The 117,950-nt window shown below is 39.5% G+C and overlaps 2 protein-coding genes across 8 annotated transcripts; one reads left to right on the forward strand and one right to left on the reverse strand.

Annotated features, from left to right (window-relative positions):
• The first annotated feature begins 17,182 nt into the window (after window positions 1-17,182).
• l1cama (L1 cell adhesion molecule, paralog a) lies at window positions 17,183-105,153 on the forward strand. 6 transcript variants are annotated; one of them, XM_036592331.1, is made up of 30 exons: window positions 17,183-17,346; window positions 54,627-54,708; window positions 68,051-68,423; window positions 72,450-72,464; window positions 76,100-76,202; window positions 78,662-78,849; window positions 81,278-81,400; window positions 81,540-81,710; window positions 83,255-83,369; window positions 84,070-84,251; window positions 84,596-84,727; window positions 86,136-86,279; window positions 87,121-87,232; window positions 87,756-87,916; window positions 88,628-88,787; window positions 90,124-90,248; window positions 90,480-90,581; window positions 91,987-92,178; window positions 93,422-93,492; window positions 94,042-94,267; window positions 94,999-95,114; window positions 95,489-95,708; window positions 96,737-96,859; window positions 97,310-97,483; window positions 97,948-98,061; window positions 99,101-99,250; window positions 99,374-99,505; window positions 100,098-100,170; window positions 100,291-100,302; window positions 100,880-105,153. In XM_036592331.1, exons 3-30 carry the CDS (start codon window positions 68,285-68,287, stop codon window positions 101,133-101,135), a joined length of 3,831 nt encoding a protein of 1,276 aa, XP_036448224.1. In that variant the 5' UTR covers window positions 17,183-17,346; window positions 54,627-54,708; window positions 68,051-68,284; the 3' UTR covers window positions 101,136-105,153. The 6 variants fall into 6 exon arrangements, with proteins under 6 accessions (XP_036448224.1, XP_036448229.1, XP_036448226.1 ...); XM_036592332.1 differs by lacking the exon at window positions 17,183-17,346 and adding an exon at window positions 52,285-52,432; XM_036592336.1 differs by lacking the exon at window positions 72,450-72,464.
• On the reverse strand, window positions 95,994-115,639 carry ribc1 (RIB43A domain with coiled-coils 1). 2 transcript variants are annotated; one of them, XM_036592339.1, is made up of 8 exons: window positions 115,401-115,639; window positions 115,101-115,321; window positions 114,748-114,862; window positions 114,440-114,558; window positions 113,197-113,436; window positions 109,050-109,216; window positions 107,726-107,816; window positions 95,994-96,177 (listed from the first exon to the last, which is right to left on the reverse strand). In XM_036592339.1, exons 1-7 carry the CDS (start codon window positions 115,597-115,599, stop codon window positions 107,735-107,737), a joined length of 1,143 nt encoding a protein of 380 aa, XP_036448232.1. In that variant the 5' UTR covers window positions 115,600-115,639; the 3' UTR covers window positions 95,994-96,177; window positions 107,726-107,734. The 2 variants fall into 2 exon arrangements, with proteins under 2 accessions (XP_036448232.1, XP_036448231.1); XM_036592338.1 differs by lacking the exon at window positions 95,994-96,177 and having other exon boundaries at window positions 107,533-107,816; window positions 115,401-115,614.
• Window positions 115,640-117,950: the final 2,311 nt, after the last annotated feature.

Consider the following 117,950-nt stretch of genomic DNA (forward strand, 5'->3'; position numbering starts at 1 on the left):
CAACAAGCATCGGTTGTCATAACACTGATGTGAAGCTGACTAAAGCAGGGTTTATGACAACTGATGGTGATGAATAAACATTTATATGTTATTGTAGGTGGAACTCAGTTGTCATAAAAGGCCTATGTAGGTGCTGTGTAGCCTTACGAGTGCCACCCTTCAGTTAAGTGTTGCTGCAGAATTAGCAGATGATGTGAGCTGTCATGACTGTAAACATGACATCTCTCATGACAACTACTGGTAATGGTAACATGCAACTGTCATGACATGCTTGTGGCCCGGTTATATCAATGTTACGTAGCAGGGTTCAAGTGAAGTGTTACCAAGAACTGTGAGGTATCTTGCAGTTTTTTGGTTTCGTTTTGGGTGTTGTTTTTTTTTGGAACAAGTGAACAGACAGGATTAACAGATTAACCATGCTAAATCACCTGTCTGTGTCTTTCCACTAGAGTGCGTGTTTTATGTGTTGACATAAAGTGGTCAGGTGTCTAAGGCCGTCTGGGTGCTGCACTAAAGTTCTGTTGGCCACTAGTGCTGCCAGAGCATGAATAATCAACAGCCTGGCCACACCAGCCCATGCGCCCTCTCTTTGCCCCCATAAATCCCTCTGCCCTCCCGGGCTCACAGCAGACAGCATGGCTCCACAAAGCCAGACAGTGGCTCACAGCTCCACCTTATCATATTCGAGCAGCTCCTACGAAGAGACTTACTGTCTTCTAAGGGGCATGATATGAGTTTGGATTCATAGACTGGAAAGCTCAATTTGTCAAAGTTCAGTCAATGTTAAAGGAGAATCTGATGTCCTCTATAATTTCTGCATAATTCAGTGGTTGAACCTAAAAAAAAATTAATGAACATTAAAGAGAAACTTGCTGGCTTTTCTCTCCGGTGGTGGTGAAAGGAACCAGTTGTTGTGATGTGTTTAGCACAAATATAGCCATTTTATTTATCATCTAACACAAATATTGGCACCCCCTAGTAAACATGAGCTTAACAGTCTGTAAAAAAAATCTTTGTTGCTTATCCTGTTGATCTTTCATTCATAATATTAACAAAAATCTATCTTGAGTCTATCTATATCTATATCTATATATCTATCTATATTTGAACTACAATCACTAAAATACCCCAAAACTTAAATCCTTTTTCAAATCTGTGTGTGCCAAAGTGGTTGACACCCTTTCATTTAATAGGTTCTGTAACCTCCCTTAAGATCAAAACTTTGAGTCTTTTCTTATAACACTTAATGAGACTGGAGAACACATGGCAACCATTCCTCTATACAGAGCCTCTCCATATCCTTTAGATTCCAAGGTCTATTCTTCAGCTCATCCCAGTTCTAGGTGTGCTTTGTATCATTGTCCTGTTGGAAGATCCAACACAACCCAGTTTAAGCTTCCTGGATGAGGCAGTCAGGTTTTGGTTTAATGGAGTTTATGATACCATGTATCTGAACAAGTTGTCCAGGGCCTTTAGAAGATAAACAGCCCCATAATGTCACAGACCACCACCATACTTCATATTGGGGATTAGGTACCTTTCTGCATGACTGCCCACTTTTTGCGTTTGTTGCAAAAAAAGCTATATTATGGTCATCTGTCCAAAGAACACTGTCCCACTGAAAGTTAAAGTAACGTCTGGCAAGCTGCAGGTGCTTGATTTTGTTGGTCCTTAACAGTAGAGGCCTCCTTCTGGCAACCCCCCAAACAACTCGCGGTTATATAGTTGGTTTCTGATTGTGGTTTGGGAGACATTCTGACCCTAAGTCCTAACTGCAGTCTGCACTTAACCAGCTGTGATCCTTGGAGAGTTTTTGGCCACTTAAGCCATCCTCCTCACTGTGTGTGGGGTCAATACATTCTCTTCCTTACAGATTGTTAACATCTCCAGTTGTTTTAAACGTATTAATCTTTAATGGAAATCAATGAAAAAAATGAAAATCAGGAAGTCATGGCTGACTAAGTGTTGCTAATCGCTCAGGTGAACTTTAACACAAAATATGAATGGGAATATACTTCAGTTAGAATTTCTAGGGGTGCCAACAATACTGGCACACACAGATTTGAGAAAAAAATTTCTTGCAAGATTTGGGTTTTTTTCTTTCAATCGTTGTATTTCAAATAAAGGTTATTTTTTTTGTAATTATTTTAAAAGACAGATCAAAAGGATAAGCAGTGAAGAACGTTTTTTACAGATTTGCTCATGATTTTTTAATGGTGAAAATCCCCTTTAGCTTCCTGGTGCCTTAATCGTGTTTTCTTCCCTCTCTCTCACTTTCTCTGTGTATTTGCCTGCTGTGACTCCCTGTCTTTTAGGTTTAATCATGAAATTGCTGGCTCTACTGCATGCAGCAAACGATGAAAGATTAAGTGTTTTTATGTTTAAATCCAGAGAATTTCAGCACCTGCTGAGGCTGAAATAGGAGACGGATAAGTCCCAATTAATGGAGACTTGTACACACTCCCCTTGTACACACCTACAGATCATGGTTCTTCAAAGGCTCTTTAGTAAAGACAATGGTTCTCTATAGAATCATGAATCCTCAAAAAAACATTTACATGTGTAACAGTTCTTTGCATGGTGAAATTGTTCTTCAGATTAATGTAGAATGTGTTGTATATGGTTCTCTATAGCACCAAAAAGGGTTTTTCTGTTGTAATGATGTAAAGCTTGTAACAATAGAACCTTTTTCCAAAAGGTTCTTTATAGCCCCATATACAACACATTCTCCAGCAATCTGAAGAACCATTTCACCATGCAAAAAAACATACTATAGAGAACCATTGTCTTTACTAAAGAACCCTTAAAGACCTTAAACCCCCTTTTTTTTTTAACCATTTTACAATTTTTTACCATTTGCCACTTGCTGTGTTGCTCCACCTTGTCATGAGCTGTTGAGCATTTGCATTTGAATGAAACTAGAAAAATCAGATTGGCCTGAATATTAGCCTATTAGACTAATTGCAACTACACTGAACTTCTGCTATCTACAGATAGACAGATACATAGATAAATACATAATTAATTAATCCCAGAACCAAATGGAGTGCATTCTCATGCACTTACAAATCTGATAACTGCAAAAAAAAATTAGATTTTGTCAGTAATCCGATCCAAAGACCTGATGACAACGTAACATAATACTCAAACTTCATACCACAGCATTTTTTTTAACACTGAGCCATTTTACCTGAAAATATGAACATACATCATCTAGAAGATGAAGAATATTCAAATCCTTCATTTTGTGAAGCATGTAGTTGGTTTCAGCATCGCTTCGAAAGTGTTTTGCTGCCATCTTGCCGCAATGCTGCTTGCTTATTTCCAGCACCGTGGCCTGTTTTCGCACATGCGCAGACTTAGAAATCGGAAAGAGTTTACGTGCACTGAGAAATCCGATTACTGAGCTAAAATCCAGCTCACTTTGTCAAATTTTTAGACCTTACTCCGATCTAAGAAATCAGAGAGTGCTGTTTACATGACCATTTAAATAATCAGATAACTGCAGAAATCCGATTATGATCGGATTATTGAGTGCAGGTAAAGGCACTCAGTTTTGTTGGGCAGCATTCACAAAGCACATAAAAAATTTTTATGAACAGCCTGTGAGGGCTTTTTAAAATAAAATACATATAAAACAGAGCTGTAAACATTAAAACTGTAAGTAAAACATACAACCTGAAACCAGCATAAATAATGTACACAGTTTTATGTAGTTTAAAATATTAATACTAAAATACTTACTAAAATGACTAGTGTGTGCAATAAGCATTAAAACTGCTGAAAGCACTGAGTTACTCAAGTGAGTTACTGCATTTAAGTATGTACCAAGATGCACAGACACTAAAGACATAGAAATAAGTCCTGTTTCAACCCAGATGTTAATATGTTAATTTAAATAAAAATACTAAGATAAGGTGCATAAAATTTAATGAAAAATCAGAGACATTGTGCAGTGTCCTAATAGTTCCGGCACAGGGCAGATGAATGATACAGTCTGATGACAGTAGGAAGGAATGACCTCTTGTAGAGCTCCTTGCTGCAGTGTAGTTGTATCAGTCTGGATCTAAAGCTGCTCTGCTGTCAGATCACGCTCTCATGTAGCAGCTCAGCCAGGGTCCTCTTCTGAACAACCAGTTCCAGAGAGTCCAGGTTGATCCCAATGACCTCTCTAGCCTTTCTGATTAGTTCATCTTCTGCCCCAACACAATGCAGCAAAGAAGACTGATGATTGGTAGAACATGCGTAGCATCTTGCTGCAGACCTTGAAGGACCTGTGTGCAGTTCAGTTGTCTGCATTTGAACATCTGTTCTGGGACAAAATGAAATAATAAACATTACAGAGGTGAAGGTGAGTAACAGACTGCATTGAGTGTTTTTCACCACTAGAGGGCGATGGTAGGATTGAGAGATGCCTGTCAGTATGGAGCCTCAAACTGTCAGTGTTTCTCCTTTTTGAAATGTTGTCTTTGCTGATCTCAGGTTAAAATCAATCTGCAGTGGTTTGCATGAGTGCATTTGATGTTGCATAAGCACTGTTCACTTTCCTTCCTCATCTAAATAATGCAGATTGGTGTGATTTTCTGCTGCGAACCTGCTCGATAATTATTGACTAGTTTATTATGAATAATGCAAACAGAGCAGAGAAATGGGAGAGAAACGTTTTGAAGGAATGTAATGTTGAATACTTGATAACAAACATGATTTTGCATGCTATAGGATTGTGTGTGGAGCGTATACACTACCATTCAAATGTTTGGAATCACTTATTTTAATAATTGCTGTCAATTTATTTAGTAACAACATGTGCAGTGTACATAAAAATACTATATACTACACACTGAAGGTATTTTAAGAACAAAATAACAATTCCAAGCTGGAACTGTCAAAAACAAAAAAATCCATCCGCATCCACAAAGCATGTGCAAAATAAATCCTAGAACAAAGAAATTCCCGGGCATATCGTCTTTAGAAAAGTACAAAAAGCCTTTACTGAAACATGGCAATATGTTTAAAAACGTGCTGATGCATTGAAGCCTTCTCAGGCCTTCATCAGGACACAAAACAATGGCATGTCAATGCCTTATTTCTTATGTATTTTTATATAATGTACTGTAATGATCTATTTACAGTAATTCAAAGCGCACTTCTTTTATTACACTTACAGTTTAAACGACCATTAAATTCAAGTTATTCCTTTTTGTGTGTCTGCATGTAACCAAAAATTACACAGAAGCCAACCACATCTTTTTTAATATGTTCTTAGAGAGTGTTCACTCTCTGCCTTTATTACAGCTTCCATTCTTTTCGGTACACCTGCTCTCAGTTTTTCAAAGAAATCTGCAGGGATATTTTTCCCACTTCCAAAGTTCAGTCTTAGAAGTTGGTTGTATTTTCTGCTTCTTATGATCCAGTTAATCCCAAACACATTCAATGATGTTGAGGTCTGGACTCTGGGGTGGTCAGTCCATTGTTCTGAGAACCTCAGCAGCTTCTTTGTATGATTTGCAAATGTTCTTTTTTGTCTATTTCCTTTTCTCAGTAATGGTTTCTTGACAGCTACACATCCTTTCAGACTCATAGTGCTGAGTTGTCTTCTCACTGTGGAAGGATAGACAGCTGTGGATTTTTTCAGACCTGAACCAAGAGTGGAGCTTGATTTTCTCCTCTCTCTCAAAGATGAAATCTTTAAGTACTGTTTATCTGAAGGGGACAGTTTTGGTGGTCTGCCAGGTCTTCTGTGGTCGTTAGCAGTCCCATTTTCTCTATTTTTTTAAATCACTTTTTGAAATCCAGTTTTGGAAACTTGTTTTTTCATTGATTTTCCTTTGACTTTCCCCTTCCTTATGTAAGTGGATTATTTTCTAATGTTCTCAGAAATATCTGCTGAAAAATAAACAACCTGTATTTAGTCTGTTTTGGCTGGATGTTAAATACATGAAGGGTGGTCTCTGATATTTACTGCAATATATGAAGTTGAGAAGTGGTATCTAAATAGTCATTTACCCATGCATCTTCAATAAAATTGGATTTATATCAAAAAAGCAGTTGTTCCAAACTTTTGAAACTTTTGTATGATCATTGTAAGTGTACAGTCAGAGAGAGAGATGTGTAGAGAGCTGCTGCTGCTGCTGGTGTTGGAATATGAGCTGTGGGTTTTGTTCATTAATGAAGAGCAGCTTCTGAGAAGGAGCCAGAACACTTAGCATAATACAGTGTGCTGTGCTGGGCATAAATCAGGAGCATTACTTCCCTCCCCGTGAGGGAAATGATAAGGGGCGGATGAATGGACTCGCATAGCACTAAAGAGGAAGGAGTTCATTAGTATAATTGGCTTCATGCTTTTAATTGACTTTATGGAAATGTATATTTCTGGCTATGATGGCGGTGATTAACCGTTTCGTGTACGAGCGGATTGTCGAGTTCACATCAGGGACGTTATGCGAAGATATGAATAGTTCCATTGTGTGATGACATGGACAATCACAATGTACCCTACAAAGCTTTAACTCAAGCTAGTTCGTTAATCTTTCATGATGAGCCCCACATTTTTGCAGTTTCTCTCTTACATAATCTATTGCGAACTGTTTTTAGCACTGCTGTTTTTAGAAACCCCAAAAAAATCCTTGAGAAGTTCTCAGTAATTAGCAGGAATGAAAAACCCAAGAAAAGTTTAAAACAAGGCAAATATGAGAGAAACCACCAACCTGGGAGAGTCAGAAAATAGCCTGGTTTAAAAATCTCAACCCCAGTGTGAGATCATGGAAAATAATAAATCTCTCTCTGAAAATTAATGAGTAATTAATTTAATACTTCCCCGTCTCTGTTAATTAATATCATCTGATCACATCACAAATCTCCTGCATTTGTTAACAGGTCTACTGCACTAAAAATACATCCCTTGTGAATGATTTAACTGGTATTATTCTTGCTGTGAGAGAGATAATGTTGGGAATTGTAGTCAAAGATCAGGTAGAAATATTGTTTCTTGGGGGATAAAACCAGATTTAGATGAAATCCTAGCTATCTTAAATCTTAAAAGTAAAAGAAGGCTGTATGTAGCTGTGGATTTATTTCAGGAGCCACTGTTAGAACTCCAGTCAGCTGAAGTTTCATAGGTACCAGTTTTTCTCTATGTAAAGTGGTCTACATTAAGAGCTGGTTATGGGCAAGCTGACAGCCAATCAGACTTAAAGGGGCATTCCGCTGAAATGCTATTTATAATGTTGCACAGCATGACATCACTCAGCCTCATCAGTTTGACAAAATTCACAATTTTGCACCATTTTTATGCTTCGTCCGTCAGTGTTCTCGCACTACAGTGGCAGTATATTGTCACAATAAAAGGGCTACTCTTCTCCTTTATTTGAACCCAGCAGCCGTCCTTTATATAGTGTGAACATTTCATGGTGAATGAACCAATAACGATGCTCCAAAATTACTGGGAATAAAATCTATCTTTTTACATTAACTAACATTACAAGAATGGTGTGCTCTCTCCTGTAGAATTACTGTTTTGGAGACACTCGTGTGCGTTTTTTTTTTTAAATATATGTGTGGTGCCTGCTTGCATTAGTGATATAGCACTAACCTTAAGAGGTAGTCAAACTCAAAATGAGTGATTTAGCTGCCTAGCAATCAATCAATCAATCAAATAAATAAATAAATAAATAAATAACAAAAACAAAAAATCAACAGCCAAGTATATAAGAAATCTCACTTTAGTGATATCGGTCACTGCCACTGCAGAATGCGAGTAAACTTGTTTACAAGTAAGGATGTGAATTCCGACTAATTTAGATATTGGATTATCTGTAAGAGTCAGTGAACGCATCTGGTAAATCTCAGGGGAGAAAAAACACGGAAAAAGGCCACTGAAAGCACGTCACGGCCGAAATTAGCGAATGGCTGAAGCTGCAGACCTGAGGCCTCAGCAGGCTTCCTGCGGAGACGACGCTCGCCTGGCTTCAGCGAACAATATGACGTAATTGCGGAGAAAAACGAGCGACCGCAGACGTCGCGCACATGGCTGCTGGGCGAACTCCGTAGACGAAGACGCTACGCGACGGAGCCTCTGATTGGTCGATAAAAAAGAGGCGTGCCATGAATCAAAGATGGACAAGTTTGAGGAGTTTCGGCTTTGGCAGAAAGACTAATATTACAGTGTGAAACGGGCATGTGTTAAATGAACAATAAATACCTCCTAAATGTAAGATGTTAAGTCTATTATTCGGTAGTACGAACTAGTACTGGGTACCAAAACATTCAGGTTATCTTATTTTTAGGTTCACAAGAGGACGAGGCTGAAGGCTTTCTATTCACCAGCTTCTTGTTCGAATTTTCCCGGTCCACCTTAAATGGTGGCGGTATTCTGAACTTAAACGTCGCCATAGTTAGAACAGTGATCAATCGTTTTCCTGCAGTCATGAAACTTAGCATAAAATGTCCCAGCGTCACGTGGAGCATCCGCGACAGGCACCACCAAACCGCAGAAAGTATGCGAGCTTATAAGCTCACGAAGGCGCTTTCGGCTTCGCACAACCCTGGAGAATTTCGTTTCGCAAGAAGTGCTGAGGCCTTTACTCTTTAGGCGATAACTGTGGTGTTAAGAAGCTAAAAAAAACAGTATCACAAAAAATTTACCGTCAAGCCGGAGAACAGAGAGAACAGGTCTTCATGTTGGTTGAACAGAAGCTGGTCCTTCAGATATGAACTAAAACCTGATACACTGGATGCTGATGATGTGTCGTCGTCTTAAACGAGGTATTTTCTCCTTGGTGGATGATATGACATATTATTTGTCAGAGAAATATTTTTCCGCTCTTTCTGGATCTAACTAGTGTCAACATTAGCCTAATTAGCACTAAAGCAGCGCTACGTACTTCTCAGTTAGCTAGCGAGCTAAGTTAGCTAACTGTTAGCTAGCTAGCCACGCCCTTAACAACGCGCTCACGTTCAGACACTCGTAGAACATAACATAGTATATTTACTCACAAATACAAGCAAAAAAGTATCATTTTATTGTCCTTTTAAAAATATAAGCATTTAATTGGATTGTTAGTATGTATATTTTCTTCCTGTGCTGATTTAGTGAATAGTGATTTCAGTATTTGAATACTGGCACCTCAAACGATTAACCGAGTACTCGAGTATTTGTCCACATCCCTGTTTATAACAGCGTGTCCCTTCAATCAGCTGAATAAAAGTGTCACCCCTTAACAAATATAACTTAAATTCAGGAGCCCCAGACAACTAGTAAGAGAATAGTGGGCCACTGACTGCAAAGCTGGCGACCCACTGGCTTTTTGCTCAGCAGAGTGTTAAAAATTACACTTTTCTTTACTCATTTTCTCAATTACTTAATTGCACAGTGTTCAGTGCAATTTCTGTCTTTTGGTCATTGTGGTCTAAAATAAAATAAACCTCAAAAGTCAGAGGTACAACCAGTCACAAAGCAGTAGTGGCAACAATTTAATAGAATTAAATAATTATTTCAACAAAGTGAAATACTAATGAAATACTGAAAAGGAATTGTTAAGTAAGTATTAGTGTCTAAAATGTAATTGAGCAATAAGTTTTCTACACAGATATTTGAGTAGAAGCCTGCCCAGTCCTATATAAGCACACTACAGTCAATACATAGAAGGGCTGTGCTAGTTTGGCATTCTCTGTGAGCAAACTAGATGTTTGCTGATGTCAAGGACATTTATCAACTTTAGCAAATACTATATGCTGTACAATTATGTTATTCATCCCAGGCTTATTACATACTAAGGCCCAATCCCATTTGTTATTTTTTACCTCTACCCCTTGTTTTCGAGTGTCACTTTGAATCTTGGAACTGAGTTACAACGGATCATGGTTGAAATCTCTATGAAATGGGACCCTCAAGTAAAAAAGAACATTACTTCATTAACAGGCTACTAACAGTGCTCTGTAGGCAACCCTGCCAGTGTGCCTCTGAAAAACCTCCATCTGGAGGGCCAAATAGCCCTAACACTTCACCCCACCCCTCTATCTCCACAAAAATCGGAACGCACAAATGGAGGGTTAAGGGCTAAGTGGTAGGGGCAAGGGGTGAAATGGGATTGGGCCTAAGGCTTATTATTCAGCAACTACAGAGACTGAAATGCAAACCCGTTGAGCTATTCTTAGGTTATAGAAGTGTGCAGTAAAACTTGGGGCCTGCTGGCAAGCACTGGCCATTTAAGGAGTTAAACAAGCCCTCTGAATGCATTTTTGGTAATCTCCACATATTAGCAATTAAAGCATTGGATATTGCAGTAAATTCATGGAGTGGGTATGCATGAACGCAATAATCGGATTTCTGCAGTTATTCAAATATTCAAATGGTCATGTAAACACTCTGATCTAGAAATTCGATTAAGAAATCGATAAAGAGAGCTGAATTTTAACTCAGCAATCAGATTTCTACTTTTGGAGAGGCGCTGAAGCCAAACACGAAATAAAGGATTTAAATATTCTTCATCTTCTAAATGGTGTATGTTCATATTTTCAGGTAAAGTGGCGTGATGTGTTTACGTCACATCTTCTGTGAGTTTATTGGCTGGTTGCAAAGCAGAAATCTGATTACTGAGTTTCCCATTATCTGATTACTCAAGAGCATGTAAACGTGTTGATCGGATTACTGACAAAATCTGATTTTCTGCAGTTATCGGATTGTTAAGTGCATGTAAACGCACTCATGGATTGTATCATTCTTAGTCATGTAATCCTGAACAAATGTTAGCTCTCTGTTTTAATACAGTATTTTGAGTAACCACACAGTTTCCTAGTTTGTACTCCCATTTATTTCTGATGCACTCTCTGTGATTCTGTTCTGGAACTGGGACTGAGTAGAAGTATTCTTATCTGAAAATACTCAGGAACATACAAGTCATATAACTGAGTGAATGTGGTTTTGCAGACACCATATCTTCCTGCACACCCAAGCCAGGGCCGTCAGCAGTAGTCGTATGACTTCATAGCCAATAAATTAACTTGGCATATAGACAGACTCCACAGCCTAGCAATGCCACTATAAATCAGCCCTGCTGTCCACCGTTCTCTCTTTCTCAGTTTCTTCTCTCTTTCTGTCTGTGTCTCGTCTCTTCTCTCTTACTCGCTCACGGTGACTCCTCCAGATTTTCTTGTTTCAGCTCTTGTTTCCTGTGCTGGTGCACAATAATCAGCAACCTCGAGAGAGTAACACCAACGTCATTGCGTGTCCTACTTTGCTTCCAAAAGACTGCTGGAGACAGAACAGAATGGATCTGCTGTTTCATGTGTCTGCGCTTGTGTCACTGTCTGTTTCTCTATGTGTGCTAAACCCTGCCAACCTGAATAAACGAGAGTCTATGGAAAGTGCTCCACTCAATAGCACTGGAGCTCCATTCACTGGCAGGTCAGACTACAGTATTGACCTGCAGTGCAGTTAACACAAGCCAAAACTCAGCTGTCTTATTCTATATGGGAAGTTAATAGTATGAACTGAATGGAGTGGGCAGCAGTGTATGACAGCTCTGTTGTCTCTGTTGGGTCTGTGGCATGGCTGGGTTATTTGTAGCTCTGCTCAGGCAGCTAATTGATTTAATTGAATTCGTTTAGCAGAACTGAGGTCATTTGGTCAGTTTGGCCTAGTGGAAGTCAGTGTGTAATTGAAGGATAATGACAGCAGCTGAGCAAAAGCCTCAGGCCTCATTCCATCACTGATGAGAGATCAACATGAGCTTTACCCCATCAGTAATGTTATAAACATTAAGAAATTTTGCCTAGCTTATTTTCATTTTTTAATTTTCTACATAATTTGAACCTTCCAGCTGTCCTTGATTAATCGACCAATAGAAATAATCCAAAATCACTTGGATTAAAAACTCATAACGTAAGGGACAAATATAAAGGAAAAACAAATTTCCCTGCCTTATAATGAATTTGATGTATTATATAAACAGTATGTTTCAAAAATGTATTTATAATCAAGGGTCCATATAAAGGAAAGCCTCCTTTTTTTAAATGAGAGAGTTTGACGTAGTGTACAAACATTGCTAAAGTTTCAGAATGTACCATTCACTCCTCAGTCCATATAGTCCTGTTGTGCGTGGAAAGTCAGCAGAGGTTATTAACACATCAGACTTAAAGGCACGGAAACAAAAACAATCTGTCTGACTCTAAGGGCTAAAGAAACGTTGGGAAATGGTCATGTAAAAATGTATTGTGACAGCTTTTAGTACATAAAACTACATTAGCATCAAAATGAATCTCAGGGAGAAAACAGTAAAATATAAGAAAATGTAGAATAGCCTGTTTAATTCTAAAGCATAAGGAGGTTCGAAGTGGTCGTAAAAATGGATCATTTTTGGTGCACAAACCCAGACAAATGTCATAAATGGAGCCTAGGAAAGAAGGATGCACAGCGGTATTGACGTGAAGCACTGCTCATATGAAGCATCAGAGGTTATCTGCTGAGTTATTTGCTGTGTGCTAATAACTGCCTTGTGGAGAACTTTCAGCCTGTTTAATGTGAGTTACGAGACCAAGGGCCATTTATGAAACATACAGATTTAGTCTTAAAATGTGAAAACTCATGTTGAAGAATTTTCTAAGCTGATGTACGAACAGCGGTCTGAGTGCATTGCAGGTGTTCAGGGGTGCTATTTGTGAACATAGTGTTTTTATAATCAGTCATACATGAATGCTGAGAACTTATCTCAACAATGAGTGTGTTTACCTGTACTCAATAATCTGACCATAATCGGATTTCTGCAGTTATCTGATCATTCAAATTGTCATGTGAACAGCATAGTCCAATTTCTTAGATTGAAGTGAGGTCTAGAAATCCGAATAAGAAATCTGATAAAGAAAGCTGGATTTTAGCTCAGTGATCAGATTTCTCAGGGTGTTTGTACCCTTACTCGGATTTCTTTCGGATTTTCAGTCTGTGCAAACAGTATGCGAAAACAGACGGCGGTACCGGAAATAATTTTTAAAACACTTTTGGAGCATCTTTGAAACCAACTACATGCTTGACAAATTGATGGATTTAAATAATCTTCGTCTTCTAGATGTTATATGTTCATATTTTTTGGTAAAGTGGCGCAATGTTTTAAAAAAACAAAGCCACAGGATGAAGTTTGAGTTTTAAGCTAAGTTTTACATCACATCTTCTTTTATGAGGTTTTGGCTGGTTGCAAAGCAGAAATCTGATTACTGCCTGACTCATATAGACCTGGAGTTTGCCCATTATCTGATTACTCAAGTGCATGTAAAGGCGTTTGTTTGGATTAGTGACAAAATCTGATTTTCTGCAGTTATCAAATTATTACGTGCATGTAAACGCACCCAATGACTAAGATGTTAAGATTGTAAGATTTTTTTGTTAAAATTGAAAGAAGTAGCATTACTGAGTCAGTATGTGCTAAAATGTAGTATGTGTGCGCTGCTGTAAGTCACCCCATAAAGCCTGAAATAATAATTTAAACGTCAAATGTTGCGTCAGATTTCATGAAAGTTTTTTGTAGTGCATCACACGTCTTTGCGTGACATCACACGCACAGGCTCAAAAAAAGATCCAGCTCGAAGTTTAGGTCTCAGATGCAAAATCACCATTTACTGATGAAGACATGATGGCAGTAGTAGATCATTCACTTACACCGTCAGACGAAACATCCCTCACCAAGTTTTGCCTGAGTTCTTTTTGAACACTTTCAGTGGGCTCACAATCATCAGATTCATCCGCTTGGGGAAGAGGGCCAAAACACAGCGAATACTGTGCTTCTGCACGTTGATTGCAATTACAAATTTCCACCAAATCTCCAAATCTTACACAGTGCAGCTTTATTTTTGCTTTACTTTTGCTTTTTACTCAAGTACATTTTAGGTTTCAGGTCCATGAGGTGAGAAATATAGAATATGGACCCTTTAAAATTAGTAACTTTTTTTTTTAATTCTCCTGTATAACATTTAATTGTGGTCTGTTAGCACAGCGACCTTATGTTGCATTATTTTCCTCAATCCAACTTCTATGTAAACTTCTTCAGACTGGTCTTACTTTTATCACCTAGAAACAGTTGAACATCTGAAGCTTATATGGGAAGACAGCTTGTCTAAAAGAACGATTTTTGTTATGATCGTATTTCCGAATGGCAAAAAGAAGCACTGTTTTTAGGACGGGATCAAACACAACCCAATTATGCTATTTCATAAGTAAGTTTTAAGCTTTTTTTCTAAAGCAAAGTTGTTCTTCAACACATGTTCAGATGTTTAGATGTAGTCTTTTTTTCATTGCTCCAGTTTCAACACTAAAGATGAATGAAATGTAAATTTCTTGCAAAATTCTTTGTCATCACTCATCAACATAAAATAATTTGTTTTTTGCTAGATGTCCTTTGGTAACCCTTGCAAATCGCTTATTCAAATTGGCTCCAGTTTGCATAGGCTTTTGTTGTCGCACTTCATTGTGTTTGCGGTGAGTCAGGTGAACTGAGTTCCAGATGGTGTTGTGTGGCTCAGAACCCAAAGTGACGGAGGTCCTTTAACAGCAGGCTGGTCTTTAGTTTGCGGGTAGAAAGTCATGGGTCATGTATGTTCTTCTGTTCAAGCAGCAGAAGACAGACAGGCATGGTCGGATCCCCCGAGGTGCAGTCGGTCAGGTGTGACACACTGTGAGCTGAGCGCAGATCAGCAGAGATAATGCTGAGATAAAACAAACGGATCTGCTTGTTGAATGTTTATTCAGATGCATGCACACACGCATGCGCTCCGTGACCTTTACAGTAGACCTACAGTGTCACTTCTACTCTGTGTCTGGATCCAGAGGTAGAAAACGTTGGTGAAACAGTAGAGATAGTTTTCTAAAAGGGCTGCTGGCATTAATATTCACTCATCTCACTCAGACATATGACATTTTTAGTGGAGTGAGTGCTTATTGATATCATATAGTATTTGTGAATTAATGCCACCTCCTTTTTTGCGTGCATGCTTTTTGAGGTTCCCACATTAGCTGATAGTTGTTTAAAGGGCCAATATCCTACATTTTTTTTCCTCTGAGGTCTACTTACAATGTCTTTGTGTGTTTACTAAAAGGAGTCCAAAAATAAATAATTTTTACATGACCACATGACCAGCCTCTCTTTAGCCCTTAGAATTAAACTGACTGTTTCTGCTGCTGTGCCTTTAAGACTGATGTATGTAAATGACTTCTGTTCTGATTGGCTGTCCTGAATTGCGCATCATTTAAAAACAGTCTGGGCTAAAACACTTCTTGTAACTTCTGTATGAATGAGTGGAGCTAAACTGCTGTAGGCTGAATAAGCAGGTGTATGTAAATACATTGGCTTTTGTGACATCACAAAAACAATGAATGCAAAACAGGCTGCTTTTGGAGGTTTGTTTCCAAATATGGATTGTATAGACTTCAGGATTGAATGGGATGTTTTGAAATTTTAACAATGTTTACATATTACACCAAACTTTGTATTTAAAAAAGTGTGGAAAATTGGGTTTTTCTATTATATAGACCCTTTAAATGGAAGTCAGTGTTTCTCCTCTACTAATCATTTTCTCTACAGAGCCCAGCTGGTGACATCCTGTATAAATAAAAATAATCTGTGGCCACGAGTTAGTAAGGCATGGGAACAAGATAATTAAGTTGTGGCTACGACTCAGTAAGGCGTGGAAACAAGATCCTGATGTGTAGCTGTGACTTAGTAAGGTGTGGCCCTAACTTAGTAAGGCATGATCTCATTCCCACACCTTACTAAGTGGTGGCCATGACTTAGGATCTTGTTCCATGCGTTAACAAGGTGTGGCCAGGCATTATTTTTTATTTATATGGGATATCACCAGCAGGGCTCTGTACTCTTCTCTTTTTTCTGCTCTATTCTTTCTCTCTACTCTTTTCTATTCCTCTCCACATTTTATTCTCTCTATTCTATCCTTTTTCTCTCTGTTCTCAATGTTTCTCCTCTCTTCTTTTTATCTTTAGTATATTCTTTCCTCTCTCTCATTGATGTCACTCATTACTGCTTACAGTGAAGTCAGTGTTCCACTCTTCTTGTCCCTTTTCTCTGTTCTTTTTTGTCTCTCTTTTTCTGTCTTGTTTTTCTCTCTTTCTCTCTCTCTCTCTGTCTTTTGTAACTGATTATTGCTTAAATGGAAGTTGTTTAAATACACTGTTTTTTCCCTTACCATTATTATTGTTGCTATTCTCTATTCTTTTCTTTCCCTTTCTGTCTCTCGCCCTCTCTCCCTGTGTTTCTTATCATTGCTGAAATGGAAGTCAGTGTTTCTCCTCTATTCCTCTATTTTTATTCCTCTAGACTATTTTCCCCTCTCTGTCTGTCTCTCTCTGTCTTTTTCTCTCTTTTTCTTTCTTCTGTTACTGAAGAAGAACTCTGCTATACTATACTATTCTATATTCTCTCTCTCTCTCTCTCTCACTCACACACACACACACACACACACACATTATGGTTTAAATGGAAGTCAGTATTTCTCTTGCAGTCTTCTATTCTATTTCTCCACTATAGTCTTTTCTTTTTCTTCTCTTTCTTTCTCTATGTGTTCTTCTCCTCCCTCCACTCCCCAGGCCTCATTCACCACCCTCTCTTCCAGTATTAACATGGCCACTTTCCAGCAGCCTGGTGCCAAAGAGAGAGAGGGAGAGAGAGTGGGAGATGGAGAGCACCCTTCTAATGCAGCCTTGCAGACGCAGCATAACAATGCGCTAATTAGCATAGCCTATATCCCATGTACTTATGGCGCACATTCTCTATGTACCACAGCAAGAGCTTCCTGCTGCAGAGCCATCATCATCCCGCCATCATCTCTATGTGTGAGTGCTTTCCCCCTTTATCAAACTGATCAGGCTGATCACATTATGGACATGTTTTGAAAGGGGGGGCAGTTAGTAGGGGAGTGAGGAGAGAAGGATGGAGGATGAAGACAATAAAGGAATGGTCAGAAAGCAGAGGGAGCAGAGTGAGTGAGTGAGTGAGGGGGAGAGAGAGAGAGAGAGAGAGAGAGAGGGAGAGAGAGAGGGAGAGAGAGGGAGAGAGAGAGGGAGAGAGAGAGGGAGAGAGAGAGGGAGGGAGGGAGGGGACGAGTGAGGGAGCTGGAGAGAAAGGGTGATGTCACCTCTAGCCAGCAGCCAATCAGACACAGGGAGGCAGAGGAGAGGGAGTCTGAGAGGGTGTGTTTTTGTATCACTGCAGCATCAGCACACACAGGCCACAATCAGTTTGATAGAGAGGAAGAATTGCAAGACTCCACATCGGGGAGAAGGAGGGAGGGGGAAAAAACGCAACCAGAGCGAGGAAAGAACCCCGTGGCCATCTTAGACCTGTAAAGGTAAGAGGAGAACGTTCTCTATTAGAGATGTCAATAGTCTTTAGTGCCAGATGTGTGCAGGTGCAGGCTGGAGTGCATGTCATGTGCTTATGAAGGTAGAATGGTAGTACCTAAAGAGCAGTGATACAGTGTTTGGCAGGTATAAAACTGAGTCTTAGAGTACTAAAATGAGGATATCTACACTGTTAAATTTATTTAAGCACTTATTGGCTTCGCGTGTAGGTGAATGTAGGTCAGAAAAGGAATGGAACCGGCAGGTCACATTTCCAAGGCAAATTTCTAAGATGAATTTACATCTCATATGAATAAGTAAGACTTCCCATGGGATTAAGCGTAATGTTTTTCCATGTCATCCTGCTCAGAGTGAAGTTTTGCCATCCCAAATCTTCAAGTTCGCCATTTCTTGTGAGCAGAAATGCATTCCAGGAGGATTTAGCTGAGCAGGCATGCAACAGGGTCTTTTCCTTTTTATCATTAATGCAATAGTCTAGCCTCCAGCCTTGCACATTCCAGCTGTAGAGCTAGGTGACTGTGTCTGTTCCTCATACTGACATCTTGATACCACAAAGTGTTTGATGATATTATCTCGGCAGTGGCGCTGATCGCTGAGGCGGGGGCTGAACCGTTTTGCTCGTTTGTTGGAGCTGATTAAGCATGGCATTATCACACTGCTAAGTGCTTTGAGTCGTATTGAACTACAGCTAGTTTCATCTGTATATCTGTCTTCTTATCTGAGATATGCGTTTTCTCACATAGGGCTGATTAATGGGCCTAACTGCAATGTCAGTGGTTCTACCACCACTGAATATCTCATTTAAACTAAGCTTAGGCTTAATCTATGTATGGGAAACTGGGCTATAATGCCCTTTTGTTTTAAGTGGCCACTTATTTTCTTTCTCTGTGTCTCTGTCCATCCATCTGTCCATCCCCCCTTCCCCCATGCTCCCTTGCTAATTGTTATCCACTGATAATTATTGTGGCATCCTGGACAATATAGGGCTTTTATTGACCAGAGCCTTTTTTGCCGCAGCCGCCGTGCAGGTCTGGGGTGTGTGCAGTAAAGCAAACAGTGAAAAACTAACTGCGGTTTAATGGGGCAGAGGGGGCTATGGGGGAGAGAGAGAGAAAAAGAGAGAGAGAGAGATGGAGAGACTCGGGTGGGGCCTGCATTTATTTTCAGTGGCTGTTAAACACAGGGCCACTTACCTGGCCGAGTGCCAGCATGCGTGATTCAGGGCGGGTCTCGTCCACAGCGCTCAGGTTGCAAATGATCAGCTCTATTAACAAAGGTTAAGGCTACTGCCTGCCCTGCTGCTACTTTATAGCACAGACATTCAGCCCTCTTTTCTCATTTGCACAGCTACTATGAGTGAAGAAATTTGCAGAGGTGCCTGTCGCTGTCCTAGATGAGAATCGACAATCCATAAAAGGTGTTTGACAGTGATACATGTCCCTCCTTAGCACATCATCCCAAGGATAATCAATAAGGCTGATCATGGAGAATGCATGGCTTTGTAGGTCTAAGTAACTTGTACTATGTTGCATTCCACCATACAACGAATGCTGTCTTTTTCCACTGTCTTGCTCTCTCTATCTCTTGCATCTGTAACGTCAGTTACCATGGACCATATTTTTTTTTAAGTCATTACCCCGCACTTCAAAAAGAGCAGAAAATATGTTGACTCAAAGCTTCTGCCCACTGGCTTCTATTATAAGTTTGTTTTTGAGAGAACAAATTTTCAGTTCCTTTGTAAAAACAGGGAAACATGTCGAAACGATTGCCCCTGGTAATCAACATGCTACAGATGCAACAGATAGATGTTCGATGTACAAATACTGGAGTGTTGCTTTAATGTCAGAATTCTTCCCTGTCTCCAGCTGTGATGTGAAAACACTGGCTCCCTGTGAGGCAAAATATGATCTTCCAGCAGACTTTAATTGAGCTGTATGCTAGACGATAGACGGACAGGCTGAAGAGATTTAGGAGGGATGAAAGGAAGAAAAAGAGGCTGGGTGGGGTCACATTTGACAGGCGAAGCTTTTCGTCAGGCTGGTAATATATGTGCACTTAAATATATCGTCTAAGTGAGACAGCGAACGGGTGCAAGGTCAGAGGGGGATGGGACGTCAGCAGTGGGAGTGGTGCTGTTGAAGTATAGGGAGGATGAAAAAAAAAGAGAGGAAAACATTTAGCATCTGCCTCCCAGAACAAGTGCAGGAGGCAGACATTTGACATGCTCCCCTGCTACCAGCCCTCATCGTATCAGCATGCAGGAGTGGCGTGAGGTTGGTGAAGAAACGGCGCTTTCAGTGAAGCATCTGCTCTGAATATGCCAGTTACAGAGAAACTCGAGGGAAAAGTGGTGTGGCGCACAGGCTTCCATAGCAGCCACCTGTTATTGCCAGAGGGCCTCAGCTCTGTTGGATTCTGCTCCCCCAGCACACACACTGGGGGAAATAATCCCTCCCAGCATCCTTCTTAAATTATCCATGCACAGATAAAAGACTGGCCAGCTTTCACTCTAAAAATGATGTGTTAATTAACAACACGCTTTGTATGTTATCACTGTTTTTAACACGTTTTCTGTCAGGCCACAAGAACATACAAATTATTTCATTACACCACATTATTGGGTTAAATCTTTTTAATGCTGCTTGTATTAAAGGAATGCTCAACTGCATCTGCATCTATAGCTTATGGCTGATTTTTCTATGAATTTCGCTGCAGTGTTTAACCCTTTTTAACATCAAAAAAGAACAGAAAATACATACATTTGCAGTGGGTTTCTAATGTCAAATGGTATTTACTTTGGATGCACATAAAAGGTCACACTGTTAGCATAGATCAAATGTAATCCAGCATGGTAACGTTAGCATGGTGACAAATTCACTGTAGCTTACAACCTGCCATGGATTTATTTGCTACAATAACATAATCTGGCTCTGTAGTGTAGAAATTTAAACTGGAAGTTCGTTTTTAACAGTTCCCATAAAATGCATTTTCTCTCTGTTTTATAGATCCTTTGGTCGAATTATACAGTTCTTTTCTTCAGTAACATTGATGGAAGCTTTGTCAGTGAGCAAGCATGTCAATATTTATGAAAGTGTTTTTATTGTGTTAAAATTTTGTTTTTAATTGTGGAAGTTTTACACAATTTTTAATGTCTACAAAGCTGCAGTTGAGCTGATTGTTTTATCTCAGCACAGTTCTTACCCCTCATTGCTTACTGGGGTTTAAAGCAGAGCCACAACTTTTCACACACAGAGAGCCAACAGTGTCCTAGTTAATTGGATAAGAGAGTTATAAGTATTTATACATATATTAAAATATCTGACTCAATTTCTATTCCTCCAGCTGAAGGGCCACTAGGGGGCCTACAAAAAGAGCCTCTCCTTCTGCACTTAAATCACATATTTATTTGTGGATATTGGGCAGTTACTTCTATCTGCTCCACCCACAGATATGGGAATTGCTCCAAAGCTGGACAAGCTTTACAGAATGCTGGGGAAAAAATCCCTTTTAACTCAATTTATGTCAAAATACATACAGTTATTAATGTCAAATGATATTTATTTTGCATGCATATGAAAGATCACACTGTTAGCATGGGTCAAATGTAATCCAGCTAACCTTGGCATGGTGGCAAATTCATTGTAGTTTTCAATCTGCCATGTTTTTATTCGCTACAATACAGTAGTTCAGCTCTGTAGCGTAGAATTTTAATCTGGAAGCTCATTGTGTAGAGAATGTTCTGCAAAGCTTGTCCAATCTGGTAACAGTTGCTATGAGAGAGTGTATTTGTTGGTGGAGTGTGTAAGATAAATGTGTTTCAAGTCTACAGTTTTGTAGATAGAGATTAAGTTGAACGATGCTGTAGCATTCCTTTAAATTAGATGTTTGTGTTGAAAGTTATGTCCTTCACTGAACTGGTGCTGCTACACAGACAGAGCACTGCTTTGCACCAAGTCTTGGGGGCGTTAGCCGTACAGATTTGTAATGGCTACAGAGGCAGTGGTTTGAATTTCACTGTTAGGAGTAGGGTGACAGTAGCATGCAGACAGGGCCGCAGGTATTGAACGAGTGAAGAAGGGAAGGCATTAGTCTGATGTAAATAGCAAAGGCTGTCTGAGACAGCAGTGACCTAGAGGGCCAGACCTGGTAGAGTGATGCTAACAGGTGAAAAGGCCTCTGTAGCAGACTGCGCTTTTTCTGTTAGCTCATATAGAAGCCTCCTGAAGCGAGCATGAGTCAAGAAGGGGACTGACGGCTTAAAAACCAGAGAAAAGTCTTTACAAAAAGTAAAGAACAGAGTAAGGAGACGCCAAGGAGACTGTGGAGAAGAGAGGGTGATGAAGTGATTTGATTTGTAACCCCACACTAAATGTCAGTCTTAATGCAGACACATTAGCTTAAGTAGCGAGCATCTGTCGAGCTCTCAACGCTTTCCTTTCTTCTTAATGCTGTCTTTTCCTCACTTAAATAAGAAGTATGCTTTTTCAACATCTCATCAGGCATTGTCAGGCTTTCTACACACCATAATCAAAGTAATGGATTCTTGAGACTGAATCGCAATTCTCTTAAGCCCACAGACAAAGACTATAAAAATGAAACCAATCTTTCAAGTGTGTCTGTAACATCGGCAGCCTCAAGTATGCTGATGAAGTTAATTGGATTGACAAATTGTTTTAAATCTGTCACTGGCCCCCCAAATTCAATCTTTAAAAAGCAGGAATAATTTGGCAACAAATCAAAACGTTGCTGTTTTCTAAACGCTGCTATAACTCTCAGGCCCAAGGCACATTTTCATGGAGCGAATGCCCAGCTGAGCTGACTTTTCACTTTTTATTTTTGTGTCTGTCTGAAAAGTGCTGAGATGCTAAGATGTTGGAGCACCATGCCCTCGACATGATAACAACTATATGGGCCAGAGTGTTTAAAATGTTCTCTCAGCTGTGAAGGAAACAGGTGCAACTAACGGCAAGAAGCAACAAATGAAGGACACAGATTAGAGATGCGCAGAAGAAGAAAACTCTTGTGTCTGACCCCAGTTCTGGTCATCCTCTACGACTCCCATTTCCTCCCTCGGTTGGATGAAATTAAATGATGCCTTTGTTTTGTGAGGGGACAGTGAATCATCCTTGTCTTTCCTACCCTCTTATCACTCATCTCCTCTAAAAGGAGCATTATTGGCTAAATGAAAGACTAAACTTAGCCTGAATCCCTGCTCTGTCCCAGAATCCTCAGTGATGACCGCAGACAGCGTCATGTGCTGTGTGGTCTATTGTGAGGCGGCTTTGTCATGTGTGAGAGAAGTTCCCCAAGAACTGCGCTATTTTACAGATTTCCTGAATAGATTAAAGTTTCTGCAATGATAAAACACCCTCCGCATGTCATACACGCTGCTACACTATCCTGCTGCCAAGTGGAATAGAGAATCTTTTGTGCAGTACATTTTATGGTGGATGAATATGTGAAATTTAATAGATGTCACGTGAAACATTCTGAGTGAGCAAGCACGAGTACGCGGGCTAACTGGAAGTGGGGGCAGAGAGTTGGACAGAATATTCTAGATGGCAAAATACATGGAGTGTAAATAAATGCTGGGACTGTGATAAAGCTAAGCACCAATGGGAATGCTGCTTACCAACTTATTTACTTATTTCAAAGGAATAGGCTGAACATGCTAATGTGTCTAACAATGAGTTGAAACTAGTAGCCACCAATTAACATAATGTCATCTGCTAATGCTGATTGCTGGAAACATTTTTTGCGAGCAACATCTTGACTGGACTATTTTTGTTAAGTAATAAGATTGTATGTCATATATTATTAACCAGACAAGCTAATGTGGCTAACTGTGAGTTGAGGCCAGAAGCTATTTAGCATAATATTATTTGTGTAAGGTGGATTGTTAGATGGTTCATTTTCATTAGTGCTGTCAACATTAGCTTTTTTTAACTGTTCTCTGTAGTAATAAATAGTGACATTGTATGTCGTGTATTACTAATGTGGCTAACAGTGAGTGGAAAATAGTAGCCACCGTTTGCATATTACTAATTGGTGGCTGTTAATTTTCATTTGATGCTAGCAACATTAGCTTTCTTGACTGAAAGGTTTCTTTTAATTAAAGTGATTACATGTCATATAATGTTAACCAGACATGGTAATGTGGCCAACAGTGAGCGGAACCTAGTAATCACCAATTTCCTTAATGCTAATTGGTGGCTGTTTACATCATTGTTGCTAGCTACATTATCTAACCATTATTAACTATTTTTTTGATTAATAATCCAATTAACATAATCCAATTTGCATAATGCTAATTGTTGGCTCTTTTTATCATGTATTGCTAGCAACATTAACTTTTTTGACTGAACTGTTCCTTTAGGTAATAAGATCATAATGGCACTGTGAAACAACTAAAGAGTTTGAGAGGAGGACCATGCCTGAAGCTCCTCCTCATTCCAGTGTAACGTTCTATAAACTTCCATATCTGCCCTCCATTTCCCATTAACTTTTTATGACCTCCACACACCTCCTCCATGATCCTCAGTGATGACCTCCAGCCTACGTTCTCAGAGTTTACTCCCCTCCTACAATGCAGTCTCTTCTTATACTACAACTATATGTTCCCAACTAGTAAATGCTATATGTTATTACCCAAACATGCTAACGTGGCTAATAATAAGTGTAAGTTAACCTCCAATTAGCATCATATCATTTGCATTATGCTATTTGGTGGCTGTTTGTTTTCATTGATCATTAGTGCCATAGGCTTTTTTTACTGAACTGTTCTTTTAGTAACACTGCTTAAGCTTATTGTTTGTTTTTTTTTGTTTTTTTTTGCATTAGCCTGAGCTTGTTTTTGATTGAACTGTTCCTTTAGTAAGATTATGTCACACTTTGATGTAAGAACGCTTTCATGATCTGAGTAAGCGGGAAAAACATGGCTCCTACTTTTATTCCCAGACTGAATCTGTTTGTGTGCCCACATAGCTTTGGATATGTTCCATGCCTGTGGACCCCCCACAGTGGCTGCAGAGAGCGTGTGCAGTACTAAGAGCTCAAGAGCGCTGTGGGACTGGCAGGATGCTGTGAGTGCTGGTGGGACTGGTAGGTGACTATATGTGTGTGGTGCAGAAATACGTGCGTGCGTGTGTGGTACCGCAGGCCCGAGCGCTGTCAGACGTGATATATTCATTACGGCTGGATTAGGGCGAGTGTGGGAGGGGATCAGCACGCTAGCGACTGTAATCCCTATACACTCAGCTAATTTAATCTCACCTACTGTGCCTTACCATTTTTCCACCGCAGCCCACCTACTGCTGAGAGCCTGGCTGCAGGGCCCAGGGGCTCACGGGCCAGTCAGAACGAAGAGAAGTGTTCCAACATGCCTCTCTCGTAGCCCTTTACTAGTGCGTGGAGACTGGAGGGGAATCAGAATGCTGCTGCTGATGGAGAGAGGGAGTGATTCACACACTTCAGATGTCAGTTTTCTAAAGAGCTGGTTGAATACATTTGAATCAATTATGCATTAATTGTAGTCTTGGCGCAGTGTTTGTGTTCAAGAGATCAAAATCTATCTGTATGTATCCCACACCACCCACTTCTGGTCCTGTGCAGCTGCCCTGCCCGGCCTACTGACTGTGCAGCAACCAGTGATGCCAGTTCTTCATTGCTGGAAAAATCTGTGATGTTTATGTAATGCTAAATTATTCACAACCGTCTTATTTCCCTCTTGCCCTAGCTCTTAGCAATGCTAGCAACTGCAGATTTGTCAGATTTATTAGAAGCAGGAGTTCAGGGCCACTTTTTCACACTTCCTCCAAGGCTTGTGCATCCATCTTCATGTTTGCAAGTGTTTTTTCATGTGTACATTAGCATATGTGTTTGTGTGCTTGATTACCCCAGTTATTTGGCTTTGTACTCGTTATTTGCTATATTTTAAAGGAATCCCTGCTGGAAAAAAACAGCTAAATTCTATGCTGGTTTGAACTAGTTTATGCTGGTTTATGCTCGTCTGGTGTTGGTTTAGCTGATTACCCTGGTTATTTCTGTGCAAAACCTAGTATCTCCATTTTTATTGTTTTTTTTTCCCTTTCCCCAAAGTTACCCTTTGCATTGTGTAAAACATTCATGATTAATGGACCAACAGAAATGGTCCAAAGTTAATCAGAAAAAAATTTAGTTACATTAACTTCCATTACATTGTTTTTTCCTTCTCCTATAAAGTTACCCTGGTAGGTTAGAAAACCTACCAGCCTACCCTGGTCCTTTAAAAAACTCCAGCAGTGTCTGACAATCGGATATGTAAGCGCAGTTGTACAGGATGTCTGTATGAGACAAATTAGATGACAAATTCCAATGTGAAACAACATTCAGCAACATTTATGATGAGCCAGAGAAGCTGCTTACATGTATACACCATAGGTTTGTCTATATAGCTAGTGTTCAGTTCTGTTTCACAGTAAAAGTTTTGCACAGTAAAAATATGTTGAATATGTACTTCAGTTGATAAATAGGATTCTTAATACTAATATAATAAGTAAACAAAAGTATATTTTTTTTACATATATATGTATACAAAGAAATATACACACATATGTACAATATATGTGTGTATAATACCAACATATATGCATGTGAATATATTGGTGACGCAGAAGACAGATTTTCCCTGGACGTTTAAGTGGAATTGTATAAATACGAGGCTTACAAGTTAGTTAGTTTAGATAGAGTTAGCATCAGTACTCTGTATCAGCTGATACTTAAGGATCCGGTAACAGTATCAGGGTTGGAAGGGGAAAAGTGGCATCAGTACATCCCTGCTGTGACCTATAAAAATGAACAAAAGCTGTCTAAAGTGGCTGCCCACAGCGTTCAGCTACATGGTGAATCTTTGTTCATATATAGAGTTCACAGTAGGTCATATAGTGTCCTGCGTAACCTTATTGAAGACATGGAAGTGGTTTGTGCAGGTTTAGAGACGTTTTGGGGATGTTTTTACAGAAAAGATTTGGGTGACTAGTGACTTCTAGTGTTTGTTGCTTTACACTGGAGCCTCGTAGCTCCAGTACCAAACAACAGAAGCATTATGTGGACACCAAACATGTCTTGGCAAGTGGAAAATCATGTATTTTGTTGCCAAACCATTCCTTCAAAGTGTACAGTACTGCATGTAGGCTGAATCAAACCCTTCAGCAGTTGTGTGTGTGTATTGGCCGGATGGATTTTCCAGCTATAATAATAATAATGTGTGTTTCTGCGCTGGCAGGCTGGCGGCTCCGCAGGGCTTGCTGCCTGGCTTGACGAAAAAAACAGCTTCGGCTTCACTTCTGCACACACTTCAGGGAAAAAAGCAGCAGATAAACAACAACAAACTTGAGAGACAGTCTCTCACTCTCTCTCTTACACACGCACGGACTGTGGCAAGCTGCGAAAGATGAAAGGGCATAGACAAGAGGAGAGGGAGTTACGTAAAAGCTTGGACTAGCGGCAAAAACGAGGATGCGCTGGAATAAATTATGAAGACAGCTTGAGTAGTGCAGGGTTATGTATAGTCTGTGCCGGTCTACAGGTACTGGGGTCACACAATAATAATGATTGCTTTATTTTAGCTTCATTGATAGGTATTGAGCATTCCCAGAAACATTCTGTTCTATAAAATAGCAATACATCTTTTGAAATGCTGGTAGAAATGAACAGCAGAACAAAGCTGTCCAATCAAAATAAGCTATGTCAGATTTGTAAGACATTCTTTGAAGAGAACCTGAAGTCAAAATTGACCTTGTTAGTGTTTGTCCCCGGTCATATTAAGCATGATTCATAATATTGGCGATTGATGCCATCATACAAAAATGATGCCTTTTTTTCATTAGATTTTTTTTCTAATGTACATCAAACAGAACATGGCATTTAGTGCTATAATGAAAAACAACAATATAAACATCTAACTGACACAGAAAACCGGAGACGCACATCATTACTCTGCTCTTTTGTTCTGGACAAACTTTATGAACTGAGCGGCAACCAAGCAGACTGTTGATATGTGGCGCCATAACTGATTTTGTAATGCCCACAGTCTGACGGTGAGATATAACTCTGGAAAGCGCACCGATCGGGAGATAAAACGGTTCATAAAAAACATCATTATTACGTTAGATGATTTTTTTGGTTTTAAAACAATGGCCTCATTCTCCAATATCTTCCAGTGTTTTTTTTCTTGAATTTGTTCTTGAGAAAGATTCTAAGAAAAAGTCTACGTCAGATTTATGACGCATTCTTAAACCGCAGAATTGTTCACTTTTGTGCTCTTGAGCGTGTGAAGGTTCTGTTCTTATCTAAGAGCAAATCCCAAATAAGAAAGCATTAGTGAATGCCAGAAGCTTCGTAAAAACTGCGCAAGTGGGTTTTAAGAAGAAATTTCTTCTTAATAATTGTTGGTGTTATGAGGCCCAATTTTAGCTCGCTTTGGGGCACACAGCTATCTCTGCACAAAGACTTTTTCTCTTTGCACTCTGACCTGCATATATTTTAGAGACACACGACCCAAAGCGGCCAGCAGTTGTTGGCCCACTGTAATGAAAATATGGTGTTCATGTAAACAGTGCATGGCTTCTCCACTCTAAAACAAGCGCACATGAGTCTTTACTATGCTTACATTATTGGAGTGTTCAGAACATTTTATTAGTGTTATTTTTAACAGTTGCAATCCTGAAATCAGGGGGTGCTGCAGCCTCCTCAGCACCCCTGCTTCCCCGTCCCTGAACACTGGTGTGGTTTTACGTACCAAAACTAGTGATAATTTTTTTCATGACATCCTCTCTTTATCTCTTAGAATGAAATGGGCTGTTTATGTTTCTGTGGCTTCAAAACCTGTATGTAAATGAACTCTGATTGGCTGCCTTATGTTCAAAAAGCAGTTCAGTCTGAAATACTCCTTATAACTTTAGCATATATGGGCGGGTTAAATTGCTGCAGACTGAATATGTAAATAGATGTAAATAAGCTGGTTTTTCCGACATCTCAAAAACGATGAATTGAAAATGGGCTGTTTTTGCAGCTTCACATAGGCGCTGTGTGAACTGGGTGGTTCTTTAGGAAACGCTGCACGGAACATAACCATCCAATCTGCCAGTCAACAAGCCACTATTCACAAAGCATGGGTTCATTAACTTTTATTAATGCTGACTTAAATATCATCTCATGCTGTGATACTCCGATATATTTGGGAAAACACTGTGTAATTGAATTATATCAATAACACCCAGCGAAAGAGAGAAAGAGGGTGGGAGATAAACGGACGGATGGGAGAGACAATACTAATGAGCTTGATAAGGTAATCATGCAATTGAATGACCCCAGGCCAAAGGGAAAGGGTGTGGTTTGAGGAGGAGTGGAGGATGGGGTGAACATTAAGTAAAGAATGAAAGCACATTGTGAGTGTCTGGTGGAGATGATCTCCTTTGAAAAGAGCCAAAAAGAGAGAGAGATTAGATAGAGCGCAGATTAGTGAGAATAGAGGGACGGTGCTGAATAGAGAGATGGGGGGATGGGGGTTGTACGAATGTGTTTCCGTATGAAATGTATTACATCACCACAGTTTTGTCTTTAAATTTAATTTTGGCATTGCTCAGCGGAGAAATGCTTTTTTGTTTCAACTGTTGTTGTGTTGGACAAGCTTCACAGGACTCCGATTAAAATTCTGTAGACCACTGAAATTGTGTGTCGTTCTGTAGTCGACGTCATGCTCATATTGGCAGTACCTGTCTGAGTGTTTTTCTGCTATGGGAAAAAAACCCTGCTGTTGCACTTTGTGTTAAACAAAATGCCCCAACCTGATATTTTGTTGATATTTTGTTCTGTGTACATTTTTCCTTCAAATATTGCTGGATTCTCTGAATTACGAGATTGTTTAGCAATCAAAATATAATGCCACGTACATGCAACAAGCAAGCTAACACTCCTGCGCACTGAAATGACATTGCATACGTGGTCTTCTATTAAATATAAACACTATTATACAGTAACACCACCTCCTTGACCTTTAGGCATCTACTGCCAAAGCAAGTAAAATACCAGCCCTGACAAAGCCTGCTGGTTTGTCTGGGGTATTTTAGTGAGGTTGTCAGTCTCATGATGTCAGTTCAGTGTGTAGCAGTGTTAGCGTGCATATATAACAACATTCATATTTTGACTACTTAATCTCAGAATTACTTATGTAGAAAATCAGAGGATCTAGTGACATTCAGACAAAAAAAGTATGTTCTACATAACGTACCACAGAGATTTTTTTCAAAATTGGCATTCATGTTTCCCATGGAGAAAAAACAGTTAGACCCAGAAACCTTATGTTGGCATGATGACAACTACAGAATGATGCAGCAAGAAGAGCCTGGGTTCGATTCCCCAGACGGGTGAACAGGGTCCCCTCTATGTGGAGTTTTAATGCTGTACCTGTATCTGTGTGGGTGCTCTGGTTTCCTCACAAAGACATGCAGTCAGTTGGAGATACTAAATTCCCCCTAGTTGTGAGTGTGTGTATGTCCTTGTGTGTGCTGGGCTGACAACCCGTCCAAGGTGTGTCCTGCCTTCCGCCCAAAGGCCGCTGGGCCAGGAGGATAAATGGTTTAGATGATGAATGAATGAATTCAGATTGGAGCTTAGATTCCTTTCTTAGCATTGAATTTATATTTTAAAAGGCTATGCTACTGAGCAGGACTGTGATTAGCCTAATTAGCCCAGTTCTATCAGTAGTGTTATAGCAAACAAAATACACACCATTTGAAATTAATTTAAGTTGAATATTTTGGGAAAGAATGAGTTACAGTGTCTAATTAGGTTGAATAATTTATTTCACTAGGATCCCAGTACAAAGAAATGAATAGTTCATGGAAAATTCCTTTCCATGAATAAAAAAAGTGTAGCAACGTAATTTGCTTGTTTGCTTGCTATTGTAATATCTCAAACAAGTTGTTGCTCTCAAGGCATGCCACTCCACCCACTGGCATCTAACATTGCTGTGAATGTTTTGATTAGACAGCCTATGTAAGGTTTGAAAATTCAAAACAAATATATCATGTTCAAATATTAAGATCTTTTTGTGGGTGTGCAGATGTGTCGGTATCGATATAGGCCTAGTAACGATTTTGGGACTTGGATGCTGTGGGCCCCCCTTCACCATAGGCCCCAGTGGGGGAGTGTGACTGTCCCCTGCAGTAGTTACACCACTGGGTTAAATGGGTTTTTGACACTAGTCTGTAAAGCATATCCAACCACACATCAGTAGCAAGAAAAGAACGTTTATGTGGGCGGACTCGGAAAAAGACAGTTGTGTGATGTTGTTTGTTTATGTGGAAATGACAGTCTTTCAAACTTTCTCAGTGATGGGGAGGTGAGGCTGAAAGTGAGAAAGATAAAGCAAGTGGGTGTGTTTGTGTGCGAGAAAGTGTGCTTGTATGTATAAAAGCAAGGAGAAAGCAAGTGATGACGCCCGCAGCTATTAAAATGTCACGAATGATGGTGACAAACAATGACTAGCTGTGCTCAGACACGCACGCCCACCTGTCGTGAAAGCGCACACACACAAGCGTCCTCCTGCATACAAATCTCCTGCTGTATCTACAACAGTCTTAACCTCCTTCGCCTCCGACAGACACTAATTAAGGTACATCCTTTTAGCATGAAAACAGTGTAGCACAGGACATTCACAACATTTACACGGCGTACGGAAGGGTGCTTCCCCTTAGGCTAATAGGGCTTGGCGAGCACTGCCCTTGTTTTCATAAAAAGTCGTCCTTTTTTTGCTCCTTTTTTTCATGCTGCAGTCTCTTATTTAGCCCTACACCCGGCTGGCAGTGCTCCTCCTGTGGTGAAGTGGCAGTGGAAGCACCTGTCTGCTTTATTCACAGGGATTAGGCATGGCTTTCTTCTCCCACTCTCTGGCGTAAAGAAACTACAATGAAGTGTAAATTCCTATGACATGGGAGCTATTACTGCTGTCTCTAATGTGCTCATAGTCTGTCTCTTGGGCTATTCAAAGCAGTTCCCACTGCAGGCCCTCCATGCTCTACAAAGTGCAGGTCTTTCTAAAATAAATCTGCTCTGATTACCAGGGCTTGATTTAAGCGGGGAGTGTGGAAAATGTCATCTCCCTTGTAAAACTGCCACCCCCCTTTCCATCCCCTTTGGATTAGTGTTGTTATGTAATCACTAAAAAGGAATGTTTTATCAACCTAATCTCTGTCCTCCACATCTGTATCACATTATCAGTTATCACAGACTATAATTTTGAAATAAAAGACCAGAAAACTGCTCACACAAAACCAGTGGTGAACCATTACTAGCAGAGAAAGGCCTTCAGATTTTGGCCTAGATGTCAAAACTCAGCCAACAACGAGGAAAACTAATGCTGATTTCTGCCAGCGTGTCTATGGGATTCTAATAGTATATTAGCACTAAGCTGACAATTTACATGAACATTTATTGGCCAATCTAGATTAAACACATTTTATGTTTTATTTAAAACTTGTAACAGACATATTAACATTTATTTCCACCCAATGATGGCTGGGATAGGCTCCAGCACCCCCCGCAACCCAGGAGCATAAGCAGTTTAGATGATGAATGAATCAATTCAGGATGGAGCTTAGATTCATTCCTTAACATTGACGTTATAAAAGGTGATGCTACTGAGCAGCACTATGGTCAGCCCAATTAGCGCAATTATATCAAGTGTTACCTTTCAAAGCACACAAAATAAACACCATTTAAAACAAATTTAAGTGTAGATATTTTGGCAAAAAATTAGTTACAGTTTCTAATTAGGTTGAATAATTTATTTAACTGGGATCCCAGTACAAAAAATAAAAAGTACTTTCCATGAATAACAAAGTGTAGCAGTGTAATTTGCTTGCTATTGTAATATCTCAAACAAGTTGTTGCTCTCAAGACAGGCCACTCCACCCACTAGCGTTAACGTAAATTCTTAACTTCTGCTAGTGTGTCTATGGGATTCTGGTAGTATGTTAGCACTAAAATGACAATTCACATAAACATTTTTGGCTAATCTAGATTAAACCGATTTTATGTTTTATTCTATTTAAAACTGGTAACAGACATATTAGCATTTATTTTACATTGTATGTTGCAGTTTCCCACTGTCTCTTTCGATATGAGGCATAGACACTGTTTTCCATTTTTAACATCTGACTCAAATGCATTGGCTTGGCTACCACTCGTATTCACAGTCGGTGATCTAGACCTAGAGTGACTTTTAATTGCTCCCACGCATTGAGAATCAAAACATGATTGACTCCACAGTCAGTTCCTAATTGTGTTGGTAGTTAATGTGACACATTAGGCCTTTAGTTCAGCTTCTTGTGTCCTAACCAACAGGAGAGCTTGCCAGGTTGTTTCTACATAGATATAACAGAGGAAAAGATCCTGATTGGATAATTTCTCACTGGGCGTTTCAAGTATTTAACCCTTACTACAATACTAGCAGGGTTTAAATACAACAAACATGATGATGATATTAAATACACATTACATGTATGTATGTTTTATCTTCATCTAAATGATTAGGCCTCCTCTAAAGGTCAACAATGCCCTGATGGTTTCTCACTGCTCAAAAAAGCACCTATAATAGAAGTCAGAGGCTGAAACAACTGCATTTTAAGTAATTTTTAGGTTATAAGGCAGTTGCTTATTGAGTTCCATTGTTTTTTTTCTGTTTTCTTGTAAGTACAGGGTAATTAATTGTTGTCCATGCTAATTAATCCTATGCACAGATGCAGCAGTTTGAAAAAATGACAAAGTGCCCTTTTAAGATGTTGATTATCAATATTTTAATTCCAGCCATATATTTGAGAGCTTTATGACAAGAACATATCTGAAAATGCCCTTTTTTCTGTGCTAAAACAGAAAATATTGCCACAGCTCATAACTGAACCTCACCCCAGTTGTTTAAGCCAGAACCCCCCTTGAACATTTTTGCCCCATTTAATCACTGCTTATTACCCTTACCATGTTAGCCTGTAATATTATCATGTTGGCATGTAATATTATCAGGTAATGTTAGCAACCTGATCACCGATCATGCTGGTAATGAGTGTGCTGTAACCTCGTTTAGCAGAGAGCAGGTTGGCTGTGTATAGGACATGCTGACCTGTCCTGTCTGGAGCTCTCTGAACCAGAATGAATTACACAGACCATCATGGGTCCATAATCGAGTTTGGGAGTGGACACACTGCTGTTCTCTCTCTCATTCTCTCTTGTTCTCTCTCTCTCTCTGTCCCTTCATCCTGTCTGCCCTGTGTATGTTGAGTATCTGTGCTGCCTGATGGGTGTGCAGTTTGTGTATGAAGAATGTCAGAGTCATTTACCCAAACACACACACACACACACACACACACACACACACACACACACACACACAGTATCTGTAACATTCAGCTGATTCTGTAACTGAAGAGAAAGGCCAGAGCAGTATCTCTCAGCACTCTCTCTCACTCGCCCTCTCTGTTTCTGCCATTCTCTCTCTCTCGTCATTTCTTTCCTTCTTTCTTTCTTTCTTTCTTTCTTTCTTTCTTTCCCTCTTGCCTGCTATATCTTTTTTTTATATCTCCTCATTTTCTGTTTTTCTCTCACCTTTTCTTTTTTCTTTATTTCTCTATTTCTGTCTCCTGCTTCTCCTTATCTCTTTACCTCTTTCTCTCTGTCTCACTCTCTCATTCACTCTTCCTCCCTTTCCCTTTCTTTTTCCTTCTTTCTCTTGATTTCTTGTCCTTTTTTCTTTCTTTCTTTCTTTCTTTCTTTCTTTCTTTCTTTCTTTCTTTCTTTCTTTCTACTCATTTTCTCTATTTCTGTCTCCTGCCTCTCTTTGTCTTTACCTCTTTCTCTCTCTTGCACCCCATCTTTCTCTCTCTCTCTCTCTCTCTCTCTCTCTCTCTCTCTCTGAGCGGATGTGGGTGAGTGACGGAGCGTGTGTGAGTGAGAGCGGTTGCTGCTGCGAGAGTGAGTTCTTTATCTTTCTATCTTTTTTGGCTTTTTCATTGATGAACTGTGTTGGAGTTTGTTGTGATTGTGTTAGCGGTGTTTAGCGGAGGACAGGTCAGGGTAGTTTAGTGGGTGTAACCCCGGTAGCCGGGGCGAGTAAGTTTTGAAAAACTTTCGCGCCGCCACGGCATTAAAATAGCGCCTGATGTGAACTGCTCTGTGGAGGAGTGCAGCCTAGCTGTGGGAGAAGTTGTTGGATACAACAGCATCGTGTCTGCATCCAGGATGAGCGGGGCTGTAGTGGTCTTTTTAGACGATGTGGAGAAAGTAAACACGATGGTGCAGAACGGCGTTGTTTTTCAGGGCACGTTTACACCTGTAACGCCTCCCATTCGCCCAGCGAGACAAATAACGCTGTCTAATGTCCCGCCTTTCATTAAAGACGAACTGATAACAGCAGAACTGTCGCGTTATAGTCATCCAGCTGAACCTGCTGTTGGAACCAGAAGTAAGACAGATGTGGGACAGGAATGTTTAGAGCCTAAAAGGAATAAACTTGATGCTAATGCTGATGTCGGGGTTGGTGCAACAGCCATTGCTGCCGTGGGATCTGTTGTAGGAGAAGAGGGTATGGACGCAGAAGCTGTAGCTGAGGAAACTGTTTTTAAAGCTCCCTTTGGTAAATGAAGGAAAATGAAATGGGCTAAGCCTGGTGACAGGTTCGGATAGCGATCTTTCAGACGTTAAAAGTCAGCGGAGCTGAAGGAGTGCATATACCTTTGATAAAATAAAGTCATTTCTTCAGAGAACAAAAAACATGAAAGGGGTAGTAGTTGAAGACTATTTTCCTGATCGCAGGCTGTTTATTGAGTCGGTTCAAGTGATAATGAGGAATGAGACCTTGGCAGAGGGTTCTCTGCCACTGAGTTGCAGGAGGGCTGTGATCACCCTACTGCCAAAGAATGGAGACCTGCAGGACATTAAGAACTGGAGACCGGTGAGTCTCCTGTGCACTGATCTCAAGGTGTTCTCCAATGTTCTGGCTATTAGGCTAAGAGAAGTGATGGGGCATGTCATCCACTTAGACCAGACCTACTGTGTACCTGGCAGGTCTATTACTGATAATAGTTGTTTAGTCAGGGATATATTGGAAGTTTCCAATATTCTGGGTGTTGACTCTGGCCTCATTTCATTAGATCAGGAGAAAGCTTTTGACTGAGTCAAGCATCAGTATCTGTGGTACACTCTTGAGGCTTTTGGTTTTAGTCCCTCTTTTATTGCAATGGTAAAGGTAATGTACCAGGACATTGAGAGTGTGCTGAAGATTAATGGTGGTTTGAGCGCTCCCTTTAAGGCTGAGCATGGCATACGGCAGGGCTGCGCTTTGTCTGGAATGCTGTATTCCCTTGCCATTGAACCACTGCTGAATAGATTTCGCTCCAAAATTGAAGGCTTCGTCTTACCTCAGTATGATGTTCAACATCGCATTTCAGCCTATGCAGATGATGTAATGATTATGGTAAAGGGGCAAATGGATATTGATAACTTGGTGTCTGCTATTTGTGAGTTTGGGAACATTTCAGCTGCTAGGGTGAATTAGCAGAAGAGCGAGGCCTTTGCAGTGGGGAAATGGGCAAGTGGTTTGCCCAGTTTACCGGCTGGTATGATTTGGAAGAGGGGTGGGATCAAATACTTGGGTGTCTATCTTGGAGATGAGGCTACACGACAAAAGAACTGGGACGGTGTGGTGGAAAAAATGGAGGGTAGACTGGCACGATGGAAATGGATTCATGCACAAATGTCATTCAGAGGAAGAGTACTGATAATAAATAATTTGACAGCCTCAGTTCTTTGGCATCGGCTGTCTTGTGTGGATCCTCCTGTTGGGTTGCTTGCTCGTTTGCAAGCCATCATGGTGGACTTCTTTTGGGACCGCCTTCACTGGGTCCCTCAAGGTGTGCTTTTTCTGGCCAAAGAGGAAGGTGGACAGGGCCTGGTCCACCTGGCAAGCAGACTGGCTACTTTTCGTGTACAGTTTATCAAAAAGTTTTTGACTGGCTCAGTGGACTTGGCATGGAGGAAGGTGGCCAGCATTATTCTGCGAAAAGCAGATGGCCTTGGACTGAATACTGCTTTGTTCCTCATGGACTGTAAGCAACTACGCTTGAGTGGATTACCACCTTTTTATCGAGGATTGTTTAAGTTTTGGGCACTGTTTAAGACTGGAACCAAGCAACTCCCTTTTCTGGCTGCTGGAGGAGCCACTGGTGAAAGGGTCACACTTGGACGTTGCGAGTGAAGTACCTGGTCTCACTCAGACTCTGTGTACGTCCAATATGGTAAAACTACAGCACTTGGTGGATGCAGCTGGACCTGGACTGGGGGATGCCCGGGCCGTTGCTTCTGTTTTAGGCCAGAGGTCCATTCGCCAAATTAGGACTGTTCTCGACGTGTGGGTGAAACGGCTAGACCAAGAAGACTAGTCTTTGTTACAGAGTTACTGAAGTGGGAGTGCAGTACCCAATGGAGGGGATTCTTTCCCAAGCATTGGCCTCACTCCTGATTTTAAAGACACGTCTGGTCCATTATTGGATCTTAATGGACTGCGAGACATAAATTTGGGCACAGCTCCGGGTAAAATTCTCTACAAGTGTTGTGTTAAGGTGTTTAATAAATCAGTGTTGAATGGGAGGACAGACACAGTGTGGAGAGGAAAACTTGGGCTGGGGATAGACAAGCGACCGGTCTGGAGGGTGTTGTATAAACCCCCTCTAACAAAGAGATCTGGTGATCTCCAGTGGAAAATTTTACACGGGGCTGTAGCTGTGAACTCTCGTCTCAGTAATTAACCCACATGTCGTTGATAAATGTGTGTTTTGTGGTTTTAGGGAGACTGTTTTTCACTGTTTTTAGAATGTGTGAGACTTAAACCGCTCTTTGATACACTGAGTTTCCTGTTCATGAAGTGTGGGGAATTTTTTCGTCACATGTTTTTATTTTGGGGGCTGGTTATAACGGAAAAGACAGAACGAAATGGCAACTGCTTAATTTTGCTGTTGGTCAGGCTAAGCTCACTGTATATAATTCAAGAAGAAACAAAGTGGAGAGCAGATCTGGTTATGATGTTTTGCCTTTGTATCTTGCTCTGGTGAAATCCAGGATTGTTTTTGAGTTTAAATTCTATAAAACAATGAATAACCTGGAAGTGTTTGACTCTGAATGGTGTTATAATAATGTTTTTTGCACTGTGGTGGAGGGAGAGTTAGTCCTTGCCAGTCCTTGGGGCTGATATTGTTTGGGGGCCGTCGCATTATGTATGGAGTGTTTATAATTATGATTTGAAGTGACTGAATAAAAGTCTCTGTTAAAAATCAAATCTCTCTCTCTCTCTCTCTCTCTCTCTCTCTCTCTCTCTCTCTTTCCCCCTGTGTGCGCTTTGCCCTCGCACACTCAGGAATCAGGGCCAACTACCGCTGTCATCTCTCATCAGTGTGGAGAGGAAGAGAGAAAGAGAGAAGAGAGACGGAGAGAGAAGAGAGACGGAGAGAGAGAGAGAGAGAGAGAGGGAGAGAGAGAGAGAGAGAGAGAGAGAGAGAGAGAGAGAGAGAGAGAGAGAGAGAGAGAGAGCGAGCTGTGGCCACAGCTGGGCCGCCTTCAGGAGGCCATACCCAGAAAGAGCAAAGCGAAGGAGGAGGGAGGCAGAAAGGGCACAGTGTCCTCACATTAACAATATAGAACATGCTTTAAACAGCTACTCTGACTGTGTGTGTGTGCTTTTGTGTGTGGGGTGTATGGATTTTGATACAGTGAGTAGCCAGTTCATTAGGTTCCTTGTACCTACACTTGTTGGCCATATTATCAGAAACACCTACCTTGTGCACTCTTAGGCTTCCTAATTGGTTCTTGATTGCACTTCTATAAAACACCTTTACTTGATATAGAACCTTTACATTGTGTGCAGGCTCCTCAAACTTTGAGAATTCTCTTCACACTCACATCTCATTTACAAACACCCATTTAAACATTCTTTAGGGAACCGAACCAAAATGGTTCTTATGTGGCATTGCCTTTTGGTTCCATTTGGCATCTTTATCTTTAGAGTGTAGGTGCACTTTAAGTGTAGTAGTTTGTCCTTTTTTCAGGCCACAAAGTTTTAACTGATTTCTGTTTGTCATTCATTTTGATTTGCTTACAGTCCTTTATTGAATACAGTTCATTGCTTCATCTTTTGTCTTGATTGTGTCTTGATTGCAGATGTGTATGCATGTGCATGTGTGCTGAGCTATTAAATGTAATTTAATCAAGATCAAGCTGCATCTGAAATCAACTAATTTCAGAACTCATTCAGCTAATTATGCATTCAAAAAACAAACATTAAAGAACTATTTCAGCCCAATGTGTCGTAATGCAAGACATGCAAGGCAGATGGGGGGGTTGGCTGCATGTGCGGGGAAGTTTTATAATAGTCCACTATGACATCAGGAAGTACATTTCAGGCAAAGATTTTTTTTAAAAAAGGGCTACAGTACACACATACATATAGGGCAAACCTGACGAAAGAAATGCAGATCAATCAGTAGTGTTGTTGTCAAGACCAAGACCTGGACACCTTCTGAGTCCGAGCCAAGACCAAGACTGTAGTAGTCAGGTCTGGGTCAAGACTGAGACCAGGAATGGTGAGACAGAGACAAGACTGCAAGACTGAGAGCAGAATATATGAACAATATGTGTGTGTATATATATATATATATATATATATATATATATATATATATATATATATATACATATATATATATATATATAAATATATAATATTATTATTATATTATAGTCTTGTGCTGTGAGGTCTCTCATTCTCTGTCACTTCTTCTCTCTTGTCAATAAATGAAAACATAGTAATAATAACATTCTGATGCGCCCTCAAATAAACATGCAGAGAAAAGAGTGTTTTATTCTGTTTGAAGGATTTGTTTATATTCAGTAATAAGGCATTACTCTTGGGTGGTCTCAACAAAAAGTCCACTTTACCCCGAGACCGAAACAAGACGGAGACTGTGGTCCTAAGTAGTACAACGCTACCGATCAGCAAGGAAAAACAAACAATGCAGGACACGAAAGCATGGCACACAACTATAGCTGTAGCCAAGGAGGTACCTGAGGAAGGCTGTATTTCTTGGCCCTTACCTCACTAAAGGCTGTTTTAGTTTTATAAGATTCCTCGAATGTGACCCAGAAAAGCACTCTTTATTTCTGAGAAATCGAAGGACGCAGCTGGTATGTCCTCCAAGACCTTCAGTCACTCACAATCACCCTTCACACGCAACACAAAATCATTTGAAAAATAGCAGAAACAGATGTGAGTGGAGAGCTGCTGCGGCACCAGACTTTGTAATGATTTGTGATTAAATGTCAATTTTAATGCAGTGTTTTTAAATATAAGTTTTAAACAAGTCGAAATATTACGTCAATGACTTGTGTGTCGGTAAAGCCTACTCAGACTGTCTGGAATGTGTCTGAGTGAGCACTGATGAACCTGTGTATACCATTGCCAGCAAGGTCTCTCGTACCTTAGATCTGAAAAAACCCACAGGTGTTTCTGTCCATCCTTCTACATTGAGAAGACAAATTATCACTATGGGAAAGGATGTGTAGCTGTCATGAAGAAAAGAAAATAGACAAAAAAAAGGAAGAAAACAAAATTGCTTGTGTTTTCAGAACAATGGACTGACCACCCCAGAGTCCAGACCTGAACATCACTGAATGTGTTTGGGATTATTTGGATTGCAAGAAACTTCTAATACTGAACTTTAGATGTGTGGAAAAATAGCTCTCAAGATTTCTTTGACCATCGCTTCTTGAAAAGATTGAAAACTGTAATCAAGGCAAAGGGTGGATATACTAAATACTGAAAAAAATTATATTTTGTTATTTTCTACCTTTCATCACGGAGCCCTGCTGGTGACATCCCATATAATTAAAAATAATGCGTAGTCATGACTTACTAAGGCATGGGAATGAGATAATGAAGTCGTAGCCATGACTAAGTAAGGCCTTACTATCATGCCTTAGTAAGTCGTGGCCATGCATTAGGATCTCGTTCCCATGCCTTACTAAGTTGTGGCCACGACTTAATTATCATGTTCCCACACCTTACTAAGTTGTGGCCACACATTAATTTTATTTAATAAATAATGGCCGTTTCGAAATACAAAAAATTAAAGGTGGTGTAGATTTTTGCGCAATTGTTTTGACCCCCTCTATCCTTATCATTGGAAAGAGACATCAGAGGACCCTCGCAGACCAGATATTTGGTGGGGGGTGGAACATTCTCAGCTGCACTGGAATGAGTATATAAGGAACATCAGCACTGCTGGGGTTTCTAAACACTGTGTACAGGACAAGTACAAACAGATCGTACTGTGGTCTGTCACGTCGCTCCAGATGTGGTCACTTAACAGTTAATTTTGCTTTCATTAGTTGAATAAATCGCATGTGCTTGATGGCAGCTGTGGAGATGTGAGATGTGTGATGTTGTGTGATGTTGTGTGATGTTGTGTGATGTTGCGGCCTGTCCTCAGACGCTCGGAGGCGGAGCTGCTGGTGAGAGATAGCACCTCGCCTTTGATGAGTCCAAATCAGACGCTGTTGAAAGGGCAAGACCAGCTGAGACTAAAATGGAATTCCACAGTTCCTTCTGTTAGTCGTGATTGGATTTGTCAATGGGGTAAAGTCGTTCCCTCACAGCTACAGGCATTTAGGGGCTAAGTGAGTGGGCTATAGCGAGAATATGGATGCCACCATGCACTGTGACTGATGCTCCTTTGTGCAGAAAACCTAAGCTGACTGGATTCAGCAAGAGGATTGAGGCTGATCAATATGTACCCCAAACAGAAAGATGAAAAGCAGCTTCTTCTGTCTAATCTACTCCTTTCTTTTAACGCCCTTAAGCACCTGTAAGCAAGTCCAGGCTTTCATTCCTTGCTTCTATAATTTACTGTGTGTTTTTCATGGAATTATTGAATAAAAAGCCTTAAAATGTAAAAGTCTGAGATTTTAGGAGGTTTATAGTGAGATGTTTCAATGCTGTTGTTGCACACATTCTGACATTTAAACAAAATCTAAGAAATAGTGTTAAAAATGTGTTTGTGCTAAAATTGTGATATTTTGAGAAAGCAGACACATGCATAGGAATATACATCATGCTACAGTTGTCATTTATTGTTACTCTGATGAAACAAATCAATAATAAGCTTTGCACAGCAAAATGAATTCTTTCTTAATATGTGTGCTCGCTCACTCGGTAACTATCACCGTACATCCAACAAGGCAGCGTGGTGCTTCTTGTATACAGTTGTATGCAACACCTCTGGCCAAACTACATGTTTTTGTTAATAACATGACAGAAATATATATATATATATGTATATATATATATATATATATATATATATATATATATATATATACATATAAAATAACTAAATATGGCATTTTTCTGCATATTTTACTGCACAATTTTTGTTTATTTGCCAAGCTTATTTCCAACATATGGGGAAAAAAAACAAAATATAAAATGTGCCATAATTTTTTTGGAGGCCTCATTTTACAGTTGAATAAAAGTTTTGGCACCACTGGTCAAAATACTTGTTGGTTTTCGAAGTTAAAATTGCACAATAACTTGTTAAAACGTGCAGAATTGTGTTCTCTGTAGAAGACGTTTTATGTATTTTGACCCCCCAAACTTTTGCAAACGAGTGTATAGTGATAAAAGACGTTAGCAGACAGAAAACTCTGGTTCCAGATGCTGATCCACTTGCACCAACCACTGTGGGGGCAGATTTTAATGAATTAAAGACGACGAAGAGAAAGTGTCTGGAAGGGTTAATAAGATAAAAGAGGGAGGCCATCATGGAGGGGAGGGAGGAGATGTCTAAAAAGAGCCAAGTGGTTACTTTTTATTTACTGAGGTAAAGTTTAGGATTATGTTAATAGATTTACACAAAACATTTTAGCTAATAAATGCCAAAACTCTGCAAAGATATAACAGAGCTTTCAACGGCTGCTGTGGGTGCCAAACTGAGCAGCCATGCAGAAAAGTTCATTTCCATGGAATCATGCGGTGTGTTTTCAAGCACCGGTGACAATGCAAATGGCACATTATCAAATCCTGATAACATAAAACGTATCCTCGTTTCAGTACTGGAACATTCCTTTGTCCACTTTGCCTCGTCGTTTCCCCACAGCAGTATTTTGGAGGCCATCTTAAAGGCCATTTTTTATTCCTGTATTAGCTCATGTGGGATAGAGTGAACAAAAGTGTTGACTTAAGCAACAAAACTTGTCCAGAAATCGTTGCGTGCTGATGCATTTCTCTTTTATAACCTAACACATGGTGGACAAAGCTGTTTATAAGCCATAGATGTGCACTACCCTGCTGAGAAAGGGCTATTAGAAACCTTTAGGATTAAAACCGAATGGTTTTGCTTTCTAATGGGAATTGGCTTAGAGGTTTCCAATTAAGACCAGTATTTTCCTGTAGAATATCTGTAGATCATATTAGGAAACCATCAAATGCATTTAGAATCAGCCGTTGGTCACCTGTTAAACCACCAAAACACATTACAAAACCATCAGAAACCAACAAAAATACTTAATGGTTTCTATGGGTTTTTTCAGCTGGGTACTTTAAGATGCTTAATATTTGAGAAATTCTATAATTCAGTTTGCTGGGCTTTGAACTGCAAACTACTCCCTTGTACATGGCTGCTGATACACCTTGATCACTTTACTCTGCTAGTGTAGATGATAAACCACAGTTCTAAACCAAACATTTAGACAAAGAAATTATTTATAAGTTTTATATACATTATATTCAAATTTTCACAAAAAAAAAAACTTTTTGCATTGCAAACTTTGCATGGCTAGCTGATTAGCACAGAGGCTAACCTAGATAAGGGTGCATTCCCCTCCTCACTGTCCCTTCCTCCACTTGAGCCGCAAGTGGCCACTTGTGAGTGTGACGCGCTTCCAAGTAGTCAGTAAAAAAATTCATTGAAACAGCCCAATTGCCAGCTTAATGTCTAAGTCAGGGGTCAGCAACCCAAACATTAAGAAGAACCATTCTGTCCTTTCAATAAAAATCAAACCACCTTGGGAGCCACAACATTTTATGTCTATTTTACCATCTTGGCTGTAATAAGTATGTGCTGATGTACTAGTACAAGCTGAAAATATAAACGAAAACGCAGACTTACTTTGCTCTCTTTTAGGCTTTAACTCAGCTAGCCGCTTTTCTCGCATCTCAGTCTGGAAACTTTTCCACAAAAGTAGAATAGTTGCTTGTAAAATGTCTCTCAACGTTCTGTTTTTGATTTTCGAGGCTGAAGTCAGCTCCTCATTCTTCAGCTTCTTGTTTGAATTTTCCTGTTCCAACTTAAATGGTGCCTGAGGCGCCAGAATGGAACTGCTGCACCATTTAAGGTGGAACAGGAAAATTCGAATAAGAAGCTGCAGAATGAGAAGCCACTTTTAGTGTTTGACAGTTTCTTGTTGCAGATTAAACGTATCGGGACAGCTTCAGCGTTTAAAAACAAATTTTTGTGTAAAATTGTTAGAATGATCAGCAGATTTTTAGTTTACAGCAAAGGGGGATTATTTTATTTTTACCTAAAAACCTAATTCTGCTGTGGAGCCTCAACAGGGCAGTAAAAGAGCTGCACCCCTGTCGCCAACCCCTGGTCTAAGTGAAAAAAGTGAATGCAGCAATTTAGTAGAATGTAGCTAGTTAATCAAAGCACCTGCCAAAGTATTCCCCTGAACGACTTAGAGATATGCTTTCTACATATTTTTACCGTGGTTCTTAATTTGTTTTTTTTTTGGTTTTTTTGCATGTTATTGCTGATGTTTTACTGCATAATCACTGTGCACTGCACAATTTTACATGTTGTCCGTTAATAATACCTCATATCTTCACAAAAGTAACTGTAGAGGAGAAGGAAAAACATTCTTAGCTTTAAATGGAACCCAAAGAGTAGCTGAAGTTTTTAAATTATGCAAAGAAACAAACAAAACTATAAAAAAAAATAAACACAAGGTTTTTGCATTATATTTTGTTTTGTTTTAGGTACTGTCCAGGTCAATTTTACTTCTTCAACGTACAGACAATGCACATGCACACTCAAAGGTAAAGCAATGGTCCTTAAGATCCTATTGTGTGCCTTAAATGAGATTTAAAGGTACACAGTGTTCCCTTTCCCAGGAGAAAGGTGCATATTTGTGCCTTTTTAAAATTTATGAAGTCAGTGCAACTTCTGCAATGGAATATTGTACAATTTTGTTCCCTAGCTAAAGGTACTGAAGGCGTATCCTTGTGAGCACTACACCAGTGGCAGCATTCTGAGTGTATACTGTAGACTTTTTCCAATTTTTATAGCTTGCACCCATATATTGAAAAGACAAGCTCGAAAGCATGAAATCATGCGAGTGATAAAGTAATTCCAGGCTGGAGGTGCAGTAATATAAGGAAGGGAGAGGCATTTGTGGATAAGAAAGAAGTGATAAAGACATTAGAAAGAGATATGCAGGAGAAACCAGCCGTTTTACAAGCACAAATCCTATGGCCTGCTAACTTTAAGAGATTATAGTTTAAGATTTATGCTTTGTAATAGAAACAGAAGGAAAGAGGGATGAAGTTGTGCCAGGGTGAAATTAGCGACAGATGCAGAGCTACGGCTAAAGGAGGGGAAAAAAAAGGAGCAGAGAGAGATGAAGTGGGGGATGGGGGGAAGAAGGAGTGGAGCCGCATGCTGCTGGAGTCAGAGGGTTGTCATGGTGATTGGGGTGAAAAAGAGGCAGGCAGGCCAGTGCTGACACCTTGCTTGCATCCAGGCCATTGAGATGCGGTGTAGCACCGTCTGCGCCATACCGGCCTCATAGTGCACTCATACCCGGCAACAAACCCCTCTGATGATACTGCTGAGGATTTGCCAACATGCGCAGTGTGGAGGATAGTGAGCTGCTCACATTTTCCAATGCGCTCTCAATCTCAGCCAGTATGACCCTGCTCCCACACTGCCTTCCACAAAAGCCATTTGAATGGCAGTCAAATCACTTTCAACCGATTTCAGTTGGCACTCTATTACCCATGCTATTTGAACCACTGATGGGTTCGGTCTGTCTGTCTGAGTGTGTGTTTGGTTTTGTACATTTTCATTGAAAAAACCAGAGAAAGGACTGAGATAACCTGTCTTCTTATGAGAGGCAAATGTTTAGATTAGGTTATGGATTAGTCTTTATTATTACTTATTGATGCTGACACATACAGGATATCATTATTACATATAAGTACTTTTAAACCCATTTACATTTTGCATTAGCATGTTTTTGGTGATCGGATCACGTTTGGCTTGCACTTGACCCCATAAAAAAATCAGGTGTAAACACCCTGAGAACACATTGTGATCAGATCACGATTGGATCAAACCATATTCAGAGGTGGTCAGACATGGATCTTGACCACATTTAACACAAGCGCAACTGGAATGCGTTTTTGTCATCTGTATACAATTATGTACATAAAACACGTCTGCCAAGCAATAACTAGCAGGTCAGATTTTAAATAAGGAAACTACAGATGGAGGTTATGCGAGGCTGAATTAGCCTCAAACCAAGTGCCTTCATGCACTCCAGGCCAAAATCACCCAAGCCAATCTTGTAGACTCTGTTCACTAAAGTCTAGCTAAAGTCTATCCAGATACAATCTGGACAAAAAACACATTATTGCACAATGTTTCTGTCCATCCTTCCACTGTGAGAAGACAACTCAACACTATATGTCTGAAAGGATGTGTAGCTCTTAAGAAGCCCTCACTGAGAAAAGGAAACAGGAAAAAAGAAGAAAATTCTGCTGGTGTTCTCAGAACAATGGACTGACCACACCAGACTTCAACATCACTGAATGTGTTATGGATTACAGAAAAGCAGAAAATGCCAAATAAAATAAAATCTCATTATTTACAGATACTTACACATGTCAGACATATTTGATATAGGAATATCGTGTCTGTTTTAATTAAAGCTAATTTCCAAAATGGTAACTTTATATAAATTGTTCTTAATCTTAATTGGACCATTTCTACTGCCCCTTTCACCATGAACAATGTAAACCGCAGCCTGCATTTTCAAACAGTGTAAAAACAAATGTGTATATGTGTGTATGTGCCTCTGTGCATTAGGGAACGAGCTCAGATGCGGGAATGTGCATTATGTGCTTTTTTAATGCTCTCCCATACAGATGATCTTGACTGTGAGTAAAAGGCATTAGCTCTGGAAGGAATGAACTCTCAGCTCCGTCATTCTATGCAGCCGCTGTGCTCCGCCTGAACCCCCAGGCAAAGGTGGTGTCTTGCTTAACGCAGCAGTGTATTTTACCCTCCCTGCACTATTGCCAAAGGTGCTCGATTAGATTACATCAGGAGCACTCAGAAGTAAAAGCTGCCTCTTAAACTTTTAACAGTGTTAATGTGACCAGTGGAAGACTTTGTCTTATCTGTTTAATCAGGGTTTGATGATCGAAGCACCCACAGGAAATTAATATCTGATAATGCAGACCACAACTTCCTGTTTTTTTAGTGATTCAGTGTGAGAATTTCCTCTCTCTCTCTCTCTCTCTCTCTCTCTCTCTCTCTCTCTCTCTCTCTCTCTCTCCCTTTTCTTTATCCTTGTAACTGTAACCAGAGTATTTAATTGTGCTGAAATAAAGTGACAGTTTCTTTTCCTCCCTATGAAACACGAGCGTGTACCCATTAGTAGAGCCTTCCTGCTTGGTACTAATTTGTGATTCGCATCACAGTTGTTTAATTTGCTTTCTCGTGTCCTTTTACACACAGTCATCATCAGCATGTGCACATTGCCTTTCCACAGATGAGGCCCAGGCCTCTGGGCCCTGATGCAAATTCTGTGGCATACTAAAGCAGGCCTGACCTTGTCCTGCCAATATTTTCTCATTTCCATATGGGAGGAGATCATTGGCATGGCTTAAGTGCTTCCTAGATAGCGCCTGCAAATATTTTCTGTGTACTATCAGGATGACAATGGACAGAGGCCAGTGTTTAAACTGTCCTTTTCCAACTGATGGACCAACAAAGCTTATCTGCATAACAACCGCTCCAGCTGATGGACCTACAAAAGCCGCCATGAATAATCCAAACTGCTGATGACTGATTGCTTTAGTATCGATGGACTAATGGACTTGTGTAACTGCTTAGCTCTGTAACTTTCTTAAAAGTAAAGGCCCCTAATTGGTTCTTGGCTTGAACAAACAGTTCTAGGGAGGACTTTTGTACTGCTGCCTGCAACACTGAGAAGAACCAAACTCCCTTAAAAATGAAGATTCCTAAATGGTTCTTGGCTTGGATGTACTGTTGCAGGACAACATCTTTACTTATACCTTAATTTGAGGTTCTTATAGAGGAATTCCAGTGATTTTTCAAATTCTTCTGCATTATTAAGTCATTCAAAGTAGTTTGATGTGAAATGCTCTGTATTGTAGAATCTTACCGGGTCAGAATTGTTCACAGTGGTGGTGACAGGAACCAGACGTCCAAAGCCTTTAGCTTTAAAAGACAGAAAGATATTACATAAAATGATTATAAGAGGCTTAAGACATTGTTTTGTGATAGATTCTAGATAAGGTTTTGGCTTAAAGTGAATTTTAAATGCATACATGGCAGAGAGATACATGCAGGAAATTGTAAGGCAAAATTAGCTTTTCCACTACTTTTCCATGATCAACATTACATATAAATATTTGTATGAATATAAAAGACACATATAGGCTCACTGGTTGATTTGGGAAGTGAATAAATTGGCGCTGTGCTGTAGACATTGTGACCCCTGGTTCCTATCACCACCACTGTAAAGAAATCTGAACTGGTAAGTTTCTCTACAATTTACCATTTCATATTAAACCACTCTGAATGATTTTGTTTACATTTGAATGACTGGTTTATGCTGAAATGTTGAATATTTTTGTGTTTTGACCGTGTATCTGTGTTTTGATATGATGACTTGTAAGTAGCCATACAGGCTGGCGGTACAGCATGTTGCATGGTAATGTAAGATTATAATGGTGAGGTTGGATTGATGAGGGTGTGTGTGCCTGCATGCATGTGTGTGTTCCTCTCCCTGAGGAACTGCTGACCTGGACCAGCATGTCACACAACCCTGTGACAGCTGTGCTCTCCTTAGCACAGCCCACTTATTACTCATCCCAGGGGACCACTCATGTCTTCTCCCTCAGACAAAGCCTCATCTTCACCCTGATAGACATTAGGGCTTGTAGAATGCTAATGACGATCTGCTCATGCATTTTGTGGTTCAAGCCTGATTAAGGTTTAAATTAAGTTCTCTGGTTTGTGGCAGGTTCAAATTCTTTTCAGGTCATTTTCTCGTTCTGCTGTGTTCTCGTAATTCTTTTCCACAATTTGCTGTGGTCAGTTGTTTCGACCACAGCGTACTTTGCTGTGCTTTGCTGGAGAAGAGACAATAGCTTTGACATACAGTTGAAAAAGAAAGCTTTAAAAAGCTTTAATTAGCATTTTTCTTCTGTACCGTGATGTATGTCTGAGTGACACAGCTGTGAGTTTTCTCTTGACGACAGGTAGGGGTGGTAGAGGGAGGTAAGACATGATATTTTTGGTTAATTTATTTCTGCCCATCTGCTGGTGCATAATGATGTAATCAAAGCTCAAAGGACGTTTTAGAGGCGGGAAAAAGTCATTCCATTTTGATGGAAGATTACAAGAAAACAAGGATTTTGTCTTTTAAATGAAACGATTAACTAACAAGGTAAGAGTAAATACTGATTTCAGATTGACTTTAAACATCTCATTTAAAGAAATGTTTTGCTAACAAACCAACCATTAAAGACTTTTTTATGGAGCCAAGTAGTTCCTATTTGGTATCATCTAAAGTCATTTTCACAGTACACTATGTAGTCTTTAGCTAAAGTTTAAATAACCCCCAGTCATGTTTTGTTCAATTTCTAAATGAAAAGGTTAACACATCCTGTATGGGAACATATTTTAGTGCACAATTTCTATTTGCTGACTTTAACATAAAACAGAAACAAAATGAAAAAAACAAATATGTAACATGCCATAACTTGCACAGGCCATGCTTTATGTTTATTAGGGGAGCTCAAAGTTTTGTGTACGACTGCACATATTACAACAAATTGTGCAATGTTGTAACAGAGACTGTGCAACAGCAATGCCAGCTTTAAAAAAAATCAAAACTATGAGTAATTTTTTTATTCATGTTTCATATACGGCACAACACTACATCCAATTAAACAGTGTCAGTTATTCTCAGTTGGTCATCTGCTATTGCCAGGATTTAAGTTCACAACAATAGGGCAACACCTTAAATGGCTATGTTTGGAAGCCTCGTCCAAACCTCGTTTTAGTAAAACGTGAAGTCGTTCTGTGTTGTGGATGTACTGACGATGCTTAGAAAAGCTTATCATAATCCAATTAATTGTAATGAAGATATCATATTATTATATTGTTCAGCCCTGGGCTGTAGTGCTGCACTGTGCGCGGAGTTTCACCGTTCTGCAATCACACTATAATTATGCTGTGCTGTTTCTCATGTTCGCTCTAGCACTGCATTATTTTACTGTGCTGAATGTCAGAATGTGCTGTACTATTTAAAGCATGCTTTACTCTTTTCTTACTTTGTTCTTTGCACTCTTTGCTGTTCTCACACTCCATGCTGTTGATTAACCAGCACCTCTCAAATGCTTCTATTATTTACCTCCTGTTGCCTCCTGCTTAGTCTTTTTGGTTTGGCACAAAGCCGAGTATAAAAGCAAATTAATGATTGGCTCTTTATGACTATCATTTAAAAGCTTATTAACTGCTTTGAATTAATAATTATTGTTATTTATTGTTCTAAATTTTGTTCCATGTTTTTTCTTAATTGCAACAAACGAACTTGAACGTGAGAAGATTTAAATCCATGCACTCTTGTGCGCCTGCACACGTTTAGTCACCTTCGGTTTCATGCCACTAAGGTGCAGTCTTGAAGTGGACCATAAGGCCTAAGGCAAGCTTTAGGACAGGACCTGGAAGTGCTACTGCAAGTTGTTCTCTAAGAAAAGGTGCTAATAGATCTAAGGTGTTAACACCTGCTTCAGAATGATTTTGTGCGTTGCTTTGCATATTTACGGGGAGACCATTTGGGGGCAAACTATTTTAGAGTATAGTCTAAAAAATGTTAAATATATTGATAAAAATTACCTGAGTTTTTCAAAAGCATCCAATACAAATGGCAAGATAGTAGGCCTGATTCACATTTTCTTTTTTGTGCTGTTTCACGTTTTCCAGTGTGTTTTCTGTTAGGATTGTCCATCCCTGACTGTCTGTATTATATTGCTGCGATTAATCACTACAGATTCTCACAGCTAGCAAACTCAGTGAAACAGGTGAGAAACATGCACAGAAACCTTTAGACCTGTGAGTTAGAGAAATAAATAAAAAGAGTTGATGTCATAAAGTTGGTAAGTTGGGAAAAGTTGATATCCTAAGTTTACATACGTACAGACAGTGTTCATAAATCTCACATGAAATCAATCAAACCTTTGTAAATGAGGCTACATCAGAGTGTGAATTACCTTTTTTTAAGAAAAGTTCAGTTTGGCTTAGAGAAGATGAAAAAAGTCGAAGCTCTTTGACACAAATGCAACTGAATTACAGTGATTTAATGAAGAAAAATGCCACCGTGCCTGTCAGACCTAACAGAATTTTGCAGAAAAAAAGCAATTTGAGAGTGAGAGAAATGGTTTAGGTGGTTAGAGGGGGATTTCAGCCTCAAACTAGAGTTTAAAATGTTATACTTGATGTTATTCAGTATTATGTAGCACAGCACTGTATCCCTCAGCCTCAACGGTGTGACATTATTCACCATCAATCATCAGTGTTCTCTTTCTACAATACCCAGCACGCATCAGCATAGACTTAATACAACCACTGAGAATCCTTGTAGTGTCAACCAGTCCTGACTGCTAGCCTAGCCACTGATCTGTAGACTTATAAATACAACCAAGCTAGCAAGCTGGTACCTCTTACCTCAATAATCGAAGAAAGTCACAAAAACTCCAGCAATTTTATCTTTATTTGGCACAACACCTCGCTAGAAAAACCAGCACAGACCAGCAAAATCATCATGTTGTCTTTAGATGCTGGTTAGCCCGGTCATGCTGTGTGATCAGCTAAACTAGCACCAGGCCAGCACTTAACCAACATAGACCAGTTTGGAGCAGGAATGCATGCTGTCTGTGTTGGGGTTTAGAGCTTAGCTTTTAGCTTGTTTTCCTGCTCATCTGAGTCATATTTCTCCATTCTCTCTATTGTAAGGATGATTTGAAGACAGTTACAGCTATACGGCTGCACTGTGTGATGTCCTAGCAGTAGCATTAGCTTCATATTCATTAGCCAGTGACAAAAAAGAAGAAATTTTAAAACAACACGACCTCAAAAATCCTAAATCCAAATATTTTCCTAATCTTTTAACCAGAAAATCTCACTCTAGAGAATCTCTACTGTGGTGCCATTGTAGGCAGGTAGGCATGACTGCAGACTGTCTTCTCTACTTTTAGCTGGGTAAGTCATATTTTGTGGATCAGTGGATGGCCTTTGTGTTGCCTGTGCTGGCTAAGCACTGACGTAACCATGTCAGTTTTAGATAACTTGGTGATAATATATTGTGTAGTGAGAACCTCAAGTTTGTGTCAGGTGCACCGGATTTTTTTCACGAACTGGCTCAAATGAACCGACTCCTCAAAAGACTCGAAAAGGCCATTACTGCTTCAGTAACTGTCAGGTCACTCCTCTGAGTGCCATCACCCTCTCTGATCCACTCTGACAGCCCTCAGGGAGAAAACTCCCGCATCGAGGCCTCACACAGGTGGAAATAATAAGGAAAAAAACGACTGAAGGTCGCAGTGAGAGAACAGGAGGAGGAGGAGGAGGGGTGCAGAGAGGGAGAGCAGAGGCGCTGTGTGGCGCTCTGAGGGGAGAGAAGGTCAGTAGTGATGGCTTTTCCGCCTAATTTCACAATTTCACTGCGCTGTGATTGCCGTTATTAACTGAGGCTAATATTTTCACTGGTTGCATTTGCGCCACTTTTTATTTTTTTAGCTTGGCTTTCATGCGCCCCAACCTCACTGGATTTGACGAAAGGCTACAAGTGCTAGTTGTCGTATTAATTACCCATTTAGAGTGAAATATGTTTCTTGTTGTGCCTTCAGAGATTACGTGCCATGTTAATTTAGGCCGTTTGAATGCGGGTGAAATGTCTAATTGGGTGGCTGGCCAAGTTCGCGTGCACTGCGTGATCCCAAAGCACCTGCGGAGCTTCTTTAATGAACACTCCTGTTTCCAGAGGCGCAGTCTGTCATTGAGGCTGGCACTGAGTGAACGTGGCCCATTTCGGGAGAGGGAGGGGAAGAGGGACAGGGAGAGGGTGATGGGTCCAATCCACTCATGTGTCTTTCAGAAACACCGGCACTGCTGCTGCCTCTGTGGACCTCGTGCTCTGCAGTGTTTCATGTTATGTGGAGTTTTGTCATGGACTGTCAGAGTTGGATGGATTTCGGGTATGAGTGGTCTGAAGTGGTATGTGATGAGTTTCACATTAGTTCCCAATGCTGCGCTACAAACATGATTTGTGGGTAATTCTACCAAAACAGTACAGTTTGTGTCCCTTATATTAGAATAACAGTTAAAACTGCATATTTTTTAAATGATTAAAGCACATCTTGCACAATTCGAGGTCAAAAAACAAAATATTATAATTGCACATATATGAATCGAACATTTACATTGATCTGTCCACAAATCATTGAAGTACATTTATGCAACTTCTGATTAAAAACACATCAACCGTATTACATTTAACACAAAGTATTCATTTATTCAGTTTCCACAAGAGAAGACATGAAACCACTTTTTTCCAGTTTTGTTATTGAAATATTCAGTATCTACAGATTACAATCTGATATTTGCTGTTTAAAACTTACAGAGCTTTAACATTGAAGCACTTCACTAAAGCATGATTAATGAATGTGATAATATCTAAAAGTATACTATCACGGGCAAACTGCTCACTCACATTGATTTTTTTTATGATCAATTTAAAATAGAGGTATCACAAGTAAAATGAAGATGAAATATTGCAGATTCTGCTTTTTAGGTCACTATTCAAATTTAAGCAAATGTGTGACATTGACCATGTTAAGGCCTTTGTACAGAGAGCTCAGCCTGTTTTTTAGTCTTATCTCTTCCAGTGAAGCCTGTGTTTAGTTTACCAGAGGCTTTTGCACAAACATCTGGAGTCCATGAACAGCTCGAGTGCTGCTGTCAGTAAAGCAAGAGTGGGACATACTAAGAAATTCTGAAAGCATGTAAATATTTCAAAGATTCTACTTTTCACTCAAATTTGTGTGCTGATAATATAATTTTTAATAACATTTTTTGTATTAAATTAGAAAAGAATGCAAAACCGGAGCATTTTTACTACTGCTCTCAGTTTTGGTCCCCATGACTACATGATACGACCACACAGACACCATGTGCTCTAATAGCTTTCTGCACAAGTGGGATAAGCTACAGGCTGACTTAAGCTCCAAACCTAAACCCTTTGACAGTCAGCCCTGTTACCATCCTAAAGACAGCAGGTCTGATGATCTGAAAACATTTTTGAGAAGTGTGGGGATGCAAACTGTCCACTTTTTGTAGAATGACCCTAGTATAGATTTGTGTATTGGCACTTCATGCTGTGCTGGAGAAAGACTTTTTTTGCCACTTGTGTATCTAACAGCATTAAGCTCGCCCAGAGGCACTGAGAGCTCAGAGTTATAAAGCATCACAAGTTCCCAGAGTCTAATATTGCTTCTTAACTGGGTTTCACTGCCTGTGTATTGTGGATAATATCCTCCTTCTTCTTTCCTTATTGTTTTTTTTTCCCTTTTCGGGCGTGTAACCATCTTATTAATCTTTAATTCTATTATCATACCCGAATCTTCCTTTGATCTTCAGCAACCCCTGTCCTTCTTCCACTTTCTCTCCTATTTGACACATCTAAACCTGCCCCCCCGTCTTAATGAGTACACTCGCCACCTTTAATTATTCACCACTTCTTTTATTCTCCCCTTTTTTTATTGTGGCTGGAGGGGAGAAACATCAATAAATAAATAAACCTGGTTGTTGCTTCACAGACATCGTACAAGAGAGAGCTGGAGTGAAGGCAGAGAGAGAGTGAGGGAGTCCCTGGACTGCTTGTGGTGCTCTTGACTTTGAGTAAGTCTAATAGATAATCATTCTTTGCAAATTGAAAGAACACAAAATGCATTTCAGCGTTCGTGTGTGTGCGTCTGTGTCTGTGTGTTTGTAAGCCCGTGTGTCTGAGCGTGTATCTGCCAAGTGACTGCATGTTAGTGTCCGTGTGTATGAATAACTGAATTTGTATGTGGGGGGGGGGTGCTGTGGAGACCCTGTTGTCATGGAAACGTAGATAGAGATAGTGGGCGGTAGCCCCCTCTGACGACCTTTATGTTTCTATAGCTTTTTTCATTCTGATATTAACCCTTCACAGAGAGAGAGAGAGAGAGAGAGAGAGTATGGAAAACATTATTAGGTAATGGGGTGGAAGAATAAGGCAAGAGAGAAAGTGGAATGGGCGAGTGAGGGCTTTTAGAAATACAAGAGGCGGTGCGGTAATAACAAAATGTGTTCCATGTTTTTCTCTGTATTAGGGAAGTTAGGATATGCATAGTAATTAGGGAGTGACCAAAATGAAACTTTTGTACTAGAGATGGACGATATGGCAAAAATGTTATATCATGATATTTCAGAAAGTTTTCTCGATACACGATATGTCAGTATTTATTTTGTCTGTTAGAATAAACAAAGTAGTGCCACATATAAAAAAAAAAAATACTATCAAAAACTATGAATACAATGATTTGTTTTGAACATTTCACACACTCAGCTGCACTAATTAAAATGAAATCTGATTGTGCTCTAATTACACTACATATAGGCTTTGCAGTCAAACACGCGGTTGTGAAATGGTTAAGGATTGACGATATCCACAGTACGCTCAGAATAGCGTAGTCTGACATATATTGAGAAAATGTATCACAATATCAATAAATAATATCATGTTGCGCTGCATTATTTTATACTGATACAACTTTTGAAATCACAATAACTGATAATAATGGCCAATATAATTTTAAACTTATATTTTAGATTTCAATTTTATGCTTAAATAGTTTTATTTAACAGTGCTTTACTGACAGATATGACTCAGTTCTCAATGGTCGCATTTCTTAAATTCACGTAAACTCACAGTCTTTAATAACATAAATATTATCGTGCTAGAGGCCAGAATAAATTATTCTCCACATAATTTATTTTCTGTTACGTTCTTCTCATGAAAAAGGCTTGGATACATGTGGCTTGCATACATTTAGCATTACTTGTAATTATAACTATGTTGTTTCCTGCCTTCAGCCTAGTGAGTGCTGGGATAGGCTCCAGCAACACCACCAGTTGGGCCCTAATATTATATATTTTTTCAATTAAATGAGTTTTGATAGAATTCACACTGTGAATTGAATATGATTAAGTTTATGCTATATCGGGTAATATCAGGTAGGGATGCAGTGAAATGGGAATTCTGGGCCAATTCTGGATTAGAATTATAGATAAATATAGTCATATGTGGAAGTTTGGGCACCCAGTGTCAAATCTATTTGTTTTCTTGATTTTCTAAGTGAAAAGAAGTTAATATCCTCTACAGAGAACAAAATTCTGCACATTTTAATGCACATTGTAAGTTTACTTTCTGAAACTAACATATTGAGGAAAAAGAACATAAAATGTGGCCTGTGCAGATGTAACACCACAGAACTGATCAGACACTCGTGGATATTGTTAGAAAAAGAGGCTTTACTGATTAATGCGGTATTCAAGCTCGTTGTCAGAAAACAGGCGTAGGTCAATTCCAAAACAATCCAAAAATACAAAAGAACAATCAAAACAAAACAGGCAACAAGATCAAAAGGGCAAAGACAAAAGGCAGAGTCGTAACTCCAGAAAATAGAGTCCAATACACAAAAAAGGCAAAAAAAAAAAACGCTCGGTACCGTAACTTCCTAATTAAAGCCTGGGCTTGAAATATTAACTACTTCTAGTCATATTACAAACAAAACAGGTGCATAAGATAAGTACTCTGGAGAAAGGGAACGACAATTGGCTGTGGTTGGCGGATCAACAGTCATGTGATCGCCAAAAGAGTTCTGGGAGTTGGAGTTGGCTAGGTTGACGGCTCCAGAGGAAGGCGTGACAGCAGAAGTTATGGCACATTTTTGGTTTTATGTTTTATTTTGTCCAATATATTGAACTCTAATTAATATTTTTCACTAAGATTAGCAGAAGAATGCCACTTAATTGTCATTTAGAAAATCAGCAAAATGTATAATTTGGTCAGGGGTGTTCAAACTTTTTGAACACCCCTGTGCTCATAGAATATAGACATTTTAGCTCAGTAGCCCTGCTATTCCAAAGTACAATAACATACATCATGAATCACTGGTTAGAAACATCTGTCTGATTAAAATTCTTTAAAGCAAAGATTTGCAGATACTGATATGATTGTGACATCATCATGCAGCACATATAATGACATACATTGCAAAAAACCCTCCCCCGCCTTATACCTTTAACAATACTTTACGTTTATTTAAATTTGTCTTCTGAGAAAACGACTTAGGTGTTAATTATGCTTTCAGCAGATGCTGTCTTATCTTGGTCAAAATGAATGTTGGCAAAACACAGTATGGCACTGTGTGTGGTATTTGCGTATCATTACACCCCTACTACAAGTGGCTCCTCTCAGCCTTGTTGATGGCCCTCTTTTAGAGCATTCTGCTGGAGCCGCTGATGCAGGTCAGTTCTCAGGTGGGTTTAGAGAAGCTCCAAAGCTGTCTGCCCACATCACAGGCCTTTAGGAAGACACAAAGAGAGCGCTGGGATATCCAGCATATGATGTTCAGTCAATAAAGCAGAAAAAAATATTGCCTGCTGTCAGCAGCGTGTCAATCTGTGTGCACTTTATTACATCCGAGAGCAGGATAGAGCAAAATGGAGAGAATGGAGGGGGGAGGGAGAGAGGTGAAAAAAGCTTTGACCAAAGTGCAAAGTATCAAGGGATTAAGAGTAAAGAGTGGAATAAAAACATGAAGGGAAACAGCTGCTCAAATGACTGTATTGTAAGTCTCTACAGTGTTAGTTCAGAAATGCGCACACTTACACGCTTTAAAGGCGGCGGTTGCCAGGGCTTCAGTGGTATATTGACTTTTTATCAGGCACAATAATTGCTGCTTTCTCCCATAATGCTTCCACGTAATGAGATAAGCTGGACGGTTATGGACCTCGTGTAATCCAGTACACTCTATTGTTAGGGTGAGGCTTCTAGCAGGAGATTAGGAGAAAGCATTACTGCACATAGAGGTGGCCAATATGTTATCGATATCGTGATCAATTCTTTCACTTTACACTCTTCTGAGTATATCATGGGTTTCATCAGTACTTCTACAACATTGAAGATCTGCATGTTTCATAAATGGACAGATTTAGACCGATTAGCTAGTTATCAAGTCCCACCTCAGTTAGTTATTGTTGTTATGTCTACTTTATATTTACATCAGTCAAACCGGAGAAATCTTTTAGCCACTGGATGTTAAAGCCACAGGTTTTCCTGTCTAATAAGAAGGAGGTTTCAGCAGCGGAAGCTGCCCCTTCACATGAGCTAACACTCAAACTAATACTTAAGCGAACCCCGCAGATGATGCAGCGTTAAATTTTCGGAGACAAGGTCTTTCAGCAAACTTTAATAAAACAATAGAAATGATTGTGCGTTTGCATTAACATTTATCTTTACAAAATGTTTTTAATCACCGATGTGAGCTCTGTACAGTCCTGTTTATTATTTGTCATATAATTAGATCTCATATTAAAATGTGTCTTAGCAAATACATTGACCTTAATAAAATGTAGCTTACCTTAGATCTGGCATAAGCCTGACCATTAGGTGTCTTCTGCGTAGTTTAATCCAGTTATGTCAGCTTTGAAAATGAAATAAAAAGACATCCACCCTCCAGATGATAAGGATGGCATGTGTCTGAATTACACGTTACACTTCTAGCCTAATCATTAGAACTATTTTTTCTCTTGTTACTTCCTAAATACTTTTTTTTTTTAATTACTTCGTACTCATTATTTTTCACAACCTTTTTTCTATGTGATATTGTTTTGCTGGTGCTGTCTGTTCTAATGTCTTCACAAACTGCAGATGAAACTAGATATTGTGAGGTCGTCTGTCATAAAAATGCCTTTAAGTATTACGATGTTATATTTTGCCTCACGTTAATTTCACACATTTGCAGTGTGTTTCTTCGTCCTTCTCATTACAAGCTTTAACCCTCCAGACTTATCTCAGTGCCACAGGCTCATGCATAAGAGATGTTGACTTCCAGGAAGACGCACAGACGGACAGAGACAGACAGTTAAATCCACTGTACAGAGACGAGGAAGGCCAGTCTGGCACCAAACCAAATATATGGTGAACGCAGGAATATGAATTATGAATTTAGGTGAATTCAGGGCAAACCGTACCGACAGAGAGGGGAAGACTATAAATAATTTACCCTGTAGGGGGTCTATGTGAATTACAAGCCCCCCTCTACGTTGCCATGTCCTCTGCCACCACTCCTCCTTTTCCCATTACCTTCAATCAGTTCTTCCTCCTCCTCCTTCTCCTCCTCCTCTCCCAGTGAGTGCTGTCATCTAATTGTGTTTCTCTCTTTCGCTTTTCGTTTAGAAGCTCACTCTATCTATCTATCTATCTATCTATCTATCTATCTATCTATCTATTTTCCTTCTATCTGTCTTTTTCTCTCTCTACCCCTCTATTTTTCTCTCTTTCTCCATCTCTATCTTTGGCTCCATCTCTATCTCTCTGTCTCTACCTCTATCTCTTTCTCCTTTGCTCTTTTTCTACCTCTCTCTTTCTCACTCTCTCTTTCTCGCTTTTCCAGACAGACAGACCCTCAGGGAGGTCTCCAGGGGTGGAGGGCACACATTCATTTATTTTTTTCCCCCCATCTTTCCCCTCTCTCCTCCGCTCTGACACACATCCTCACAGCTGGAGGTGGTAAATATTTAAAGAGGAGGCACGACAGGACACGGCCCGCAGCCGCGCATACCCCTTTAGACAAGAACGTCAGGGTTAAACTGTAGAGCCATTTCAGCACTGTTAGATACAGGACGCCCTCTTTACCAGACATCCTGGCATTAGTGTATGAATAGCTGTAGTTAGTGCTGGGCGAGATGCTGTTTATATCAGTATTCCGTCACTGCTGTCGCACCAAAAATTCTACAGGTACATACCAAAAACTTGCCATGTATAGTACTGTGCAAAAGTCAGAGACCACCCTACATTAGTTTATTTTCCAGTCAGAGCAGCCATTAAGTACAAGTTATTCTTTTGCCTTTATTACAGCTTCCATTCTTTTCAGGAGACTTGCTTTAAGTTTTTTCAAAGAAATCTACAGGCATAGTTTTCACACCTCTGAAGGTCAGAAGTTGCTTCTCACAATTCGAGTAATCTCACGTTCAGTGATGTTGAGGTCTGATCAGTAAATTGTCCTGAGAACACGGGCAGCTTCTTTGTTTAAGTTACATTTATACTTCTACTTTGTCTATTTTCTTTCAGCTACACATCCTTTCGGACTCACAGCGTTGAGTTGTCTCTCACAGTGGAAGGATGGACGTAAATAACTATGGATTTTTTCAGATGTGAATCGAAAGTGAGAGCTTGATTTCCTCCTCTGTCTCAAAGATGAAAACTTTAAGTACTGTTAGTCTGATAGTGATCTTTTTAATTTTCTTTTTTAATTTTCTAACCTCCATTTTTCTCCTTTGATTTTCCTTTGATTGACTTTCCCCTTCCTTATGCAAGTGAATTATCTTATATCTGATCTCCTCAGAAATGTCTGAAAAAAGAATAACTTGTACTTAATGGCTGTTTTTACTGGAAATGAATGAAGTACTGTTACTTATAATTTGGAGGAGCAGAAGATTTTGTCTCTGTCGGAACCAAACTTTGTGTCTCCGTTTCGTCTTTTTTCATGTTTTTCTTCATTTAAAAATATCAGCTGCTCTTTACATTGTGTGTAAATTTCTTCTGACAAATGGAATAATAAAAAAGGTCCCAAATTACTTGGAAAAAAGTTTTTTTTTTCAAAAAAAAAAAAAACTTTCTTCCAATAACTTAAACTAAAGGTAAAGAATGTTTTTGCCTTCTCCTGCAAATTTACATTTTTAGAGAAGGTTTTGTTCAAACAGTGACAATTTGTAAATGCTTACTAAGTGCTCTCCCAGCTGAGTTTTATAAGACAGAAATGTGAGTGTGAAATAAACGTCATGTCAAGTCAAGCCTAGGAAAAACACAGTAATTACGAAAAATGGCTGATATGATGGAGCTGCTAGAAAAGGAGAGAGTGTGCTCTGGAGTCTGTAGGGGCCTCTCCTGTTGCTGTCTGTCTCCCTCGACTCAAGCAAGGGGTCATTAAAATGCATCTCTGAAAGCCTGTCATGTCCCTCAGAGACCTCGGAGGCTGCAATTTGCTCTGACTGAGTGTTCTTAAATGCTAATTTACCGTCTCCTTTTCAAAGAGGGGGTGAAGACTCCAAACATCACTGTGATCTGGAGGAATCCGCGATACAGGCCAAATTAACAGTGTTACAAATGAGGCTCTTGGTGATATTTAGTGTTTATGGCTACACGCTGTGATTCACATTTTAATTGATAAGAGAGTGATTCAGTCACTGTCGCCATGCTTCGTTGCGCAGAGATAATTAAACCCTTTTCGTGTGTGCAGAAACTTGATACTGGCCAGTTTTGCTGTATGACTCAGTCTCATTGTGTAGGAGCAAGCAGATTCTCATTCTGTGGTCTATTACTCCGTGTTAGACATGTGGCTGCTGCTCGGTATGAAGTGCAGGGTGGCCCACGGGGTCGCACAGCTGCAGCGCAGCCGCTCCTGTTTGTCCTCCGACCCGAGCCAATGAGGCAGCTAACAGGCTTTAGATGCTATCGCAGATGACCGTGCGACAGGTCTGAGAGCTTTAAAGGCCTGATCATGGTGTCAATCTCTTCCATCAGTGCTGGTGACAGTGCATGGCAGCTCATCCACAGACTGACAGCACTCTTATCTCTTACCTTTCACTTAAAGGGCCCATACACTATATTGTTTTTTGTATTTAGGGCCACTTAGAATGTTTTTTGTGATTTTATATATGGAAAACAGTCCTAAATCATTTTTACAGTCCATTTTCCAGACTCTCCTTATCCCTTAGAATTAAACAGGCTGTTTGTTACTGTACCTTTAAGATTGATACATATTTAAATGACTTCTGTTCTGATTGGCTGCATTGTATTGTGCTGCATTTAAAAAGCCCAGGGTGAAACTTCAGCTGCTGTCGGAACAAAACCTTGTATCTCCAAAATGGTAACTTTACAGGAGAAGGAAAAAACCCACTTGGAACCAAAACTTTGTTTCTCCGTTTGGTCAGCCATTTCTTTTGGTCCTTTCATCAGCGGCGATATGCAGTGCTTTTCAGTGACATACACAGTGAATTCAAAACAAGGTAAGTAAAGAAAAACTGATATTTTCAGAAATAGAACTTTCAAAATTTAGTGTAAGCCACAAAAATACCACCCTTTTAATTAAATGAATCATGGCTGTGATGTCACAGTCATGGGCACATTTACATGCAATGCTTTATTACGGACTTCTATAACCCAAGAATAGCTCTGCCAGTTTGCATTGACGTCCCTAGTAACTGAATAATAAGCCTTAGTATTTAATAAGCCTGGGATTTTAAGGGGTTAAATCTACATTTCTGCATTTTATAATTGTTTATACATCAGCCCACAGTTCCCATATTGGTGCATCTCTATTCATTATTTTTGGTACACAAAACCACACAAATGTCCAGGGGGAAGAAATAAAATACAATTAAAATGTAGAATATGGGTCCTGAATTCCTGAAGCTGCGCAGGAACCTGACTGCTTTTTTTTCTGCTCAATCTCTTTACCATCATTATTCTGTTCTCATTCAATGCCCTCAGTGTCTGTGAGCATGTCACGCTTGGTTTGGTCACCTAGTTACCGGTCGCTGTTTGATCATGCGTTGCTGGGCGATGGTTTGATTGGCGGGTGGTTCCCTCGGGAACGGGCGTGTGACTGCGCTAATCCAGCCGTGCTCTCGGTGCCGCCGAACTCTGCTGACGGACGGTGCATTATCACACGTCCCTGTTTCCCCGCCGCTCACTAAATACCCAGCACAGCGCGGCTCGATTCATCCTCTTTCAGTGGCATTTGTTAAAGGCCAGAAGAGGCTCGGCCGGCCTGTAATTGGCTGCCGCCACCCCTCTGTGAGCAGTCCTCTGATCAGTCAGCAACAGTACACCAGATCCAGCTCAGAGAGGGAGAGAGGAGGGACGGAGAGAAGAGAGGAGGGGAGTGGAGGAGAGGGGACACATCGACTGGGGAAGCAGCTGTGTGATTTAGTTGGGGAGGGGATTACTGTCTAAATCTTCACCTTCCATCACCCCCTCCTCTCTCTTTCACACTCGTTCTCTTTCTCTCTTGCCCCTTCTCTCTCTCACTCTCGGTCATTCACTTTATCTCTCGCCCCTTCTTTCTTTCTCTCTCTCTCTCTCTCTCTCTCTCTCTCTCTCTCTCTCTCTCTCTCTCTCTCTCTCTCTCCTCCCTCTCTCACTGTCATTCTCTATATCTCTCGTCCCTTCTCTCGCTCTCTCTCTCTCCCTCTCTCTCTCTCTCTCTCAGTCTCTCTCTCACAGTCATTCTCTTTCTCTCTCGCTCCTTCTCTCTCTCTCTGTCTCTCTCCCTCTCTCTCCCCCTCCCCCTCCCCCTCTCTCACTCACACATTCTCTTTATCTCTTGCCCCTTCTCTCTCTCTCACTCTGTCCCTCTATCACAGTCATTCTCTTTCTCTCTCGCCCCTTATCTCCCTCTCTGTCTCATTCTCTGTCATTCTCTTTCTCTCTCACCCCTTCTTTCTTTTTTTTTACATATACACATACATACATACAAAAACTTTGTATTTCCAGTTTTGTCGTTTTTCAGTTTTTGACATAATTTGAAAGTGCCTGTTGCCCTTTACATTGTATGTAAATTTCATGATGAATGGACCAAAAGAAATGACCCAGAATGACTTGGAAAAAAGTCTGGTTCCATTGACTGTTTTTTTCCTTCTCCTGTAAAGTTATAATTTTGGAGATACAAGGTTTTCTTCAGACGACAGCCATATACATATACACACTCATATGCATATGTACACATACATTCAAGATTATCTATAGTACTATGTGTGGATAGTGGCATAAAAAGACTATAAGCAAAACAAATAAATGAAAAAAGAGTACATAAATAGTATATTTAAGAAGATGAGTAGTGATCCTGTTGTTAGTGAAGTTGTTATTAGTGAGGTCCCTGAGGATCGTACTCAGATGATGTAGAGCTGAGACATATTTGGCTGCTAGTGTTGCAGTTTCAGCATAAAGTTTATCAGAGACTGATTTATTTTTCCGAACTGTTCTAAGAACACTTCTCTTATTGACCGGTATTTTGGGCAGTGTCATAGAAAATGAGTTTCGTCCTCTGTCTGCATCAGACTGCAGTGTGTGCAGGCTCTCTCCTCTCTGGGTTTCCAGGTTCTGTGGTGTCTCTCTCTCTCTGTCTGTGTCTGTTTCTGAGGGAGCTGCTCAGGGTACAGGGCTGATGGGACGTGATGTGTTCAATGACCCGACTAATCCGTGTTTCACTCCAATGTTATTTCTATCATCTTCTGCTGGTGATCTTTCCTCACTGTTATTCTGTGCTCTGCTGTGTTTCACATGTTCTGATCCAAACAGTGTCGAAACAGCACTAATGATCTGTTTATGATTCATCCGTTTATTGACCTGACGGGAACAGCAATCAGGAGAATGGGAACTTTGGCAGAAAGGAACGGAATGCTTATCTCTCTTCCTCCAACTGTGTGTGTGCGATTCTTCTTTACTCCTCCTCTCAACCTTCTGTCGTTCTCCAAGGTCGCTTGGCTCTGTTGCCGGGTGCTTTATGCTGCCAGGTTACAGCGGAGCTCCCTCAGCCTCCTGCTGCTTCAGACCTGCAGCACGCCAGCCAGAGACATCCAACCTCCGCCCTTAGTCCTTCACTCTCTCCATCCCTCTATTCATCTTCATCTCTATCTCCCATTTTCTGTCTTCTTTCTTTTTTCTCTTTTTCTTTCTGTTCTGCCTCTCTTTCTCTTTCTCTTTCTCTCTTTCTCTCTCTCTCTCTCTCTCTCTCTCTCATAGTCATTCTCTTTCTCGCTCACCCAATCTGACTCTCATCTATTTTTTTCTTTTTTCTTTCTTTCTCTCACTCTTTCTACGTTCTTTCCGTTCTTTTTCTCTATGTTCTATTTTTATTCTTTTTCTCTCTGTTCTTTCTCTCTCTCTCATTCTCTTTCTCAACCATTCTGACTCTCATCTATTCTTTCTCTTTTGTCTTTCTTTCTCTGTTCTTTTTCTCTCTATATCTTCTATTACTCTTTCTATCTTTCTTTGTCTTGTTTACGTTCTCTCTATTCTTTGTTTTTCTCTCTCTCTTTCTCTCTCTCTGTCATCCTTCTCTCTCCCACTTTTTCTCCTTCTCTCTGTTTTCCCTGCTCTTTCTCTTTATCTATTCCTTTATCTCTTTTTTGCTCTCTTTTTCATCTTTTTTCCATTTTCTCTCTCTTTCTTATTCTCTCCTCCCTCTTTATCTTATCTTTTCTCTCTCTCTGTCTCTCTCCCCTCTCTCTCTTCATTTTCTCTTCATTATTTTTTCTCTCTGTCTCGTTCTCATCTCTCTTTACATTCTCTCTCTCTTTCTTATTCTCTCCTCTCAATCTCTGTCTCTCTCTTTCTTTCATTTTCTCTTCATTCTCTTTGTCTCTCTCTCTGTCTCTCTCTCTCTCTCGCTCTCTCTCTTTCTCTCTCTCACTCTCTCTCTCTCTCTCTGTCTCTCTCTGTATTTGTGTTTCTCAGTTTTCCTCAGGGGATCTTCTATTGTGTGTTTTTGAGATCATGACTGTAGAAGAAAGAGGAGTGTCAGCTGGCGTGATAACGTCAGTGAAGAATAAAGACAGTTGTACATTTAGGCTGTACATGTGTGTGTGTGTGTGTGTGTGTGTGTGTGTGTGTGTGTGTGTGTGTGTGTGTGTGCGTGCATGTGTGCTGTGATTTGGCGAGGCTGTCTCCAGATGGAGAGCGTGAACTGTTCCTGGAGAGGAGCCCTCACCCCTGCAGCATGACTGATACCATCTCTAATAGGTGCTTATCTTCACGCTCATAAAAGCCCACTTCAAATACTCCAGTCCAGGCCACTGCGCTCCTACTCAACCACTCACTCTCCCTTTTTCCTCTCCTTCATGTTATCTCCTTAATGACTGTGGTCACCTTGTGTTTGGTGGTTTATACAGAATGCTGATGAGACATGTGTACAACAAATGCCTTCACTTTGACTGATCTCAGAGGGATTATGTTTATTTGATGAGGTTAATTATTTGTGGTTTCGCTCTCGTATCTTCACTAGGGGTGGGTAATATGACGGAATGCTATCATTCTTGGTATAAATTACATCACAGTGTCATGATTACTTGATTAAAACTGGTCATGTGATTAAAACACATATGAAATATACATTCTGGCTGAGTGGTAACAGCACTGCCTTCCATACAGCAGACTGGGGTTTCAGTTCCTCAGTTGGGCAAGCACACTGCACTATACAAATAAGGGTCCTTGGGCAAGACTCCTAATGCTACCTTTGCCTGCCTCTGTGCCTCTGAATAGTAGATTGCTGTGGTTATGTGCACATGCCGTAAATCAGATGTTAGCTGTTATATTGCATGTGAATGAAGTAAAAATGTATATGAATATACATCTATATGTATATGTATATGTTTTGGCTAGACTAAACATCCCAGTAGACAGCTACCAGGCTACACATGCAATATTTGGAGCTAGGCTTTACTGAAGGATTCACTGTAAAACTGAAACACACAAAGTAAAGAATATGCCTCTTGAATGTCTAATTGTCTGTGAAAAGCTTCAGTCAGTTGGCCTAAGTAGTATTAAACCCTGTTTAGGAAGGATTCTGTAGTGTGGTACAACGTAAAGCAAGAGATTGATAATACCATTAACAACATGCAGACTAACATTAAAGGGGAATTCCACCAATTTTCTCAGATTTCTGCATCATTCAATAGCTGAGATGTAAACAAAGTCAGTCTGAGTGTTTTTGATGTTAAATGCATTGTAGAGAAATGTACTGACCCAGATGTCTTTATAATGGTGGTCATAGGAAGCAGGGGTCGCAATATCCACAACCCAGTGCAGCTAACGCAAAGACAGTCTAATGGCTAATTTCCAGTGTCTCAGGCATCAGGCACATGTTTGTAACTATTTCCTGTAATAACTTTCTGAAAGGGAGCATTTAGAGGCATCAGATGGTTCAGACGGCTGGTTCCTATCACCACAACAATGACCACTGCTAGCTTAGTGCTAGCATATTATGGAAACTCCCGTGCTTTTGGAAATAATGGTACTCAAGCTGCTTCAAAAGTGGACACTTTTAAGTGCTGTATAATGTTGTGGTTGTGAAAGTTCATGAGATGAAATTCTCCAAGTGTCATTAAAATGACTTAAAAAGCTTTACATTTATTTTACTGATAGCTGTGGACACTCTGATTATACACATTCTCCTAGTGGTCTCTCATATAGTAATGCATTTTGTTTTATATGTTAATAGACAGCACTGCTAGTTTTCTGGTGCATTTTGTCTGTTTTAAAATTGTTGGCAAAGCTCAGTTCAGAAAAACTCATATTTTGTATATCGTAAAGCTGTCTTTAAGAATTTTGATCAGTGATGGTGCATTGGTATCAGGATTAGGGCCAGTATCAGCAGGAAATGCTGGGTATTGGAGTAAAAAAAGAAAGAATCTGATCAACTCCATTCTGAAATATCACACTGCCTGATGTGATGTTCTGAGCTTTTTTTCTTCCTACTTTTAGATGCTCACTTTAAGTGAAGTGCTTTAATTAAATATAGCTAATTTTAGAGCTTAGTATTTTTTAAAGAAGAGATATCAGATTGTCACCAACCAGTGATCAAGGTTTAATTACTGGCATCAGTATTAGAAAAGAAAATGTGATCTCATGCCACCTCTACTTTTGATGTTGGCTCCCCTTTAGTCTGAACTACAGGCTTGGCTTTACTTGTGTTGATGTAAAATGCTGTTTAACAGGGAAATGTGTGATATTATGACTGGTTTTCACTCAGCTGACCCCAAATGAGGATATTCTTGTGGTGTGCTCTGTTTCGGTTCTTTGTCTGTCTTCTCTGGCTCTCTACTGGACCATGTGGTGGTCCAAGTCATTTTTCTCTTCCTCTGACACATGTGGCAATCCTCCCTCTTTTTCTCCACCTCCCTCACTCCCCCTCTCTCTTTTTTTTTGCAGTGAGGAGACAGCAGGAGGGCGTGGACCTGTGAGTGAGCGTGCGAGAGAGAGAGAGAGAGAGAGAGAGAGAGAGGAGCCAGTGAGGAAGAGAGAAGCTGCGAGGGAGTATAAACAGGACTGGTGAAACAGAAGGACGAGAGAGAGAGAGAAGGGAGTTGCCCGTCAGCGTGTGGGCTGCTGTCCTTGCAGTGTGTGAGCCTGGAAGCAGGTGCACCTTTGATGGGACAGTGAGCAATGCCTACCACGTCACAACAGCAGGTGGGCAGCAGGGGGCGCAGCATGCCTTCCCCACTCCCTCTCCTCTGTGCCCTCCTCCTCCACCTGACCCTCGCTCCAACACCAGCCCATGCTGCCATCCACATTCCAGACAACTGTGAGTATGAGATTTTATCATGCGTAAGGCTTTGTATACTGATTTTTGTACATTTTTGTAACAAAAATTTCTGCCTGTATAGGAAAAAAACAGGGTCCTGATTATATATTTTATTTCTCTAAAACTGAAAAACTAGAAATTATACCGATCTGAAACCCAGTATTGGAGAATTCTGGATCAGATATTGGAGAAAAAGGAATCAAATTCTACAACAGATCTAGTCTGAAATACCATGAAAGTTTTGAAAAATCAATGGAATTCACCTTTAAAAAAAGAACAGCAAGTGGTTAGCTAACACTATACAAATACTACTATACAAATCCTTTCTTTACACACGGGCACTGTATTTGGTATTTCTTTTATATTTATCCTGAAAGAGTTGGACAAGTTTTGTGTAAGGCATGCTGTTGGTTATGAATTTCTTCTTTTAACGTATTAATGTTTGCACAAGGTAATTTTAGATAGACATCTTAGTAAAGCCCTTTCAATAAAAAAATCTAATTTTACAGATTAGTAGTTTCTAAAGAAACAAAAATCAGTATCAGGGCCCCCAATATTCTGTAATGGTATTAGATAACAAGGAGTGGTATCATCTCCACCAAGAACATTTTGTTATGGTTCCTGAGTTTAAGGATGGGCTTAGGTTTAGAAAGTTCTTCTTATATGTAGGTATGTAATGGTACGTGCTACATACACAGTAGTGTACATATATAACCTCAAGTTCTTAGCGCTGCTTGTTTAATGCATTTGTATGGGTTTTGTGGTGAAGGCATGTCTGGGTTAGAGTTGAGCTGGGGAGCCTATGGTTCTAGGTGTGTTTAATTGCTCAATTGATTATGCCATTGATCTGGTTTCCTCAGTGCATATGCGTTACTGATTGGGTGGGGGGAGGAACTCAACCACACGGTGATATATGCTCAAGTCAAGCTGCAAGAACACAAGATTGCTGCACAATCCTGCGCTAACTTCTCTGCTGTTGATGGAGTAGCACTGTTACTTTGCACTTTCAGCCAACAGCAATGAATCACTGATTCAGAACTGTGCTTCTTCTTACACACACATTTAAAGGGAAATTTCTTCATATTTCTGAAATTTCTGCATGATTCAACAGTTGAGATGTAAACAAAGACATTCAGAGTGGCTTGATGTGAAATGGTTCAACGTAGAGAAACATACTAACGTTTTTTTTTTTGTTTAGTGGTGATGACTGGAACCAGGGTTTGTAATGTCTACAACACAAAAATAGCTATTTTATTTACTGTCCAAAAGACGAGTCTTTATACATAATGTTGATCATGGTAAAACAGTAGTAAATCTGAAATAAATATGTTTACTTTGAGGACAAATTTGCCTTACGGTGCTCTGCATGTACCCCTCTTCCATGATTGGATTGGAACAAATATATTTTAGACCAAAATCATATCTCGAAACTATCATAAAACAGTGTCTCAGGATATTTGGACAATGTACTCATAACCATTTCTTGTAATAACATTCTGTGAGGTGCCTTTTAAAAGCATTTAACATTTCAGACGTCTAGTTACTGTCACAACCACTGTGAACAAAGCATTTCAAATCAAACCACTCTGAATGACTTTACTTACATCTTAATGACTGAATTATGCAGAAATGAGTTTCCCTTTAAGCAGAAAGAAGTGGTGGGTTTAGTGAGTGTGGGGGTGCACACATGTGAAGGTGCGAATATAAAGGTCAGTGGATCTCTTGATTTTCATTTAGTGACCTTTGAGTGCATAGATAGATGTGACCAATTCGATCGATAACTCACCCACATTAGAATTTTTTATCTGGGTCGCAGAGTCACTGGGTGCACGCCGTTAGAAAGGAAGTGTTCAGTGCACATATTTTGTCCTGTTTTCTACGCCATTGTATGGAAATGAAGTGTCGAGACTGCAAAGGTATCTCATTATCCCAAGCAGGGCAGAAGGAGTAGCTTGGAGCCTTTATTTGGCCTCGCTTAGCCAGCATGTTGCAGGGCTGCTGTGTTTTGGCCAGCCACAGAGGAATCCAGGTGTCTGAGCTGGCATGATGTCTGATCTTTGTTCTGCTCTTTTGCAAGCTATCACGCTCCAGTCAGCACAAAGAGGCATTATGAAAGAAAATAAGAGCTGTAAAAGATGAGGAATAGTTTAGAAATTACATAAGAAAAGCCTGACTGTTATAATACTTTTAATAGTCATATTTATGTTTCTGACGCAAAGGATGTCACAATTCTATAGTGAATAATTGCACTGTATTGCAAATTTGTCAGATTTTTTTTGAAAATCTAAGAAGCTGTCAGTATTTGGGTGTTTAATGAACTAAAGGGCTCATTATCTGTGACATGGATATGACGGAAGGCCTGGGCAAACGACCATTCAGTACAAGCCTTTCATTTTTCAGAAGGTTTTTTCTGAGCTGATTAGATGCATAGGAAAAGGAATTTCAAAACAAAGTAAGTGGGAAAAACATGAGTTTACAAAACTGGAGTTATGAACTTTCAACTGGAGTTACAGTTAATACAAGATATAGAGAAAATAATACACATAACCACTGTGCAAGACCTGGTAGACCACCAAAACTGTCACCATCAGCTAAACAGTCCTTAAAGCTTTCATCTTTGAAAGATTCTTCAAATCTGAAAAAAATCCATCCTTCCACTGTGAGAAAACGACCCAACACTATGGTTCTTAAAGGATGTGTAGCCACCAAGAAGACCTCATTGAGGAAAGAAAATAGGCAAAAAAGAAGAAACTTTGCAAATCAAACAAAGAAGCAGATGATGTTTTCAACGGGCTGAAGACCCCAGAGTCCAGACCTCAAAATCACTGAATGTGTTTGAAATTACCTGGATTATGAGAAATGCAACCAACTTCTAAGACTGAACTTCGGAGGTGTGGAAAAATATCCCTGCAGACTTATTTCAGAAAACTAAAAAGCAAGCCTCCTGAAAAGAATGGAAGCTGTAATGAAGGCAGTGAGTGGGCACACTAAATACTGAAAAGAATGGTATAATTAGTGGTTGAGACCTCTGCATGATTTTATGTTAAATATGTTTGCTGAAAAATGGAGTTAAAGCTACACAATGTCAGTTTTGGAGATTTGGAGACCTCTTTGGTAGAAATATGTAATTACACGCAACGTGCGGAAGAACATTTTGTAATGTTGGTTGTGTTTCGGCCCCCACAAACGGATGAATGCACTGAAACGGATGAACGGAGAGTGCACTGAAAGAGTGTTCGAAGAGAACACACTCATTATGTACTGTCATTATATCATCCGTAAAATAATGTTGACTTTGCATTTGAGACCTAAAGGTGAAGTCGGACCTCTTGTTTGAGGCTGTGTGTGTGAGAAGTTGATACGTAAAGATGCACGACGTGGTCCGAAAAACTCCCGCCAAATCCGTCCCAGTAAAGTTTCAGACTTTAGGGTGACTCACAGAGGCGTACCCACTCCATATTTTAGTGTGTTCTGTTTCTTCCATGCTCAGCAGTGCTACTTCTTTTAGTTTTTAAAAAATTGTCTGCTTTAAGAGCTTCTTTGACTAGAAATTTTTTTTAAAAAAAGGGTCTCAGACTTCTGCACAGTAATGTAGTTTATAATAGTAACTATTAATGTTGTCATATTGCCCACCTCTGAATGACACTGTATAATATCAGTCTTTGAAATTTCCTCAGCAGGTTGACTTTGCCCAGCTTAAACACTGATCCGTTTTACATGGGCATGAAATAAAGCACACTCTTGTCCAAGTCTTGTATACAACCATCCAGTGATTAAAACAGATAAATTGGTATTAGTGTTAGTAATGCATGTTGGCAAGTACTCAGGTATGAAGCACTTTAGCATTCAAAATCAGTAGCCATAAAAAATACTGTGCATTCACATCATCTGCAATGTTGATGACTGTAATATATTGTGCTAGCTCACTGAATGTGTGTGCTCATGTGGATAATGTCCAAGTGTATCTGGCCTGTGTGCACAATGCTAACAGACTCTCTCCTTCACCCCTGCTGACTCACTGGACAGACCACATGAAAGAACGTAAGTGTTTACACTGTCCTCTCTTACATGTACATGTGTTTGTGTAAATGTGTCGGCCTTTGTAAATGTGTCCATGTGTACGCCTGTGTTAAATCAGTACATAAGCCAGTTGTGGTGCAAAATCCTGATGGTGTTTGGTGTTGGAGCAAATAGTCACTGTTGTAACAAAACCTTGTATCTTCAAGATTTTTATTAGGAGATTTTTTTTTATCTTTAATGTATGTTAATGTAAAGAGTTTTTATTCTAAGGAATTTTTTACCATTTCTTGTCTTTTTTGTCATGGGCATTCATCATGACAGCTGGCATTTTCAAATAAAAAAAAAATAGAAAAACAAGTTACAAGGTTTTGTTTTGAACATTAAGAAATATTATTATACTCTGGTGCTTTCTGATGGCTGTGTACTAGATGAAAGGATACTTAAAGGGAAAGTCCAACAATTTTTTTAAGCTTCTACGTAGTTGAATTGTACACAGTCATTCATAGTGGTTTGGTGTGAAATGCTTCATTCTAGAAAAACTTACAGACAGAATTGTCCATTGTCCGTTCATGATGGAGTTAAAGCATCTTTAAAAGATTCTGCCTACCCCTCCTCTGTGAGAAGACAACCCAATGCTGAGGGTCTGATAGGATATGAGGCTGTCAAGGAGCCCTTACTGAAAAAAGAAAACAGGCAAAAAAGACGAAACTTTGCAAATCAAACAAAGAAGCAGCTGACGTTTTCAGTCGAGTGTCCACTACTGAGTCCAGACCTCAACATCACTGAATGTGTTTGGGGTTACTTGGATTGTGAGAAGCAGAAAATGCAACCAACTTCTAAGACTGAACTTTGGAGGTGTGGAAAAATATCCCTGCAGATTTCTCTCGGAAAACTGGAAGCAAGCCTCCTGAAAAGAATGGAAGCTGTAATGGAGGCAACAAGTGGGCGCACTAAATAATGTAAATACGTAAATACTAAATACTGTAATACATAAAGATGTATGATGTGGTCTGAAAACCCCCCGCCAAATCTGTCCCAGTACCTAGTGCTAATTCTTGAAAGACATTATAAGGCAAAACAGAACCAAAAGAATCTTTTTTTTTCCACTTACAACTATTTTACCATTATCAACATAGACACATATAAAGGTAAAAATTCCAATGACGTGTAGCTTCAGCATTATGTTTGGTTGTCATGGATAATAACATGACTATATATAACTGTATTTGCATTGTAGCCATCATGACCTCTGGTTCCACCACCATTGTGAAGAAGTATGACTTCTCTGTAGAACTTTTTCTACACTGCACCATTTCACGTCAAACCACTCTGAATGACTTTGCTTACATCTCAGTGATTACTACACTGTTCAGATATTTAAAATAAATCAGTGGAATTCCCCTTTAAATGCACTAGTATGTTTTCAGCAGAGGACATATCTGCTTATTCCAGTAATGGAGAACAGCTTGCAGCAGATTAACTAGATCTGAGATGAAAAATATGCCTTATTCACTTCAACAGTTGTGATGTTTTCATCAAAGTATCTCTGATCTTCACTGTCCAGTGCTGATTATCTCTCTGTCCCTGACCCTTTCTCCTTCTCTTCTTATTCCTTTCCCTCCATTTAGAGTTCTCAACCTTGTTTACCATTAATATAGATTCAAATACATAAGTCTTTCTGTGTGCTGTTCTGTTTATGATGATTAAAATGCATAAGCTTACTTACAAAGCAACTTTCATATTCAAAAGTAGCTCTTCTGTTTAGATGCAGCTAAAGCTAACTGCATTAATGGGACAGTATGGTGGTGTCAGCATAAACCCTGTAGAGCGGAACATAAAACAGTAATGTAGCATATAAATTGCTACCATAAGGGTTTTCTGTATTCATGCCACTTATATTCATGCTGTTTTCATGATATAAGTTTGATCTGGTTTAAAAAGTATATGGCCTTAATTCCTGATGAAAATTTCACCAATAATTTATCATCACCATTACATATTTAAAATTTAAGAAGATGTGTAGGTTTACTGTCTGTTTTGGGTAGCAAATAAGATGTCTATATTTGAGTCTGAGATGGCAAGTTGCTATACTGTGAACCGTTTCACATCAGGTCTGAATGACTTTCAGTGATTGGGTTATGAAGAAATTTGGAAAGATCAATTCCCCTTGAACATCAATTCCCCTTGAACATATTACAGAGATCTCTCTCTTTCTGTCCTTATATGCCTCTGGCCTCGTTCTCATTTTTCCCTCTGTTCCCGTTCGCTGTCTTTCCACAGCCAATCCTTGCGAGCTGCTCTTGCGTGAAATGTCCCACACTTAAAGGACGTATCATGTTCTCCTAATCTGAATGCATTACTCCTTCAGGCACTGGGGATGAACTCATACAAGAGATATTTCTTGGAAACATCCATGGCATGTTTTGTACTGTATGTTTATAGCTCTGTATTTGTGTGGATGTTTATGTGTAGTTGTACGAGATAAGGATATAACGATTTCATTACTGTTTGACAAAGTGTATTAAATCTGTATAGGCAGTACACCTATCAGTCTCTCCTGGGGGTCTTTTGAAGGTTGGGAGGCTTACTTTTTTGTTTTTGCATTGTCAGTTCTTGCTAAATAAATAACACAAGCTTGCAAATGAGAATTTGTTGTAGACTAAATGAGTTGCTCTCTTAACTGTGTTTGATTTGGTTTCCTAACCTGTGTTTTTGGTAGTTAGCTCCTAACATAAGCGTTAACATTACTCTGGCTGCTCCGTGGCTGACTTGCTGTTAAAAACATTCACAAGCTGTTAAATATTTGCATATGTTCAAGTCCACCTACTGCTAGTGGGGTATTGAAAACAGTCGGTGTACAGCTTAACTTCTTACAAACTGAAAGCATTGAAAGGAGAAGCACTGGGGTACTGTGGGAAATGTAGTGTTGACTAAATTTTTGTGGTCCTAATGTTTGTATTGCATAGTTTAGCTCAGCAATCAAGGCAAGCTAATGAGTGATGAGTGGTTTTATTGTAATCCTGCTGGTGATCACCCTTTATTTGTAGTGTAATCTCATTACTGTTTTTTCCTGTAACTGTAACAGAAAACAGTTACCTTTTTTGTGTCCTGATTATTTATTGACATTGCATGTATTTCTTTACTACCCAAGTCTGGATCTCCCATTTACCATTTTTGATGTAAACCACTGATAATGGTTAAAACCAGGTATCTAAGTTTAGCCACATCTATAGAAGATCACTATTTTGCAAAGGAGATACTACTCTGATCTTTTCTTTTGAAATAAAGTTGCTATTTTGACCCACATTAAAAAATCAGTTTGAATCTTATCCACTGCATTATGTCTTATTATTAAGTCCCTAAAGCCTGAGGGATGCAGGGGAGTAGGGGGGAGGATGGTTTTTCACTCCAGTGTAGTGGCAAGACTCCGTATTGGTCTGTTTACAGGTCACATGGTTACTGTAGAAATGACCAGCAGTGAAGTAATATTCTCTCTACCTCTGCATCTGAGTATCTCACTTATGGGGTATTTACTCTCATAACGTCCTTCAGCTCAAATGGAAATGGATAAACGGATTGGATAAGCATATTTTCTCTCTCGCTCTACTGGCTTTCTGTCTCTCTCACTGTCTCTATCGCTTTCTCTTTCTCCACAGTAAAGAAACCCCCAGTAATCACTGTCCAACCAGTGTCCATCACTGCCTTCTCTTCTGATGACATCATCCTGAACTGTGAGGCCACTGGGAATCCCCCTCCCACGTCAGTATCCACGGCAACGAATTTCACATTACATTACATCCAGATTCATAGTCCACAAACCAGGGGCTGCTTTCACTTCTTCCTGATTTTGCATGTTTAACCGTCACATTATGTTTGCGATATTCACATTTTAGGAATTCTGTCACAATAAGTAAAAATAAACATAATTGCATGATTTAAAAAAAAATTATTGATTAAAATTTATCATTAATTGAAAGTCCTTTTTACGGTTTCCTAGTTTATCTTTTTTCAGTTGTTGCTGCGCTATGTAAGAAGAAAAAAGAACTGAAACATGGTGTGTGCGCTGCTGTGAGCCACTCTGTAAAGACTAAAGTAATACTAAAGTAAGAAAGCAGAGGCTTCGGGTCGGATTTTTTGAGGTTTTTCATGACCACGTCATATGTCTTTACTTATTAACATCACACGCACAGGCTCAAAAAGAAGATCCAGATATTTAAGTCTCAAGTGCAAATCAGCATTACACTGATGAAGATATGATGACAGTAGCAGATAATTAATTTGCACTTCAGAAAACATCCTTCACCAAGCTTTGACTGAGTTCTCTGTGAATATTCTTTTAACTCACTCACAGTCTTCAGATTCATCCCCTCTGGGAAGGGGTTTGAAGCGTAACCCCTAGTTACAAAACGATTTTCTCTGAGTTGCGTGCAATTCCACATTTCCACCAGAGACGTCCAAACCCCCAAAACTTATTGTAGCTTTAAAACCCTGTCTACTCATTTTTTTGATTTTCTTCTGACTATTTTATATAATTTTTATTATGTTTTTACAATGAACTGGCGGAGAAAGAATGCTGTTGGTATTTTCTGTAGTATTTTTCTTTCTTTTCTTCAATTTGGGTTGGATTAAATTTGCGAAAGTGACGTCAAATCCGCCAAACTACCACTCAGAATTAGCAATGTGTATGTGTCGGCTACTCGTGTTCATAAAATCTCACCTAAAATCACTGCTCTCCCTCTGCTCTGAGCAAGTAGATTATTTAAGCCTTTCTAAACTTGTTTTTAAGGGCAGCACGGTGGCGCAGTGGGTAGCGCTGTCGCCTCACAGCAAGAATGGCCTGGGTTCGATTCCCGGCCGGGTGACCAGGGTCGTTTCTGTGTGGAGTTTGCCTGTTCTCCCCGTGTCTGCGTGGGTTTCCTCCGGGTACTCCCGTTTCCTCCCACAGTCCAAAAACATGCAGTCAGGCTGATTGGACATGTTAAATTGCCCCTAGGTGTGAGTGTGTGTGTGGATGTATATGTCTGTTTGTCTGCCCTGCGATGGACTGGCGACCTGTCCAGGGTGTATCCTGCCTTCCGCCCGATGACAGCTGGGATAGGCTCCAGCACCCCACCGCGACCCAGAAGGATAAGTGGTTTAGATGATGGATGGATGGATAAACTTGTTATGCTTGTTATGATGGTTTATCACATCACTGATTGTAGCATACATGCTACATATGTAGCATACATGATGCTGCTTCTTACTTGCGTTAGCCACATTAAGGTAACTTCATTCATGAGAATGCGATAGCTAGCGATCCGCCTTAGTTTTGCATTAGCTAACTTACCCCCCTCCTAACACTGGGGCTACCAGTGTTTTCACTTACAGGTGTAACACACGAGAAATTTCTCCACCATGTCCGCAAATATGACCGTGCCGACTCATAACGGGAGCTTGCATGACCTCAGAAGTACAGTCCAACAGTTAAAACAGTCCATGCATTAAAAAACAACACATTGTATCTCTAACTAGACACATCAGTGTGTTCAGTTGGAGACGACACGTGTTACTTTTAACACCTAATGTGTTGAAATATTTCTGTACGTTATGTATAAAACATTTTGGGTTACTTTTAACACAGAATATGTTAAATCATAAAACAGTATGACACAAATGTGTTGAAATCAAATAGAATTAGAATTAAGAGCTATTGATTAATTGTGCTTGCACACAAAGGAATTTGACCTCCATATTTTACCCATCTGTGCAGTGAAACACTCACACACACTAGTGAACGCACACACTATTAAGAGCAGGCAGCAGCTTAGAATTTTTGGAGCATTTATCTACTATTAAAGTGTATTAATTTATGTACATTTCTTGAATATAATGCCAGTAAATGTTTTTTTCTGCAGCATGTCATTAATATTAAAACAAAACTTTAAACATCTGAAACCCTGTTGAGAGAGGCTTTAAGCAGTGGTATCTTTGAGAAGCTCTGCATGTTTTGTTCACTTAAGTGAACTTTTACTTTTTTGACCTTTTTTTTTAAAAAAACTCAAACAAAAATTATTTAAATTACTTGTTTAATCTTCAGTTTACTCAGTAGATCACTTAATTACTAATAAAATCTGTACTGACATCTCTGCATGTAAGTAGTTCATGTTGAAATATGTTTATAGAAGAAGGATGCTGCTCTTTAAAATCTGTTCTCCTCTCTTCATGGCCTCCTTCAGGTTTCGATGGGTGAAAGATGGAGTGGAATTTGACCTGTCTAGTGTCTCTGCCATGCTGGTTTCTCCTGATTCTGGCAGCTTCACGGCTAAAGATGGACCCATCCACCATTTCCAGGGCAACTACAGCTGCTTTGCCTCCAACGAGCTGGGCACAGCTGTGTCCAACGAGGCTCAGATTTTCACTGAAGGTGTGTTACACTCACAACTGTATACTTTGTACTACCTGTGGCATCCGCATGTCTTGCCATCGACTCCGATTTAATTTGCCCATTTGTGGTGACTGCTTCTGTGGTTTCTGACACTTTGTGATATGATGTTACCTAGAAAATCAAAGTAGAGATCTTGGTTTACAAGCCACTTAGCCATCAAATATACACCTGTCCTCAGCTTTAATGTTCATCTTGTGTGCTTAACATGAAACACAGACCAGCAACAGTTGATATGCACTGCTAGCTGTCTACCTGTTCCCTTTCATCCACCGTTCTGACCTCACCCCCAGTTGCCGTGACAACGGTTACCTCAGAAACCGGGTTGAGTTGATGCGGAGTAAGTGTTTCAGCAGGGATAAGCCCTCCTGGGACTAATGTGAGAGCACTCAGCATGCACACAGCTAACAATAGCTACCAGCCTAACAGCCTCATTTATATGGGGCAGATGCAGCAGGTGCAGCCTGCATCTTTTAAATATGTGCTTTATTACATATTTAGAATTCATCACTGTCAGATACTTTTCCGTAGTTGTCTTCTAATGCTTTTGATCCTTTTACTGGTGTTGAACTGTAGGGTGTCTTTCCCCCACAAAAACGGCATCCAGTTTAGGCCTGAATTATGTATGGAATACATTGGAATATTTATGTTTTTTGTGACAAATATTGCGATACTTGAAAAACAAAAAACCCCACATAAACTATTCCCAAATGAAGCTAATTATCACTTTAGCGATAAAAAACTGTGCTTAAAGGGAAAGTTATTTGCACTGGGGATTTTCACAGTTTGTTGGACTAGTGCCATGGAGGTAGATGGTGATGGCATAGTAGTTTGTATTCATTAAGGTGACAGATGAGTTTGTTCTACGTTTTCATAAACGTTGCAAATACATAAAATAGATATAGGCCGGTAAGTAGAGAATTCCTTTTGGGCCGGCTGATTTATATAACTTTTGCCCAGTTTAGTTCAACAAGAAATATGCCAGTAATTAAGGATTAGTTGATAAGGGGTTTTTGAGAATGATGGGAGACATTTCTTTAACGACATTAGCTGGAATTCATCCGACCACCGTGTTTTTAATTTGTTTACAACGTTATTCAGTTCCATTAAAGTTGCAGGCAGAAATGTAGACGCATTAAGTGCCAGTGGTGAGTATGGTGGTGATGGTGGAGAATTGGACATTTTGCCAGCTATGGAGCATCCAAACTGAATACAGAAAAGTTTAATTTATTTACAATTTTCTTTGCAGATTTAAATTTCTTAGTACATGAATTCATTAATAATGCTTTTCTGTGAGTGTGCTTTAGCTTACTTTGACATATAGCATTTTCTTGTACTTTAATGTGGTGGGATTCACTAACTAATCTCAGTAAAGTTCGTGTTTCTTACTGATTTCTCTCTTGTGAGCGTTAGTGATCCAGGACTTGTTTTTCTGAGATGCTTCTTTATGAATGTAAATGACTCATCAGTTCCTTCCATCTTCTCTGTAAAATAATTTTTGCATTACTTTTGAGTTTGCACGTTACACCAGGTACAGTTTACTGACTGTGTTAATATCACTTTCGTTGTAGTAGTACTTATTCTAGCTGGATGCGTGGTTGTAGTTACTATGGAAAAGACTGGAAGGTGATCAGAAATGCCAGCGCATAATACCTTTAAACCAAAAACCTTTAAAAATTATGGTTCTTAAAGGGTTCTTTTGTAAAGAAAATGGTTTAATATACATCAATAAACACGCAAAGAACCTCTTGTATGATTAAAGCGTTCTTCAGACTGATGGAGAATGTGCTGTAGATGGTTTTATATAGTACTTTTTTGAAAAGGGTTCTATGTAGCACCAAAATGGTTGTACTATGGTTGTGATGTCAAGCTTGTAACAATAGAAGAACCCTTTTTGGTGCTATATAGAACCATCTGCAGCACATTCTCCACCAGTCTGAAGAGCCCTTTCATGATGCAAAGAACCCTTTAACCTTGCAAAGAGTTCTTTGAGTGTTCATAGTTTTATATAGAACCATTTTCTTTGCTAAAGAAGCCTTGAAGAACCATCTTTTTGAAGTATGTACTCTGTTTGTACTGGGTAGCATTTGACATTTTTTTTATCTGAAATTATGGCTATTTAATTATGGAGGTCTTTAAAGACAACCAAGTACACAATTTTACCACATAAAAATTCCTAAACTCAGTGATCACCGCCACGGCCGTGTTAGCCAGCAGTGCTACTAGATTACAGCGCACAAAGGCAAATAATATGATTTTCAATAAACTGAAAGACTCCTCCAGTCTTTCCTACACCAGTACTCAAACAAATATAAGCAAATGACTGCTGCACTAAGAAGCATTGCTACTAAAGTGATGATAAAAAGCTTTCTCTGATACATCCCACTGAATATTCGACTTCCCTTTTCAGACATTCCTGCTATACAGAAGGAGAAGAAAGTGAAGAAGACAGTGGAAGAGGGAAGTCCTGTGGTTCTACACTGCAACCCTCCAGAAAGTTCTGTCACTCCCCTCATCCACTGGATGGACAAGAGTGAGTCATTCTGGTTCTGTCTATTTTTCTTGCAGCTCACATGCTAAAAGAATGCTGCTACATCCAACGCATGTGTCTATGCATGCATAATGTATTAGAAGGAGGGAACTTGATTTTGATCCCTCTTGTTCTGTTCCAGGGCTTCGGCACATCCAGCAGAGTGAGCGTGTGACTCAGGGCCGCGATGGAAACCTCTACTTCTCGCACGTGACCACAGAGGACAGCAGGAGTGATTACACCTGCAATGTCCAGTTCCTGGGTGCCCGCATCATTGTTGCCAAAGAGCCAATCATCTTGAATGTCATTGCCTGTAAGTTCAAGAATCACAGCCTTAAAAAAGGGGTTCTTAAAGGGTTCCAAAGTAAAGGTAATGGTTAAATGTAGTCGCTGCTCTAATCAAACCTCAGATCTCCGAAGTGGTAAATTTACAGGAAAAGCAAAACTGTTCTTAACATTTAATTTATGTTAATGTAAGAAGATTTTATTCCAGGTCATTTTGGACCGGTTCTGTTGGCCCATTTGTTAGGCAATTTTCACACAATGTAAAGAACAGCAGCTGTGTCCAAAGTCCGATACCATACTGAGTAACCTACTTAGAATTAAGTAGTTTTTAGTGTAAATGAATGTAATGTACCTTAACAGTTAAATCAATAAAATCTAGCTTATATTAAATGACATGTATAAGCAAGCTATACTATATTAGTCACCGTGGATCAAGTGCTGCTGCAGCAGAGAAAAGCTTCTGTACAGCTTACTTACAGCTTCTGTACAGCCATTGGTAAAGTATGATTCATACGTTTGAACCCAGATTGGTCTCTTTTAACATCTCTGTAGCTTAGTGACAGCAGGGATCACATCCAAGGCTAACACATCTGAAGAGCTCACTTGTGGAGTTTTACGTCTGAAGTCTTTTGTTTGGCTGGTTGAGCTGTAGTTGAATGTCCTCAAAAGCCAGACATACACTGTGCGATTTTAGAAATCTTGGTCTTTAGTGAACGTCTGAATGGACCATTATATACAGACACAACCTATGATTTTACATTCTCACACTGTGTGAAAGCGCTGTACTAATACTGTGCACTAAAAGTGAAGTGGTGATGTACATGGAAGGACAGTACAGTCTCTACAGCCTGTTTTACAAAACAAATCACTGTGTTAACGTGTAATGAGTAAAGTCGGCACAGGCAGACTTATGTAGGAAATGTCAACTTTTTCTCCCCGTTTCACTAGCCTGTGTGTCTCCATCCGTACTGGGGAAGCAGTTGTGACTGTGTGTTTAAAACGGTCTAACTCACAAAGTGTAGGTCTGGACCAAAGCAGAATATTTAAAGTGACCAACGACTTTGTGTCCGACTGAATGATGTCAGTGACACTTCTCTGTGTGAGCAGGCTGTCCTTCACTGCCAGCTTGAGTCGTTTGTTCATCAGCGCAGCAGTGTACACATATATATAGCTGTAAAGTTGTTATAAGTTGTAGAGCCTTTTTCTGGTACTAGACCCCTTTTTGCTGAGAGTGTAGGACTGCATTTACCAGCTTAGAGGCACATCCAGGTCCTTTAGTGTAGCTGCAAATAGCTGGGCAGGCTGGGAGGAGTGAGCATATGCCAGCTGTGTGTAAATGTGACAGGTCTTTGATGAAGAGGTGCACGATGCAGCTCCACCTGGACCTCAGGCAGTGCCGGCCCGCAGGGAGCACACACACTGTGTGATGACTCGCCTTTGTGTTTCTGTTTGTTTATGTATGACATTTCACATGTGCTCATGTTTGCATGTTTTTTAGCTTACTACCTGTGTTTTTTTTTTCTTATCCCCCCCTTTCTTTCAACCTCTCTGTTCTTCTCCCTCTGTCTGTAGCTAACTCAGTGGTGCGGAACAGACGGCCACAGATGATGAGACCTACCGGTACCCACAGTTCCTATCTGGTGCTCAGAGGCCAGAGCCTTGATCTGGAGTGTATCGTCCAGGGCCTGTGAGTGTGTGTGTGTGTGTGTGTGTGTGTGTGTGTGTGTGTGTGTGTGTGTGTGTGTGTGTGCGCATATGTGTTTGTACATCTTAAGATTAAAAAAGTCCTGATTATGTAGGACCAACATTTTTTTGGTTACTGAGGTTAAGGTTTGGAATAGCCTTAGAAAACTATAACTATGTATTTTTATAACTAGAAAAATAATTCATAAAGTGCATATTGTTATTACATATAAACCCTCAAATAAAATACATATGGTGCATATTATTATTACATACAGGTGCTTAATTACAGTGTCTTGCAAATGTAATGGAAAAATGGAAATACAAGGGTTTGTTCTGACAGCAGCAATATGGATAGTTACATATATAATGCATATGAGCCATTTATTATTACATATTGATACTTGCATATATGTAATACATAAGTGACCTAGTACATAACAATAATATGGGATCTATTATTGTTCAATGTATATATATCTTTACATATATATGATATGTATGTGACATATTACTATTACATATAGGTACTAACATTTATAATAATGCATAAGGGGCAAATTATTCCTATATATAGACACACATATATATATATATAATGCATATAGGCCATTTATTGTTACATATATATAGTTACATGTATATATAAAAAACATATGGAACCTATTATTATTACTTACAGGTACTCTTTTTCTCTTTCTCAGCCCTACTCCCTCCATCAAGTGGGTGCGGAAGGATGGAGTACTGCCTCAGTCTCGTACCAGAGAGAGTTTTGACAGACTGCTGCGTTTTAACAACATCTTGGAGAGTGATGATGGGGAGTACCAGTGCACCGCCACCAACACGCAGGGCACCACCACACACACCTACACCGTCACTGTGGAAGGTACGCTTCACTCAGTTCCCCAGACATGTTAAATCTCTGCTTTTAGTGGACTGAACTAGCCCACGTATTCAGTGGGGCATTAAATTGTAGGGCGTCTGGGCAAGGACGACTCAATAAAGCTTTGGAACTGCAGTGTGCCAAGCCTGTAAAAACTAATTAGCAACTGCCTCGACAAAGACATCCTCTAATTAGTAGTTTTGGAGGATGCCGGTAAGTTGAAGAGGTACAGGATTTGCCTAAAAGGTTTTAGCTTTTTGTAGATGCAGCCAAATATTATCTAATTTGATTTCTGTAGGATGGAGCTCTGTGGTGGAATATTTATGTGTTTGTGTGTGTATCTCTAGCTGCTCCATATTGGATTAAAGAACCAGAGAGTGAACTGTATGCCCCTGGAGAGACAGTGAAATTGGACTGTCAAGCAGATGGTATCCCAACTCCCAAAGTCACCTGGAGCATCAATGGAAACGCTCTATCAGGTAGCTGCACAGTGTTCGTGTGTTTTTACTGTTGATGTTAATGCGAATGTTTACCATATAGTGGTATAGTGGTGCCTCGATCAGTGGTATACAGTGGCCTCAAAAAAGATCTGTTCGTGCCATGCTTAATAACTTAAGTTAATTGTTTTAGGAAACATGTCAAACAAAGAGGCATTCAATTAAACAGACCATTATGTAATCCATGCCTGTAATTTTTTTGACAAAGTATTCTTTCAAAAGACAGCTGGTTTCTTTCTAGTTATTAATGATTTGAGCAGTGTTATGGCGGGTTGACATCCAAAATGCCTTTTCTGAGTTTATAAGCAAAGGCATTTTCAGTGACACCACTGTAAGAAAAACAGCCTCAGACTTTGGCGTTTCCACCTCTGTGCTTTACAGTAATTTTATTGAGTCTGATTATAATTCCTCTTCAAGATTTCTCTACACAGTCAGTTTCATGATAAACATGTTTCTCCCTGAAACAAATATAATTTGTTGAACATTTTATGAAGTAACCTAAATGTCTTCATGAAAGTTTAACAATGGTTAAATGGTTAGTATTCAAGTACATGTTGTGACCACTGTATGTATATTATTTCTCTATAATTCTTTTTCATTTCTACCTTGCACACTTTTGCATGAGCTCCAGAATGTGCAGAAAGTGGATGAGTTAGTTAAAGTGATGTTTAAGAAATCAAATTTCTGCTCACCCCAAATGTAGTTCCTTGGCTAAGACATTTAGTGGCTGAAGTTTGCTTCTTTCATAATGAATGAAGGTCCCTGCTGAAAAGAAATCATAGAAATCTTTAAAAGTTTCTGTTCGTTTCTCGTGGTGTCGAATAGTCACTAACGGTGTTTTGTGTTTTCCTGATGGCTTGATATCGCAGTGTAAAGGAACCTAATGGTTGCCTAAGTGTTCTGGGAGTGAATCCTGTTGCATCTAATGGTTTCCTAATAGGATCTAAATGTGCCAATATTATATTAGAAATATTAGAAAGCACAACTGACAAAACCATCTAATCTTTACTTATGTGCCCAAAACTTAATGCGCCAATCAAAATGCGTCCATACATAATGCAGCATCTACTACTGTTTCAGCTGTGCAATTTTAACTATGCAATGCATTTTGTGCATTTTTATAGATAACTACAGTGTCTTCAACAACACAACCAATTCTGTTTTAGATTACATAAGAGTTTGGCACGGTTTGAAGCAGGTGTTAGATGATTTAAACATGCAGTTTTAGAACGATAAACTGGTGGCTGTAAGTGAGTTACAGTAGCTAATTACATTAGTCTTGTAGCTTCAAGTGAACTTCAGACACCAAACATGCCTTGGCTGATCGACTGTGTTAAAGGTAAGGTGAAAACTGTATAAATTTGGTTCTAACTGTACACCCTTTGTGTAGATATAGACCCAGATAGCAGGCGTACTGTGACGGGAGGCACCCTTATACTGAAAGACGTGGAGATCAGTGACACTGCAGTGTATCAGTGCAAAGCCTCCAATGTACACGGCACCATCCTTGTCAACACCTACGTCTTTGTCATTGGTAAGAGTTATGTAGTTATATATACAGTCTGAGCCTGGATTATGTATATATTTGCTGTGTTCATGGTAATGATGAATGAAGAAAAAAGTCACTGTCAGAAGAAAACTTCATGTCTGTGATACTGTAACTTTACAGGAGAAGTAAAAACAAAAATGAAAAGAGCATCAGGCCTAATATGTTATTTGCTGTGTTATTGCTCTATTTTGTAATGCAGAATTACATCCCTTATTCAGACAGAATTCACAATTTTATATTGTCGTCATGGTTTTGTACATCAGTTGTCTCCCTACAATATCCAACATGCATTATTCAAATGCATAAGGAAGCTTTTGTAGAATTTCTGTGGTGTCAACAAAGCCTGAGTGCTAGGCTAATCACAAATCTGTAGGCTAGGTAATAAAAACAACACAGGTAGCATTAGTGTGACCTCAGTCATCAAACCGAATTGTAGGCTACAAAAAAGTGGTTCTATCTTTATTTAGCATAAAATGGACACCAGAGACCCTTTCAGTTACAGAAAAGAAGCCGAACTGAGATAAAGTATCTATATAGCAAGCTACTTTGCTAATTTTAGCTTTTAGCTTGTTGTCCTCCTCATCTGACTAGTTACTTCTGTCATTAGCACTAACATTAGCTACATCTGGCTACATTTACTAGCTAAAATAAGCTGTAGATGCAGTTGTAGTTTTCCAAAAGTACCTCCCACCTTCAATATGCATCTTTAAGAGGGAGGGATTTCTTAGTCTTTAAACTGTAAAATTTCACTCTTGAGAGTGCTAAGTGGCTGCTGTGGAATGCAAGTAAGCAGTGATGTCTGAGAGGGGATGTGTTTGTGTTTCAGAGCTTCCTCCACAGATCCTGACGGAGGACAGTTTAATGTACAGAGTAACAGAGGGACAGACTGCTGAGCTACTGTGCAAGACATTTGGTTCCCCCCGGCCCAAGGTCACATGGTGAGAGAAACTCAAGCTTATATTCCTCCAGCTTGGCCATGATAATAGCGAGAGCTGGTGGGTTTAGAAAGAGTGGAGGCCATTGGGAAGATAGCAAATGAAGAGTCAATCAGTAATACTAATGTTAATAATGAATTAAAGCAAATAGCTATTAGGTATCATTATGAAAATCATGCTAATTGGTGGCTACTGTAATAATAAGCATGGTTGAGCTATTTATGTCCAACTAAATTTAATCTGAAAAGTAAAAAATGATTAACTGTTGTGTAGCTTGGATAAAATCTAACAGTTTCTGTTTTGTTAAAACTCAGTAGTCACATGTGACCAAATTTTCTTTGATAAATTACTGATTAAAAACTCACTTTCAGGCATATGGATTGATTGATTTAAAATATTTCTTTAGAATTGTGCTCAGACAAACTCAGAACCTATGGACAAAAAGAATGTACATTAATGCATTGAGAGTTAAGAACTCAATAGATTCTCTTGCATCATATATCTCACAAATATATCATATTTTCAGGGAGGGCGAGTCTTGGGACTCAGTGTTGACTAACCCCAGGATGACTGTGCTGAGCAATGGCACGTTGGAGATCAGCGATACGTCCCACAACGACACAGGCCTGTACACCTGCTCAGTAGATGAAGCCAAAATCACCATCTCTGCTGAGCTGGAAGTGCTCAGTGAGTAACCAATATAAACACATGCTCAGACTCTCTCTTTTCAGTACACAGACACATGTCTGTTAGAGCTGCATGTTCTAAGATACATTTTTGCATTGTGATTATATTGCTACATATCATACATTGCATTGCAGTATGCCTTGAAACATATTAAAATGCACTGATGAACTGAAAAACCGTGATGAAAGACTAGCCAATGTTATTTTGACTAAAATATTGTACTATTGTTGGGTTACATTAATACCTTGATTTATCACAGCACCTACAAAAACATTCATCTGGAACTCTGATTAATCAGGATGCACACAGCACACAGTAATGTGATAAGTTAGGGAGCTCATTTACTTATTGCTGCCTTCTCCAAGATCAGTATGTCAAAGGCCAGTACTGTGAAAAATAACAAACATTGTGTGCGTCTCTATGCAGTGTGTGCTTACTTGAACTCAAATGAATCTCTTTATTGTTTAAATCAATTCAGCGCTGATCATTTTATTGCCATTCTGTTCATTATGTAAAATCTAATTTTATTCCCTTTATCTTATTATTTGATCCTGAGTGCACTGCACTGGAGTCAGGAGAAAGACATTAATTTATTAGTTATTAAACCAGTGCAGACTGCTTTAAATGATTGTGATAGCTGTTGTTACAGTGACTGCTCATGTGAACAGTCTGGATATGTTGGGTAACACCTATTCAACCAACGTCTATCAGACAGGACAGTGATTGTGGACCCGCCCCGTGACCTGCACGTCCAGAAGGGGAAGTCGGCCACCTTTACTTGCCAGTACCAGGTAGATAGCAATCTGGGCATGCCTCAGATCCTGTGGAGGAGAAGCAAGAAGAAGTTGAACGAGTTCTCTGATGGAGACAAGTAAGTGCTTAGAACACCAGCTTTTCACACAAAGCAAACTGTCTAGGGAAGGTTAGAGGTTGGCTGGCTAGGTCACAGTTTCCCAGTGTGAAAGTAAGGTGTTTGAGGGGGTGGTCCACCAGTCTCACTTGAAGGTTCCTGGTGAAAGAAATTGCATGATGTAGCACTTTCCAGTTTTAGTGAGGGATCTGGGTGTTCGTCTACGGAGCCCTGCAGGTGAGATCCCATATAAATAAAAATAATGCCTGACCCCCCCCCCAAGCTGTTGGAGTTTATATTGTGGAACGGTAACGTCTGTCTGAATGCACCCTAACTTTTTGGATCAGGTAGAGGAATGTGTTATATTCTAATTCACTGTTGAGTATGGATGCACAATGATATCAGAATTTACTTAAATAAAAAAAAATAAGCAACAGACAAATGTTTAGATTTGATATTTCATGCCATTGTTTGGTGATGTATTTGTTTTACCCCAGAAGAGCACAACTTTTAGCCGATGCTGGTCTTCTGTGCTAAGTTATCTGCATTTTGTTTATTTTACTACATTTATCATACTTTACATACAAACGATATGTATGTAAAAGATGTTGGATATCAGCATCTGCCAACAGTTCCTGTATTGGTGCACTCTTAATTTAGAGTCTTTGCTCCATTGAGATTATTGGTGCTACTTGTTGGGTACAAAAATGCATTGCATCTGATCTGAAGATGGTAATTCAGCTGTATCAAGTTTCGATTGTTGTAATTGATTACAGTGGATTATATTAATATTTAATAAAGTAAGTGCTCGTTTTCTGGCCGAAGTAAATATCTTGGGTTATTTTTAAAAACAGTTTGAAATGTCAATATTTGCCCTAGCTTTTAAATAACTGTGTTGTTTTTTTTTCTCATGTTTTAATTGCGCTTATAAACATTCTTGCTTTTTGCAATATTTTATTTTATTTTGATTATTTAATCAGTGTACTTTTTTATTCCTTATATTTTAATTGCTTTTATGAGCTTTGTGAATTCTTCTTCTCTTATTTTTTATATTTTTTAATGACTATTATAATTATATTGTAAAATAATTGTATTGTTTTTCTTTTGTAAATCACTTTGAGCTGCTTCTTTGTATGAAAGGTGTAATAATAATAATAATAATAATAATATTTATTTTTATAATCCAACATAAATAAAACACTTTTGTATTTGTATGTTGGTGTATTGCTTTCACCAAAATAACCTGATTCAGCTGAGCTAAATCATGTAATATGAATCACTATCAAATCCTTGTGAGGTCAGAAATGTACACTTCTTTTACACCCCTGGTACATCATTATCATTGCTTGTGTTTCAGGTACGTGATTGATGGCTCAGAGCTCATTGTGAATAACGTTCAGGAGGAGGACGAGGGCGTTTATACCTGTGAGGTCATGACGAGTCTGGACGTGGCCAAAGCTAGTGGCTCCATCACTGTAGTTGGTATGGCATTTAAAATCTATTGAACTGCGACGATGTTCAGTGTTGCACCACGCAGTCGGAAGACTGCATACATGACGGGCCTTTTACAGATAATATGATGTGCATGTGTTTATTATAATTTTGACCTATGAGTAAAGGCACACTATTTCCTGCCCAACTAACAGAAATAACCTTTAAAGATGTGTCTGTGTGCACGTGAACTATAAATTCCCCTCTGTGTGCGTTTCTCAGATCGGCCAGATGCACCAACCCAGCTACAGCTCACTGAGCCAAGAGAACGTTCGATCTCACTCTCCTGGACACCTGGCGATGACCACAAAAGCCCTGTATTAGGTGAGCACACTGACTACATATGATGCACTTTTTGTTCGGCTGCCTCATTCAAAAAGCAGTTTATGACACAAAAGGGAATAGGCGGAGCTAAGTGAGTAAGTGCTGTAAGCTGTATATATAATATATGTAAATGTATTTGTTTCTGTGACATCACAGAATCATTGAAGTCTAAATAGGCTGTTTTTGCAGCTTAGTTTCCACTTATAGCCTGTATGGATTGGAGAGTGAAAAGTACATCTTAGAACTTTAATTATGTTGACATACCATATAAAACTCTTTTACTATAAAAATGTCAGAATTTTTGATTTTCTGTTTTTTGTGATGTATGGGCCCTTTAATTATTCATCTGTGTGGATTGTAAGGTCAAAGGCTAGCCTGTCCAGCAATTTTCAACCTAATTTCTGTCTGCTGCATCTGTTGCATACAGTTGATTACCATGGCCAATAATTTTGATGCTATTTCTTTCATTTAGTCTCCTGTTCTTCATTAATCATGTTTTCTCACCACTACTGTTGCATGCGTTTGATATATAAAATGTATTATCTAACAAAGCTGAACATGTGTAGGTTTTTATTTAGTATGAAGTAAACACGAGAATCAGAATGTAATTCTCACATCAAATCCATTTTATCATTACTCTGATTAAACAAAATAATAAATGAAAATAAAACACAGTAATCCAGCAATAAAGGCAGCCTTGTGCCTCCTTTATACTGTGATAGAAAACACAGACAGCACACAAACAGCTCCAATTCTACATGGTGGTACATTTTACTATGCACAGCGCAGACATGCACATAATGTAACTCCTCCAGTGTCAGATGTGAAGTTCAATGGGCGATCAGCAAATTCTCAGAATGGGTCACTGGCGACATGCTCAGTTTTATAGGGTTAATCTGTGTAGCTTGAATTAGCATTAGTTTGCTAAGAGCTGTATGGTGTGAGGCTAGCCTGTACTTAAAGGAAAACTCTTTTTAAGCCTGAAAAAAACTGTCAGCTGCATCTGTAACATACAAGTCATGTTAAGTCAAGTGGTCTTTATTGTTATTCCTCAATATAACTTGTATATAGTGGAACATAATGTTCTTCATGCCACATGGTGCAACACACAACAGCAGCATTCTTCATGAGGTGCAGATATACAGTGTAAACAGTGTAAAAGAGGTGCAGAATGTAATATAATAAGCACATGTCTGTAATGTTTGCTTATGTCTCTCTTGCTAACTGCTCAGAGGGGATATTTTAGGGACAAAAAGGATTTCTCAGAGTAGTAATAGGATAGCATAAATGTTGCTTACCTCTTCTCCTATTGGAAAGGACTGACTTTTGGCTTAACTTACATGAGAAAATCTTGCTTTCTAAAATAGTTTCTGAGGTTCATGCATGTTTTTGTGTTTGTGTGTAGAGTATGTGGTGGAGTTTGAGGAGACTGACAGGGAAGGCTGGGAGGAGCTTGCTCGTGTTTCTGGAAACACTCGACTCACTACTGTCCCACTGAGACCCTTCCTCTCCTACCGATTCCGGGTCATCGCCATCAACAGCATTGGCAAGAGTGACCCCGGCCAGCCCTCCAGAAGCTATTCCACACCTGCATCTCGTAAGACTGTAATCCTTTATCTTAAACCAGCCATAAGCCCCTTAATTCATACTACTATGCCTTTTATTTATAGTGAGCTATGCCATGAATTACATTTACATTTCATATCAAAAACTTAAATCTTCACTTTTCTGTTTGTTTCGATGTCAAGTGATGACAAAATTGTGATGAAGATGTATGTGTGAATGTGTGTTTTTTCTTCCCATAAAACAAGACTACATGCACAATATTAACTGCTTATCAAATTTAAATCATAATAATGTCTCGTCTTCTGCTCACAAAGATAAATGTGGTATGGGTTGGAAGATTTGAATCAGAACTTGTGACAGAATTTCTCCATTTGTTTCAAATATAATTGAGAAATGATTATCAAATTTATCACCAGCACTAACTGTGACCTGTGAACTGTTAATAAAGGAGAATTCCACCAATTTTTCAAAATTTAATCTTTGAGATGTAAACATTGAGTATTCTGAGTTGAAAACATACCGATTTCTTTACAGTGGTGGTGATAGGAATCAGTAGTCACAATGCCTAAAGTGCAAATTTAGTCATTTTATTTGCTATCCAAAGTGACCAGTGAACCTACATGTGTCTTTTTATGTTTTTATATGTAATGTTGATCAATAGTTGTAGATCTGAAAAGTAAGATTTCTACCTTTTTGTCTAATAACACTGTGCATGTGCCTCTCAAACATGAACTGATTGTAAAAAAAAATGTTTTTAGGCCAAAATGTTATCGTAAAACTACCGTGAAAACAATTTCAGGCATCAGACAGCTTTTAGAAGCATTAATTGCTCCGGTTGTCTGGTTCCAGTTTCTAACAGTGAAAAAATAACCTTGGTAAGTTTCTCTAGAATGGTGCATTCCACACTAAACTACTTTGAAAGACCTTGTTTACATCTTAATGATTAATTTCTGCAAAAAATGTAAAACATTGATGGAAAATCCCTATTATTTTGTAACTACTGTGCAAGACATGCAGTTATGTGAATGAGTAATGAACATCTGAACCCCATTTGTGTCCTTGGAGTTTGAGGGGTTAACTTTGTTAAGCATTAAGATGCTTACAGAGCTACTGAGTGAGCATTTCTGTACCGCAAAGTTTCCTCTGGACTCTTAGTGGCACACTTTGGGGAAGGCTCCTTTTTGCTCTGCTTTGCTGTAATGCTGATGTGAAGTGACAGGCTTTTATTGCCATGTGAGAGCATTCCGGTGCTGAGGTTGCTGTGTCCTCCGCAGGGCCAGACAGTAACCCTGAAGGAGTGCGCAGCGAGTCCGTAGACCCGGGCACTCTTGTCATCACATGGAACGTAAGTGTTACAAACGGCTCAATGCTCAGCTCGCACAGCAACGTTTTAATCATTTATCCCTACATGTTACTATGAGCTTAGGCCATATAAAAATACAAGCTCTACAAGTGCTCACCCAAATCAGTTGTTTGAAAATGATAGTTTGGCCAAAAAAAAAAAACAAATGCACACAATTTTCCTCTTACTGCAAATCACCCAAAACATTTTTGTTGTCATGAAAACATGTTTGTGTCTGATGTTTGCCTCTTTAGTTTTGCATTCAGGTACGTGGGTAGTGCAGCTAACAAATGATATTATTGCCACTATTTTAGCATATTGCAAACTGCGTGCCTAAATCATTACACAAGTTGGTAAGTAATCTCAGACTTTCTGATGTGGTCTCTGACACTGTATGACATAATATTATCTATGAAAGTGTCACAGAGCTGAGAACTGTAGCAACAGCCAAGTGTAAAGTCTCAATTTTCTCCATACTTTTGTCCATTTTTGATCTAAATCAATTTTGGACCAGAACCATCACTTCAAGCTCTTTGCTATATATTTTTGCAGGACATGGACAGGAGGAGTTTCAACGGGCCAGGTTTCCACTATAAGGTGATGTGGAGAAAGGTTTTAGGCAGTGGGCCATCTTGGAATTCCAACCTTACCTCCTCGCCACCCTTCGTCGTCGCTGACGTGGGTGATTTCACTGCTTTTGACATCAAAGTTCAGGCTGTTAATGATCTGGGAGAGGGACCAGACCCCAAATCCACCATCGGCTACTCCGGAGAGGACTGTGAGTCTGGCCTTTTGTTATATATTCAGGCTTTGCCCTGTTTGTCGTTTTTTGTCTGTCTAGTTGTTGCCAAGTTCAGGATTTCAAAAAATGCTTTTGCCTAGGCCATGTATAATTATGTCTGCCATATATAATTGCACTCCAGTTGTCATCTGCATCCAGTTTGTCTGTAAAGCTTAAAGCAATGGTTTGGACAAATATCAGATTTACTGAAAAATCCGTTTCCACCTGTTTTGTTTTTGAAATTTTACATCTAATGGACTACAAGGTACTGCGCTGCTGCCATTAAATCCGCAGCCAGTTTAGCCATGTGGCTCCAAGAAGAAATTTATTTATGAAGATCATTCTGCTCTTCCAGAGTACAATTAATATATCATCAAATATTGGGTTAAAATATCAGTCAAATCTAAACATCTGTCCCATGGCATTATATATATTTATTTTTAAAGCTTATATCTACTGATACTGATACGATTCTGATAATGTGCATCCAGAGCTATAAGGAAAACTTGCAGAAGTGCTAAAACTAAAGAAGTGCTCAAAACTAAAGAAGCAGCCTTCAGACAACCAACATGTCTTGGCTAATAGAGTACAATTGGAATAAATCTGATTTTTGGCCTAACCATGAATAGCTGCTCTGATTCTGTCTAACCTCTTCTGATTACTTGTGCTTCAGATCATCTGAAGGCCAATCTAAACATGATTGCATCCTGTGTTTGTGTTTTCTCCAGATCCGGAGGATTCTCCACTGAATGTGGGGGTGATTCTGGTAAACAGCACAGACATCAGGGTAAACTGGGCCCCGGTAGACAGGGAGACTGTGAAAGGGCATCTAATGGGCTACAAGGTACTGAGGCCTTTACCTTCCCTCTTGAAAACAGCATTGACTTCTGAGTCAGTAAGGCTCTCGCTAAAACCCAGGCATAAAAGTTTAGTACAAGCACTCTGATCTCCAGGGTCTTAAAAACTCAGCAAGATGCACATCTACGGGTCTTTAATCTTTCCTTCGGGAAAATGTGTTTAAGCTTCTCAACACTCTGAAGCCGAGGCAGATTTAATTTTTTGAACTTTCAGTTTTAAAAGATAAAAGCTTTCAAGTGTTTTTCAAGCTGCCATTTTCCTCCACACTGATGGAATGGAAAATTAAATGTATCCTCTCAGCATGTTTGCTCTGGATGACCATGAAAGTGAGATGAATTTTTTTCACCTTTATCCTGTAAGATCCACCTGCAGAACTTCGGCACCTGTGGCAAACACCACCACTGGCAGGAGGGTGCTCAGCCAGTGAGTGAGGTTGTCGTGACGACAGGGGCTAATGAGGAGAAGAAGGATCTGGGAGGTCTGCAGCCATACTCCTGTTACTCTATCTCTGTCAGTGTCTTCAACAACAAAGGAGACGGACCCCAGTCAGAGGGCCGCACCTTCCAGACGCCCGAGGGGGGTAAGTCCGAGGGAATTCAGTGAAATTTCATCTCATGCTATGCTTTAGAGTATATAATAAAAAAAGGGTTTTCAGTTCATCTGGGTTGTGATGTCACAACAATGGACATATGAGCACCCATTCAGCCTACAGCAATTTAGCTGTCCATTCACATTGAAATTATATATAGTGTTGTTACTGCAGAGTCTGTAGCAGTAACAGTTTTTTCATGGCGAAAACAGTTCAATGCTGTGGCTGAAGTTTATTTTTTCTGCCATTCCTGAAGACCAGACATAAGTTTGTTCCATATATTTCAGCACTGATTAATTTTAAAATCATTGAGTTTAGAATGAGAATGAACATACAAGGCAGGCAATCAGGACAGAAATATTTACATATATCTGTAACCATGGAGGCTTGGAGGCAGGATGCAAGTGTGAGTTTCCTTTATTAGCGTCCAGGCTAGAGGTGACCAACTTATCAGAGATGTCTAAACAAGAGAGCAAGAAATGAAACCAAATGAGAGACAGAAAATTAGTGACTGATTAAACTGAGAAAACAAACCAAGACATTTTACTCCAAAAAACTAAACAAAAGGAACAACAATGTCAAGAAATCAGCCAGGAAGTACACGAAACAATCACACACAATGCATAACAAAGACAAGGGAGACCAGGGGGTTGAAATACACTAAACAGAACAATAAACAGCTGAGACCATTGATTACAAGGCAGGTCTCAGCTGTTACAGCTACCACACAGGTGAGGAGTGTAAAAAAGATGGCAGAGCCAGGGAGGTGCAGGAAAACAGAAGCACATGACTAGACACATGAAGCAAGGTAAACAAAAGCAGACACAGACACAAACAGAGCAAGAATGTTACAATATCAGCACAATGCTCATGTAAAATGATTGGTTTTAATACATCAGATAGGGACCTCATACACATTTTTTTCTTGCTATAGTACACGTAGTAATGAGCTTCATGAACAGTGTTCAGGTGAGCTCCTGGGGCCACGGTCTACATTGTTTTTTCTCTTTTCCAAACAGTTCCTGGTCCTCCCACCTCTCTGGAGCTGATCAGCCCCTCAGAGAAGGAGATGACTCTGCGCTGGACTCCGCCTGCTCAACCCAACGGAATACTCACTGGATACTTACTGGAGTACCATCAGCGTACGTCTACGCACTTACACCTGTTACAGTAATGCTCTTCAGACATACAGTCGTGCTGCTGTGCACTTTATCTGATTAAGTAAGTGGCTGCTACAGTATTAACTGTATCGCTAACCCTTTAGCGCTTCAACATAAAAAAACATCCTGTTGGATACCACAGCTTTCTAGTAGTAATCAGTGCATTAGTCCATTCATTGTATACTAACAGAAATCTGTCCCAGTAATCAGTGATTGATCTGCCTCTTTCTCTTCTTCTCTGCCTTCCTCTTTGTGTCCCTGTGTCTTTTTATTTCTCTTTCTTTCTCTCCCTCCCCTCTTTTTTCTCTTTTCTCTCTCTTTCTCTCTCTATCCCTCTCCCCCTCTAACTCTTCCCTCTTACTCACTCTCTTCCTCTCCGTCTCTTTCTTTTTTCTTTTTTTCTTTCATTCATCACTGTTCCTCTCTCTGCAGTTGATACTGAGAATAGGCCCATGCAAAGGGAGAGTATTGATGACCCTAAAGTGTCTCAGCTGAGCCTTAAAGAGCTCGACCCTCGCAGTCGTTACCGTTTCTACCTGCGGGGGCGCACTGCAGCTGGAAACGGCTTGCCCATCACTAAAGAGGGAGCCACAACGCTGGATGGAGGTACAGTGTTCATGTGCCACACTTAGAGTACTGGTTTCTCTTTGTTGCCCATCTGTATTTGAATCCTGTTGTGTTTTTTTGTTTTTTTTCTCTCGTTTTCAAAAAGTAAAGGAAGCGATTGGTGTCTCTTCATTGGGCAGTATAAAACATACTGCAAGAATTCAACCATAGGTGTAATTTTTGCTGGGGTTGCTGGGTACATGTCCCCACCTCTTTCTTAAATGACAGATTTTATTCCCGCCACTTTTTGAAAGTGCTGTAAATTTATTTAAATGCAGTCTTAAGCAAACGTTTGGGCACCGCTGGTCAAATTATATTTTGTTGTGTTTCTAAGTTAAAGTATTCATCCTCTGCAACAATCTTTAAAAATAATTGCTATATTTCTGATGTTTTTACCTTCAGTGACATCATTTGTTGCAGTGTAATCATCAAAATAATGGGTTCTTCGTTTTTTGTGTGAATAGCTCCACCTGGCAACATCACTTTGTCTGTTGGAGAGACTTCAGTCAACCTAACCTGGGTTTCTCACGAGAGACAGAGGAATGTGGGCTTCCACATTAATTACCAAAAGAAGAACGGTAAGTGCTCTGTTCAGAAAGTTAATGGAGGTGTTGTTGGGTTCTTCTCATTCATATTGAATGACTTCTTACTGGAACAGCCACATCATAGACCAGTCAGCTGTAGGTCACAGTGTCCTAATGGATAATTATATTATTGACATCTATTCTGATCGAATAGGATGAGGTTTTCTGGTTATGTGTCTGTGAAGTAATGTTAATATTTATGACTCATTTGCATGGGCTATAAGATTAGTGTGATTTGTGTAATATGTACGTTTACATTACATGTTTTGTTATATAAATGTTATAAATAAGTTAACGTATCCCCTCAGAGAACACACTTCTGCACATTTTAATGTACAATTACAGTTATTTGCTGAATTTAACACACACACACACATCTTCTAAGCCGCTCATCCTTCTGGGTCGCGGGGGGAGCTGGAGCCTATCCCAGCAGTCAGGCAGGATACACCCTGGACAGGTCGCCAGTCCATCACAGGGCTGAATTTAACACATTGGGGAAAAAAATCAAATAAAACTGTAGCCTATGCAAAAGTTATGGCACCTTTTCCAACATGTGAAGCTCAGCAAAAAAATAATAATTGTGCACTAAAATTGTCACCAGAATACCATATTTGAGTTTGTTCCCCTATATAGGATGTGATGTTTTCTTACTTTATTTTCAAAATCAACAAAACATGTAGTTTTACAGTCAGCTGACTGCTTATAATGTCTGTTGACTCATATTGCTGTGTTCTTCACCTCAGCTAGAGAGAATTTTAAAGGAGTTATTAAACTGGGCATATTTCTGCCATTCGTTTTATAATAGGTAAAAACTCTTAAAACCTCAGTCTGTAAAGACCCAGAAACTTATTCTGAAGGGACTAAAATCACAGAGATACACTGCAAATAATTACATTACAGCAGCTACATATGTAAAACTAATCCTGTCCATTTAGTACTTTAGTGCTTTAGTGCTTATGTGTCACTGTGGTGGCTGTTTCCTGAGGTGATGTGTTTTCATTTGTATTGTTGTGTTCATGTTTTTGTTATTCAGATCGAGGGAGCTGGAAGCAGTCGGAGAAAGTGAACTCCACTCAGTCATTCTACTCCCTGCAGGGCCTCCAGCCTGGCTCCCCATACCGCCTGCACCTTGTCTCCAGCAATGGCACCTTCTGGGAGACTGAAATACTGACTGCAGGGGCAGGTAAGTACTGAAGATTCATAAAACAACTTTTCTCATCTCTGGTAGTATTTACGAGAGTTTTTTTTGTTTTTAATGTTTTAATGCTGATGGTCTAAGTCTGTTTCCATTCTTCTCTGTCTGCAGAACCAATGGAGGTACGGAGTGGTTTTGCTACCGAAGGCTGGTTCATCGGGCTCATCAGCGCCCTCGTGCTGTTGCTTCTCATATTGCTCATTCTCTGCTTTATCAAGCGGAGCAAGGGTGGCAAGTACTCAGGTATGACCGAGCTCAGTTTGAAGGGGGATGAGTTAACACTAGTATAAATTTGCTCTTTTTTTATTCAGACATTTTTCAGTTATGAACACTTTCCTTTCTCTGAGAACTATTTTGCCTTATAACCCCCTGCATTCTTTAAAAATAAACTTTTAGGCCAAAGTCCCATCTAAAGACTATAACAAAACAAACAAGTAATGTATTATTCTAATACACGTCGAGTAGTGTGTTCATAAGAATTTCATAAGTAGAAGTTTCTGTAAGGTAGCTTATATAGAGGCATTAAATGCTTTCAACACCTGGTTACTATCATTACCATTGCAAACAAATATCACTCTGAATGAATGTTTACATCTTAACTATGGAGTTATGTAGCAATTTTTAAAACAGTGGTGACATTGCCCTTTTATTAGACTATGTCTCATTAATTAGGCTGTTCTACAACCTTATATATATAAAAAAGGTGACACCCCCAGACCCCCATTTCTTGCAGTTCAACCACTCATACACATATGTGGTCTGTTAGAGACGTAGCTGCTCATTAGCATGTCATCTGACTCTGTAAATGTGTGCTTGTTTCTGCTCTCTGTCTCAGTTAAAGACAAAGAGGAGGGTCATGTGGACTCAGAGGCTCGGCCGATGAAGGATGAGACGTTTGGGGAGTACAGGTATGTGGTGTGATAAGATACAGATCTGTGCTCAAGGACAGAAAAGAATTTCTGCTGTATTCTCCCTCTTCCTCACGCTCTCCCTCTCTCTTCCCTGATATTTTTCCCTCATGCTAACAGATCTCTAGAGAGGTATGATTTGTAGCGTGTTTTTTTTAAATGCATGCACCTGCTTCCTCACCGGCATCCAGATCACTGCCTTCCTGAGCCATCCATCCCTCTGCCCTCATCCTGCTCATTACCTCTCAGCCTCAGGACACTATAAATACTGTTCCCCTTTCTCTCTCTCTCTCTCTCTCTCTCTCTCTCTATCTCTGTCTCTCTCTCTCTCTCTCCCTCTCTATCTCTGTCTCTCTCTCTCTCTCTCTCTCCGTCTTTCTCTCTTTTTTCTTTTGCTCTCTTTTTGGCTCTTGCTCTTCCTCTGTCTTTCTCTCTCTCTCTCTGTCTTTCTCTTTCTCTCTTTTTTTCTCTCGCTTTTTTCTTTTGCTCTCTTTCTTCCTCTCTTCCTTATTCTTCTTTCTTTCTTGCTCTTCCACTTTTGTTTTCTCTTTCCTTCTTTCTTGCTCTCTATTGTCTTTCTTTTTTCTTCCTCTCTCCCTCTCTTTCTTCCTGTCTCTTAATCTTTTCTCTCTTTTTTCTTTTTCTCTCTCTGTTTCTGTCTCTCTCTGTCTCTGTCTCTGTCTCTCTCTCTCGCTCTCTCCCTGAAAAGTGATAATGAGGAGAAGCGGACGGCCAGTCAGCCGTCTCTGTGTGAGGACAGTAAGCTGTGTAGCGACGGCGCTCTGGACTATGGCAACAGCAACAGCGTCCAGACGGAGGTGATCATGGATGACTCTCTGGCCAGTCAGTACAGCGGAGTTAGAGAAGAGCCCGAGGCGGACCCCCAGGACAGCTCCCTCCTTAACCCTGCCTCCATCGGCCCCACCAACCACGGCCTGCCCAACTCCGCCGCTATCCTAGACTAGCAGGGCAGGTCAGGCCTCAAATCAGAACCAGATTCACATACGTGCCCACTAACTCATATCTAAGTGACTGACCAAACAATCAATATGCGCAGAACACCGTAAAAACAAACACTGAAACCTGATGCCAAGTAATGAAACACCACATACACTGCTGGGACTGACCTTAGACATAATCGGACCAACCAGTGCACTTCGAGCACAGCTGGAGGGAATTACTACACTAGACTAGATTGACTGAAGTGATGCAGTGAATTGACTTGATTTAAATGTTCACATCATTTTCACATGAATACAATATGTCACATCAACACAATTAACTGGCTGAAGCAAGTCAACAGACAATATAACTAGACCTGTCATTATAATGACATTTTAGCTGATGATTAATTGCCATAAATAATTGCAAATAACAATTTACTTATTATATTTTTGTTCATTTTATGCAACTACTAAAATACAAGACTGGCTGATTAGCTATTTTGCTTGCTAGCTGTCAATACTTAGTAGCTCCCATCTGAAGACAGAAACTCTGAAGGTGTTACAGCACCAGTCAGAAATTAGAACCTATGTTTCTTTTATGACTTGTTTTCTGCTTTCTTTTATTTACCTGTATTTCCCTCATCCCAACTAAAAACGCACCCATTTCGCATTCTGTTTGCTGTGATATAAACATATGATTGTGAAAGCTAATAACTGCTGAAAATAACTGCAGTCATGAATGACTGCATTCCAATATATTAAATGATTCCAATATAATAATAATATAATAATAAAATTCCAATTTTAATGTACTTGTCTTAAACCCAAAGCACTACAAAACAATGGATAAAACAATATCATAATCAGACAAGTGTGTAATTGTGACAGGCTTAAATATAACACTTTGTTGATGTAATATATTGTATTCATGTGGAAATTTCTGTACATTCACATTTTAATCAGGTAAAGTCAGTGCATCACCTTTTTTAGTGTAGGCTGACGTCCATCTGTGTAGGGACTGCCGAGTAAACTGTTTACAGATAATTTTGCAATACATCCTTTCATAGTAGCTTATACAGTATCTATACAAACGTGACAGCAAACGGCATCCCAGGTTTCCCGCCTGTAAAACGTACTTACAGAAGACTGAAAAATAGTGCAATGAATTTACTGATTTAGATGTGTACATCAGTTTCACGTGAATAAAATATCACTGCCATTGAGAGAATCTCCGAAAATCTCCAAAATGGTAACTTTTCAGGAGAAAGAACAGACACTCTGGCGACACTTTATTTTGAGTGGTCCTTTTAGATGAAACAGTCACTCAACAGACTCTCAGTAACGTCAAAAACATATGAGGGTCACGTTTTGGGTTGAGGATAAGGTTAGGGTTAGGATTAGGGCCAGGGTTAGGTTTAGGTTTTGGGTTGAGGTTGAGGTTAAGGTTAGGTTTAGGTTTTGGGTAATACTGGGTAAGATCAGGTTTTGCGTAATGGAAGTAACATATTAACTATACATCTACTTAATGTAAGTAAAGTTATCAACAGAACATCTACAAGATATTTACTTCAGTGTATTTAGATGCTGCACTACTGCTACTTCACTGATATGTTGTTGATGTGTTACTGATAATCTGTTAAGAGTTTATTAATCATCTACAAAGGACAGCTCCAAATAAAGTGTTACGAACACTCTTAATGTAAAAAAAAAGTTTCAATGTAAGATTTTATTCCAAATCATTTTGGACCGTTTCGATTGGCCCATTCATCATGAAACTTTCACAGAATTTAAGAGGCACCTGGTGTTTTCAAGACAAAATACGGCTTGTGAAGTGAATATTATATCAATCCTATTTTGTCTTTTACTTAACATACTTTTGCAATAATTGTTGATGTAATGAACAATTGACGTATTTAATTCCTGCAGATATAGTATACATGTCAAGTAAATTCAGTGCATTCCTTTTTTCAGTTTTTGAGTGCAAATGACTTAAAATCGTGACAATTTAAACACGATATAAACAGACATGCAGACACCCCATGGTTAATGCCAAATATAGAAGAGAGTGGGCAGCAAAGAAGGAGAAGAGCAGGGAGAATTGAGGGCCTTAAAAATCCTGATCAGTGCATCATGCAAGCATATGCACGGCGCACGCTGCGTATGGATTGCATAGATAGCTATTTATTATATATAGGTGTGTTCCATTTCATCGTGTTTTCATTGTGCTTTTATTTTCAGTTTTTTATTTTTTTTTTTTACTTAAGTCATTCTACATCATGTTATCTTATGTTTCTCATAACTTATGTGTGGTTTGTTACTGAGTTAAGCCAAGCTACATACTGTAAATATATAAGATGCAATGATACGTTGAGATGAGGTGCTTTATATCGAGCTGTATATAGTCGCATCTAGCATTTAGCCATTTACAGTATTAGAAAGCTCTCCATTGGTCCCTGTGCCTGTCCACTTAACATCACCTTCATCTCCTTTCTCACCTCACCATCATCTTCAGGTACAATGTTCTCATATTTCTGTAGCTGTCTGTGTGTGTTTGTCTCTTTTATTGTACTTTATTGTAGTGTATTAAACTGTGTATACTGATAAAGCCTCTCTTGCAGTCCTGTTGGTGTAAAGCCATATGAATACACACTTCCAATGTGTAAAAGGTTCTAAGGTGGTGTTGAGTTTGATGGGGTTGTGAGAGAGTAGCCTACACCACACACTTACATAAACACGTACACACACACACACACACACACACACACACAGTGATGTGTAAAAGTCAGAGAACGCTCTTCATTTATTTAATTATCAGTCAAAACATTACTTTTTTTTTAAATGATTCGTTTTTCAGTGACAGGAAAAAACACAGAACATATTTAACAGAAAATTAAGCTGGGGTGTCAAACTTAACAAGGGCCATATTAGAAAATCTCAAAAAATCTGTGGGCCAGAAAAAAATATGTTTTTATTTCATTTTTAATAAATGTTGTGCTGTAACCCAAACCGGCCACTGTTTACTCAAAATAGACAATAACTAAAACAGTAAACTTGTTGAAGTCCTTAAAATATTACATGAATAAATGAAATATTCAAAATTTGAATGTCCCAAGGTGCTCGGTCTTCTAAACCTACCTATCTCCTTAAACTAGGCACCTGGCATCCTTTCTGTGGTGCAAGTTCATTAATACGTGGGCTCAATTTTTCGAGCTGCTGAGCTAATGTTAAGGGTTTATACCGGTTGAAATGCAGCTAATGTGTTTAGTGATATGATGTGGAATTGTGTAGAACTAAAGTGTAAATGCTGTCCCATAGATTGTTGTTGTGGTAGGAGAGTCAGAGTGCACTTTATGTTGCAGTGCATGCTGGGGACTGTAGTGCAGCGCATTGTGAAACAGGCTATTATTAATAGAAAATTAAAATACCTTTGTGGGCCGGATAGGATTGTGTCGTGGGCCTGATCAGGCCCACAGGCCTTGTGTTTGACACATGGGGTTTAAAGATTGGAGGATGGAAGAGCTGAAGTGTAGTAGGGTGCACAAAAGTGAAGCTATCAAACTGATCATACTTAGTTGTTGAGGCTTCTGTACAATTTTCTATTAAATAGTAAACGCTAAAAACAAACTTGTACTTAATAATTTTGGCGTTAAATGAAATAAATAGATGGTGTTCTCTGAGCTTTGCACAATACTGTGAACATTGACAATGTTGGTTCCGTTATGTAAAACACAATCATATATGTGCTTATCGCGGAGAATGTATGCTTTGTTGGGGTGGGAATTTTGATTCCATGCCAATATACCAAATAGCATTTGTTCCTGTTTCGCTGTGTGCTTTGTTCTAAGTTTTTGATGAGCAGTGTTATGTGGAAATAAATGAAAAGAACAACATTATGCGGCGTTCGCTAAAAGAAGATCTGAGGCAAATCCTGTTATTGTGGAGAAATTGAGAGGAGGCTGGGGGGAGGTGGAGGTGGGAGGGGAACTCTTGATTTTTATTTGAATGTAAATAAAACCCAAACGATTGTTTTGTTATGGCATTGATTTGTAAAGAACTGTGTCTCGATCTTGGTTTTACAGTCATTGATGTTTTAATAACTTTTGACCTTTTGGCAGAAAATGTTAGTTGTGATATAACTGTTCTAGATAACTAGTGAATAATTCTCAAAAACCTCAAAAAAGAAAAAAATTGATTCTTTGGTCCTTTGAATTTAAAAAAATAAGCTGAAAGATTTTTTAAAAAAAGGAAAATAACACATCACATTGACCTTTAAATTGAGAATCGAAACAAGCCTAAATGTCCAGCTGTTTCCTGTTTGCGTAGAGTTGCAGTATTGTGTGTATCTGTTTGCAAAAGCAGTGTGAGAAGATGCTCTAGTCTTGTTTGTGCAGTGCACACGTACATACATGCAGGGAGAATTTGCAATGTGCTGACTCGAAGTCACTGAAACCGCTCTTTCCGAGCTGCCGCGGCCCGCTGGGAGGAGTGTGTGATGTTGCAGGAGGCCGGCAGGGCTGGGTTTAATGGGCTTTGTGTTTGCCTCCCTTGTTTATGCTGTACAGACACTCAGGACAAAATTCTCTTAGAAGTCTATTTTCATACAGGAGGAATAAGTGATGTGAATTATGTCAATATTCAACCGAGCTGCTGCTAGACATCTGTGTTCTGTTAATGTCCGAGCATGCGTTGGCCTTAGAGAGGTAGAGTCAACTTACAGATATTCACTATACTGCTGTTTGCTGGTCACGTAGAGGAGAGTAAGAGCAGATTTTAATCAGGATGCGAGGTTACATCGTAGCCTAATTGTCTTTTTCATGCTCCGCCCACAAATATGTTGTGAGGTTGGCCAAGCTTTTGCAGCCGGGCTGGGTGAGTCCACTGATCTTGTTTTTGATTAGACAGGCTAATACCTTGATACAGATTCTATTAAATGTATTCACACGCACTTAAAAAGGGCTTTGTGTACAGTGGGGTCCAGTAAATGTGGACATCAAAAACTATATTTGAAAGATTACCTTAGTAGCAAATATACTGCTGCGTAAACAGAGGGTTTAGCGTAGTGAAATAGCTCCATAATGATCTTCATAATTATTATAGAGGATTCATTGTATATGAGGAGCGGAAGGAAAAGTAGTTCCCATTCTACACATTTATTTGCTGTTTTTTCCCCACTTTTTCCAGCGTCAGAAGCATTTAGTTTGATAAACAGGTAAATATTCAGTTTACTTTCCAAAGAAACACTTAGTATCAGTACTCATGTGATGGCTTCTGAAAAAGATGTGAAGATCAAAAGTATCGATATTTCAGTATCAATCAGCCCTACATAATGTTAGCAAAATAAATAATGAATAAATAAAATCGGAGTGTTGCTAAAGGTTGTGTAATCTAGCTAATGTTAACATGCTAGCAAACTGACATTTCCAAATTGGTTAGGTAGCATTTTAAACTAGAAACTCAAGTCAGGCTTTCTTGTCATTTCAGCTGTATACAAGTACACAGTGAAATGAAACAACATTCCTCCAGGACTAACACAGGAACACAAGTGCAAGACAATATAATAAACACAGTGCAGACAATACAGTACAATAAATAAATACGAAAGACTTATAATAAATACAAAACAGAACACAGGCAGTACACGGGACTGAGAGTAAGTGGAGTTGTGCAAAGGAGGATGTAACATACTATGACATTAGCAGTATGTTACATCCTCCATTGCACAACTCCACTTACTCTCAGTAGCGTGTACTGCCTGTGTTCTGTTGTGTACTTATTGTAAGTTTTTCTATTGAGTCTAAACAAGAAATCGCTATTGCTAGTCTATTTGAATGTCTAAAGGTTCTGTAAGGCCAACCTCACAGTAGTTGGTACAAAAAAAAGTATTTGTGGACAGAGCATGAATAGGTCAATTCAATATATCATCCTGTTACACATTTTACTGTTTTGCTCTAATTTAAAATAACTTATGGTACTTTCAAATAATGTCAAATATTAAACTGGTTTAAGCTACGGTAGGTTCGGTTTTAGATTTGTCCAGGCTTAGACAACACTGGAAGACTCATGTCATGTGTTCCCTATTTGTGACAGAATCAAAAGCTACAGAAATGAATTGAATCAGATTAATAAAACCAGGATAACAGAAAGAGAATGCAGTGGATAAGAAAGAAAGGAATGCGTGGATGAAAGCACTTGTGGGTTTGTATTTGTACATGATGTCCCTTATCCATTGTGTTTATCTGTGCTATGGGTGTGAGTGGAGCACTGGTACAGTGGGAAGTGAATGAGGGACTGATAGGGGTGGGCTTGTACAAGTGGGGTTGAACTGGACAATGATACTGTATGTGAATCATGACTCAGCCACTGTATGTAAATGCTTCAAAAATAAAATTCCATGGAACAATCTACACCTACTGCAGAGTTGTCGTGAAAATGGTGTGTGAAGTTTAATGGGGTCATACAAGATCATTTCACTATTATGACTGTTTTACTAGTTCAGTTTCCAAGCGATTCTTAAAGATGTAATTCTTTAATTTTAAAAGAATGCACAAACTCTGATTTAAAATTCAATCATCCAGAATTTACTGGCTGCAGAGGAGAAGATGGAGACGTACTGTAGGCTTCTAGCGAGAACTCGTGCCAAACTGGGTGAAGTAGCGGGTGGAGGGCCGGTTTGTGTAAAGCTGGTTGTTGAGGTACTGCTGGCTGCAAAAGACACAGTCCAAGTGTTAGTAAACTCTTTCATACCCTCTTGGCCTTTTTAGATGGCATAAGCCTTTAATTTATCAGTCTAGATGAGAGAACAGTTGTTCAAAACTAAGTTGTATATATTAAAGGGCCTGTATCATGGAAACCATGATTTTTTTAATCACAAAACTTTCTGGTGACTGATAAGGACTGTTAAAAATGCCATTCCCTCTCCAGTCCATCCAGCCCATACATGCAAACAAAGCTGCAAAAGCGGCTTGTTTTGAATTCATTCATCTGTGATGCCATAAAAGCCACACATTTGCACAAACACATGCAAACATCACAATTGGATCGTAGGGAAAAACACAAGAAAATGTTAGATATGGGCCCTTTAAGTATCTTTGACACAAGATTTTAAAGTATTTTTTTGCTGATGTTAAATAGAAATCAAATTGTCTCATTTAATGTGTGTGAGAAACAATGGTTTCTTGTTTTTATCACAATATCATGAGCACAGGAAATAAACAAAATGCAATTAATTACTGATGCATAAAGTACAAAAGAACTGTTGCGTTCTGCCAAAGAATATTCTTAAAGGGGAATTTCAGATGATTTTTCAAACTTTCTGCATAATTCATCGTTGCGAGTTTAATTGTAGGAAAATGTACCGACTGATTTTTTTTACAGTGGTGGTGATGGGAACCAGAGGTCATGATGTCTACATAGCAAATATATCTATTGCATTTGCTGTCCAAAATGACTAGTGAACATACAGGTCTCTTCTGAGTGTTTGTGTACTATTCATAATTATACAAGTTTTCTTCAAGTATTATATTGCCTTACCACACCCTGCGCTTACCCCTCGCAATGAATGGATTTTACAAAATATACTTTAAGCTGATACCTTATCCCAAAACTTATCGTCTCAGGCATCATTTCATGTAATAATTGTTTGTGATGTAGTTTTAGAAGCATTAAACTCTTCAGATATCTGGTTCTGTCACCACCACTGTGAACAATTCTGACTCGATATATTTCTCCACTCTGCACCGTTTCACATCAAGCAACTCTGAATGATTATTGATTGAATGATGACAGCCTTTAAATATATCAGTGCAATTCCTCTTTAAAGTGCCTGAGTAGACTTCAGTGTAAAGTAGAAAAGCCTATGAGAATGATGTTGACCAGTAAGCTGGGGATCATTTCCTCCCTGCTGCTCTGAGGTCAGTGAAGATGTGCCGCCCTTACTGTATCCGCTGCTCTTGGGCCAGCTGCTGGTTGTACTTGTCCAGCTGTAGTCTCCTCTCTTTCTCCAACTCTCTCATTCTTCCCTCTTCCTCCACCTGCTGCCTGGCCTGCTCCAGCTGCTGTAAATCCCACGCCACCTCCCTCTGCCTCTCCAGCTGCCTCTGTTTCTGCAGCAAGAACAGAAAGAGGGATAGCAGTGCAAACAGCACAGTGAGGACACTGATCCTGTGAGATCAAGATAAATGAACTCAAAATGGGCGCAGACAAACAGCGGTCGATTCCAAAGGGCAAGTGAAAGTGTGGGAGAGCTCTTTTCAGCAGTAGTGACGCAGTAATGCTGGTTAATGCTTTCATCATCTCTCGCATTGATTCCTGTAATCCTCTCTTCAACTGTTTCACCGTTTCCCTCAAAGCCCAAATGTCTGATCAGCCAGCATGTTTAGTGTCTCAGGTTTGCTTCTTTAGTTGTGCACTGGAGCTACAAGGCTTTACTAACAAGTAATGGAAGCTTATAGCCACCAGTTAATATCAATCCAACTTAATGGCTAAATAAAGACATACTTGCTGTAAACTATGTTGAGTTGTAAAGTAATCTTAAATAGACTTGTTTATGTGGTTTCTAATACTGTACGACTCTGTCATGTATAAAAATGGACTTCAGGCTTCAAAATAAATGAGTGCTACTACTGATAGCTATGCAGCATATTAACAAACGTTTTTTATAGACACAAAACATACAAAAGTTATGTCTTACCATGTTAGGAATTACATAAGTGAGTATGTTTGACATTATTTAACAGCTTAATGCAGTTTGAGGCAGATATGATGTGATTTGATTTATCCATAGCCTGTTAGCTAATTTAGCTCCAGTTTGAAACTTCTGACACTGATATATCCATATAATGTTGCATATCACTAACAAAATTTCTATGAGTAACTGATTTAGACTATTTTGTTAAATGTAACTGTAAGTTAAATGGACTGTATTCTGTCCTCATTACAGGAAACTGACCAGCTGGGCTGATAGCTAACAGGCTGCAATATAAGCCAGAGACATGATTTCACTGCATTCCCAAGTTAAGAATACTTAATGTTACTTGAATGTCAGTAAATGAGGTTCAAATGTCTAAAGCTAGAGATCTACAAAATCAACACCCAGAAAATGACCTTTTTCTTTACAGAGGAATAAAAAATGGCCAAAACACATCATACTAAGATTGAATTAAGGTGTTTTGTACTCTTCACAGTCTTTCAAAGAGCATGTTAATTGTTAATTGAAAAAAAAACGATCAAAATAGGTATGTAAGCAAAAACTATGGTATGTGACTGAAAAACAGTCCAAATTGGTCACTGGGGATGTGCATTTCAACTAATTTTGATATTTAAGAGTCCGTAGGGTTTAATGAATGGATTATTGGTAAACCACAGGGAAGGAAGAAGCAAGAAACAAGACCATAGATAAACATGCTCAGGTGACAGCTATGGAGGACCAGATTTGCCAAAATGAAAAATAAATAAATTAAAAATAAATGACTTAAATAAATGACGTAAATTAATATATGAAGTAGAATTGCAGGGAATAATGATGATAAATCTAAAAATAAACAAATATACATAATTAATATATTAATAATTAAAATCTTACATAAATTAATATGTCTGCATTTATTTATGTCTGTTTAGTAATTTACCCTCCTCACTATTTTTTGTATTTTTCTTTTGTTATTTATGTTCTTTATTAAAAAAAATTCTGTTTTTCTATTAATTTATTTCAATTTATTTCCATTACTATTAATTTCTATATTTATTTATTTCTCTATTTATTTCTGTATTTCCTTGTCCTTATGCTAATAAAGGGGCTGTCAGTCAATGATGTCACAGCGTCTTAATATTCCTATTGGTTGATCGATGTCAGACTCTAGATCGATTGTACATGTCTTGCTCTCTCAGCGGTAACTAAGGACAAGACAGTACAGTAATGGCTTCTTACAGCAGCAGATAGTCAGAGATCAGAGAGTCTCGGCTGATCTGGCTGAAAATGCAGGTCTGGATTATTTACTCGTTGGTGTGGAGGCTGTGGGGACAGTTTGATCCATTTTGCTGCCTCTGCTGATACAGAGGTTGACCCTGTAGTGTTCAGAACTTTGGAGGAGGTGGTTCATCGTCTTTTTCTGTAAAATTCAGATCACTCAGACATTCGGACGCCCTTCTCACATACGGCCTGTGGAGCCATCGAGAGTTATTTATCGGCAGGTTTGTCTGTCCGTGCAGTTCTTTATGGAGTTGGTGAAAGAACAGTTTAATCAGCTCTTCTCCTCCTGGTCTTGATTGCTAAGCCTGAACGTGAAAAACACGCCCCCTCATTATCATATGAACGAAGAAATACAGAAATAAATAAATGAATTAATGAAAAAATAAATAAATGAATTGATGAAAAAAATAAATAAATAAATACATGAATCAAAGAATAAAGTGAACAATTGTTAAAAATATAGATATGGAAAAAATATAAAAATGGCATTAATAAAATAAATAATACAGAAATAAATAAATTGAGAAATATATAACTGCAGAAAAAGGAAATATGTGTATAATTACAATCACAATAAGCAATATATACTTTATTTAGTTTTTTTATTTATTGATTAATTTACTGAGCCATTTATTTTTTAAATTTATTTATTTTTCAATTTGGCAAGTCTGGTCCTTCATAACAGCAGTGGTGTAGCAACATGTAGAGAAACATTTTAAAGCGTTCTCTTATTCAGAGTATCTGAAGAAAATCAATAGGTTCTCGTGTTTGGTAACAGCGGCTGCTTCTTCAGATGAGCTACGCTGGACGCTGATGAGGACTCATTGTCTTCTTACAGGTGCTCGATGTATCAACATGTTTGTTTGTCAGAGAGATATATTCTCACTGTTTCTGGAGTGCTAACATCAGCTAGAGTAAGTTACTTGGCCTAGTTAATGAAAAAGCTGTGCCATACCTGACTGCACACTCTTTGCCTTCTCAGTCTCGTCCTTAAAGGGAACCTTTAATGTCTTAACCCTCTGGGGTCTGAGGGCATTTTCTCGATTTTTGCGTATCTTCGATTCGAAATGATACCCACATGTTTTATGTAAAAATGTTCAGAACAGTCTCAACTCTCTCTATAATGAGAAACAGCTTCAGCAACTTCAGCAGCTGCAACTCTTTGCACGCCATTTCACATGTGTCCCCGATGTGGACTAAATGATGAATGAAGGGTTTCTAGCGTGATGGGTCAGTCGTTAGTGATTTCCTGAGTGTCCATTGGTCTGTTTCATACAGAATGTAGAAGGACACACAAATCCACCAGTTGTCACAAAGACAGACAAATAAATATAGAAACAATCAATTTGATGCACAGGAGAGTTCTTGGACCACAAAGGGTTAAAACAGTGTACATGTACAATACTACTGAATATGATGTATAAAACAAATATAAATGTTTTGTTTATTGTAAAAAATATAAATAGACAAAATCATTCTACTGGTGGGTGGCCGTTGTCACACTGTGATGATGTCATATGGCTGCACTGGACTCAGTCCAAGAGAACATAAGACAATCAAATATGTTTTTCTCTGGGCTACGTCACGCTCTAGATAAAGTTGGAAAGGCTGAATGATATATTTGAGTTAAATTAGCTCACTGATCCGCACCAAATGCACAAAAAAGAGAGAGCAACCATTTGATGTCACAACAAAAATGGCAACCTACTATAAGAGAGATGATTATTTTTGATAACGTTTTTTGTTTAGTTGATACAGCATATTTAAGAGCACTGGACATGTACACTGTATTAAGGCTTACATGTCTTCACAGTCAGTCCGAGTTCCCTTTAATAATATGTCCCTCGTGATTTGTACAAAGTGTAATATAATATACTTAGTTGAACATGAGTGAACACGCCACATTTTACAGTCCTGTTAAAGCATAAAATCAGCTTTTCGAATTGTCAGTCTGTATATTTTCTCTCTTAAATATTCTGCCCGTGATAAAACGAAACAAAAACCCAAACAGTGTTCGAATATCAGCACGATTAAGCGAGTACTCGAGAACCAGCGCTCATTCCTGTAAGTCACATCAGTATAAGCTCAAATTTAAGGTTGTCAGCTGCGCCTCACCTCTCTGTCAGCACGCTGTTCCTCTCTCTGTCTGTAGATGGCGCTGAGCTGCTCAGGGCTCATCCCCTTCCAGTGGTCCGGCAGCACTCGAGGGGCCACTGCTGACCCCTCACTCTTTCTTTTAGCAGCCTCTGGACATTCGGTCAACAGGTCAGAGGTCACCATGTGCCACACCTCCGCCATCTCCTCGCCCTCCCGCCTCAGCTTCTCCTGCCTCTCTCTCTCCTGCCTCTCATCTGCCTGCATAAGGTCATTCAGGGGCAGAGTTTAGGGATCAGCTTTGACCTTAAACCTCAGCAATTTATGGTGACCCTGGAGGGTCACTTCTTATCGACCACAAGTGATGCTGAAAATCAAAACAGCTGAAGGTTTTCATGCTGATTCAATACAGAGAATAACCTGCAAAAACAGCAACATGTGACTAACTTGTCTGTTGCTGAGCAAACGGGTTCAGAGCTCAGTCAGAGGAAGAGGCTCGCTGTCTGAATACCCTGTGAGCAGCCCCTCTGAGTGCTCTCTCTCTCTCTCTCTCTCTCTCTCTCTCTCTTTCTGTTCTTGTATCTCTTACTGTCTTTTCCCTTCTCTTTCCTGCTCTCTCTCACACTGTCATTTTCTTTCTGTCTCTGACTCTCACTCCTACTTTTTCTCTCTCTTTTTCTGTCTGTATTTTTTCTTTCTGTCTCTTTTCCTCTGCCCCTTCCCCCCTTGCTCTCTTTCTTGTTTTTTCTCTGTCACTCCCTCTTTCTCTTGCTCTCTGTCTGTCACTCTCTCTTTCTGGCTCTTTTTTCCTCCTCTCTTTCTTTTCTGTTTCTTCTGCTCTCTCTCTCTCTCTCTTGTCTTTCTTCTGCTCTCTTGCTCTCCCTCTTTCTCTCTCCTTTCTTCTACTGTCTCTCTCTTTAGCTCTCTGACACTAAGTCTCTTTCATTCTTCTCCCTCTTTTTCTCTCCTTCTTTCTTCCTCTCCTTACTTCTGCTGTCTTTTTTTCTTTATCTCCCTGACTCCCTCTTTCATTCTTCACTCTTGGTCTCTCCCTCTGTCTTCGTTTCTCTTTTTCTCCCTCTTTCTCTCTCCTTTCCTCTGCTGTCTCTCTCTCTCTCTCTTTAGCTCTCTGACTCTCAGGCTCTTTCATTTTTCTCTCTTTTTTTGTCTCTCCCTCTTTCTTCATCTCTCTCTTTCGCTCCCTCTTTTTCTCTCATTCTCTCTTTCACTCTCTGACTCTCTCTCTCTCTCTCTCTCTCTTTACCTGAGCCTGGTTGTAGCTTTTGAGGGCGATGCATGTGGCTCGTTTGCACTCCTCCTCCAGTGCATCCAGCTGGATTGCTCTCAGGTCCTGCTGCAGCAGCTCCTTTACTCTCAACAGCTCTGTAAACACAAAAAACACTGCTTACACTACATCTTTACTCTCCCCACACCTACTAAGCCAAAGCAAATACTTGAACATTACAACATTACACAACATTACCCACTGCAGCAGAGTCTTCAGTGGGAGCTCAGAGGCTGTAAAGACTGGGATATGAGGAGTTTAGATGGTGAACACTTGTCCGTGTTTACCTTTTTGTTTCTGTTCGTTTTCTTGCCTCTCCCGTTCTTCTCTTTGAGCTCGGAGCGATCTCTCATTCAGCTCCATCTCAGCCCTCTTCCGTTCATCCTCCCCAACTCCTTCACCCTGAACACACACATATTCAGAAACACAGTCAGACTCAATACCACAGCATCCTCAATAACACGCATACGTTTATTTAACTTCCATTCAGTATGACCATTAAGTACAAGTTATTCAGGAAAAAGCAGAAAACATATTTAATAGAAAATTACAAGAGCTTTAACAACTAAATATAATATTTTTTAAATATTTAGTGTTATGAATATATACTCTGAATGTGATATCCCAGCCCTGTGAGTACCTGGAAAACCTGCATACTGGCAGGTCCACATGACTGTGCAGTGGATAAATTGTCTTCTGGCACCCTCTGGCGTTTATAATTGATATCTGCATCCCGAGAGTCCTCAGCACGCTGGTGCAGCGCCCGATAGCGCACGAGCTCCTGGGCCAGCTCTCTCCTCCTGTGCTCCTCCTCTCTCTGCTGCTCCAGCGCCATTCGGTCAATGGAAACACGCAGCATATCTGCATAACATAAAAACACAAGCTGAGCGCCTTGTTTCTCACAGTGCTGTTAGTTTAGTCTGTCTCGTGCAGACTGTACCGTGCGCTCTGTCCCGCTGCTTCTCCGCCTCCTCCTGACCCCGCCGCTCCGCCACCTGCCGCTCGAGCGCGCGCGCGTCCACGCCGAGTACTCTCTCCCTCGTGCTGAAGATGCGCTTGTGGCGCGCGGACTCAGCAGCTCGCCGCCGCTCCACGGCCTGCAGCGCGCGGGAGTCCACCGGTAAGTCCAGCTTATACATCTCACACCGCACAGCCTGCTGCAGGTCTCACAGCCTCCCACACTGGGCACGAGAGAAACTCTCCATTAGCGCTGCTACACAGTGTAAACCATAGGAATGTGGTACATTAAAGGGCCAGTATCCTAGATTTTTCTTAGATTTTATAACCTCTGCTCATGCTTAGGAATTAAACAGACTGCTTCTCTTACTGTGCCTTTAAGACTGATGTATGTAAATGATCTGTGTTGTTCTGATTGGCTGGGCCTCATTCAAAACACTCTGAAACACCCTTTATAACTTCAGTGTGACTGGGAGGGACTTTAGGCTGAACAGGATGCGTGAATGTGTTTGTTTTTGTGACATCACAAATAGAAATTCAAAATGCCACCCTTGTAATAATATCAGAACCTTTTTTGGTGCTATATAGAACCATTTTCAAATGGTTTCCTTCTGCATCAATCTGAAGAACCATTTAAGCATGAAATGGTTCTATATAGAACTCATCACCTTTACTAACGAACCCTTGAAAAACCATCTTTTTTAAGAGTGTAGATGAAAGTAAACTCTTGGCATGTGAAAGAGTGTATTAGCATTTTAATTTAGCAATAAATAAAATGTTAACAAACAAGTAAGGACTAAAAAATGGAACAAAACCTTTTTGATAAAACCTATAACCTTTGCACAGGTTTTATTATTCCCCAATACATTAAAATCAGCTAGTAAACAGTAATTGAGCATTAAAATGTAAAGAAGTGTGTTCTCTATAGAGGATGTGTACTTAATTTACTTAGAAAAACAAAAAGCATGCCAGTTTTACCAGGGGTGCCCCAACTTTTGCATACGACTCTACATGGAACAGTTTTTCCTTTAGATTGTTCCAAATAGTGTCTTTGGGGTTAAAGTTGCAGACAGACTTAAAAGTAAAATAGATGTCAGTGGTGATTCACTCAGTTTAATGCCATCCCACAGCTGGTCAGTGGAAAACCTTTGTCCACTGAATGTGTGGTTAACGTAAAGTCAGATGTTCTCAGTGGAGTTTAAAGTTTGGACTTTGACCAGGCCAAAACATCAAATGGACCTTCTCCACAGCCATCTTTTCTGTACAGGAGCATTATCGCTCAAGCACTTTTGAACAGTCATCTTCCTGAAATAGTTTCGATAATGGGATGCAAGCCACTCTGTAAATAACTTCAGTGTGATTCATTACAGAGAAAACGAATTTTTCTGTAATGTACTGAAAACTTCTAAAGTTTAAGATGTTTAGTCAGTAACTTAGCTAGCTAGCAGACCTGGCCGGTAACTGTTATCGTTACAGACGAAGCTGAAGTCAGCTTTCGCCAGCTTCTTGTTGGAATTTTCCGGTTCCACCTTAAATGGCGCAGCAGTAACAGTCTGGCGCTTTCTGTGCACCATTTAAGGTGGAACGGGAAAATTCAACAAGAACAAGCAGCTGGCGAAAGCGGACTTCAGCTTCGTTCCTTACTGAGGCTGGTTTACTTTTAGGTTCCACTTTTAGGCTAACTAAACCACTTTCTATTCAGCTTCTAAATGAATATTTTGGAAGAAAATGTGTCCACGGTAGGTGGAGGTAAGAGAGGTAAGAGAAAGAGCAAAAAAAAGAAAAAAATCTTACCTGTGATCGTTTAACGTTCGCCTAATGCAGCACTGCCGGTCTCTGCTAAACTTTGTTTGGAGGCTGTGTAGCCATGGTAACCAGACATGCGCAGTAAACGTTCAGTCTGTAACGTAGTGGGATTGCAGGCGCTGTTCTACACAAGATTCACTTTAGCGTTGTTGTAAGCCCAACATGGTTTTTAATGAAAGCTTTTATCGTATATGAGTTTCATCGTGTTATGTTGTTTAGTCTCTAACATGGAGGTCAAGCTCAGAATTTGGGCTACAAACATCTAGATTCAGCACCACGGAGAGCTCCTACCGATAAAAGATCATTTTTAATACAGGAAACTATAGATTAAAGTACAGAAGCTGACCATTAATTCTGTCAAACAACAACGAACTGAAAATGCCATTTCAGGTAGCTTATTATCTAAGGTTATGTAAACATAACTTTCATAGATTTATATTCTGAATTATTTGTAGTAGTTACTGAATAATATGACTGAGGACAAAACCTAAGATTAATAACTTAACAATAAAATATATAATAATATGTAATATGATGAATATCATATAGAAAAAAGACTAGAATAGATAATATTGAGAACCCCTTAAACCAGGGGTGATTATCTCCGGTCCTGGAGGGCTGATATCCATAACAGTTCAACTGCTAATTTTGATAACCTACGTATTGGTTTCATAGTAGTTACTGTACACTTTATAGGAATTACAGAATAATGAGTCTTGATATTAAT

Source organism: Colossoma macropomum, unplaced genomic scaffold, assembly GCF_904425465.1.
Source record: "Colossoma macropomum unplaced genomic scaffold, Colossoma_macropomum, whole genome shotgun sequence".
Taxonomy (NCBI): Eukaryota; Metazoa; Chordata; class Actinopteri; order Characiformes; family Serrasalmidae; genus Colossoma; species Colossoma macropomum.

What these genes read in the sequence shown, in the direction of transcription:
- ribc1 (XM_036592339.1), bottom strand. Translation starts at nt 115,599, where the DNA reads ATGTATAAGCTGGACTTACCGGTGGACTCCCGCGCGCTGCAGGCCGTG. An exon ending in GCAGCGGGACAGAGCGCACG is followed by an intron (nt 115,322 to 115,400) that starts GTACAGTCTGCA and finishes TATGTTATGCAG; the next exon opens with ATATGCTGCGTGTTTCCATT. An exon ending in AAAGCTACAACCAGGCTCAG is followed by an intron (nt 113,437 to 114,439) that starts GTAAAGAGAGAG and finishes GACCTTATGCAG; the next exon opens with GCAGATGAGAGGCAGGAGAG.
- l1cama (XM_036592331.1), top strand. Translation starts at nt 68,285, where the DNA reads ATGCCTACCACGTCACAACAGCAGGTGGGCAGCAGGGGGCGCAGCATG. An exon ending in TGGCTCCATCACTGTAGTTG is followed by an intron (nt 90,249 to 90,479) that starts GTATGGCATTTA and finishes TGCGTTTCTCAG; the next exon opens with ATCGGCCAGATGCACCAACC. An exon ending in CTCTTGTCATCACATGGAAC is followed by an intron (nt 93,493 to 94,041) that starts GTAAGTGTTACA and finishes ATATTTTTGCAG; the next exon opens with GACATGGACAGGAGGAGTTT.